Genomic DNA, 144,179 nt, shown 5'->3' on the forward strand with positions numbered 1-144,179 from the left:
ACTAGAAGGATTAGTATGTTGCGTTTACTTGAAAAAAAAAATTAATTTTCACACATTATGTACGTGGGCTGCACCACAAAAGTTGCAGTATGTGCTGCTGCTTATGATGATGAATTCTTATGACCTAAAGGCAGTTTAGGCCAAAGAGTGCCATGGCACAGGGTATTTTTGTTTACATGAGGGAAAGTCAGACCTATTTTTTGAGAGGAAAGCTTGTATCCATTGTATCACCGGCTGGTAGCTGGCAGTACTGGGGACCAAACCCCACACCCCCGCATGCGAGGCAGATTCCACCGCTACGGTGCATGCAGTACTGTGAGCCTGCAGGAAGTAGCAAGCTCAAAACTTTGCAGTTACTTTTTGGATATCAGTACAAGTTAAAGGGCCACAGAAAGCTGTGTTCGAGCTTGGCTTTAAATTGTTTGTACTATGCAGCTTACAGACCAGCGAGCATCCATGCCGCATATGAGACCTCAAAAGCGAGTGGGAAATTTACAATACATTTTAAAAATTCCCGCTTTCGCACCTCACGACGACGTGTGGTGCCGGCCTTTTTTGCGCAAAGCCTGGCACACGACGTCACGTCGTGCAAGTCGCATCAGCAGCCGGGGGTTATTGCTTCACAGCACCAAATTCTTTCAGACGTCACACGCTACTACAACCGTGGCTACTCTGCACTCCGCAGCCAGTGGTGGCAGGGGAAAAGCCGAGTGGGTGGGGCCGATAGAGGAGTGCCATCGTTTTGCCGTGCTAGAGGAGAGGGAAAGGCGCGAAGACACGGAAGTTCAAATTTTGTCTGCATATAACTGAGCTTTCACAAAATGCAGAAAATTATTCTTTCTAGACGATAACTATGAAGCAGCACCTCTTAACGTCCCAGTCATATTGCAACTTTCTTTGGAGCCCCTTTTTGGGGCCCTTTAAACTTCTTTTCCTCTTATCTTCCTTCCAACCTATGCTTGGAGGAGGAGTGATTGCTCATTGTATGCCTTGTGTATGTTTTCCTTGATCTTGTTACAACTTGTGCTCTAGCGCTTCTTCTGTTTTCTCAAGTGTTCTGCCTAGCTTGTTCACCGTGGTTGTGCTATCCTGCAAATCCTTATGCATGTTTATTTCCTAACAAGACATTTATGCTGAGCATATAGCTTATAAAAGAACATCGGTAGTATTTTTTTGCAGTGTAACTTAGTGTTGAGTGAAGTCTAAACTTGATTGAAATCTTTTTTCTTTTTTGACGTTATAGCTGTCCTTTGAACGTTGATACAAGTGAATGTGTAGACATTGGGGTATGAGTAAACCATCTCAGCAATGCAAAAGCTCTGATACCTAGAGGAGCTCTTTCTTGTAATCTCACATAAATCCAGCACATTATACCCAGCCTACACCGGTATTTGAAATGCCGCCTTGCCAAATGACATTTAATCGGCTGCCTGTCTTGTGCTGATTTTTTCCAGCACTTCTTTCAGATGTTCCAGTTGACGGTTTACTGCATAGACAGTGGAGAGTTTCTGATGACATAGAAGTGCAGGCATGTACACTTGTACACAGCATTTTGACGCTATCATTTGGAAAACAAAAATTTATGACCAAATATGTGCTTTTAGTTCAAAAATGTTAACACGCATGCGGTAGTTTTTATTTACTGTGCCCTGTGTAACTGCATGACATGGCGACTCGAGAGACCACCTCCAATTTTTTTTTTGCATTAGTTATTGGTTCTTGTCTCAGTTTCATTGTCCAAAGGCATAATAGCTGCCATCCTCAAATGAAACGAAAAGCTGTCATAGGCGGAACCTCTTTCATTTTTGCTTATAATTGTAATATTGCAGATGCGGTGACTTTTATTATATGTGTGCTTTTATTATATGTGTGCTTTTATTATATGTGTGCTTTTATTAGATGTGTGCTTTTATTATATGAAAACCAGTCAGATTAAGGATTAAGAATTAAGGAATGCACTCAATGACAACTGGATTATTGAATGTGTTTTATTGAAGCTTATTGATGAGCCTGTACTGTATTTTCACTTTATGTTCATACCAACAGTTACTCTGCCAGCATCTCACACTTTTTTGTTGCTGCAACACACCTCGTACTATTTGTGAAGTGCACTTTGTATGCGTTGCCACAAACGTGCCTTCATTTGCTCTGAAAAGCTTTTGTAGTGACCAGACCTACCTGGATTAAAAGCAGTCATTTGATTAAAGGTTAGCGGCAGCTACCCGCTCACTACAGTGTGGTTTACCTCGTAAAGGTTTAGCAGTAAGTGCCACGGAGTGCAGAGCTAGTTCTGTTAGTTTGTTTTGAAGACGACGTAAAGAAGACGAAGGATTTTTAACAGTGCTGCTCTCAGGCGCCCATTCTTTGGTTGGTAGTTGGTAGCAATGTTGCAGCTTTAAAGTGTGAGGGGGAAAGCAAAACGAGGGTAAGGTGAGAGTGACAGAAAGAGTGTTGAATGTGCTGACTGGCAGAAGGTGCACTGAGAGAAGAGGGGGAGGCAGCACCATCTGAGCTGGTGTTCAATAGTAGTGATGCCAGAATCAACCTATGCTCACTGCCTAAGCTGGGTATCGTTTCTGTCAAGACCGAGGTGTGTACACGGCCAGTGCGGAGGCTACTATGCATTGTCACTGCGACGATTTGGAAGTTTGAAGCAGCCAATGCGGACTCTTGGCATATCATTTGATGAGAATAGTGTGCCACTTTGCGAAGCACAAGGCCTCATGTATCATTTTATGGGCGGGGCGAGAAAGTAATGCTACACAGGAATGGGTACTATAGATAAGTGATCTGTGTAAAAATAAGGTTTTTTAAACTATATATGGCATTTGTTTGCCTGATGTCTTGTGTGAGTCTATTTCACCACAGCTGAACTGAATTTCCTATTACTGCGTGTTGTAATTGCAGTGCAAATTTGTTTGCCAGTGACAGTATCTGTATACATTCCATATAGACATTGCGGAGAGAAAAAAAAAAAGATTTAGGTGCATTTTTGTCTTGGCTGTTGTTGGCTTTAAAAAGCTAATGGCTCTTGAACGGTTGTTTGATGTCCTGTCTAATGCTACATCTATGGTGTGGACAGGATATTTTTCCAAATCTTGTTTGCATTGTTTGAAGCATTGTTGCAGCATAAAAACTACTGCTGTATCAGGGTTGCAAAGCAGCTGCATTATTGTGGTTATTTTGGGTCTTCTCCAATTTTTTTGACATCTTCTAGTGCCATATTTGTGTTTTTTACCATTTCCCAGTATTGAAATTTCTCTTCTCGGTGAGAAGAGTATGCAAAACAAATTCAGTAAATGCAGTACAACTGCATTTATATGTTCTTAAATAGTTCAACAAAAACAGTGTTATCTGGGACTATCTGGTCTAAAACTGAAGATTTTGAAAAATGATTTGAGGAAACTACGGAGGTGTTCAATGACACATTTGGCAAACATTCTCAGCATTTGGTGGTGCAACATCTGAAAAGTTTATATTATTGGTTGTAGATTTATCCACAATTGCATTAGCCTTTGTGCAAGGTAAATTTACAACATGTATGGCCCAACAACAGCAATTGCAAACAAAGCTGGGGCTTCTTTGAAATCACCATCGTTTTCTGATGCTCCGCACCCTTGCAGCAGTGCACTGCGGAAAAGCTGCTGTGCTCCCATGCTTGGTCAGAAAAGCATGTTGTATGTTTAGAATTTGGCAATATTATGAATGACAGCAGAAAGTTTTTTATCTAGTAATATATTAAGTAGCAGAAAAAAGTGGGACCATTGAATTGCCCATGGTTTTAAGCATATTAACCAGAAATGTATCAATGAAATTAATATATTTCACAACAGATCAAACTTTGTCTTAATGGCCACCACGTCAAAGGAGTGTTGAATTTGCACTCCTGTATGCAACTTGTATGTAATTGCAAGCATAAGAATATTTGTGTGTAGAGGAAAGTTTTCAGATAGATCCTGAGCCTTGAGGCCAGTCTACACAGCACAGGTATCTGAACTGTACAAGTACTGCAGTGATCCAGTTTCTTTCATGATCCTAATTTACCGCTGGTATGCTATATATGGAAATGTCAGAATTTATTTCTTTGATCCTTGCTGATGCATTTTTTGTTTCCACAGGTCTGTATGATCTTGTCACAATTCTCTGTGTTTGTTGGTAAAGTCTAGAACAGAAAAGTGCATAAACAGTAATGAACGGAACATTTGGGCAGTATAAAACATTACCTTTCTTTCCTTTTGTTTTTCAGATTGTAAGCCTTCGTGACTTAGTCAATGAAATGCAGGTCTCCATTACCAGTCTGGATTACATTTGGCTAAGGAATTGTTACTTGCCTCATTTTTCACTGCAGCACAGTGTGTTCAAGAGTGCGTCTATTTGTTGTCATGTGTATTTGCATGATTGCTTAACATTGTAAAAAATTAAGCCAGTTTTTTGCACTTGAGGTTTTACATGACAATTTGCCAGCTTTCGGATTTTATTGATGGTTACCTCACGTAGCGCTCGTGACTTGTCCTTTCTATTTTTTGCCCTATGGAACCTCGTACAGGAAAAGCTCGGGGCTTTATTAACTCTAACTGTATGACTTAATTCATTTTGAGCTCCGTTGAAGTCTACATATAAAACAGCCCATTATTTCGAATGTGTATTGGTTCGACCACCGTTTATTAGAATCATATGGGTACACTGTCACCAGAGCACTGCATCCATGAGGTCTCACCAGTTCTTTGGAGATGTGGAGAAAGAAACGATGGTGTTGCTGAAGTATGGGAGAGGTGTTACAGTAGCGGCAACTAAGGTGTATGACATCTGTCAGCAGTGATCTCCAAGGCTTCAGTAGCTTGCTTTGTTAACTGCTGTTGTTAAGGGGACATGCGGGTGAAAACGACAATTTTTGTCGAAAAATAGTTATTTTGGTTTTTGCCTGTTTTATTATGTGTAAGCCTTTAATCTTTAAGTTCCAACAATGCCAGCACTGAATATAAATGCTAAATCAGCAAAAACTGCGATGTAGACATGCCAAGTGGTCGAAAAACGGGCGCAGTAAGGCTGTACTTTCATGACTGCAACAAATTTCAAATTGTGGAATTTCTGTCAAGTGTGGGGCTTCGGGAGGTAAAGGAATGCCTTCATGTTTCTGGCTAATTATTTTGCAATTTTATAACTCACAAACAAAGAAATTGAAAATGCACTTTTATGTTTCCAGAAGCTGCTTTGCCACTTTCTTTTCATATTTCTTGGGACACATTTTTCTTCGTTTATCATTTTTATGCAACCTCAATGCTTGTGCATGACATCACAGTCAGCATGACAAATTTTCAACGTGTATTTCAGAACCATTGCCACAGAATGTATTGATTTGTTTGGTATTTCCTTATGTTTGCTCACACTTTAGTAACTTTATGGCAGGATACCTGAAAGAGCATATTGAAAGGTTGATTACAACATGTATGCAATGTTTACTTGAAATGCTTATAACTTTGAATACTGGAGTAACTTGCTATTACAAATGTGCTTTCGTGGGCAGTGTTCAGCTTTATAATTATGGGCACATTAGGCTTCTAGGCATGATCTGTTATCTAATCAGCCTTGAAAACTTTTCCTTGTGTTACTTGCTTACTGTTATTCTTTGTCTTCCAGTGCATGCGGTTTTGCTCCCGGAGTTGTTGGCCCCACCATTTAATTTCTTTGCCTTCTGGTCCATGTGGTTACTAATACATATTGTTACTTCAAGGTAAAGCTGTTAGAGGCAGTGTGGTCTATTTTGCCCCATGTTTTTTTCGTGTCTGTGTATGAACAGTAGTCATCAGATATTTTACAGGGGCTGAGAGTATTGTGATGCAATCAACTGCCTTTGTGCAGTATTAGTCTATGCCAATTATTGCTCATGTGAACTGCATGCTGACTTCAAAACAGATTTTTTTTATGGTCTGGCTTTGGTGCACTGCGTGTGACGTCATTTTTGTCAAATGTTAGAACGTCTGCTTAAAAGGCCTGCATCATTCATTTGTCTAGCTTCAACAATAGTGCTCCCAATAAAATCAGTAAAGCATATCCCTGTTTAGAAAACATGGTATTATACATCGTTCAGGCTCGGTCAGCACTGGGAGTGCATGCAGGCCAAAGAAATCACAAGCAGGCAAGCAATGTTTTGTGTTCCCTGAGTGCAGCTATGCCTCAGCTGTTCACACCAACTGAAAGGCCCACCGGGAACGCCCTTTTTTAGTGCAGACTGTGTACCAAGGCCTTTACTAGTAAATTCTACCTGGTGGACCACCTTCGCGCTCATGCAGGCGAGAGACCATTTAAGTGCGTGCATTGCAGCAAGAGCTTCCTTCACCCAGAGGTCCAGTATGGCGAAACACATTCGCACCCACACAGGCGAGAAGCCATTCCAGTGCCCTCATTGCAGCAAGACGTTCACTAGAAAAGATTTACTTTGCACACAAGATAAATCTAAAGAGGCAGATGAAAACCCATAAGTGAAGACTTCTTCTTTAACCCTTACTTAAGAGTATTTGCTTCTAAACAAAAACTTAAATACTGAATGGAAAGCTCCTGCAAAATGTTACACTCTTCCATTAAACTATTTCCTGTTTTGTAAGCCTCCAGGGATGCAAATGTAGACTGCCTTCATGCATTGTACTGATTGTCAAACTACGCTGCCTTTTCATATTTCTTTGAGCTCATCTTTTTGTAGGTGTCTTCTAGGAAGGACTTTTCTATGCTGCATTTTGCCACGTTTTCAAGAAAGAAGTGCAAAATTTTGTGGCTCACATTTGCAATTGGAATTTTTTCACTTGGGAACAAAGTCGTGTAAGGAAAGGACTGTGGTCATAGAGAGATGTGTTCAGTGAATCGTATAATTTTGCTTCACTTGAATATTTGTGTGGTGCTTGCTGTCAGACTCGGATGACTGTGTACAGGCCATGGCATATTTCGAATGTTCATTTTCATGGTTTTTCTGTATGAGGACCCGAATGGTTTCTATTTGCTTTTTTGTATGACAGTGGGGTGTTACAAATGTGGGTTTTTAAAGTTATTTTCCTTATGAAAGTGCGTAAGGCAGCTTCTGTCCTGATATGGTCCCTTATCTTGATGAAATGTTTTAGACCCTGTGACAGAAATTACTACATCTTTGCAGGACCATTCTTAATGATATTTTTGCTGTTTTTCAACACAAATGTAGTGTGCTTCACAGTTCATTATTCTTTGCTTGTTCACTTCTCCTGGAAATAAATTAAAAATTTTCTGACACATTTTTACCTTATGATCATACAGTGAAATCTCATTTATTCAAACTTGGTTAATTCAAAGTTATGGTTAATTCAAACTGGTGCCCGGGTCCTGGCACAGTCCTGTGTATATTGATGAGGGAAAACTCTTGACTTGAACAAGGTGGCATCTGCTACGGTTAATATGAACTAGGAGCCCCTGGCTGACACCATTCCTCGTCGCTTAAATTCTATTCTTTCATTTCAACTACATCATCAGTGTGGAATCTCCAGCAGATGTGGCACTCACCGATGATCTCGAGCATTTTAAGAAAAGGTTGTGTGTATGCTTTTCTTGCTCATGACATGCCATTTTGAACCATAGCACGCTGCGAATTTTTTATAGATGCAAAATAGTGGAAAGGAAAAAAGCCCAGCACATGAGGGTGGGGAGCCCGCACTTCGGCACATGCCAAAGCAGGATTTCATTGCTGGAGCACTCGCCCATGCTCCAGCACTACAAATCGAACCGAAAAGCCCACATGTAATGAGCAAGAAAAGCATCCACACTACTTTTTCTTAAAATGCTCGTGATCGTCGGTGAGTGCCACATCTGCTGGCAAGTGATTCCTCTCTGATGATGTAGTTGAGATGAAAGAATAGAATTTAAGTGAGTGGTAGTGTGATGACGTGGAACACGCCAACTTTGCGTGGATGGTCAATGCGCAATGAAACATAGGTGGGTGAAATGAGCGAAGTGTTTTTCAAAACAAGATTGAGATTGTAAATCTTAAAAAGAGACAGTTGTGACATTTTTCTGTGCAATGAAAGTAATGGTAGTAAAAATTGTTTTTCATTAGTGTGACACTTGATGTGCATTCATAGTTGTGAAGGATAAAACAAGTGGCATGGTTCTGAACAGCTTCCACAACAGATATAAGTGACTTATCTAGAGGGTCCCTTATCGACGTGGTGTTTTCAAGCTTTGAATGAACTAGTGTTTTATAAAGAAAAAGTTTGACTTAAGTGAGTGCATTATCTTTTTATGTAACCGGGCATACGGTTAGCATTTCCAGTAATGTAGGTGATATGCCGGTTCCAGGATAAGTTTGATGTCAGATGTACACCAAGGTATTTATAAGAGGTACCCGGGCACAAAGAAGCATTGTTGATCCTGTAAGAGGCTGGTGGCTGCCGCGGTGGCTAAGTGGTTATGGCGCTCGGCTGCTGGCCCGAAAGACGCGAGTTCGATCCTGGCTGCGGCGGTCGAATTTCAATGGAGGCAAAATTCTAGAGGCCCGTGTACTGTGCGATGTCAGTGCACATTAAAGAACCCCAGGTGGTCGAAATTTCCGGAGCCCTTCACTATGGCCTCTCTCATAGCCTGAGTCGCTTTGGGACGTTAAACCCTCATAAACCATGTAAGAGGCTGGTGGTGAGACGTCTTGACATGAAAAGTGCATGAATATGCATTTTGATGCTTTTCAAACCATTTTTCCTTTAGTGATGGGTTTTTTAACAAGAGTGTAGAAGACCTGACCAAACTCAACCTGGACAATGCATCCCTGTGAAAGGCACAGCCTGAAATTGGCTTCAACAAAGAAAGCAATGAAAGGCTGGGACCCCACAGCAAAAAAGTGTTCCTAAAGCTAAAAAATTTGCACTGAACTTAGTTTTATGCAAGGAACCTGAAAAAAAATTGACCTCGTTTTTGTTATGGTTTGTAGCCTCATCGAATTGCTATAGTTAACTTTAAATAACTGCTTTAAAATTCACATCTCTTCATTTTTTGTTCCAAAAGTAAGTTTTCTTTCCTGCTTCAGTGCTGGTGCTCCAAAATGATATTTTTTCCTCGTGATCTGCTCAAAATATGAATTGTAGTGCTCCAAAATGGACTTTCCTTTCCAAGTGACTTGCTCTGGACTTGAATTTTCTTGCTCCGAAAATTGCTCCAATTGCTACTTCAGCTGTTGCAGCCCTGCATTTGGAAGTGGCAGATCAAACTTTACCTTAATGGCCACAAGGGTCATGGGAGTGTTGAGTTCACACTTGCTTGTATGCAGCTTGTATGCAGTTGCAAGCATAAAATATTTGCTTGTAAGGGCAGTTTTCAGATAGATCGTGCCTTGATGCTGGTCTACACAGCACATGCATCTGAACTGCACAACAAGCACTGCAATGATCCAGTTTTATGATCCTAATTTATAACATGTCCTAATTCCTATGAAAATGTCAGAATTAATTTCTTTGTTCCTTGATGCATTTATTGTTTCCGCAGGTCGGTATGACCTTGTCACTATTCTCTGCATTAGTGGGTAAAGTCTAAAACAAAAGTGCATAAAGAGTAATTAACAGAACATTTTGCCAGTGATAAAACATTCCCTTTTTCTTTTCTTTTACAGATTGTAAGCCTTTGTGACAAGTGATGAAATGCAGGTCCCCACTACGGGTCTGTGGACTACTTTCGGCTATGCAGTTGTTACTTGCCTCATTTTTCACTGTAGTGCAGTGTGTTCAAGAAAGTGTCTATTTGTTGTCATGTGTATTTGCATGTTTGCTTACCACTGAAAAAAAATTGAGCATTTCATTTGCACTTAAGCTTTTACATTACAATTTGCCAACTTTCCGATTTTATGCATTGCCTCACATAGCATTCGTGACTTGTCCCTTCTGTTTTGCCCTATGGAACCTTATACAAGAAAAGCACGGTAGTTCATTTATTCGAATTGTGTGACAACTTATTTGTGCTCCATTGAAGTCTACATATAAAATGGCCCTTTAATTCGAATGTGTATTGGTTCCACCGCCATTTATTAGCATCATGGGCACACTGTCACCAGAGCATGTCACCCTAGAGGTTGCTCCCGTTCTTTGGAGATGTGGAGAAAGTAACGAAGGTGTTGTGAGGCTGAAGGATGGGAGTGGCGTTATAGCAGTGCCAACTAAGGGATATAACATCTATTAGCAGTGATTCAAGGCTTGAGTGGCTTACTCCATTAAGTGCTGTAAGGGGACACACGGATGAGAAAAATGGCAATTTTTGACAAAGAATACTATTTTTGGTTTTTGTTTTATTTATGATGTGCAGGCTTTTTTCTTTCATTTCCAATAATGCCAGCAGTGAATATAGGCACAAAATTAGTAACAACTGCGATGTAAACATGCCAAGTGGTTGAAAACGAGCACAATTAGTTATACTATCGAGACAGCAATAAATTTCAAATTGTGGCATTTCCTTCAACTGTCGGACTGCAGGAGGTAAGGGAAGCCTTCTTCTTTCTAGCTTATGCTTTAGCAGTTTTAGAGCTCGAAAACAAAAAAAAGAATGAAAATACACTTTTATGTTTCGAGAAGCTGCTTCACCACCGTCTCTTTAAATAACATGGGACGCATATGTTGTTTCATTTTCATGCAACCTCAATGCTTGTGCATGACATCACAGTCAGCACGACAAATTTTCATAATTTACTTGAAGACCTGTCCACACAGTGTACTGATTTGTTTGGTATTTACTTTTGTATGCTCACTCTCCTTTAGTAACTTAGTGGAGAGGATATCTGAACGATCATATTCAAATGTTGTTTACAACAGGTATGGAATGTTTACTTGAATGTAACTTTTTAGTACTGGAATTTCTTGATATTACAAATGTGCTTTTGTGCACAGTGCTTTTGAATTATGGGCAAATTGGGCTTCCAGACATCACCTGTCATCTAATCATTCATCAAAACTTTTCCATGTGTTATTTGCTTACTGTTTTATTCTTTATCTTGCAGTGCTTGCTGTTTTGCTTCCTGACTTGTTGGCCCCTCCTTTCAATTTTATTGCTTTCTGGTCCATGTGATTACTAATACATATTGCTTCAAGATAAATATGTTAGAGGCAGTGTGGACTATTCTGCCCGATACATTTTAGGTGTGTGTGTGTGTGAACAGTATTCATCAAAAATTTTACAGGGGCTCAGAATATTGCATGTAATCAACTATCTTTTTGCAATAATAGGCTGTGACAGTTAGTGCTCATGTGAACTGCATGCTGACTTAAAATCAGAAGCTTTGTTTTTGGTCTGGCTTTGATACACTGACTGTGGGATCATTTTTGTCAAATATTAGGACATCTGCTTAAAAGACCTGCATCATTCATTTGTCTAGCTTCAACAAAATCAGCAAAGTATATCCCTGTTTAGAAAACATGGTTTTATACATTGTGCAGGCTCAATCAGCACTGGGAAAGGATGCAGCCCAAAGAAATCACAAGCAGGCAGGCAGCGATTTGTGTGCACTGGGTGCAGCTTTTCTACAGCGGTTGACTTCATCTTCAAGACCCACTTGAGAACACACACCGAGGAACGCCCTTTTCAGTGCAAACTCTGCACCAAGGCCTTTACTACGGAATTCCTCCTAGTGGATCACCTTCGCACTCATGCAGGCGAGAGACAATTTAAGTGCGTGCATTGCAGCAAGAGCTTCACCCAGAGGTCCGGCATGGTGAAACACATTCGCACCCACACAGGCGAGAAGCCATTCTAGTGCTCTCATTGCAGCAAGACCTTCGCTAGAAAAGATTCACTGTCAGACCACCTTCGCACCCACACAGGCGATAAGCCATTCCAGTGCACTCATTGCAGTAAGAGCTTCACCCAAAAGATCCATATGGTGACACACATTCGCACTCACACAGACAAGAGGCCATACCAGTGCAACCTATGTCCCATGGCTTTTGCGCACAAGGTGAATCTAGAGAGGCATGTGAAAACCCACGAGAAGCGAGCACTTCTATAACATTTACTTTAGGGCACTTTGTAAACAAGAACTTAAATACTGAATGGAAAGCATTCAGGGTTGCACATGTAGTCTGCCTTCATGCATATCACTGATTGACAAGCTTTCCTGTTTGTTCATATTCTATTGGGCTCATTTTTTTGTAGCTGTATTCCAGAAAGGACTTTATTCTTTTCTATGCTGCATTTTGCCATGTTTTCAAGAAGTGTAAAATTTTGGGGCCCTCATTTGCAGACAGTCGGAATTTTTTTGCTTGGGCACTAAGTCGTGTGAGAAAAGTACTGCGGTCACAGACAAATGTATTCTGTGAATTTTGAAATTCTATTTCACTTGAATATTTGTGTAGTGCTTGGTGTTGGACTCGGATAAGTGTACAGGTCATGGCATATTTCGAATGTTCATTTTCATGTTCTTTTATGTATGAGGCACTGAAGGGTTTCTATTTTCTTTTTTGTATGACAATGGGATGTTACAAATGTGGATTTTTAAAGTAATTTTCTTTATAGAAGTGCTTTAAGTGTATAAAGCAGCTTCTGTCCTGAAATGGTGCTTTATCTTGATGAAATGTTTTTCGACACTGACAGAAATGACTACATCTTTGGAGGACCATTCTTAATGTTTTTGCTGCTTTGCAACACAAAAGTTGCGTACTTCACTGTTCATTATTGTTTCCTTCCTGTTCACTTCTGTATGAAATAAAGTACAATTTTCTGACACATGTTTACATTATGATCATAATAGCCTTAGCAAAAATCGCAAGCTGGTATTGGACCTATTTATGGATAAGATGTGTCTAGATCATTGTTGCTTATTTTTTCTTTAATAGCAATGCAGCTTGCCTAAATGTAATATAAACAACTTAATTTTTGCAATCATCTCATTTTCAGAAATTGCATCAAAATCGCTAAAACTTGTTTTCGCATATAATTTGGATATTTTGCTTACACTGTCCTGTACACAAAATTTCTAAAAAGAGCACTTCTCCCTGTCTTATGTGTTTGACACAAATGAGCACTGTAAACTGGAATTTATGCTTAATCAGTGGCATTACTTTCACAATGCCCGCCAGGGTGTATCTAGTTCATGAAGCATCATTTCACGCCTCAGTTTGAAGATACGCTTTAATAAGACATGTAACTCATGGCTTCATCACACTTGCTTATAAGTATAGCTTTGCATTCACTGCACTTCAGTTTTGCAGTTATGCATATTTTTGTGCTCTGCGTGCAAAAGCGTGCTACTGTCCCATGGAAGACGAGAGCTCGGAGTGGCCTGCCACCTTGCTAAATTTAGTGTCCATCAAATGTTCGTAAATTGCCACTTTATCTGGATTCTAAAAGTACTACATGGCTTGCAAAAAATACCTCAGTATTTGTACTGAAGTGCTCTGGCATGTTTGTAGACTGTCGTAAAACCTTAAACAGTACAATCCACATGTGCACATGGCTTCGAGAAAAAAGGGACACAACTACTAATGCTGGTATAGAGCCATGACTATGTACGGACATGGTGTCAAAGGAGGAGGGCCCACTGAACTAGGAATGGAGTTGCTTCCTGCATCCTAGAAATGTAATTGCTTAGTTAGGACTTTACTAGAAATGGTGTTGCCTAATATGTATACAGTAGATTAATGTCTGGTTCAGTAGGCCATTAATTTCCTTATGGTCTGTGGCACTTCAATGGAATTTATGGCTTGGGGGGGGGCATATACTCAAGGAAGCTTTCGTGGTGACCTGGTGATACGCTCTGTGGGTATTACAGTAAACATAACTGCTCATTATTCGGACTTCAGGGCACTAGGAAAGTCGCTTACTTGTTGAGTGAAACTCTTGCTACATTCAGTTACAATTTTGCCATTATCCACCTTGATTTTTCTCATTTGGGCAGCTTTTTGTTATTAACGTTCATGCTAAAAGAATAAAACTTGGCTTTGCTGTAACTTGGCTGTAAGGCTGGCTATGTACTACAGTTGATTCTCAATAATTTAAACCTGAAGGAGACAGAATTTGTTCAGATTATGCAGAGTGAAATAATAAAGGCAATCTTTTTACTGCACTTGATGTGGATGAACAAGCTGACAGTGATGTGGACAAACAAAGTGACTGAACAAAAAATTGTCCAGCTTTGGTTACAACTTTGGCGACTGTTTGAAGCCTCGCAGCTGACTACCAACTCTGGCTCTCTAGGTATGCTACCAAGATCACGTGACCTTGTGGCATCATCACAACCTGCCCACTGAATTGGGAGCAAACTGACTACTGTGGTAGATGGCAGTTAATGATTGGTTGCATAAGGTTGCTTGGGATTGGGAGGAGCAACCTGGTTTGCACGAGCCCCACTGATGGCAGCACCTGCCATTGTAAGGCAGTGATGCATTGCTCACCCGCTGCACCATTGCATCAGGAGTTCTATGAGGGCTCCCAGGGATTTATGAACGTAAAGTCAAGAATTTTCGATTACGCTAAAGGCGGAGCTTAAGCGCCCCCTTTGGTGTATTTTTTATAAATGTTTGATATATTAAAGAAAAATTGGAGCCAAATGGATATTTAAATTCAGACAAGGAGGTGTTACTTTCTGTTGATGGGTGTACTTCCTTCTTATAAATCATTAACAGCAAATAACTTGCATGATCTTTTGTTACCACCAGTGGTATTAGTGACACAATGAGCAATGTCCTGCGCATTCACCTCTTTGGTCCTCGGCTGATTGAAGTTGTAGGCATTTTTGGGGAAAAAAATGACAACCATTACTCATACTCATAGCACATTTTCTTGACATTCTGAAAGCTACATTAAGTGAATTACACATCTTAAGGACTCCTTTTTGCTGCGAAATCGAAAAAGCGACTTTGAAAGCACGGTTTCCAAATCCCCTTTTTTATGCTGTGCTGATTAGATAAATGAACTATTTCCCGTCCTGAGGTAATACATCATCTTCATCTATTATTTTTAGGCAGTGGGAAAGATTGTCAAATTTTTGTATTTTATTTTAAGCATCAGCTCGTTGTGATCAGTGCTCCTCTATTTTTTCAATGCCAGCCAAGTCGCCTGATTTGCAGTGGAAGCCATTGGTACGCCTCATTTCAGTTAGTTGCCGCGCTCCGGCAGTACTCAGATGGTAGGACTGCTTGTGTCATGCTTGTGTATGGTCGCACTCTGCTGTCGTTCTGGTGATAGATCTGTCTTGCTCCTGCACCACGCACCTGTCAAATTCTTGCTTTGTACCCCTTGTGTTGCTCTCGCTTCATCCGCAGCGCGGCGCTTTTTCCAATGACATTCGTTGAATTGGAACCACTTCTAAGAACTTTCTAAGGATGTTGCAGAGCGCAATTTGGTAGTGATAGCGGTGGGACTAAATGATGTATTGAATAGTGAAGCCACAAAAGTTGTGGAAAGATTATTGGAGGGAGTTGACGATTTAAGGGCGATATCACAGTAAGTTCAGATCATGGTGTGTTAGTGCCGGAAGTGCAAGGACGGAATGGAGAAATTGCCAAAAACGTTGTGGCTGTTAATCGGGAGATAAGGAAGTTAAGCCAGGAGAAAGGCTTTGATGTGGCAGACAAACAGACATAAGTGTATAGAGCAGGCTTTGGCGGAGGTTTTACGTGAGATGGCATCCACTTTAATGGAAGTCTAGGAGCTGAGATCGGGTGGTGCCGGGCAGTAGCTTTTTTAGGGGGTCCACTGTGGCTCAGGGCATAGGGGTAAGTAGGAGCAAATTAGAAAGTGTAGCAATGGAGGCTGATGCCAATAAAATGGCCAATAGGAGGTCCAGGAATAAAACTACAAAAAAAGAAATTTAACACCAGGATCAGGTATTCATAAACATACAAGGCGATAGAAAGAGCGAAGTGGTTAGAGATAGAACAGCAGTTGAAGGACCGAGAACTAGGTGTATATGTGCTATGCGAGAGACATCTCTGGGATCTAGAAGACCCACCGTTTATTGATGGCTACGTCTGGGAAGGGAGCAACAGAACAGCAACGAAGAGGATGGGAGGAAGAGTACGTATGCTGATACACCTAGGAACAAATTGGCAAAGGATAAAGTCAACTTGCAAAGAACATCTCTGGGTATCGGGTACAAGTGCCAGTAAAAGGACATGGCTAGGAGTAGTTTATTTAGGGACAGGTGACAAATGCAGGCAAGAGAACACAGATCTAGTTAAGTGTCTCAATGACGATATAAAGCAGTTTGGAGAAGGCGCCGATATTCTGTTGGGGGACATGAATGGCCACGTCGAGGATCTGGATAGATACACAGATTGTAACGGGAAGTTGATGCTAGACTTCTGTGTGCGACACAACCTAGTTATTGTAAATAGAGACACTAAGTGTGAGGGACAATTCACGTGGGAATCCCGTAACAGGCAAACGACCATTGACTACTGCTTAATCTCGCAGATGTATAGCAAGCTCGCAATAATGGCAATAGACGAAGAGGCGAAGTACAGCCTCGGTAGTGATCATAAGCGAATTAGTCTACAGTTTGTAGCCCTGCTCAAAAGAGAAATGAAGGGGAGTCAAAAAGTGTACGTAAAATTAAATGACGAACAAATAGCGCAAATAGCGGCCTGCATAGAGGAAGCAATAGAGACACATCCCATGGAAAAGTGAGATTTTAATAAATGAGAACTACTCATTAGTACAAAAATAAAACAAGTAAAAGGAGTAAACCGCTGGAGAAGAAAGAGGAAGCCACGTGGTTGGTGGAGTAAGGAAATAGGAGAGGCCATCGAACAACGATGGTTGGCATCACGGGAACACAAAGAAGCAAAGCGGGCACAGTTATCTGAAGAGGAAATAGGCCGAAAATGGGTATCTTATCGACAAAAGAAACAGCAAGTGCAGGTCCTCGTCCAGGCTAATATAAAGCAGTCCTCTGATCGCTGCCTGGCTGAAGTTCGCGTTGCAACTAAAGGGGGCCAAGAAAATTCTGGAACCATATAAGCTGGCTGGGCAAAGCGAATCACAGAAAGCAGGAACTGATTCACGATGCCGAGGGAAAATGTTTAGAGGGAGATGACACTGTGAACTACATTTCATCATTTATAGCTGTGTCAATTAAGAAAGACGATAGAGTAATCACCCCAAATGAGGGAGCAACACAGGACATCACAATAGAAAACAGCGTGGAACTTCACTCACATTTAACCAGAGACACAGGAATAGTCATCTATGTACGGATGCGGTAGTCTCATAAACAGGTGCGCCAGTGACCACTCCACTCCTAATTTGTACTGTACTGGGCGTGAAGGCTGTCGGCACAATACTATAGAATGCACCCTAAATGCTTCTGTCCTAGGTATATGTGTTTGCTTGTTGCCTTAGTTGCAAAGTAATGCAGCACTTGATTATTTGCAGTGTGCACTTATACTAGAGCTATATTTTCTTTGCAAACCATATGATGCCATATATACCAATAAACAAGAAGACTGAGTGACGTGTGAAACTGCATGATGCACAGCTGATGGCTCACACCAGAAAGTTGCAACAGCATGCTACCTGTCTTTTTTTGCAAGGAGACCTTGCTGTCATGGTTTCAGGCTTGGACAAAATTTATTTCATGTTTACAGCAGCATCTGTATCACAGAAAAGAGCCTCAGTGAGCCATTCCATTGCACTACTCAGGTGAAAATCAAAGAGACCTGTTCCATGAACCACTTTGAAGTGGTCCCTCTGACCACTTGAGCAAGTGGAACCATTTGCAACTACCAGGCTCAAAAAATCACTGAAAATTTCAATTTGAAGCTGCAGGATATTTCAGTTGGTTCCAACTGGGTTTTGAAATTGGTTTCAAATCATTTTTAATTGCAAAAAAAACGATATTGAGGACTGCAGGGCAATGCTCAACCTTGGTGCCCGTTTCCACAGAACTGCATATGCCGTCTTGGAAATCGACACACATACATACAAGGATACATCATACACAAGAAACATATACGTTACTTGTACATCAGTAAAATTGACTCGTGTACATCCACAGAACGCATTACGGCTCCCGTATATATACTCCAATTCTAACACTTATACTAGGGCCAATGGCGCTTGCCCATTGAGCGCAGTATTTCATATAATTTTGACCGCAGTGACTTAGCAAATGATGAATGCAGTTCAGTAGGTTAAGCTGCTGATAGTTATTTTAAGAATCGTTTGTCTTGTCTTGTTTGCCAAATATGCAAATGTTCATATGGATATGTGGCCCAGCTGTGGCCACTTGCTTTGAAGTGGCACCAGTTGAAAGCAAGTGAGACCACTTGTAAAACCACTTGATATTTTTACCTGGGTAAATAATCTTCGTTCCACATGCTGAATCGGGGACCATATTTTAACTGTTGATTATGCAAAACATATAAACAGTGCTATTTATAGCTTTGGAGTTTTCATTCTACAGAAGTAGCTTTTCTTTGCTTTTGTAGGCATCAGGACCAGTATGACAGGACAAGTGACACATATGGGAGGAGGAACAACCTTGCAAACATCAGTTGCCATCATACAAAAACCAACAGCTTGATGCTCATATCTTTTAAAACAATGTATCCAGTAACCTCATTGTTTGATGTCTATGTGTGAAATTAGATTCATCAAAGTCTTTTGTGTAATGTCAAGAGTATCAACTCACCATGGGGCCTTCGCTGATGGGCATGTGGATAAAGATACGTTATAAATGCGAGCAAGGGCAGCACCGTGCTGTCCCAAAAATATTTAAAAAGATTCTTGTAAGGACCGCAGCCAACCTTTTCATGACCCACACAGGAATAGCCTTCAGAATGCATGTGCACAGGAGCTTCCAGGTGCCGCACACAGATTGCACACTAGGCAATGGGTCATCATCATTGTCAACTTTTGTCCTCCACAAACTTCTCTTTTCTCCGTCAGCATCGTCATCAGCGCCAGTTTTTTGTGGCTGTCACCTGAGCATGTGTTGTGGCTTTTGTGTGCTGTTTTGCTTTTTTCTTGTATGAACTGGTGCCAAGTATTGGAATTAGCGCGATCGGCAAGCATCCTAATAGCAAACAATACTGGCTTTAAATTGAAAGTCGTAGAGTTTGCTCTCGAACACAAGCATGCGACAGGTTTGAAATTCGACATGGAGAAGTGTATGCAGTCATCGTGCAACTGGAAGGATTTGTGTGTTGCTTTTACTTGAAACAAAATTTAATATTCACACATTGCGTACATGGGCCACACCCCAAAAAATTGCAGTATGTGCTGCTGCTGATGAAAAATTGTATTGGTGCAAAGGCAGCTTAGGCCAGTGTGCCATGGTGCAGGGTGTTTTCGATTACACAAGAAAGGGGATTAAATACCCATTCCCCAAACACTTTGCCGCCACATAAACAATGGGCCAGGAAAGAGGAAAGCTTGGATTCATTGAATCACCGGCTGGTAAATTACCAATGCGGCTATCAGAAATCTTGACGATGCTTCCATCTCTGACTTAGTCAACTACTTTAACGAATGTTGGGAGGCAGGTACTCTCCCTGCCTCGTGGAAGCATGGAAAAATTATTTTTATTCCAAAACCCCACAAGCCAATCACCCTAGACAACATCCGCCCCATTTCTCTTACATCCTGTCTAGGCAAGGTCTTCGAGCACATAATTCCTGCTCGGCTAACAACGTACATGGAAGACCACCTTTTCCCACACAGTATGCTCGGCTTTCGTGCGCATCTATCTGCGCAGGACGCCCTACTTCAAATTACGCATGACGTGCTCGATGATACCATCCCCCACCACACTAAAGCTATCCTGGCAGTTGACCTCACCAAGGCATTTGACAAAATGCGACACGATGCCATCTTACGGGAACTGCAGGCTCTACAGGTAGGCCCTAAAACATACAATTACGCTCGCGCGTTTCTCTCGGGATGCACTGCCTCCCTGCACGTAGATCACATTACCACATCCCCTTATACACTCGGAGAGCTCGGAACCCCTTAAGGGGCGGTCCTTTCTCCCCTGTTCTTTAACGTTGCTCTCATCTCCCTAGCTCACTCCAATCCCACACCTAAAGCATACCCTGTACGCTGATATTACCACATGGACCACTCATATGGCTCTGACGGGGAAATTGAGGAAACTCTTCAGTTAGCAGCAGACACCATCTCCTCTCACGCGTCATCCATCGGGCTCCAATGTTCCCCATCTAAGTCCGCGCTCTTCCTAATTAGGCCAAAACCTAGCGCTAACTCGCCCATCCAAATCAATTAAAAAGGATCCCCTATCCCCATCACACCCGCCCTCCGCATCCTTGGCCTCCACTTGCAGTATTCTGGACGAAATGAAAATACCCTTAAAAGGCTTGAAACAATTTCTGCAGAGATGCGGCATCAGAATCTCGCAACTCCGCGGTTGAGGCCTTCCCCCGCAAGGCCTCCACGCAATCCGTGTTGCACCTTCTACGCCGAGTGTGCTCCCTTAACAAGGGTTTAGGCGAAGCGGACAACATGAAAGTAGTGCACGCATTTACGCTTAGCCGCATTCTATACGCAACCCCATGCATATCTCAAATTGAACCGCATGGAAACCGAACGCGTGAACGCAATGATCCGCCTTGCGACTAAGGCTGCCCTAAACCTACCTCGTAGCACTAGCACAGCCAAACTTCTTACACTAGGCATGCATAACACCATTCAGGAACTAGTTGACGCGCACCTTCAGACACAGTACCTTAGACTTGCCACGAGCGCCACTGGCCGCCATATACTCTCCTCCCTTCGCATCAACATACCCGCTAACCAGTCAACCCCTATGGGCTCCGTGCGCTGGTATGGTGGCGCCAGCAGCGACCACATCGCCAGCGCCACCTCGTGGCAATCGCCGCGTTAACCGGACGCTCAGTCACGGCGGGTCTCTCGAAAGAGAGAGCGCGCGCGCCCTCGACACTGGCCGTGGTGGCCCTGCGCCTTCCTCCATGCCCGATGCGTTCGCGCCAGCCCGGCCGCATAGCAGACGCGCACTGGCCGCGATGCCATTCTAAGTCAACGCCTTCTTCTCTGCGGATTTCAACGCATTGAAACCCTTGACGCCACCACTGCTGCATTTCGTTTCAATTGCTTTCAGGTTGGGCTGATCACCGATTCCCAGCAACCATGATTGTGTTGCAGTCCCGACGGCACTGCAATATCTGGCAGCGCAGTTGAGCTTATTGAGATTACTGAAGTACCTTTACAATTTGAGAGAGGGCCCCGCCGCGGTGGCTCAGTGGTTAGGGCGCTCGACTACTGATCCGGAGTTCCCGGGTTCGAACCCGACCGCGGCGGCTGCGTTTTTATGGAGGAAAAACGCTAAGGCGCCCGTGTGCTGTGCGATGTCAGTGCACGTTAAAGATCCCCAGGTGGTCGAAATTATTCCGGAGCCCTCCACTACGGCACCTCTCTCTTCCTTTCTTCTTTGATTCCCTCCTTTACCCTTCCCTTACGGCGCGGTTCAGGTGTCCAACGATATATGAGACAGATACTGCGCCATTTCCTTTCCCCCAAAACCAATTATTATTACAGTTTGAGAAACAAGGCTCTGACCCAAATAATGAAATCAGCTATGTAATTTACATCCACTGTGACATCGACTATGTGAATGGTCGGCTAGAAATGCGAAAAACGCAAACTTACTACACATATATATCAGATGATAGTGCTCTACATCCTGCAGGATCGACACTTCTTTACTTTGTGTATTCCTCTCAGAGAAGCATAGCTCTAAGCATACAAAAAGACGATGTGTTTCTTGCTAAGTATCTTCCACAGGACTTTAATTTCCGGAATTTCATGAAGACACCAATTACATGAATTATTTTGTTCGTATTTCTGTTTTGGAAAATACTTAACTATAGAAAGGCCGCCGCGGTGGCTCAGTGGTTATGGAGCTCAGCTGCTGACCCAAATGACTCGTGTTCGATCCTGGTTGCGGCGGTCGCATTTCGGTGAAGGCAAAATTATAGAGGCCCGCGTACTGCGTGATGTCAGTGCCCGTTAAAGAACTCCAAGTGGTTGCAATTATCTGGAACCTCCTACTATGGCGCCCCTTATAGTCTTCGTTGCATTGGGACTATAAACATAATTAAAATCAAAAGATTAATTCCCGAAATTAAGGGTTTAGTGATGATGTGAAATCCAAAAAATATATAGAGAGAGAAATTTGAACCACTCTCTATTTTTTTTATTCGTCTAGAACAGGATTTGAGATCTCATAAATGCAACAAATAAAGATACAAAATTTTAAACCACTGAAGGAAATAAAATGATGCAAATCAATACACAAAAGCTTAGGTGAAACAATGTGAAAAACGACATAAGCACTCTCAGAAGTACGACGTCGCTCCCACTGCATACACACACGCACGAAAAAAAAAACTAGAAACAAAATTGACCAGCTGAACCACAGATGAGCATAACAAACGAAGACTTAAACTTCAGATGCTAGCTCCAAGAACTTCACCGTAGACCATTTCCTGTAACTGACTGAACTCATTCTTTCGCTCTACATAAAGACATAAAGCAGCTCCTGCCAATGATGTCACGTTCGAAACACCCCAGTCAATGTAAACCCTTTTTCAGTTCACTCTCATGAATTTAATTCCACAGTGCACTCATTTCCAGCATACCCTCTGTGCATGAGCTAGCATGCACGATGTCCAAGAAAAGCGTTTAAATATATTCGGTACCTTGACTGCAGTGTTTTTATAGCTGTTATGACATTGGGTAAACACAGCAGTAGGTAGAGCACCCGTTATTATCCAAGTTTGTTTTCGGCTTCGGACGAAACACCTCACCGCTCGCCTCGCTCACTGCAAACTGAACCAGAGAGCTACGTTGGCTGCGTCCGCCTTTCGCCACCGCTGTTAACCAGGTGGCGCCACACGCGCGCGCCAAACTGCAGCGCACGGAGCCCATAGCCATCCCTCGACACATCCATACACCACTAGTTGTGAAACCCCTTCCTCGAAACGTCCATCCCCAATATCACATCCCTCGCCGTGTAGCTCGCGCGAATGCCCTCCATAAGTATTATGGGCAAGCCCACGATGCCGTTTGGGTATGAAGCGCATGAAGCAGTAGCCTACAATTCAACACTACTTCACCCCCTAACTCGCAGTCTTCCATCGGGCTCTACGCCTAAGGAGGCAGAGGAGACCGCCATCGCCCTAGCACATTCGGACGCCCAATACATCTTCAGAGACACCAAAACGGCTCTGTCCAGCTTTGCCAGGATTCACGCCCCTGCCTGGCAATTGTTGAACACCCCTACCCAAAATTTATCGCGCAGGGTAGAGCTTCAGTGAGTGCCGGCTCTCTCTGGGAACCCTGGAAACGAGGCTGCCGATAAATTGGCCCGAGGCTTGATTTGCCGGGCTCAGGACAGTCTCGACCCAGGATTCTCGAGGAAGCGGGCGCACACCTTTGCGGAGCTCACGCAAATACCCCGTTTGGACCGTCGGACTTACCCTCCTCCCCACCCCTCTCTTACGCACTCCCAACCGATCCTCTTCAGACACCTCCAAACCCGCTCTCCGTCATCCACTGAGCTTTTATCCCAATATTGCGGCACATCCCCTGCATGCTCCCTATGCGGTGACCCCCACGCCACACTCTCCCATATCCTTTTCGGCTGCACTGCCGACCCTCCCCCGCGGGGACAGCACGCCATCTCGAGCTGGGAGGTCCTGCTTATGTCTGCAGACCCGACATCTCAGCTTGCTGCGGTGACTCGGGCTGCCGATGTCGTCCCGGCATGACTTACTTGATGCAGTGCGGGACCGCGCAGTGGCCCAGGGACCCAGCTGGGTCTAAAACTCACTTGCTCAATAGTTTTTCTGTCTGTGTGAGCCTGCAGGAAAAATCATTCAAAACTTTGCAATTACTTTTTGGATCACAATACAAGTTAAACTTTTTCCCCTCATCTTCCGTCCAACCTATGCTTGAAGCTAGGATAAATGAATGCCTATTGTATGTTTTCCTTGATCTCCTTACAGCTTGTGCTCTAGCCCTTGTTTTCTCAAGTGTTCTGCCTGGCTTGTTCACTGTGGTCATACTACCTTGCAAATTATTTGTTGTGCATATATATTTCCTGACATTGCTGAGCACATAATGGTGAAAGCATCTTATCAGTAGGTTTTTTTTGCAGTTCAACGTGATATTGAGTGAAAACTTGATTGAAGTATTTTTTTCAACGTTTTAAATGTCCCCTGAACATTGATGCGTATGAAGGAATGAGCACATGGGGGTATGAGTATTCTCAGTGATGCAAAGGCTCTGCTACCTAGAGGACCTCTTATCTGTCATCATAAAACCATGCAGTATTTTATACACAGGCTGCACTACAAGGTGTTAGGAATGTCGCCTTGCCAAATGCCGTTTGACTCAACTGCCAGTCTTGTGCTGTTTTTGTCTGGCACCTTGTCCACATGTTGTTAGAGTTAAGGGTTCACTGTACAGACAGTGCAGTTTCTGATGCCATAGAAATGCAAGCATGTGCCCCATGTGGTGCAATGTGCCTGCCCTATTTTTGAATGAACCAGCGAAATAAGCACTCGCTAACTCCAAAGCTCTCTGCCTCATGTTGAGATTAACCGTTCGTGGTTATGACTTTAATAGCTCACCCCTCCAGCAGCGCTGCAACGTACTCCGCTGTGCACTTTTTTCCATTAGTTTTCTTATCATGCTGTTTTTTTGCTGTGATTTGTTGCTTTCCATTTTGTCTGACGTGCTGTTTTGATGTGTGCGGTTTTTACCTGTTTTGTTTTGTCGCTGTGCTGTTCTTTTGTGTCCCTATTAGTTACAGCTTGAGCTTGAATGGCATGAAGAATGCAGCGTGGACACTACTTGTTCATTTTTACGAAGGCCGAACCCAAACCAAAGTTGTTGCAATAATCCTTTGTTTTTATAATACTTTAAATAACGTCTGCCCCTCTCAGTTTTGTGTTTTTTTAGCTATGTCCAAGGTTCAAAGCAGCAAAGTAAAAAAAGAAATGTATCTGACTCAAAGGAAGCAATATATACCAGGTACTGCATAGTCTGGAAAACAAAAGGTTGCAAGATATGCATAGTTTCTATACTTTGCAATTGCCATGGAGTGCCTACACACACGCACACTCTTGCTCGCCCCGTGTCAAAATCATGTAAGAACACTAGAACCCCCCACCAATTCCTTTTATTTCATGTGGTACAGGGCAAATACAGATCAATACAAGCACATTCAATACACACACTTAAGATTAAAACCCTAAGACCTTAGCAGTTAACCTATGCAAATTAAAAAAAAGCTTTGAACTTCAAAGGCCGCTGAGCAAAACTTGCCATCGAAGAGGAGTCTTCATTGATGCTTGAACCAATCGCATGATGCAAAAATTGCGCGCGACGCGAAAATCGAACGAGTGAAGACCGGAGGCTAGAAGTGACGTAGCCAGGCACCCTCAGAAAACCAGTACGCAAACGCACCTTGTTCAGGGCAGCTCCAGGATCCAGAAAACCGAAAGCGCATCGCGACTCAGCGCCGATGATTGAACGACACATGACACTCGACAAATGACTGGACATCTTCTGGGAAGCCTCCGTCCGGAAGCAGCAGACAAAAATAACTTTACTGCTGTCTAATTTGTACAGAGTATGGCGATACAGAAAAAATGCAAAACATTGCATCTAACAGTCCCCTAGCAGAGTTACAAAATAAACGGCGGTCTCGAAGTAAAATGAGAACAAAGCGTCTCAGAGTGAAATTACAGCCCAAAGACAGGGCAGCTTAACCAGAGACCAGCGTTTAGTGGGGCCCGATGCAATCGTAGCATGTGCACAGTGCCTGGCGTTGCAGGCAAAGCTGAACCCTGAAGCACCACATAGGATAGGATCACCGTGAGGCAAACGTGAGGCAGAAAAGAAAAAAAGATGGAGGTGGTTGAGTGGTCAAGGACAGGATACGTACCATGAGACGGCGTCGACTGCTGATAACCGGACGGGCCGGCGATAGCAGGAGCGCCAGACGCGTCCATGACTTCCATGGCGGTGGACGTGCCGTCCCCTGATAACGCGGTGGCAGGAGAGGTGGCGACCACAGGTGGTATCGTTCGGTCATCGTATGTTGTTAAACTAGATGGCGACGGCTTGATGTCTACTGCAAATGACAAGTTACGAGGCGGTGTCAGCAACAGGGCCGAGAAACTTGAGCAAAACTTTGTTTACCTTGACTCGTGGCAGAGATGTCTGAAGGCAATGAATGTTGAGCAGGAAGAAGTGCAGAGTTGTCAGTTGTGGGCCCTGTGTGATGATACTGCTGTGACTCATCCCCTAGTGCTTGTGATGAGGCGACGTCCGAGAACTCTGGAACCTGAGAACAAAAAAGGCGCATCGTAAGAACTAAGAACATGTTTGGCAATCGTTACGGGCACAGACTCTTAAACGGGGAGCACAGCAGCAAGAGGCCACTTACGTTCTCGGTCGTCGTAGATTCTTCCATAACGTCGAAATGCTCCACATCGAAGTCCGCATCGTCGCCCTCCACCACGTCGTCGCCAGTCGAGTCTTCAATATGCTGAGAGATGCTGGCCTCAACACTTGAACCGTGACGAGCGCCTGAAGGCACGGCAGTAGAGGACGACGCCGCCACATTGGAAGCCCAACTCGAAGGAGACGCGGCGGGAAGGTTCGTCACGCGATCACTAGACGTAGTGTCGTGCTCAATAATTTCGGGACTATCGGGCCCCTTGATACGCGTCGCCGGCGGAGCGTCTTCAGAGCCGCTCTTGCTTGAGTCGCTAGGTGAGCGCCGCCGATGCCGGCGGCTTCTCTTTCGTTTACTGAGCGGCGGAGATTCGGCACGCGGCGTACCCACGAGTCCAGCGTCCCCAGCACCGTCCACACTGGTCACGAGCCCACCATTCTGGTTTTCGTTGGTATCCTCCGCGAAACCCTTGACCTTCAGAGTCTCGGCAGTCTTGAGGAGCGCCGTGAGATCATCTTGCGACACGTCTACCTCACCGCGGTACATGAACTCGACTATCGCCTTCAAGTCCATGTAGCGCATGTCCTTCAGTATCACAATAGGGTGCTTGCACGGATTCTCGGCAAAAATCGCTTGAAAAAAGGGGCTGCAGGCAGAGAGGATCATCTTGTGCGCCTTCAGCGTTTGACCATCGCACGCCAGCGTAACGTCCACAAGCGCTTCATTAAACCGCAGTTGCTCGAACGCGGCCAGCATGTTCGACTGGTGGTTCGTCCACTTGAGGCAGAAGTGTTGCGATCCCATCTTAATCCCAAGTGGTTGTGCGGCTGCAAAGGAAAAAAAAATGCTACATACACCCGTAGAAAAGATGCTGCGCTCAAATATGCGACGCGGAGCAAGCTGTAAAACTGGCTGAAAGCACAAAATCCTCAAATTCATGTCAAAATTGCAAAAGAAGCCGACCCAAACGCCAGTGTCGGTGTCGAAAATTATAAACCGAATCGTAAAAAAAGTGGGCCTCATACTTTTGTCGCAAGTCCGTGCCTCCTCGGGATAATTCAAAATAGCGAATGCCAGGTTGCCAAGACGCCACACCTGTCTTCTGCCATTAAGCTGGCCTCCCCGCTTCCCTCATGCAAATGTGCGCTCGAAAGGCCATATTGGCTTCCGCAGAAAATATTTCCACCGGGCAAGTTAACGTACAAAATTTAACACAGCCGCAAAACTCGCGCCTAAAGACCTGAATTAATGAAGCCCACCACTCTACATATTGCCCAAAATCTTGTAACTGGCCTATCAAACGCGAACTCCGCAAGCCAGACGCGGCGAAGGGCACGAAACAGATTAAAAATGGAATGCTGCAAATTAACTATTCGAACGCGACTGGCCCAAAGTTATTTGAATATTCGAAAACAACCGCTCAGGAAAGCTGAAAACTCGGCATTTACCCAACGGTACAGTTGCGGCGAGGAGCGTCAGTCAACGGCCGGTACGAACGCAGTTCTCAGGAAAGTGTCGTAGAACTAAATAAAATACCTCAATGATACGAGAACGGTATTCAACTACGCGGAATTTGGTGCAAATATTTCGGAACGGCTGCCTAACTTCAAAAAACCAGGGCGTAAAACTATCAACGGCTTCCCGAGGAACAACGCGCCCGACTGAAAAAAAAAAAATCCCGCAAAAATGCCAAAACCCCATCTAAGTGGACAATAGTTGCCTAAATCAGGAATGATAATTATACTAAGGCAAAATTTGTGAAAATTGGCTATGAACGCGTCCCAACAGGAATCGAACATTTAAGCCTAATATGCTTATACAACGAAGCGCTCGACTGAAAAAAAAAATCCCGCAAAAATGCCACAAAAACCCATCTGAAATGGACAAATAGCTTACTAAAGGAAGAATGATAATTGCACTAAGGAAAAATTTGTTAAAATTATCTATGAACGCGTCCCAAAAGGCATCGAACATTTAAGCCAGACATACCTGTATACAAGACTAGGCGTTCGCGTTGCAGCAAACCCGAAAAATGTGGCCTCACAGCACGGCGTCTTCCGAGTCTACTGATGACGCAACGGCTGTCTGCCGGCGGGAAGCAAGCAAACGCCAGTGGCGCCAGTAAGCGCCTCGGCCAATCAGCGTCCTCGACGTGCTGCCCTCTAATGCCGGGAGCATCAATCAACACTAAAAAAATGGAAGACGCTTAATAATAACCATGGGTATGGTGAACTAGAATACCTATCTAGTGGCGCGAACGGAGGCGCGCGCAGCGTAGCGGCTGAGGTAAAACTCCTCTCCTCGCCGCAAGGGGCGCTAATGCGCCTTTTACTATCCCCGCGCTGCCGCTGCCAGGTTGCTTCTTACATTCGGAACGGCTCTCCGGGCGCTGCCTAAGGCGTCTTTGTGCGCCGCTCCCACGGACGACGAACTTAGGAAGAAGTGGGTGCGCAATCTGCGAAGAGATGACAAACCTTTCACTGAGTCCTCGGCGGTCTGTGAGCGCCACTTTGAGCCCGAGTGCATATTGCGGGACTACATACACATAATAAATGGCTCCGAATTGCGATTTCCCCGTGGGAAGCCGTCACTGGGGCATGGTGCGGTGCGTAACCCTCCTGCCTGACTGTCCGTCTTACCTTTTTGTCCGAAGAGCGAAACAGAGGGCAGAAAGAAGGCCAGCAACAGCAAGCGACAGGACGCACAGAATGAAAGTGTAGATGTCGCGCAGGAAGCGCTTCGTCAACCTGTAACCGATGTTTCGATTTCCGAGCTGAACGCTCTAAATGAAACTGCAGGCCCGACCGAGAGTGGGCCCTTCACAGTTAACATGCTTCGAGGAGCGATTCTTCCCTCAAAGACCTCGTGCCGGATAAATTGCGACAGTGACGCCAGCGTGCTCTTCGCAACAACATCGATACGAAGAGACACCAAACTTGAAATTCTTTACGAGAAATCCGTGCTGTTCCTTTTTGGATGCAGATGCTGGCCAGCAAAGCTCCCGTAGTAGCAGGCAGGAACTTGTTGTTAAACTGCTAGATGCAGGCAACATAGATGCAGCAAATGCAGTGTTCCCGAAATTACCCCCAGACCATCCCACTTGCATTGTGGCATCAAGTGACAGCCGGCTAATATTTTATATAGCTGGTTATGTGGCCAGGAAATGTATCCTGAAGACGGGCTGTGAAAGCTGCCTCAATTTGCTTTTGTTGACCGAAGAGGCGGCTGGGAACTTAAACCTAGCCCCGTCCACTCGCATGAAAGACAACGGTGGTCTTCTGTATCCCGCTGCCGCCCTGTACAAATTTGTAGTTGACCTAGAAAATGCTTTCACAACATGTTTTAGCCTTATAGAACTACATGCAGACAGTATCATTGATATTGTAGATGTGGTTAAGGCAAAAACAGAGCTTCGACTTGGCTGTCCAGACCACTGTGAGAAAGTTGCAGCCGAGCTCACTGCTTTTTACATAACAACCCGCCTTCACTTTTTTATGAAAAGCATCAATAGCAGCAACAACCGGACATGCCAAGCTTCTAAGTCCCTGAAAATGCGTCGATGTACTTAGATTTTCGAAGCACCCTTTTAGGGTAGCTTCAAGCCCAGCCTTGTTTCCACAGTTGAAATTTCTACCGAACCTAATTTAGGCTGGTTACGCCAATAACGTGGCTGCCATCAAACCAATATTTGCTTCAGTTTTTCTTTTACATATCCGCACTTGCCAATAAAAGTATAATGCTCGCCTCCCATGTATTATCAACCTGGCTTATGCCATGCGTACACTGCAAGTTAAATTTTTCGAAAATTGATTTGGAAATATTTTCAGTCACGGGTAAAATTTTCTGAACAAAATGCGTTTCTGAGCCGCTTAACCGTCTCAGGAAAAAACTGATTTCCGTAAGACTAGATCACACGTAGGCGCGCGCACAGATGAATGAGGGGTGTAGTTCTCTATAATTAAGTCGCCTCGGTGGCTCAGTGGTTACTGTGCTCGGATGCTGATTCAAAAGACACCGGTTCGATACCGGCCGCGCCGATCGCATTTTGATGGAGGCGATATGCTAGAGGCCCGTGTACTGTGCGATGTCAGTTCACGTTAAAGAACCCGGGCGGTCGAAATATCCAGAGCCCTCCACTACGGCGTCCCCAATAGCCTGAGTTGCTTTAGGACGTTAAAACCCATGGCACCAACCTATAATCGAAGGTAAACAATATCAGCCTGGCAAAAGATGCACCTAGACAACTAACATCCGCCGGCAAATCCGTGAGCCTCTCTCATTGCCCGGCGCCCATTCTCGGCAGCAGACGGCATACGACGACGCGATTTTTCATCATCGCCGAAATGCTCAAAGGGGGAAAAAAGGTACCTATGATGTTACGTTGAAGCTAGTTGAAGCAAATGGCATGCATTTTTATTAACTACAGGCGTATTAGTACACCACACCAGAACAACGACTCGGAGAAACACACGCAAGCTCCAGCGACGACGCCGCTAGAAAAAGTTGCACTGGCGCCACCTGGTCGTTTCTACGCCAAACGGCACGCCTGCGCCCTTCCGTTCGCGCCACTAGGATAGTATTCAAGTTCACTGTAACAATGGAGGAAGGGGGAAAAAAAAAAAGAGAGGCCGTCACGTGACATTTTTTGAAGCCAGAAACGAGCTCGGCGCCGTATTGTCCGAGCGCGCTTTTGTTTATTTTTATTTGCGCTCTTGTTTAAGTTTTTTCTCGCGCGCGTTTCAAACCACGCGAAGGAGCCAGACTAGAGAGACTCCAGTGCGAGTGGCGCTTGACTTCTGGCCGTTGTTCGTGTACGGGAGGGCAGTGACTGCTACAACCAGGACGAAATAACGCAAGCCTTATTTCAACCCATGACGTCGCATCTGGTTTGAAGAAAAACGTCACGTCCGGCAATTTTTTTTTTGCTGTTTGAGCCGAGCCGAGCAGCTTTCAGTAGCACTATGGCCGGTCATCGTGAGGAGCGTACGATCGTGTTGCACGTGAGTAATTGGTTCTTTCTATCTTTTGGTATGCACATACTGAGCGATTGCCTGTTATCTGACACTCGGCATTCCGTTGTCAACTTCCTTGCGCCCGAATATTTTGTGTTTGCAGACACGGAGCCCGCCAGTGGGCCCAAAGGCCCGGAGGGAGACTCATCTGTTTTATCGTAAGTTCTACTCAAAAGCTCTGTGCAGGTCTACGTAAAAGAGCAAGCGCTGGGCGTGTTTTTATATCATTTGTCAACCCAGCCCAACATAACTCATGGTCATGTAAAACACGCATAATTACCAGCTTTTGCGTGCTCCCAAAAAAATGCAGGAAACTTTTGACAACAGTTCAGTTAAACCACGACCGGCTTTATTACTAATAAAGCCGGTCGTGAGTTGAACTAACCGTTTGTGCGATGAGTTTTGTACGCGGTCCGCTTTTTTGTGGCCCCGCGCCTGGGAAAGTCTGTAGAGTGTTGACTTAGTTGCACTTCACAATGCACCATTTCGGAAATCGCAGCGCCGCGAAAAAACCTAGCGGGCGCGCGACGCATTGTAGGAAAAGTGAGCGAGCGCCGACCGACCGGCCATCTTTCCTGTCTCCTGCGTTTACATAGCTGTGGTGTGTGTGCGCGCGTACTTCGTTTGGTTTGAGATTTCGTATTTTTTGGTGGTGGGCGTTGCAGGTGCACTATATTGTGTTACGTGCCTGTTGGTCACTTACCCAACAAACACAAAATCTCTCAGAAATATCCCATCGTTTGGAATGTCCCCAGGAGGTTCTCATTTTTCCCGAAGACGTCCAAAAAACGTCCCCACAACTAGCCGTGTCCAAAAAGTTGTGCGTCCCAGGGACAGCCCCAAAAGGTTAATGCTAGATTTCTCGGCTCTGGCTCAATAAAATTATTTCTTCTTTTTCATGCAGACTTCAGGCATCTAAGCCCACATATGTGCCAAATTTCAGGCACACACTTACGTTACAGGTGGTGTAATACATCTATCAACTCGAGTGAATGCTTGCTTGCTGGCTAGGCCATTCAGACTTACCTGTTTACATGAAATGTGCTTTAACAAGGTGAAAATTTGGGCTGGTTGGTGCATGATCTTGCGACGAGAGCACTGCAGCGCGAGACAAAGCGAGAGGCGGGACACGACGCTGATTAACAACAGATTTTTAATGCACGTTCGTCGAATATATACATCTCGCTCGTATAAGAAGGAAAAGAAAGATGCATGAAAAACGCATACGATGTACACGTGGTGAAATATTAAGACATCGCACGCAGATAATCAATTTCTTTGTCACGAATCGCTATTGAAGGTATGCAGACGCATATGTCGTTCTTTGGTCAGATGTTGAAGGCTTCTTCAATCTCCCTGGTCCGTTGATCAAAATACGATGGGATGACCATTGTGTTGATAAGCTGCGGAGCGCATTGATTCTCTCTGCAATGTTTTGCTAATTCACTGCTCATGGCGCCCTTTAAGGATATTTGGTGCTCTCGAAGCCATTCACTCAAACATTGCCTTGTTTGACCAATGTAGGTGTGTCCGCATGACAGAGATATTTCGTAAACCCCACTTTTCACACATTTCACGTTTTTTTGGTGCTTTTTCTTGCATTGATTTTTCTTTGCTCGTTGTTGACTTTGGCGCACAGGCTTCCTAATTTGTTGGGTGCTGACATGAGCACTTTTACACCAGTTCTTGCTCTTACCCTTTTGAGACTGTGGGAAATGCCATTAATGCAAGGAATGACCACGTACGGCTTCCTTTACTCTCATGTGGTTGTGACATATTTTCTGCCTCTAGGTGCTTGCAGATTCCCTTGACACTGGATAGCAGTCTCGTCGGGCAACCTGCTGCTTTCAGCCGACGGTTCTGGGTGTCAAAACTGCCTTGAACCTCATGATGACAGGATCGCGTCAATGCGGCTCTCATTGCTGTTTTTTCTACCCCTGCTTGATGACCTTGGAGTGCGCAGATGTGTAGGGGAGGAGTTCCTTCTAGCTTAGTGGTCCGTACCGCCAGCATATGTGAGCGCCTAGAAAGGCTAGCGTCCAGTCAAGAAATCGCATAACGTTGCTTTCTGGGAGTTCACTTGTCATTTCTAGTCTATAGTTCTTCTAGTCCTTCCAGTCCTTAGCAAAAGTAGCAATGAGAGCCGCATTGACGAGATCCTGTCATCATGAAGTTCAAGGCAGTTTTGACACCCAGAACCGTCGGCTGAAAGCAGCAGGTTGCCTGACGAGACTGCATATTCAGTGTCGCAGAAGGGATTCTGCAGGCACTTAGAGGCAAAAATATGTCACAACCACATCAGAAGAAAGGAAGCCATACGTGGTCATTCCTTACGTTGATGGCATTTCCCACAGTCTCAAAAAGGTAGGCGCAAGAGCTGGTGTAAAAGTGCTCATGTCGGCACCCAACAAATTATGAAGCCTGTGCACCAAAGTCAACAGCGAGCAAAGAAAAATCAGTGCAGGAAAAAACACCTGAAAAAAAAACGTGAATTGTGTGGAAAGCGGAGTTTACGAAATACCTCTGTCATGCGGACGCACCTACATTGGTCAAACAGGGCAATGTTTGAGTGAATTGCTTCGAGAGCACAAAATATCCTTAAAGGGCACCATGAGCAGTGAATTAGCAAAACATTGCAGAGAGCATGAATACGGTCCGCAGTTTATCAACACAATAGTCATCCCGTCGTATTTTAATCAACGGATCAGGGAGATTGAAGAAGCCTTCAACATCGGGCAAAAGAGCGACGTACATGCGTCAGCATACTTTCGGTAGCGTTTCGTGACAGCGAAATTAATTATCTGCGTGCATTTTCCTAATCTCTTACCATGTGTACATTTTATGCATTTGCATGCTTCTGTCCTTTCCTTATTGCACAAGTGAGATCTACATATTCGACAGAACGTGGTTTAAAAATCTAGCCGTCAGCGTTGATTCCCACCTCACTTTTCTTCGTTTCGTGCTGCGCTGCTTCCGCCACAACAACATGAAATGTGCTAGAAGTTTACACACAAAAGAAATATTAATTCAAACAGTCTCCTGATCCCACCCATATAACAGGAAATAGCAGTGCAATACAGATGTAATTTCAGTTTATTAGATGTGCTATTTGCATTTAAATGAATACAAGCAGAAGATGCATATGTATGCACCATTTAACACACAATGTACGGATCACTACAACACCAGCAAATAATAATGGCCAAAATTTTCTGTAGCTCTGAGAAATTAAAAAAAAATGGAGCAATAAAAACATAATACAGGCTGAAAGTTGATGCACCTTAAGCAAACATTCTAAAGGGTACAAAAGCATATATGCACATGCAAAAGCAAACGCATGTAAAGAGCAACCTTGGTGCCAAAAGAAAAGATATGGGCGCATGATACAGATACACGGTTTCAGGTTACGGATATCCTGCAGGGTGAAACCTCCCTCTCGCTTTGCCTCTTGCACGAGCCTCGGAGTAATCTTGAACGCGTTATCAAAAAGGAAAAAAAATTAATTGTACGAGGCGAAAATAAACGGGCATAAACTACATACCTTGACGACGTTGCCAACAGAAACCCGCGGCTGAAATAAAAATCTGCAACTATATTTATGAGCTCAATGCAGCCTTCTGTCCTGCGCCTTCTCACGGCACAGCGAACGCTCAAACATACGCGTTACATCCTCGTTACAGCCCCGTTTTATTTTCTTGTGACTAAGTGTGGAGATAAGACTGCTTGGAGCCGGATGGAAAAGGGGGGCGTCTTGAGGTAGCAGCCCTGGCTGGCCGTGTCCATGGTACAGCAGACCACGCGTGCGGCACAATACGGCGTGGGAGGCAAGATCAAGGTGATCAAGGCACGTGTAATCCAATAGGGGTGGGTTGGGAGTCAGCGACACGAACACAACACAAACTACACCGCTGCGACAGGACGGCAATGTAGGTAGAGCAGGTTAATCCATGGGCACTCGCAGCAAGAGTCTGGTGGGCTTCCGAAGATCTCTCCTGCCTATGACCGCAGTGGACGGCCACGTTGCCACTAACAACACTCCACAGTCGTCGGAGGCGCTGAGGGATGCAGAGTTCGCGCTAGGAGTCGCCCATTGCCTTGAAACCCGCTGTCGCGAACGACGCCTGTAAGGGCATTATTATGGTGTAGGGTCGTGAAGCTGTGCAAAAGACTTGCGATGCGCCGCACGCTGCTGCACCAGTTCCAAAAGGAATTATGTAGGCACACCGAGGTGCGCGGGAAAGCTGCCATGAATCCACAGCTACGAAGTTCACGACAGCCCAGTGATATGAGAGCAAGAGCTGCTGCGCGCTGGGGCTTGCGCGCGAACAGCTAGGGGCTGCGCGAATACGTGTGCGCAAGATGGCTTCCGTCCAGCGAGGAAGCCGGGCGAGCGACGGGAGGCCCATTACTGCGCCTCTGCTAGACAGCGGCGCAACGAGGACTGCTGGTAGTTGGAGATGCCTGCAGGGACCGCCGCTCCCGGCGATGCGATGAAAAGGCAGACCGCCGTCGCCTGCCTGCCTGCAGCATGGAGCCGACGGCCCACGAGAGAGATGCGGGGTTAACTGCGCTTCCTTCGGCTGTTCGAACAAAACTGTCTGATCTCTCAAAACGGCGAGTGCAAGCGCAAAACCTTCTCTCTCCGTAGCTTTTGGTGCGAGGGAGAGAGAAAATGGAGCGAAGAGTTAATTTGTATTTTTTGTTGAAAAGCATTGGTCCCAAAAACATTCTCCCAGTTACCTTTCTGGGACCAAAATGCTCTGATTTGTTTTTGTTTCTGCTTAACGCCCTCGAAAAACATTTCTAGGACATTAGTGGGTGCACTTTCCTTTTGCTTCTATTTTTATGTCCTGCCTCTACGGCCTGGAAATGTTCGATAATTGTTGTACTGGGACAGGGACATATCCCATCCTTTCTGGGCACTCCTGGGGAGGTACGTTGTTTGCTGGGTAGTGACCGCAGCCACTACTGCACGCGATGTCGTCGAAGTGCCGAGGCAGCAGTCAGACTTGTTGTGTGCCTGGTTGCGACAACAACACGCTGAGAGACAAAACGTTTGATTTCATGCGTTTCCTGCAAATGAAAAAGAAAAAAATGAGTGGGTGAGAAGAATCAACTGCCAGGGAAGTGCTGGTCGCTTCTCTTTGTGGAAACCTTTTAAGCACCACCGGATATGCGGAGCCCACTTCAACGCAAGTGGACGCTGTGGTTATATGGACCGGCTGCCAACAATTTTCCCCCATAAAGTCATCAATCAACTATCTCCTTCCTTTAATACCGGTGAGTATATATATTCAGACGGTTATTGCATATTATCATAACTTCCAAATCCTTTCCAGTCGCGAAATGCAAGAAGACGAGCTCCAAAACTGCCTCTGCCAGCCCGGTGCTCCTTCTGAACGAGTTGGAGATCGGCTGCATAGTTGACATGCCCCAATGCGATCAAAGTAAGCGACGCTTTAACTGTGCCATCTTTTTCTGATGCTTCGGCTTTGTGTGTATGCATTTTCATGAAAGCGTTTTGCACGCAGAGAGCGGTGCAGTTTCCAAGGAGCCCACCCAGCTGACCTTCGGTGCACCGGCTTCGCCTCGCACGGAAACGGAAGGTTAGTGGTGGTTAAAAATTTTCGCTTTCTGCATTCCACTACGAAAACTTATTTTTCGCTTTTAATGGACCCCTATCGTGCCCACTGATACCGGGGTCCACGGGTGTTGTGGCAACCGGTATATTAATAGCGATCGGCTTCTTCATTCAGTGAAAACTGACAAAACTTTTTCCCGTGAAGCTAGTTTTCCGCGAGCTTTTGCAGCTAGCCATGGGACGTCTGCATGATAGGTTGCATGTTAGGAGTGGCAGAACCTCATGTGTTCTGTGACATGAATGTCATCAGTGATTTCTACCGTGCATATGTTACTACTTCAGCGAGTTTTATGATAAACGCGGTACCTCTTCCACCAGTGCACGCATTGTGAAACTTACCCATTTCATTTCTTTTTCCTCGACATTATTCCCTTCACCCCAGCTTGGAGAAATGTCACAAAAGTCAGGCTGTCCAAATGTAGTGCAAATTTGGCGGACCTGCTTGGTGCATGAAACCTAGTATTTATGTATTTTGGTTCACTACGGATACGGTCATGCAGCATGATTGGCGATTCCTCACCAGTACACTGGTAGCACAAGCTGCAACGTCAAACTGCATGCTCAGGAGGGGAAACAAACAGCTCATGAGGTTTAGAAATATAACTGGATAGTATTGATCTGGGCTTGCTGGTTGGTAAGCTGCTTGCACAGGTGGATCAGTGGAGTGAAAGAGAGTTGGGCTGTATGGCTTCGTCATCCTGGTTCTTTGTTGTCTGTATATCAATATAAGCCGAGAGCAAAGGTTCAGAACACCCATTGTGGGCTGAAGTGACTATTTCAAAACCTGAAACCTGCATTAAAGCAGGGCCTAACTGTTCGCAAATCATTAAAAAGTTCATTTTTTTTTTAGGTGCCGACCACTCATACTTCATGGGGCCTCCAGACGCAGCATCTGCTGCCACACTAAGAAAAGTCGCCCACCTTCTCGAACATTGCGAAAAACTCGAGCATGAAAATAGCTTGCTCCGCAAAGACAAATCTGAGCTCCAGAAAGAGGTCGAGAATCTGAAGTCTCAGTTGCACGATGTGAAAGTTGAGGCACTCAAAGAGAAACTAAAACTAAAAGATTGTGTCTCCAAAGTTCACGATTTTGTTTCAGATGAGAAACGACTCGTGTTTTATACGGGCTTCAACTCCTTCAAAAATTTTGATGCGTTCGTTGAACATGTTGAATGCATGTACCAGGCACTGAAAACGGGTGCTGGCAGGCCACCAGCACTGACAATGAAAGAGCAGCTTATTGCAGTGCTTTGCAGGCTCAGAGTTGGCTTGCTAGAGCAGGATTTGGCATATCGCCTGAAAGTGTCTGTGGCGACCGTGAGTGCTATGTACTCATTTTGGGTTAATTTTTTGTATGAAATTCTAATCCAGGTACCAATGTGGCCGTCACGTAACACAGTGGACCTGTTCATGCCAGACAATTTTAAAGAATTGTACCCATCTACATGCATTGTACTGGACTGCACAGAAATTTTTATCGAGAACCCGTCTGACTACAAAACACAAAGCGACACTTTCAGCTCGTATAAAGGACATAACACCGCAAAAGGGCTCATTGGCATCACTCCAAACGGCTTCGTTTCTTTCGTGTCTAATCTTGCTCCTGGAAGACTTTCTGATCGAGAAATCACAAGACACAGCGGCCTGTACGAGTTGCTCGAGGAAGGGGCAGTGTAATGGCGGATAGAGGATTACACATTGAATATGACCTCCGTCAGCTTGGAGTCAAATTAAACATGCCACCCATGTTGAATAGCCGCACGCAGTTGTCACTGGCAGATCAGTTAGCAACACGGCAGATAGCCAGTTTGCGAATCCATGTTGAGCGTGTCATCAGGGAAGTTAAAAACTTCAGGATACTGCGTGCTGTCTTTCCTAATGTTATGGCAGAGAAGCTGGACAAGATATGGAAAATTTGTTGTTATCTCAATAATTTCATGCATGAGCCCATTCTAAACCGATGAGCGATGGTGCCGTTTTTAATGTTTTGTATGTTGTGCATGGTCTACTGTAACGCAGGGGTGCTCAAACTTTTTCTTTCTCAGTTGAAGAAAGACCAACTTTATTTGGCTAAAATGCAGTCGGCTTCTAACAAGTTTCATTTATGTTTTGGCCAGCATCGGTCACGGAGCCTGTCTTGGAAAGATTTGCTTTAAGGGGGTTTAATGTCCCAAAGTGACTGAGGCTATGACGGACCCCGTAGAGAAGGGCTCAGGAGATTTCGACCACCTGGGGTTCTTTAACATGCACTGACATTGCACAGTACATGGGCCTCTAGAATTTTGCCTCCATCGAAATTCGACCGCTGCGGCTGAGACTTCAAAAGGTGCTGGCCGACATATTTAAAAGGGGTACGCAAACTGCACAGCACCTGAACAAATACTTAAATTCAGTTATGATTGGCTGTATAGTAAGATAGCAGTAAGCGGCTACAGCATTAGTCCCAAAATACTTGGCTAAGGCGGATGAAGACATGCATGAATATAGGTGCTTGGGGAATCTAGGAAGTACTCCAAGAAATTAGAGAGTTCCACAAAACGCAGTTTGAGAATCCCTGCTGCAGTGCAAAGCATTGAACTTGCGTTAAAGTACACTACTCCATGCACAGCATACTAGAGCAGCATTTCTTGCTCTGCTGAAGTCTGAAGTCACTGTACAGGCTACATAGGGCTGCAATGTCTTATTTCTGTGTCAGTGTTGTGCAAATTATTTGAGCATAGAATGTGGCAGTACTATATCCGAGTCATGACTTGAAACCACATCACCAGTCTCATTGCTGAACTACACAGACAAGATGGAAAGTTGATGTTTGTAGCCATTGTCTTTTCTACCACAGATTGTCTTTCCTAACTTTTTGGAATGAAATCTGTAAAGTGAATTTCACTTTGTCATTTTTACATGTGTTAGTGACGTGCTCCTATTTTTCAAAAAATTGTGATATGTATTATGTATTTGTATATGTGTGTGCTGTATATGTAAAAAATTTGTATCTGTATGCGAGTATTTCATGCCAATGAAATTTGAGAGTTTTATTACCAACTCTTATGTAATGTCCTGCATGGAACCCTTGAGAACGAACTTATATGAATCAATGCTATCGCACTCAATATCAGCTGCACTACTCTAGATGCGGCAGGTTTGAGCTTGGTCGTCAAAGCAGTGCGAGCCCAGTGCTGCTCGGAACTTGTGCATTAACCCCTCAGAGCAGAGTTCAAAGTATGCTGAATGTGCACTTTGGGCACTCTCTATGACTAAACATTGATTTACTGTAAAGCATAAGCCTTCGTTGGTTCACTCCACGTATGTTACAAGTCGTATTGAGTGAAAGAGTACCTACACTACGGAGAACACACTTGTTACTTTGCAAAGATTTTGCTTGCAACTTTCAATGTGGTTTCCTTACAGAGACCAATGTGAGGTCACTATCATCATCAAGTATAGTAAATGTTGAAGTATGTAGCTGTCCAGGTTCCTGGGACTGAGTGCATTATGTATATGTTCAATGACAGGGCAGCAAGACATGTGGTGCTTGGCATTTACTTTTTACACACCGATTAGTTGCTAGTTGCACACACATTTAAATAGGTGGTGGCAACACATGCACATGGTCATAATGATATTACACAGAAAAACACTTTCTTGATTTCTTCATAGAGACTAATGCCATACAAGATATTTAAAAACCAAATACTATATGGAAGTATGAACACATGCCAAAGCGTCCAAGCAAGTACATGAGTCCAAGCATCTTTGTCCTGCAGAGCAATGTAACTGAAATAAATAATTGAAATTCACACACAAGCACAGTGCTCTTGGTAGTTCTTGTAACATTCCAGAAGACATGGCAGCATTTTAGAAATCCAAAGTGAGCTGTCAAAAGTGATCCTCTGAAAAGTGCAGTCTGTGCCATTATCAACCACAAAATCACACCAGGAGAGTCCAGTCAAAGCCATTTGCCCCTGGACCTAGTAAAAGTACTTGTGCGTTGGTTTAAGAACTCCATTCTTCAGGTGGGATGCCGTATTCACAGCGTTTTCTAATTCATCACCCCGTTCCTTGGCAGCTGAGAGGCTCTTAACTTCAAGGAGACCAAAATCTCCTCCCTCCTCTACAACACGGTCAGGCGTTGCACCAAGAACAGAGACACCAGGGTTGACACACAACCCACAACAGTAACTCCTAACTGGCACTATTCTCTTCTCTATGTAACGCTGCACGGCTGCATCTTCATTCCTTAAACCATCAGCCATGTATTTGGTCTGCATCTTGCTATACCCGAACAGCCTCTTGAAAAACTTCTCATCAGCTGGCTTCTGCCATGACACCACATCTCCGAAGTGTGAAGCAGTCAGGCGCTTGGATCTCTCGAAGTTCCATGTTGTAGAGCCGCTTTGCATCCTAGTCGCTTGCTCAAGGGCCCATGAGTCTTCTAAAGTAAGCTCACAGGAGCCGAACTTGTACCCAGCTGGCACATGCCCAACCCACAGGAATTGCACCGGTAACCTGATTGGCATCTGGCTAAGAGCCTCCTCGTGAAGTGTTCTTTTCACTGGTGTGGGCAGAAAGTGGTTGTCCTTCAGCGTCTTGCATAGCATGGCGTTTGGAATATTTTTCTGTGTCTGATGCATTCTCTTAATATGGTCTTCTGTCACTCTCAGAGAAACTGTGGTTTCTTGAGTCAGATGCCTGCCAGCTTTCATTGGCATATGTTTCACAAAACGTAGTTGTGAGAACTCGCGTGTGGGCACGTTGGCCTTCTTAGCCCCAGTACCCCATGCTCTGGGTTTGTCTGTACACGACTGCGTGTCTCGCATGTAGGCTGCCCCAGAGCGCTTCAGGTCTAGTACAAACCATAATAATGCAACTAGGTGTTTACAAACACCTGCAGTTCCAGCCCAGCAGTTGCAGGTTCCTTCAACTACAGTTCCATTTGACGAGAGCACAGCAGCGGTGTTATATGATTTTGCCAAAGAGAACGATGCGACCATGGTTGCTTTAAAAAAAGTGGACCTGTCAGCCTTACAAATAAGAACATTTTGAACCTTCTCTGATTTAAACATCCTATATCGACTTACAGTATGTTTCTGAGCACCATGTGCATTCTGATGTGCCAAGATTTCCTGCTCTGAGAACCCATCCGGCACGTCTTTTAACTGCTTTGTCCATGGTCCTTTCGGTAACCTTTCTTGAAGAGGAATTGCATTATGAATGGTTCGTAGTGGTACCTGTACCATGGGTATAAGCAAGTGTCAAAATGTTTTCCTTGGCACTCCACATATAAACAGAGCATGCAAGCATACACAGCTGATCATGGGATCACCAATGCGATCTTGAAATAAAAGAGTATTCATACATTGCGTTTTGTTCAATTGTGGCAAGCATGCTTGAAAAGCAACGCTGAACCCGTTTCGTTTACTACGCGCGGCCGTGAAGAATGTTGCACATGGACGGGCTCGGTAAACGTCTAGCTAACTTAAAACTCTGAGGCCGCCCTAGTGCAAAGTACTGGCGTGTCCATGTTTTTCAGGTTAGTCAAAACATCCGCCCCATTTTTTTTTTTCGACCGCGTTCACATTACTTGTAGCCATTGAGGCACCGTCATATTTTGGCTGCGTCTATCTGCACTCCATGGTAGTAAGACATAAAGACCGCGACCGAGATGGTATGAGCTGTCAAACTCGTTCAATATGGCACAAACAGCAACTGCTATCTGTATCTAGATGCTATGCTCAGCTACACAGAATGTAACTGTGCTAATACAAGAGCTTGGTTCTGCTTCGTACTTGCTGCGCGCTATTCAAACAACACTACAGACAAGAAAATGCGCTGGCACAAGCTAAGCGCCAACTCAACTACTTACTTCTTGCAAGGTGTACGTTATTAACGTATGCTCTGTCCGTTTCTTTCGACCATATAGTTGTTTCAAAGTTGTCCGTAGAATAAATATAGATTAAATAGCACGCTCTAACCAAAAGACTGAATGGGCAGTGCTCGATAACGACGTATTTTACTAAAATACAGCGCATACATTCTCGCAAGAGGGTGTCACACTGTTGCAACAAACATGAATGTACTGTACGCTACGTACTACGCCTGCCGCCGGGACAGCCGCACAAACTTGGAAGGTTCGCGACAGGCGACTAGTAAATAAATGCACCGTTAGCGCGTGCTCACCAGCAAAACACGCCTGCTAGCCATAGGATCGTGCTTGTGCCTTCTGCAGCATAGATATATAAAATGCTGACAACGGTGTTGCTATGCAACGCAAGCTGCGAGCGTGCGACACTGGCACATGTGTGCGCTTCTCATGCACTCACGTGCGAAAATACTCGCTTCACGCTCGTAGCGTCGGCTGCATAACCACAGAAAAGTTCTACGGCAATGTAAAGATCACTTGTGCAGCGCAAATATGCAACAAAAGTATTACTAGCACTCCAAAAAACGTTTTTTTTACCTGCTGTTGCACGGTGTCCATAGCGTACCACTGCTCCGGCGGATCATGCCCGGCAACCTCGCTCACAATTCCCAGCCTGCTTTGTGGCGGTCGCGTAGGGGGCGCGCGCAACTTTCAGAAATGGTCCATTGTGTGCTCCTGTTACAATTTGCTTTCTAAAACAGGCGTAAAAATTGCGGCGAGATAAGCGATTACGCTTTGGTGTCTGCAGAGCGAAACATGTTCTTTTAAATTCATGTTTATTTCAGAAAACAGTACTTGAAAAACTGGCATGCAGTTTTCTGGTATGCACGGGCCTTCCCGATTCCTGCTTCAAGTCTGGCATTCACTTGCTGGTGCAGAGGCTGAACAAATGGGACGGTAAAATGCTGAGGCAGCAAAGGCTTTAAGGTGCCACAAGGTGAGCCCTCTACCTTCGGTGATAATTTTAAAACGAGTACTGTGCCACCTCCACCGAACATCGGTTTTACGTGAGGAAGGTGTTTGGACTTAGGTGGCCAACTAGCATGAAGCACATGAGGCAACTGGAAAAGCAAGTGTTCTTTTAAGGCCTCTAATCTTAAGACCTTTTACAGCTGATGCTATAAGGAGGCCTTAAAGAGATGAACACTGTGGACAATGTGCATGATGTCCTTTGACTGGTTGGAAGCTTGTGAGGTGCATAAAGCTCACAAGGCACTGTTGCAGTGTGTGACAGGTCATTGTGGTGATATTAGAAGACATAGTACAGCACAATGGGACAGAGAAAAGGAGCACACAGGATAAGCGCTCGTCCTGTGTGCTCCTTTTCTTTGTCCCGTTGTGCTGCGCTGTCTTCTAAGATGCTATACCAACAAGCCCAAACTACCACTTTGTTAAGATTGTGGTCATGATAGGTTTCTTTGATTTGGCTGCACTCTGCACTAGTTCTGAGAAGTTCTGCGGTGGTGCCGGCAGCGTCAGTTCCGACAGTTCAAATGCAGCTTGGCACTGGCCGCTTCCAAAATGAATGGTCGAGTGCAGGCCTGATTGTCTGATAGCCTTGCTGTTGTCACAAAAGTGCAGCCAACTGCATGCCTCCGACACCGACCACCAAAATCCTGAAACACTTGGAAGAATTTTCAAGCAGCAAATTGCAAAGAAATCTTACCATGAACCTGCTCTAGGAAATCGTCATTTCACGGAGAAAAAAGTCGGTGCATGTATACACACAGGCAACTTACGAATTAGCACTGAAATGCTGCCCATGCGACTCGACTTGACCGCTTAGGTTTTCATTATGACGCTTCAAACAGTCACTCAACTCCTCCATGTGTAGGTCGAAGAAGCAGAGAAGGTATGGCACGTGTTATTTAATGAAATGATGACAGTTATTTGCTGAAAGGTTATGGTTTATGGGGTTTAGTGTCCTAAAGCGACTCGGGCTATGAGGGACGCCCTAGTGAAGGGCTCCGGAAATTTTGACCACCTGGTGTTCTTTAAGGGAGCTGCTGACCCGAAGGACATGGGTTCAATCCCGGCCACGGGGGTCGAATTTTGATGGAGGCAAAATTCTAGAGGCCCGTGTACTGTGGAATGTCAGTGCACGTTAATGAACCTCAGGTGGTCGAAATTTCCGGAGCCCATCAATACAGTGTTCCTCATAGCCTGAGTCACTTTGAAATGTTAAACCCCGTAAACCAAACAAATCTTTTTTGTAATGAGGTGTAAGGCATTATTATACACGGATTACAAGTGGTATGCTCCTATGGCTGCTAAATAATTTATAACTGAATTTCTTTCTCGTGCTGTTTCAGTTTCAACAGCTGAACGATGACTGTGACCTTAAAGAGAGGTTGTAGCTCATGTGAGGCGGGAAAAACTGCAATATAATTGATGCTTCTACATTTGTTGTCATTCCTCTTCTTGAGGAAGGCTGGTTTCAGCAGTGCAGTAAATTAAAACAATAAAGCAGCAATTATATCGCAGTTTTTTTACGCCTCTAATGACCTAAAACCTCTCTTTGTCGTCACAGCTCTCATTCGGGTGTTTAAACTGAAACAGCATGACAGAAAAATTCGATTATAAATTACTTAGCGGTCGTAGGTGAATACCACATTGTGATTCATGCATTGTAGTGTCTTCTGCTTCATTATAAAGAAGAAAATATGCCACCAAAATTAGGTCTCTATGCTCCCTTAACGTGCACTGACATTGCACAAGACACGGGCCCTTAGAATTTTGCCTGCAAAATTCTAGAGGCCCGTGTACTGTGATATCAGTGCATGGTAAAGAACTCCAGGTGGTCGAAATTTCCAGAGCCCTTCACTATGGTGTCCCCATAGCCTGAGTCGCTTTGGGACATTAAACCCCCACAAGCCATAAACCTTTCAACAAAGAACTGTCATCATAACTATGCCATACCTTCTCCACTTCTTCGGCCTGCACATGGGCACCGCCATATTGCTGCACCACAGTTGCGCTTCCATTTCGGTGAGTGCAAGCCAGCCAAGAACTCGTGCTGCACTTCTTGAACTAGTGCAGAAAGTGCAGCCCAATGGAAGAGACCTTATGATTATGTGGCTACTTGCTTTGCATTGGGTGGGCAACAGTTTTTTGTCCTAGTCATTACATAGAAAGAAGAAAAAAATGAAACGTGGGAACATTCACTATTAAAACAACAGCTTTCACCTGCAGACCCCAAATGAACAAAGCCTGCCTGTATACTGAACAAAGCAACTAGGCTGTCACGAATCTAGCAAATTATTATTTTGAAAGTGGGCCCACTGCTATGAAACTGGCAACGTTTGTGCCCCTAGAGACAAGCAGTAGTGAGAGACGAGAAGTCACAGACGAATGTAGGTAGGATAGGTAGCTGAACAAGGAAGTAGTTCCCATAATTGAAGAATACATGGAAAGACAAGGATGAGGCATGTTTATGTTCTTCCATGTTTGTCGTTTTGTTTTCACAAGTTAGGAGTAGATGTTTGTTGTAGTTTTGCTTTTTAAGGAAAATGGGAAGGGGGTTTTCATCTTGAGACATGCAGCCCAAAAGACAGAGCACAGCAGTGACTCAAACAACATTAGTGTTTGTGTTCTGTTCCTACTGTTCTGTATGCTTGCACCCCTTGTCTCTAAATGGGGCATTGACATGATCTTACGTGGTGCTATGCTGGTAAAGGATGTGTGCTGCATACATATGGGTGTGTGGCATTCAGATTCAAGCACCAACACACGGCTTCTAGTGCAGTAGGAACTATGGGAGCAAAAAAACCTCAAGGATGTGGATGAATAGTTTAGCTCTTCAACACGATAGCAAGGCGGGCAAGTTGGTGATACATATTTAAAAAATTAACAGCACGGAAAACGGGGACTTCAAGGGTAGAAAACACAGGACAAGCGTGGACGAGTTGGTGATACATATTTAAAAAATTAACAGCACGGAAGACCGGGAATTCAAACGTAGAAAACACAGGACAAGCGCTTGTCCTGTGTTTTCTACCCTTGAAGTCCCCGTTTTCCGCACCATATGTTTTTAGCTCTTCAGTTTGCCTTTTCTGAAAAAATTTTGTGGCAGGAGGTTTTAGTACATGTCAGCCCACCCACCCCTCATGTAATACTCCCTTGTGGGCCTTTGAGGTACAAATATATAAAAAAAAGTAGTGCCCTTTCAAACAGTATAATTTGCAACTTTTGTACAAGATTTTCGGTGGCCCCTTCAGGGAGTGTTTGCTCAGCGCTTGTAGTGATTGCTTAATGTCACTTGGTCCCAAGAACCAGACAGTTAACCAATTGCCCTGGTGCCTCTTGATGAGAAAATCTGAGAGGTAAAAATGACAATTTACCATAGCTGTGAACAGTAATGAGCTGGATGTATTGCCGAAGAGAATCGAGGTCATCTACTTGACAGTGGTAAGATTTTTGGGTTGGCTAGAGCATAGGTGGCTTAACATCATCTTCCATATCTTAACAGATGTGGCATTGTTGGCATGTGTAATTAAATTTTTTTCGATGTGTGTGGCTGGTGAGCTGTCAGCTCAGGCATGACTAAGTTGTAAGCTCAACCAGAAGTACCTGTACTGTTTGAGCTCAGGGCAAGAGCTTTGAGCGAGGCCACTGCACTACCTCCTTGTTGTACATTTGGCTTTCGTGGTGCTCCAACTTCCTCCTTCCCCCACCTCTGTTAGGAATGTCGCCATGGGGCCGAGCGAAAGTGGTGGGGTGTAATTAGAGCAGTGGCATGGCCATAAGGTCCATCCAAACAGCACTGCGTAAGGCTTGTTTGCTGGATTGGCCCTGCAGTCAGAACTGAGGTGAGTTATGAGTGGGCCACTGTGGAAAAAGACAGTAGAGCAGCGGAAAACTTGCCATGAATGGTGGAGAGCTATAGTTTAGAGGCAACCTTTGGGGCCTGTATTGCCATTGTGGTCAAAGTTATCTGTGAGACCATCAAGGGCAGCACCTGTTCCGAACGCATCGCATAGCAATAGATCAGAACTTCAATTTTATAGTTGGCTCATGGGCATATGAATGCAGGAGGTGTATGAATCGGTTCAGATTTCACATTAAGACGCATCAAATTCAGCAACCTTAGTACTCACAGGTACAGTAAAACCTCATTAAAGCGTACCTCATGGCACTGCGGAAAAACTATGTGCAAAGCGGCACTATTGTCACTAAGACGACGAAGCTGGCAGTGGTGCAGGAACAGAAAGGTCGCGTTATAGGCGAGTGGCCATTAAAATCATCTCACTGCCATTATTCATCGCCGCTTATTATTCAGCTGGTCGCTACGTAACAATTGGTGTGAGATGGGGGGTATCATTCCCATCCTGGTTCTGGAGCTTCGGAGTCCTCTGCCGGCCGTGTGCACCTGGTTCGTCCTGCCCGGCTGTGCCCCAGCCCGTCGGACCTGATCCGACCTTGCTGCTCACCCCAGCCCCGTCCGCTGCCCTGGCCACAAGACATGTTGACATGACTACGCTGCGGCGACCCGAGATGCCGCCCACACGTGAGGACACCACCCTCCTGCCCATGCCATTTGGTGCGTCCAAGGGCTTCGGCCATCTGCTCCTGGCGACCTGTGACCTGGAAGCTTCGTGGACCAGGATTTATTCACACATATCTTTCATTGTGGCGGTCAGCACTTCCCCCATGCCATTTCTGTTGTACCGTCCTCTGAACCCATCACCGCTGAGCGCATCTCTCCGTTGGTGTCTTCTTGTATTCACTATCGGGATGATCGCTCGGCAGCCCTGGCTAGTGTCATGAAAACGACAAAGCTGGCAGTGGCGTGGGAACAGAACGGTTCTGCTATAGGCGAGCGCCCATTAAAATCATCTCACTGCCATTGTTCATCGGCGCTTATTATTTGGCTGGTCGCCATGTAACAATATGCCCAAACTGAAAGCAGCCTGAGTATATCCGTTGACCTGGTAAAAGATGATACCTGAGGCATTTCAAAAAATGTGCAGGTGCAACCTTTTAATCACATGGCTACTAGCGCAGCCTCGAAGGCATATAAGCCAGGTCCCGGGTCCCACCTGCTCTATTAATAATTCGCAGGTGAAACCTTTTAATCAGATAACTACAAGTGCAGCCTCAAAGGCATGTAAGCCAGGTCCTCGCGTTCCTGCTGCTCTATTAGGCCGCATTTGAGTGAACAAGCAAGTGTCTAGCACGCATGCAGTTTTTTCCAACAGTACAGGTTTAACTGTCTTCAGCTTCCATGTAGGCATTACTTTCATTAGATGGTGTTTTGCCAATGATGGGAGCAACAGTGTCAATACCAAACTGTGCTGAAGAAGTCTTGGACTGCAGTGTCTAATACATCACCAATCATGCAAAAAAATGAGTCTCCACAATGCCTCCTGTAAACAGGAGGTATTTAGGAATACCTGCTCTATTCCGAGGCCTGGATTGCGAGCAGTTGGGGATAAGAGTTAATGAAGAACACCTTAGTAATCTGCAATTCACAGGTGATATCACTAAATCATTCAGGAGATGAACTGCAAAGCAAGATCAGTGAGCAGAATTGTGGGTCTAAAGAAAATAAGGAGTATAGACACCTAACTTTCGGGTGCTTGTTTTTTGTTTGTAATGATGCATGAGGCATTGTTAAATGGATTACCACCTGGTATTTTTAACCACTAAATAATTTATAATCTCATTTCTTTCTCGTTCTGTTTCGGTCTCAGTTTCAACAGCCAGATGAGGACTATGACGCCAACATGTGCCTACAGGTCACGTGAGGCATAAAAAAACTGCAATATAATCGCTGCTTCCACATTAGTTGTCATTCCGGCTCTTGAGGAAGGCTGGCTTCAGCACTGCAGTAAATTATAACGATGAAACAGCGATTATATGGGCGTTTTTCTATGCCTTACGTGACACAAAAGCACTCTTTGACGTCGCCGCCATTGTTTGACTTCTGAAACCAAAACAGCACGACATTAAAAATTATAAATTATTTAGCGGCCGTGGGCAAATACTACATGGTGATTCATGTGTAGTAGTATTTTTCACATCATTGTAGAGAAGAAAACGTGCAACTGCAATTACGTGCCTATACTCCTTTAACATGAAAAAAAACCAAATGGAAAATGCTCTTGGCCATTCCCTCCAATGCAAAGGCTGTGTGGTGTATAATATTGTTACGTGGTAGCCGGCCGAAGAGTGAGGCATGATGAACGATGGCAGAGATATGATTTGCATGGAGGGAATCGCCGAGTGCTCTGTAGCGAGTGCTCTGTACCGCACCACTGCCAGCTTTGTCGTCTCCATCACAATATTCCTTTTCCTCATGAACATTGTCACACATAGGAAACTGGGTGGTGTATCATCGTTTGCGTAAGAACTTAAGGGCACTGACAAGTTCCCTACACAGCCGCTGACCACACACCATACATGGCAAAATTACTTTTGAAAAGTAATTAAATTTCATTACTAATTACTTTCCTAGAAATCTCACAGAAGTAATTAAATTACATTACAAATTACTGCTGTCAAAAAGTAATGACATGACATTACAATTACCTGCCCTAAGTAATGAAAACTACTTCTTAGTTTTGATGCTCAAATGTTGCGCATTGGTCATAGTTTGTGCAAAATTTCTAGTTTTTTGTTTGCATTGCCACTGAGCTTAAAAATGGGCGTTGGAAATTTCGCCCCTCTTTAGTCAATTTGAACAGCCACTTTGCTGATGTAGATGGTATTTCTCATATCACTCTTCAATCAGAAGTACATCATTCAATGTGCAATATCATCTCACCATCCTGATTTTGAAGAAGTTGTCATCCGCGTAAACAGTGGGAGTACATTGACTGCTTATCCACGCATCATCCCTGAAGTGCACAGGTGAACAGAGAAGCTGCCAATTCTGCTGATGTTCAATTGATTTGTTCTGCAGGCAAGTTGGTGGAAATAAATTGCATGTCGCTGGGACGCTGTTGCCTTTGTTGCCCCTGAGTTAGAAATAGGGCCTCAAATGAGACCATAAAAAACCGACAACTCACGACCTACTTTCTTAAACGTGTCAGTTGAGACTTCTTGTCAGTGGGGCGATGTCAAAGTACTTGCTCAAGCACTTGCAGTGCATGTGTGCAAAGGTGCCATATAGCATGCCTTGGTCATGGAGCTCTTCTGGTGGCCATGCAGTGCCTTTGTGTATGAAACCGTATGCAGTGCAGGAAGATGCGTAGCAGTCCTGTGACTGATATGCAGACTTTTCACAAAGGCAGTGCTGGCGCCTGCGCGCACATCACCTCTCGTACGCGTGCGCCGCTTCCCTGGGGTGCTGGCTTTTACTGCTTGCGCGCGTTTAAGGCAAGAGCCTTAAGTGGCACATTAACGCGATACCCGGCTATGTTGTCGGTGTCCAGGAAAAGTGGTTCACAACCCCCAATGACATCATCAGCAAAGAGAAAAATTTTTTCCGAGTGTGCAGAGAATTGAACCAAGGGCCTTCAGACTGTGAGTTGATCGCGCAACCCATGGGCCACAAAACCGCGTTGCTTCGTGGCGAGTAATGATTCATTTAATGTGTTGCCCTGTGACTGTATGCTAATGAGTAGGTGTGTCACTAGAAAGGAAGGAAACAATATAAATTAAAAAATGAATGTTTTTCGCCTTCAAAGCATGGAAGTAGTCTCTAGTGCCCTCCATAATTTATTCTTGCTTTGGGAGTCGCCGCGGTGGCTCATTGGTTATATGGTGCTCGGCTGCTGACCCGAAAGACTCTGGTTTGATCCCGCCGCAGCAGTCTCATTTCGGTGGAGGTGCAATGCTATAGGCTCCTGTACTGTGCGATGTCAGTGCACTTTAAAGAACCCCAGGTGGTCAAAATTCCCGGAGCCCTTCACTATGGCGCCCCTCATAGCGATAGTCGATTGCTTTGGGATGTTAAACCCCCATAAACTGCATCTTTGCTTTGTATATGCTCATCTCCACAAACGCGAGACCAAAGCATGGCAGATACGAGGAGAAGCATGGACTGGGTATGCAGGAAAAGTAATATTGCTAGTAATTAATTTTCCGTGAAATTACTGCTTGAAAGTAGTTCATTACATTACTAAATTACCAGGCCACAAAAGTAATGAATTACATTAGAAATTACTGAGAAATGTAATTTAATTACTGTAATGATATACAGTAATTTAATTGCTGGCTAGTCTGCCACACACTGATTTCAAGGTGATTGCACACTACTTTTCAATGAATGCAAAATCCTGACATGATAGCTTCTGCAAATTGTACGAAACAGGGGCCTTTTGCATTTTTAAGGCAAAGGTTTGTGCCATCTTCCCTTTATTTTTTTGTCTCGCCCCCCCTTTCTTTCTTCATATTTTTTTTGGATGTTATGAATGCAATGTTTTAGCAACAAGCTTGAATTGGCACCTATGACAAATTTTTTTGCTGGTCTGCACGTGACTGTCTCTATGTCCAGGTTTTGCGCCATTTCTTAGTCCCTGGCATTTATTGGCACTTTCACTTCATTAAATCTTTTGTGAATGTGCTGGCACAAATTTTGAAAAGTTCCTTTTCTAGCACTTGCTAGTTATTTCCATATTTTTGTTTTCCATTGGGGGGGAAGTTTCATCGCATGTCCAGTCCGTCAACTATTTCTTACCGTTCTCAGATAGTTTGTCCCGTTACACTTGTGCATTGTGGAAGAGCCGCAGCTACTCTTAAGATGCATTGTGTCCTTGCCTGTGTGCAGGGCAGCAGCGGCGTCTTCTCCACAGTGCTCAAGTGCATGTGGGCAAAGCATCCAAGTATGATCACTCTATAGCTTGGCTGGCATTTTCTCTTGGTCTCTGAATGCATCATATGATCAGAATTTGGGAAAATTATGGACATGTATGCCAGGAAATTGTTTCAAAAAGTTATCCAGGATTTGTATTGCAAATAAAAATAGCACAACACGCATAATTTTTGGTTTTGTGATACTGCAGATTACACGAATCAAGAACATAACAGCAAGGTTCTACTGTATTTCTTTGAAGGGCTGTGATGGTTTTAAAGGGTGTATAGCAACCTAGAATTGTCAAGAGGAATTTCGTTTACCTGGAAAAATCGGGGAATTTTGAGGGATACCATCAAGAAAGTGGTCAAGTCTGGGAAAAGGACGGACTGAAATTAACGCAGAGGTCTGCTGCGAGTTTTAACAATACTGTGAGTGTCCAGCACATGGTTCGTTTTTATTGGCATGACATATTTTTGCTTCTAATGAGTATTAGGCATGGCAGCCTGTCAGTTTTAGCTGTCTTTTTCTTGTCTTCAATTAAGTGAGCATTGTATATACTGGTTGGTTCTCTACAGGTTGCCACACTCCTCATTAAATTTGGTCTGGTGCATATGAATAGACACAGCTACGTTCAAAAGTATTTTCTGTGGAATAAACCGTAGTCATGGTAATGTGCAGAATTCATGCACTTTCATTATACTGATGCAAGGTGCCACGCCACCCCAGTGTGGCATCAAAATCGATCTGTAAATCTTGCTCTCAGGCCTCTTCAATCTTGTAGGCTATTGCAGAAACAAACAAATAAAGGCTAGTTTCTCTGCGGTTCGAGCTGTGATGACACATCGCCACATCGCACACCTTTTGACCAAGTCGGCATTGATCTTCTGGGCCCATTCCCTGTGTCGTCTTCTGGCAATAAGTGGATTATAGTTGCGACTGATTATTTGACGCGCTATGCGGAAACCCAGGCGGTGCTGGGCAGTACATCCTCTGAAATCGCGCGCTTCTTCATAAACCACATTATTTTACGACATGGCGCCCCGTCCTCAGTCATCACCGATAGAGGCACCGCGTTTACAGCGCAGCTCATGCACGAGGTGTTCCAGCTGAGTCACACGAACCACCTCAAGAATACTGCATACCGCCCGCAGTCAAACGGGCTCATGGAGCGCCTAGCAAAACCTTAGCAGACATGCTGGCAATTTTCGTCGACGTACAGCACAAGACTTGGGACGAGATCCTCCTATATGTGACGTTTGCCTACAACACGGCGATTCAGGAAACGACTCGATTTACGCCGTTTCGCCTCGTCTACGGTCATGATGTCCAAAAGATGCTCGACGCCATGCTTCCGTGCCCCCCTGACTACCAGGCGCTCACGCCAGACGCCGAGGAATTTACCCGGCACGCAGAGGAAGCCCGCCAACTGGCCCGTATGCACATCCGCCGGCAGCAGGCAACGGATGCAGAAAGCTACAACCAACGACATCGCCACGTCGAGTACCACCCCGACGACAAAGTGTGGGTATGGACCCCGGTACGTCGTCCCGGCCTGTCGGAGAAGCTCCTGAGCCGCTACTTTGGACCCTACACAGTGCTGCGCCGCATCACGGATGGGACATATGAAGTCCTCCCCAATGGCACTACCCAGTTCGCGCCGTCGACCGCAGCCTGAGGTCGTGCACGTACTGCATATGAAGCCGTACTTTACGCAGTAAAGGGCACCTCGTTCGCTCCAAGTGCGCCCATATATTTGCTTCCTTTTTTTGGATGGGGAGGGGGAATAATGCCGCCAGGTGTCCCCGGGCGGCGCCTTGAGGACAAAGAAGTGAGTCGTGCGTGCTTTTTGCAGCTGGTACACTGCTTGATTCCTTGCGGCCTGTGCCTAGCCTTTTGATTCTGGAACCCATTTGTGACAATATTTAATAAATACCAGCGCGGGCACTCTCCTACTGAACTATGCAGGCGTGCAAACCTTCCCTCCTTAGAACTAAGGGTGAAGTGTGATTATTTCTAATTATGCATAACCAGGTTAAGATTAACTTACCTGAATTTTGTGTAATTTCACCTGACCAACGCTCCGGACACAGACACAGTTTATACATACAGCCATCGGTTACACACAATGATACTTTCAAATACAGCTTTTTTCCAAGGGCGATTAGAGATTGGAATGAACTACCAGATTCACTTGCCATATATCTTCACCTGTAAGTGCTTTTACAGCTGGGTTAGAGGCTCTCATCTTCCCTGACATGATTGCATCTATGTAGATTCTGTTTCTGATGCGTATAATACCAGCGTTTTTTTCCTCACTTGTTCACTGCGTGCCACTTTTTACATATTCTAGCTCTGCTTTGCATTGTCGTTTTCGTTTTGTTGTCGACTTGGAGCGGGACTTGCCTTTTCTTTGTTGTATATTTTTTTCTCCACTCCTCTAGAAGCCCTTCCTGGGCTGACAGTATCAACAAAAAACAAACAAATTACTTCTCTACTAGGATATGTAATTGGGAAAGGTTATTATAGCGACAGGGTTAGGGAGGATGTTCGGAGCAAACACCGCGTGCGTTGTTGCACTAATGACCGTAAATAGACTATTATAGTATAATGACCGTAAATAGACTATTAAATGGCAGTGGCTGATCCCTCGGTCTCGTGCCCACCATGGAGTAGGAGCTGCATGCCTCGCGTGACTTCGTATCTGAGCCGCAAAGATAACGAAGTGGAAACGGGCACATGAGGAGCGCTTGCGCTGCTTGCTCCACGGTGAGGGACAACGTGACAGCCACTGCCTGTGAGCTCCTTATAGGAACGTTTACTGCGAAAGCACTGGTATGGGGTTCAGAGCCTAGCAAAATCGCGTCTTGAGCAGCTCCCCTGTCCTTTCTTGCTATCGTTCCCCTCTCTCCTAGCTATCCTCTCTCTTTTCCTTGCACCTCCGCGGGCTGCCGCTCGGGTGATTAAGATATTAGCAATCGCTGCGGCCGGCAACATTCTTTTCCTTTCGTTTTTTCTTTAAAATCAACCGCTACCACCGCCATTATCTGGCCGAGAGAGAAGCGTTAATGCATAGAATGTTTGGGTGGGCCCTCATTCCAGGAGCCCATTGGCTTTTACCGCTGCTGTTGCCACGGTTCACCAGCGAAAGCTGATCGATGATGATGACATTGTCAGGCCCAAAAGGCACATACCGTGGATAATTGGTTTTCTGGGGGAAAGGAAATGACGCAGTATCTGTCTCATATATCGTTGGACACCTGAACCGCGCTGTAAAGGAAGGGTTAAGGGAGGGAGTGAAAGAAGAAAGGAAGAAGGAGGTGCCGTAGTGGAGGGCTCCGGAATAATTTCGACCACCTGGGGATCTTTAACGTGCACTGACATCGCACAGCACACGGGTGACTTAGCATTTTTCCTGCATAAAAACGCAGCCGCCGCGGTCAGGTTCGAACCCGGGAACTCCGGATCAGTAGTCGAGCGCCCTAACCACTGAGCCACCGCGGCGGGGCAAGAGTGCATTGGCAAACAGCAGTTTCCAGCGGATGTCAATCCAATCTAATCCAGTCACAGAGAGGCAACTAGCATAGAGGTACACTGTAATGGAGGGGAAGCTGGCGGCGCTGCACCTGAACCTCCATGGACGCGCAAAGCATCATGGGGCAATGAGCTACTTGGTGCGGAACAGTAGGTTGTCTCAGGAACACAGAGTGGTGTTACTAAGATTTCGTAATCTATATCCACAGCGAGCTGCGCGCACCGACGACTTCGGTGTAATAGTAGTGTGCAAAAAACCATAGTAGCGAAAACGCAACAGCACATGACACCTATAAAAAGGTTTTGTTTTCCGAAATGTTCTGAAAAAGCCTTTTAAAATGTTTAGGTGATAATATTTGTTTTTCGAAAACATATTTCTTTTTAAAAGTGCGCTTGCTTGTTGAGTACGAAATGTTGGCTTTTGTGGTCTGTAATGCTTGGCCATTACGAGAGCAAGCCATTGCTTATATTGATCAAACTGCATTTACCTGCTTTTCTGCTCGTTTGTTACGATGTATAGACAGGACTTTGAATAATAGGACATTCTTGATTATCGAACAACGTTTGTTTTTCGTTATATTTAGGCAAAAAGTACTGGTTCTGCAATCGGTAGATATCTGCTCCATGATGCTTAGAGCGCTCATGGCGGTGCAGGTGGTCTTGAGGAAGCTCCATGCGGGGCGCCCGCTTTCCCTCTATTTAATAGTAGAAACTGTATGGAGGCACATGGGTTTTTGCTACACGTGCCGTGACACTGTTTTGGTCGGATTTTCCCCGCCGTTTGCAACCTCTCCTGTGCATGGGCATTCAAAATGAGCAAAGATGAGTCCATTTCAAGGGGAAGCTTCGTTCAGAAAACGTAAGTGCCACCAGTGGGTTCGACGGAGATGTGGGGCATTTGACAGGAGCCGCAAACACTGACGTCGTCCATTTGAGTGGGCATATCTGCTAGAAAAAGAAATACGGATGGTGTCGTCGTTTGCACTGCTTTAGTTGAAGCGGCAGAACAGACGCGCATGAATTAGCGGGGCGTATTTTTTACTGATACAATTGTGTTTTAGCCGCCACACATGGTTCTTTCAATGCACGTGTCGCATGTTTTTTTCATGTTGCTCCTCGTAGTTGCCGGTGTTCTGTTTCGCCATTCATTTTACGAGAGATTGTTCCTATGATGGTCTCGTCGATAGAATCATGTTTGCATCTTCGGTTTATCCAGCAGGTGCATCAGTTACAGCTATCGCGTTGGCGCCAATATAACGTGAGAACTTCTTAAAAGTCTGTTTCGGGCCTCGACCGGTGTGAAAACGCGCAGCAGTCTCGAATTTTCAATGTTATATCGCCGTGGCCGAGCCCAAGACCGCCCAAGATACTTTTCGTGGTCCCTCTGGGGCCTGAAAAAAAATCAGTCCTTAAATGTAGTTAGGTTGTATCAGTAGCGAAATTACTGGCTTTTGACCCTTTCTTGGCAATTTTATTCTTTGCAGGGCAGTGCACAAAATTCCGGTGCCTCAGTGCTGAATGATCAAAGTGGACTCCAACAAGGATGTGGTCAGCCTTTGGTGCAGGCCCGGTGTCAAGGACACACATGGTTTTTGCATCCTACGCAATGTTACTATCTCCTGTGATCAGCATGGTGCTTCTCCTGTCAAGTGCCATGCAAACATGAAAAAACATCTGGAGGCAGCAGGAAAGAAGAGAGATTGAAACGGTGTACTTCTAGTGCCCAAGACTGTACAAGCTACAATAGATTTTTTGCAGGGAAGCCGCATGCCTCATTGCAGGATCTAGTGTGTGAAGCTTAGCCATATTTGCAATGTCAGTTCTTTCAACGTGCATTCCTTACTCATGGGGCGACACAGCAACTTGCATTTATTGGAAGATGTCCCCTGACAGCGATGTGGCAAAGAATTTCACTTGTGTAACGGCAAAGCTTTCCTATGTCATCTCAGATGGTCTGGGGTGTCACTTCAGATCGAAAAGTGTGAGGAAGTTGTATTGTGCAAATGTTGTTTTCTTTAACGATTGAGGAAACACCAAAACTGCAGCAACGGGGGTAGCAGTTAGATGTGGTGTTCAGATATTTCTCTGAGAGTGTGCAACAGGTTGTAGTTGAGCACTAGAACTCTTTTAACCTCGGCAATGACGCTGGAGATGATTGTAGACTGCATAGAGGATGCTCTAACGGAGCTACCAAAGCAAGGGCTTCTTTGTATTTCAGTGACGGCCCCAACGTCATGAAGAGTATGAAGTCTAAACTTAAACAAACGATTAACCCAAATCTACTCGATGTTGCAGAATGGTGCCTGCACAAAGTGCACAATGCATTTTCAAAGGGTTTGGATTCATTTTGCTCTGATGTTGAGGAACTTGTGAAGGATGTCTACTATTACTTTAAGCATCCTATGCATGCTAAGAGCCTGAAGGAACTCTTAGAAATACAGGGAATAGCGCCTCATGCTTTTCTCAGACATGTCTGTAACTGCTGGCTGACTTTACAGGACTCTAGCGCATGAAGAACAATGCACGGCACTGAATTTTTTTTTTTTTTAGAGAACAACACTGGTAGACAGTGGCCAGATGCCCAGACCCAACACAACAGACTTGCCTCAGCCTTTAGCAGCAAGACCCTTTACGCAAAGATGTTTGTAAAAGATGCTGCAGAGTTCCTAAGTGGGTTGCAGAACTTTTTAAAAGACAGCAGTCACTCCGACATGTCCTTCATGACGAGAATGTGGTATTGGTGCGCTGAGTTTTGATATGTGTTTTACAGAGTGGTATGTTTTGTAACAAGTGCAGAAGACCTGACCAAACATAACCTGGACAGTGCATCCCTCTGGAAGGCACGGCCAGAAATTGGGTTTGACACAGAGAAAGCAATTGAAGGCTAGAACTCCACAGAGAAAAAAATCTCACCCTTGGAGCTCCGTGATTTTACCTTGATTGTTCGAAGGCAATGCTTTAGAAGCTCCCTTTGACTAACAAAGTGATAACGCATGCAAGGGTTCTTTCCTTACAGTATGAAGATTCTGAGCAAGAGGTGCGGCTTTGCGCTATATTACGGGGTAGCTGCCTCGGGTTTTCGCTGATGATCAGGTGTCTGTCGTTGACGAATGGCACATGCTGAAGTGTGATGATGACAATGGCTCCCTGCACTTGGAAGAAAGCAATGATGACTGCTAGGCGAGTTAATTTCACCTGAAGACTATAGTAGGTGAACAGCAATATCTCCTGTAAAAGCACTTTTTTCTTCACGGCAATGCCAACCTAGAACTAGGCTTCAGCGAAAATAAGTGCCTCCCAGATGGTCGGAGCACTCTGAGCATTGCTAGTATTAATAAAGCGTGCAATGTTAAAAGATTCCATCTGCTCTGTGATGGTGACGCAAGCAACGTGTCTCTCAGCCTAGACCTTCGAAGGAGTGGGAAGCATTCTTGAATGATATACGTAAAAAGGATGAGTGCCGAACAAAACACAGGCAAACAGAAGGCAATGGAAGATGTTGCCTCGAAGCAGCCTACTCTTGAAGCACGAAAAAGAAAAATAGAAGGCCAAGTGGTGAGCAGCAAGACATTGCTCACTAGTGCCGAGGAAATGATCAACTCGGACATCAAGCAAAAAGACGAATTAGGTAGAAAGTGGCCGCGTGCTTTTACCAACAGGAAATGCAAACCTTGAGCAGGCAATTAATGAACTGGAGAAGCTAATATCCAAGAAGGCAAAGCATTAACATGACATCAGTACTAGATATATGCACGCTCCTAGTGAGGTTTTAGTTGTGCAAAAGCGGCTTGGTCTTGTCAAGTATCTTGTCATGGTCAACATGACATCAGTACTAGATATATGCACGCTCCTAGTGAGGTTTTAGTTGTGCAAAAGCGGCTTGGTCTTGTCAAGTATCTTGTCATTGTCAACTGTAGTCTGACGCAGACACTTTTAGTCTGGTCTAGTTGGGTCCTTCAGGTAATACTTGTCTTCAAGTACAAATAAGTTTGCATTACTTATACCAGCCTTGTCTTATATTTTTGTGTTCTCTTGCTTGGTTCTATAATATTCTAAGCTTTGGATTAACCTGTTTTGCAGGTTTGCAATAATTGACCTCAGCCGAGTGGGTTTCTGCAGAATTTGTCACACATTTGCTGTACTTTGCCCACTGAAGCTAAAACATTTGCACTGATCTTGGTTTTATGCACGGAACCTGAAAAAAAATCCTTTCTGTTATGGTTTGTAGCTTCGTCACATTGCTATAGTTAATTTTAAATAACTGGTTTAATGTTTGCATTTCTTCATTTTTTGTTCTAAGAGTAACCTTTCCTGTTACAGTGCTGGTGCTTTCCAAAATGAAGATTTTCTCCTGTCATCTGCTCCAAGTCTGGACTTAGGCGCTCAAAATGGAGTTTTCTTTTCAAGTGCCCTGCTTCAGATTTGAATTTTCCTGCACCAAAAAGTGTTTCGATTCTTACCTCAGCTGTTACACTCCCGCATTTTGGAGCAGCAGATTAACTGTCTTGTCGCCTTAAGAGTCAAAGGAGTGTTGAGTTTACAGTCGCTTGTATTCAACTTGTAGTGGCATGCACAAGATTATTTGCTTGTAAGGGCAGTTTTCAGATAGATCCAGTGCCTTGAGACCAGTCTACACAGCCCTGGTATCTGAACTGAACAACAAGCACTGCAATGATCCAGTTTCTTTCGTTATTCTAATTTATCATGTGTCCTAATTCCTATGAAAATCTCAGAATTAATTCCGTTGTTTTTTGCTGCTGCATTTTTGTTTCCACAGTACTGTGTGACCTTGTCACAATTCTCTTTGTGTTTGTTGGTGAATTCTAAAACAGAAAAGTGCATATCTAGTAATGAACGGAACACTTGGCCAGTGATAAAAAATGACCTTTTCTTTCTTTTTTTTTCAGAAGGTAAGTCTTTTGGACATAGTCGATGAAATGGTGGTCTGCACTACCAGTCTGTAAATTACTTTTGGCCAAGCAATTGTTACTTGCCTTATTTTTTCACTGCAGCGCAGTGTGTTGAAGAGTGTGTCTATTTGTTGTCATGTGTATTTGCATGTCTTCCTAGCATTGTAAAAAGCTAAGCCAATTTCATTTTGCACTTCAGGTTTTACGTGACGATTTTCCAACTTTCTGATTTTATGTATTGCCTCGCATAGTGCTCGTGGCTTGCACTTTATGTTTTTGCCCAATGGAACCTCATACAGGAAAAGCTCGGGACTTTATTAATGTGAACTGTATGACTAAATTCATTTGAGCTTCATTGAAGTCTGCATATATTAAACAACCCATTAATTAGAATTTGTATTGGTTCTGCTGTTTTTTAGAGTGGTATGGGGACAGTGTCAACATAGCACATCTATGGGGTCTCACCCGTTCTTTACAAATGTGGGGGAGAAAAACGGCAATTTTTGTTGAAAAATAGTATTTTTGGTTTTTACTTGTTTTAGTACGTGCAGGCCTTTTTCTTTCAGTTCCAACAATACCAGTGCCAAATATAGACGCAAAATTAGTAGAAACAATGTATACATGCAAAAATGGTGAGAAAATGAGCACAATTAGCTATATTTTCACGACACCAGCAAATTTCAAATTGTGGCGCTTCCATCCACTGTGAAGCTGTGGAGGTTTCTGGCTCATCCTTTTGCAGTCTTATAACTCACAGACAAAAAAAAATTGAAAAGGCACTTTTATGCTTCCAGAAGCTGTATCACCACTGTTTTTTAAGTAACTTGGGATGAATTTTTTGTTTATCATTTTCATGCAACCACAATGCTTGTTTGCGACATTTTCACCGACAGCGCGACAGATTTCCAGCCTGTATTTCAAAACCTGGGCCACACAATGTATCGATTTGTTTGGTATTTTCTTATGTGTGCTCACACTTCTTTAGTAACTTTATAGGGAGGATACCTGAACGAGCATTTTGAAAGGTTAATTACATCATGTATGCAGTGTTTACTTGATATGTCCTGAACTGTGATTACTGGAGTTTTTTGGTACTAGAAATGTGCTTTCGTGCGTAGTGCTCAGCTTTTGAATTAAGGGCAAATTAGGCTTTGAGACATGATCTGTCATCTATTCAGTGATCATACCTTTTCCTTGAGTTATTTGCTTACTGTATCTTCCAGTGCTTGCTGTTTTGCTCCCTATGATTTGTTGGCCCTACCTTGAATTTTGTTTCCTTCTGGTCCATGTGATTACAATACATATTGTCACTTCAAGATAAAGATTTTAGAGGAAGTGGGCCATATTCTGCCGTATCCATTTTTTTTGTTGGTGTGTGTGTGTGTGTGAACTGTAGTCAGAAATTTTGCAGGGGTTGAAAATATTGCGATGCAATCACCTGTCTTTTTGCAATAATAGTCCGTGATAGTTAATGCTCAAGTGAACTACATGTCGACTTCAAAACGATTTGTTTATGGTCTGGCTTTATACACTGACAATGGGATCATTTTTGTCAAATATTAGGACACCTGCTTGCAAGGCCTGCATCAATGATTTGTCTAGCTTCTAAAGTGCTCCAAACCAAATCTGTAAAGTGTATCCTTGTTTATAAAATGTGGTTTTAAACATTGTGCAGGCTCGGTCGGCACTGGGAGTGCATGCAGCCCAAAGAAATCACAAGCAGGCAAGCTGCGGTTCGTGTGCATTAAGTGCGGCTATTCTACAGCGGTTCACTCCAACTTCAAGACCCACCTCAGAACTCATACAGGGGAGCGCCCTTTCCAGTGCAGACTGTGCTCCAAGACCTATACTAGGAAGTTTCTCCTGGTGGATCACCTTCATGTTCATGCAGGCGAGAGACCATTTAAGTGTGCACATTGCAGCAAGAGCTTTACCAAGAAGGCCAGTATGGTGAAGCATATTCGTATCCACACAGGCGAGAAGCCCTTCCAGTGCACTCATTGCACCAAGAGCTTCACCCAGCAGTCCACTATGGTGAATCACGTTCGCACCCACACAGGCGAGAAGCCATTCCAATGCCCTCAATGCAACAAGACGTTCACCCAGAAGACCAGTATGATGACACACATTCGTACTCACACAGGCAAGAGACCATTCAAGTGCACTCACTGCAGCAAGACCTTCACTAGAAAAGATTTTCTGTCGGTCCACCTCCGCATCCACACGGGCGAGAGGCCATACCAGTGCAACCTATGTCAACTGGCTTTTACACACAAGATGAATCTAAATAGGCATGTGAAAACCCACAATAAATGAGCATTTCTGTAACATTTACTTAAGGGTGCTTGCCTGTTAACAAGAACTTAAATACTGAACGGAAAGCTGCACACTTTCATTATACTCTTGCCCCTTTTCTAAGCATCCAGGGTCACACATATAGACTGCCTTCATGCATTGCACTGATTGACAAACTTTGCTGCCTATTCATTTCTATTTTGCTCATTTTTATGCAGCATAGAAAATTCTAACAAGGACTTTTCTATGCTGTATTTTGCCATGTTTTCATGGAGTGTAAAGTTTTTTGCTTGGGAACTCAGTCTTGTGAGAAAATGACTGCGGTCATAGAAAATTTGTTCAGTGAATTGTGAATTTTTATTTCACTTGAATATTCGTGTGGTGCTTGATGTTGGACTCGGATAACTATGTACTGGCCATAGTATAATTCTAAATTTCATATTCATGTTTTTTTCTATGTGAGGCACCGAAAAGATTCTTAGTTGCTTTTTTTATGGTAATGGGGTTTTGCAAGAGTGGGTTTCTAAATTTATGCAAGAGCTTAAGGCAACTTCTGTACTAATATGGTGCTGTATTTTGATAAAATGTTTTTAGACACTGTGACTGAAAGTAATCTTTGCAGGAGCAATCTTAATGACATTTTTGCTGCTTTGCAACGCAATAAGAGCCTGCTTCACTGTTCATTATTTTTTGCTTCTTTTTTCATTTCTTCTTGAAATAAAGTACAATTTTTGTGACATTTCTACATTTTGATCATATTAGTCCTAGCAAAAATGGTATGCTGGTACAGCACCTATTTATGGATAAGATGTGGCTATAGTCAGATACAACTTAAGTCTGCAGTGAAACTCCGCCCACATTCAGGACCACCACACAGAATTCCTCCACGACAAAAATGTAGGCCGTTGTTAAAACTTCTCTTGTCACGTAAACAAAAAGCTAACCATGAGAGAAAAGTTATAAGCTTTAGAATTATAATACCTGGCTTGTTTAATAAAGTAAAATATTAAAAAGCTGATTTTGTTCACTTTTGTGACTGGCTAGTGGAGTAATACAGTACGCCGCAGACCGTGGCCCAGTGTTAGCAACTGCTGTTTTTTTAAGTTGTATCCTACTATAGATCATTGTTGCTTGTTTTATTCTTTCATAGCAATGCAACTTGTCTAAATGTAATAAACATAAAAACATAATTGTTGTGAGCACTTAGTTTCCACAAATCACCTTGAATTTGTGAAAAATAGTTACAGGACATTATTTGGGAAAATGCTTACGCCGTTTTGCGCACGAAATTTTCCAGGAAAGCTCTTTTTTTCTGTCTTGATTATGTACTTGATGCAAATAAGCACTGTAAACTGGAGTTTGTACTTAAACAGTGGCATTACTTTCACAATGCTTGCCAGAGAGTATCCATTCCATGAAGCGTCATTTTAGCCCTCCGTTTGAAGGTACACTTTATAACGCATAGAACTCATGGCTTCATCATGCTTGATCTTAAATATAGCTTTGCATTCACTGCACTTCATCTTTGCAGTAATGCATATTTATGTGTGCTGCATGCATAAGGTGTAACTGTCCCATTGAAGATGGGAGGTCTGAGTGGCCTGCCACCTTGCTAAATTTAGCGCCCACAAATTATTCGCAAATTGCCACTAATTCTGATTTCTCAAAGTATTGAGCTTACAAAAAATATCTCAGTATTCATACTCAAGTACTCTAACATGTTCATAGACTGTCGTAAAACCTTAGAAAGTACAATTCACGTATGCGTATGGTTAAGAGAAAAGAGGGACACAACTACTAACGCTGGCATCAAGCCATGGCTATCTAAGGACATGGCATATGAGGAAGAGGGCCCACTGAACTAGGAATGATGTTGCTTCTTGCATACTGGAAATGTAATTGCTTAGTTAGGAGTTTACTAGAAATGATGTTGCCTAATACGTCTGTAGTAATTTTTAGTTGAGCATTCTATTAATTTTGTAATGGTCTATGGCACTTCAAATGAAATGTTGGCCTGGAGGAAGGCTGCTTATGCTGAGGGAAGCTTTTGTGGTGACCTGGATATGTTGTGTGTGGGTACTACAGTAAAGAAGAAACTCATTATTCCAGACTTCAGGGCATTGGAAAATCGCTTGTTGAATGAAACTCTCGCTACAGGCAGTCATAATTTTACATGTATCCACCTTGATTTTTCCCATTTGGGCAGCTTTTTGCTATAAATGTTCATGCTAAAAGAATAAAACCTGGTTTTAATAATGTAAGGTTTGTTATGTGCTACAGTTGATTCTCAATAACCTAAATATGAAGGAGACTGAATTTGTTCAGATCATGCAAAGTTCGGAATAATAAAGACTATCTTTTTACTACACTTGATGTGGATGAACAAAGTGACAGTGATGTGCACGAACAAACAAGCCGCCGCGATGGCTGAGTGTTTATGTCGCTCGGCAGCTGGCCCAAAAGACGCGGGTTCGATCCCGGCCACAGTGGTCGAATTTCGATAGAGGCGAAATTATAGAGGCTGGCGTACTGTGCAATGTCAGTGCACGTTAAAGAACCCCAGGTGGTTGAAATTTCCGGAGCCCTTTACTACGACGTCTCTCAGCCTGAGTCGCTTTAAGACGTTAAACCGATAGAAACCAAACCAAACTGACTGAACAAAAAATTGTCCTGCTTTTGTTTCTGCTTTGGTGACTGAAGCCTCGAAGCTGACTACCAACTCCGTCTCTCTAGGTGGGCTACGAAGGTCGTGTGACCCTGTGGCATTGTTACAACCTGCCCACTGAATTGTGAGCAAACAGTACCGTGGCAGGTGGCAGTTAATGATAGGTTGCAAGAGGCTGGTTGGGAAGAGCAACATGGGTTGCACAAGCCCCACCGATGGCAGCACGTGACATTGCAGGGCAGTGACACACCGCTTATCCGCTGCACCACTGCATCACGAGTGCTATGAGGACTCCCAGGGATCTATGAATTTAAAGTCAAGAATTTCTAATTTCATTGAAGGCAAAGCTTAAGTGTCCCCTTTGGTGTGTTTTTATATGTATTTTATATATTAAAGAAAAATTAGGGCCAAATGGGTTTTTAAATTTAGTAAAGGAGGTGTTACTTTCTGTTGATGGGTGTACTTCCATCTTTCAAAACTTTGACAACCAATAACTCGCAGCATCTTTTTTTACCACTGATGGCATTAATAATACGATGAGCAAAGCACTATCCAGCGTGATTACTTCTTGGATCCCCAGCTCATTCAAGTTGTAGGCATATTTGGGAAAAAACATGAAAAAAGCTACTCCTACTCGTAGTGCATTTTCTTGCCATTCCCAAAGCTACATTAAGTGATTTACACATTATAAGGATTCTTTTTGCTTTTAAGCCGAAAAGCGACTTTGAAAGCGTGGTTCCAAATTCCTTGTTTTTTGTTGCTTGTGCAGATAGAAAAATTCCCGTCCAGAGGTTATACTGTGACGAAGAAGACGGCGAACTGTGCAGTGGCACGGGCAGGAGCGCTCGTGCTAGGCCAGGGGCCGTCACGTAACATTTGGTGGAGCTTGCGGGGTATCATCGGCATCCTGGTTTGGGGAGCTTCGGCGTCGTGTGTCAGCTGTGGTCGTCGGCTGTGAGTTCTTGGCCTGCGTCGCTGGGCCGTGCCCCAGCCTTTCAAACCTGAACCGACCTCTCCGTTGTTCCCCGCCCCGTCTCCCGCCCAGGCCACTCAACACTACGAACTGAACCCAACGCAAGGACCTGACCTACCGACCCCGCCGACCCGAGACGCCGCTCACATCTGAAGACACCGCTCACCTGCCCAGGCCGTTCGGCTCGTCCTGGGGACTCTACCGTCGGCTCCTGGCGACCTGCGGCCCGGAAGCTTCATGGAACAGGACACATTCGCTCATCTCTTTTATCGTGGTGGCCATAAATTCACCACTTTCTCATTACTGCTCTGGCATCCTGTGAAGTCCATAACCACGTCGCGTGACTTTGTCACCGATCAGGACGATCGCTCGGTGGCCCCGGGTAGTGTGTCGAAGAAGACAACGAACTGTGCAGTGGTGCGGGCAGGAGCACCCGCGCTAGGCCAGCGGCCATTAAAAATCACCTCATTGCCATCGATCACCGCATCTCATTCTTCGGCTGGCCGTCACGTAACGATACTTCATCTTCATTAGTTATAATTTGGCAGTGTGAAAGATAGTGCTGAATTTTTGTATTTCATTGTAAACATCAGCTCTATGATGCTTTAGTAAGAACTGTGCTTCTCTGTTTGTTATTGTTGCTGGTTTTTCTTGCTTAAAGGCATCCCTTCCACTGATGCAGTTTTACGTTATAGTTGTAGTAGGAGCTTTTGATCCGCCATATATCATGCACCTCCCTAATGAGATTTAATGGGCAGGCTCATGTTATTGGTGTAAGGGTTGGTAGTTTTGAAGTAATCTTTAATCCATAGCATTTACCGTGAGGGCAAGGACTGTTTGCTGGCAGCTGCCTTGTAAGATATGTAATGCATTGCATTTTGTGCAGGTATAATTTTACACTGAAATCATGAAGAAAGTAGAGGTAACTTCTTTTTATTGCATCTAGAAAGCAATGCACAGTTTAAAGTATTTTACTACAGCAATATTAGGTTTTTTTGGCAGTTGAAAACCTTATAACCAGCAAATATCAACTTCTCGAAAAGAACCTGTGTGGTAAATTCTGGCATGGGCTTAATTCTTTAGAAAAATTTTGCACTTCCTCAGATAAAAAAAAGCATCATTATGCCAGTTTTTTCAGCGCTGCATATTGCCTCTTTGTCAGCTCTTTCATCCTTCTCCTGCACCTGTTGGTGTTTTTTTCTTCTCTTTTATTATCGTTTATTCTTACCTGCTTTCTCATTAAGCTCAGCACCACATGGTACAATTTCTCAGAAACCCTTGCTTTCACACTCCCTCCAACCCTCCATTCCCTCGTTTGATGGACCCATCTTTTTTTCATCACTTCCGGGCATTTTGTTCAACTTTATGCTTAATTCTTTTCTAGTTTATTCAAGCCAGGCCAAGCAGTCGTACCCTGCCACCTGTCGCAGCTCGCCATGTCTGGACACAGAGCCCTTCAAGCACATGTTCGCTATCTGTCCACTCTCTCCACCCCTCAGATTCCTCTCTACAGAGCTGGCATATTTCTTTTCACTGTTTTGCAGGTCAACTGGTTAATTATTTTTGGAAGCCATCATGCCTGGACAAGATTCGTGCCTCCCATCTTAACACCCTTCCCACTTCACCCCCTCACTGGACCTTCCTTCTTGTGTTGAAGGTCCTATTTACACTCCGCCAATGATGATGCTTTGCCCTGGTGATGACAAGTCCTTCTGTCGAAACGTTGGCAAGCTCACTGAGGCTTGCCCCTCCCTTGTTTGTGTGTATTTTGTATATTTCTCTTTGCTAGTGTGAAGGATCTGCTGTGTGCACTCTTCATATATGTAATAGCTTTTATTGTTGAAAGTCTGCTTATTTACGACCACTTTTACTTGGCAGTTTATTTTGCAGTGTAGGGTTTCAGCAATGTCATGATGTGCAGAGTGCAGCTATGTCTGCTGCCTTGCTGAGTAAAAAAAACCAATGTTTTTTTTAGTATTATGTTAACAAAAGCTACAATTTTTATGTGCATGTAATGAGAACAGTATGAAAATTTACTCTTGGGTGTATTGTGGCGATGTGTACTCTGGGAAACATTTGGTTTCCTATAATGCAGTCGTGTTACTTCTATTGCTTACGTAATACTCCATCTCACTGCTTGTTTGCTTTGTTCACAATGGAGTGGAAATGTGAGGGTGCAGTGATGAGTACCATGGTGTTTGTCATCGGTTCCAAACTATGAAAGTACCACACTGGTGAAAGCCCTTAGCCTTGTGGTTGTAGCTTGCACTGTGTTGCTGTCTGGTTGTGATATGTAATGAAGAAAGTTTAAAGTGAAGGTTCCAACTTTATGAATGCATAGTAAAGAAAAGCATGCCATATTTGCATATTGCTAAATTTACCCCCAGAAAAACCAAAATCCTGGTTTGTTGGGCTTCATGAAGCTTCCTTTGTGGGCATGAGGAGAATTTGCTGCTGTGCTATTCCCATCACTCGATGAGTGTGTGAACTTGTCTCTGGAATATTTTTTGCATGGCAGTACTCATTCTCTTAGATGTGACTTCTCTTGGGCCTGGAATACATTCCCCACAGCATATAAAAAATCTTTTTCATTAGTGGGATTAATCTAATTGTTGGTGAAACTTCCATGGATGCCGAGATGTCAGAAGTTCAGGAGCACATGAGCTCTCACCTGCAATGCCTGGTGAAATGGTGGTGGGGTGAGGAGGCAGCTAGTGTGACTGGAAGTGATATTGAAATTGGCATTAGAAAAGTGTGTTTTGGGATCACCATTGATTGTACCCATCAAAATGACATTCTTCTAGCTTGTTCCCATTTTGTACATGCTATTTTTTTTCATTGCCAGTTGTACCAGTTTGGCCATGTTCAGTGCATACTAGATGCAGCCATTGCCATTAGAAAGGGAACCGAATCTATTACAGTAATAAGTGGTTGCTGTGGCAAATGCTCATAGTGGGCTTGTGGAATTCAACAGCCAAGTGATGCTCTCTGTAACATTGTGTTTTTGATGTGCAGTAGGTGCATTGCTCTTCACTTTTGCAGGTATCTGTAGGTGACATCAAGAAGCCAGAGAAAAAGTTTGCAGGCTAACATGGCTTCAACACAGGTTCTCATTGTGACCCACCTCTAGACCCAGGCAGGCATAGTCACTGGAATGTCGTGTTTTGGTGTCTTTTAGGACATACTACATCAAAATCTGTAGATGGGCACAGTGATGACACTGCAGGCCTTTCTTTGCACCAATGGTATAAGCATGGCTGTGCATTTGGACTATGTGTGACAGTTGGGCATATCACAAGAGTTTTTTGTGACTGTATGCTTGAGTGTATCTTGAGAACAGTGGGCTGGAGATGAGTGATTATGTGCCATAAATCGTAGGACAGCTTTCACTTCCTTAGCTTGGTTTTCAGAATATTTTAGTGCATTAGCACTCATGGTAGCCATTCTTCGCATTTAGCCATTTGTCTGAAGCCGGTTTTTGTGGCAAGCGGCAGCTTAATTAATCATGAGAGGCTGCTCATGAAGAGCAACCTGGATCGCTACTGAACTCAAGCAGCCCAAGTCTTATCCATTACAGCACCTACCATAGATGGTCAGTAGTGTGTGGCTTTATCGCTGCACCACTGATCAGGATTGGGGGAAGGTTCTGGGAGGTCTATGAATTTAGAGAATTACCAATTCTACATATATGGACCTTAATCCCTTATCACAATCTGTAAAATTGCCATCAGTGAACTCTGGATCTGAACACCGGAGCCAAAGGAAAAATAAACTGCTAGCACACGTCATTTGCATTTGGCCTAACACAAATCGACCATCAATTTTTTTATTTCTCTGTTCTGAAAATTTACAGCAAATTGGCTTTCAATGAGCATATATTTGTTGTTTTTTGTCACGAAATTGTTTTATTTGTATTGTTACCATTGCTATTCTCAAAAATGGCTCCTGCAATTTGTTCTGGATACTAGCTTTTAATACGGGCTTTGTTGACATAGGAGCACTGCAGTATTCCTTGTTTGCTTTTATTTACTGTCTGAGATTTGATGCAGATAAGTATATGGGGGTGTGTAAATTATGTTGGGAAGGAATAGGCCAGACTTCTAGAAAACATGTTTCATAAGAACTAACACAAAATCACGATTTTTGTTTATTTGTCAGTTTTGATGTGAGCGATGCTGCTAAAAAGCTAGTACTTAAAGAATCCTGATTTATATTTAGTGGTATAATGTATGAGCATAGCGGGACACATAACGCGTGGATCTGCATGCGGACTGAATGAGATAGTTGCATATATCAAGTGTTTGTGTGTGACCATAACGATGAGTACACCTTGAGGAGAGCAAGGTGTAGCACAGTTGTCATGTTCATTACATTATTGCATATAGTTTTTTTTCTAACTGGGTTTCCATAATATTTGCTTTTTTCTTCTTGGTGCAATTTGAAACAAATTCACTTAGAGGTGCCCTATGTTCTTGGTGCCTTCCATAAATGAATTTTATTTTATTTGTGCTGTTTTTGTTGCCATTTTCATTAATGGCTGGCTACTGATTCATTCTAGGAATGCTGCTTTATAACCGAGCTCTGTTTAGACATGACATTTCTGGGTGTACTGCATTGGCAGTAAGAGAAATATCCCTAAAAACTGCTGGCAGCCTGCTGTGAAGCGTTCATTCCCGCAGAAGTGCTGCACAGCTTGATCCAACAATGCAAATGTGTGGTGCTAAGGCATTTGTAAAGGAGTGAGATGAGCCCACTTCCCACCCACCTTCAGCCTTTGGAAGCCCACAGAGTAGAGGGATGGAAATTGGGTGACAATATTGTAGCTTGTATTAGACTTCAGCTGGTAGTAACAGCACTGAAGTAACCATGCAGGGTAAATTCAGTTGCTACTGCATCTTCCTTGCATCGGGTTTCATGATTGTCTTGTTAGCTTTTTTTTTTACTGTTACAGGTGGGTGGACGAGATCAAGCAGTTTGCGGCAATAGGGTGACAACAGCTGGCACAGGAGAGAGCTAATTGGAGAGATAAGCGAGAGTCCTTTGCCCTGCAATAGGTGTACTAATGCTGCTCCTAATGACAGTGAGCAGTGCAAGCAGCACATGGCAAAGATGCCGGTGTTGTCTAATTGAAGCTTCAGAGAGTGAAGGTTCCATTTTAAAGAGACACCAGCAACTTCCCCACGCACCTTCCTAGCTAGATGCTGCCCAACCACCTAGCGCTACCCTCGATCGACCTCCACACCCCTGCCTGCCTTTAATCTTGAGAAGCGCTGTACCCCGGAAACCCTACTGTACATTCCACAAGGCCTCCACCCACTAGTGCTAACTGTAGTGGATCAAAAAAACGGTGTAACTTGAAATCAAAGACTCCTAGGAAAAGCCAGCGGCTTTTTTGTAGCGCCACCCACCTCTCCACCCTCGAACCTCCAACTCATCTAACCTACACTCTCCTGAAGTGTCACTCACCTCGTCCTCCAGGAAAATTCTGTTGTGTGTATAGCCTCAGCTTTGTTTAAGAGCGTGAATGTAATCATCGTGGGCAAATACTTTTGCAGTAAAGGCTTTCTCGCTCCAAGTTTCATGATCTTCTGGTTTCTGCAGAATTCATTGGTCACATATTAGCAGGACCTTGTCCACAAAAGCTAAAATATCTACACTGAACTTAGTTTTATTCAAGATACCTGAAAAAAAATTTAAGCTCCTTTTTGTTATGGTTTGTAGTTTTATTGCATTCCTGGAGTTCATTTCAAATAACATCTTTAATATTCACATCTCTTCATATTTTGTTCTGAAAGTAATCTTTCGTGATGCAGTGCTGGTGCTCTCCAAAATGATTCTTTTTCCTTGTCATCTTCTCCAAATCTGGACTTCGGTGCTTAAAATGGCATTTTCTTTCCAAGTGACCTCCTCTAGATTTGAATTTTCATGCTCCAAAAAGTGCTCCGATTCTTACCTCAGTTGTTGCACTCCTGCATTTGGGAGTGGCCGATTAACTTTGTCTTAATTGTCACCTTAAGGGTCAAAGGAGTGTTGAGTTTACAGTTGCTTGTATTCAACTTGTAGTTGCATGCATAATATTATTTACTTGTAAGGGCAGTTTTCAGATAGATCCGGTGTGTTGAGGCCGGTCTACACAGGCCTTGTATCTGAACTGAGCAACAAGTACTGCAATGATCAAGTTTCGTTATTCTAGTTTATCACATGTCCGAATTCCTATGACAATCTCAGAATTATTTCCTTTGTTCTTTGCTGTGGCATGTTTTGTTTCCACAGGACTGTATGACCTTTTCACAATTCTCTGTTTGTGGGTGAGGTCTAAAACAGAAAAGTGCATCACTATTCATGAACGGAACACTTGGCCAGTGATAAAAATTGACCTTTTCTTTCTTTTTTTTTCAGATTGTAAGCCTTTTGGACATAGTCGAAATGGTGGTCTGCACTACCAGTCTGTGAATTACTTTCGGCCAAACAATTGCTACTTGCCTCATTTTTCACTGCAGCACAGTGTGTTGAAGAGTGTGTCTATTTGTTGTGTGTATTTGCATGTCTTCCTAGCATTGTCAAAAGCTAAGCCAGTTTCATTTTGCACTTGAGGTTTTACGTGACGATTTGCCAACCTTCTGATTTTATGTATTGCCTCGCATAGCACTCGTGGCTTGCACTTTATGTCTTTTGCCCAATGGAACCTCATACAGGAAAAGCTCGGGACTTTATTAATGTGAACTGTATGACTTAATTCATTTGAGCTTCATTGAAGTCTGCATATATTAAACAACCCATTAATTAGAATGTGGATTGCTTCTGCTACTGTTTTTTAGAGTGGTATGGGGACAGTGTCACCATAGCACATCTATGGGGTCTCACCCGTTCTTTGCAGTTGTGAAGAAAGTAACGACAGTGTTGCGAGGCTGAAGAATGGGAGTGGCTTTGCTGCAGCGACAATTAAGGGGCATGACATGTGTTAGCAGCGATCTTGAAGGCTTCAGCATCTTGCTTCATTTAGTGTAAGGGGGCAGGTGGGGGAGAAAAATGGCAATTTTTGTCGAAAAATAGTAATTTTGGTTTTTGCTTGTTTTATTATGTGCAGGTCTTTATCTTTCAGTTTGAACAATACCAGTGCCGACTATAGATGCAAGATTAGTAGAAACAATGTGTACATGCAAAGTGGTCGAAAAACGAGCACAATTAGCTATAATTTCACGACAGCAGCAAATTTGAAATTGTGGCTTTTCCATCCACTGTGAAGCTGCGGGAGGTAAAATAAGCCTTATAGTTTCTGGCTCATTCTTTTGCAATTTTATAGCTCACAGACAAAAAAAATTGAAAAGGCACTTTTATGCTTCCAGAAGCAGTATCACCACTGTTTCTTAGGTAAATTGGGATGCATTTTTTTCATTTATCATTTTCATGCAACCGCAATGCTTGTTTGCGATATCACCGATAGCGCGACAGATTTCCAGCCTGTATTTCAATACCTGGGCCACACAATGTATCGATTTGTTTGGTATTGCCTTATGTGTGCTCACACTTCTTTAGTAACTTTATGGGGAGGATACCTGAACGAGCAATATAAAAGGTTATTTACATCATGTATGCAGTGTTTACTTGATATGTCCTGGACTGTGAATACTGGAGTTTCTTGTAATTAGAAATGTGTTTTCATGCGCAGTGTTCAGCTTTTAAATTAATCGAAAATTAGTCTTCGTGACATGATCTGGCATCTAATCAGTCATCAAACCTTTTCCTTGAGTTATTTGCTTACTGCATTATTCTTTATCTTCCAGTGCTTGCTGTTTGTTTGTTGGTCCTACCTTTCAATTTTTTGTCCTTCTGGTCCATGTGATTACAATACATATTGTTACTTCAAGATCTTAGACGAAGTGGGCCATATTCTGTCATATTCTTTTTTTTGTCAGTCTGTGTGTGTGTGAACAGTAGTCATCATAAATTTTGCAGGGGTTGAAAATATGCAATGCAATCACCTGTCTTTTTGCAATATTAGCCCGTGACAGTTAATGCTCATGTGAACTACATACCGACTTCAAAACAGATTTTTTTATGGTCTGTCTTTATACACTGACAATAGGATCATTTTTGTCTAATATTAGAACACCTGCTTGAAAGGCCTGCATCAAGGATTTGTCTAGCTTCTAAAGTGCTCCAAACGAAATCTGTAAATTATATCCCTGTTTATAAAACGTGGTTTTAAACATTCTGCAGGCTCGGTCGGCGCTGGGAGTGCATGCAGCCCAAAGAAATCGCAAGCAGGCCAGCGACGGTTCGTGTGCCCTGAATGCGGCTATGCCACAGCTGTGTGCTGGAACTTCAAGGCCCACCTGAGGATACACAGCGGTGAGTTCCCTTTTCAGTCCAGACTTTGCTGCAAGACCCTTTCTAGGGAGTTCATCCTGGTGGACCTCCTTCATGTTCATGCAGGCGAAAAGCCGTACAAGTGCCAGCATTGCAGCAAGAGCTTCACCGACAGGTCCAATATGTTGAAGCATGTTCGTATCCACACGGGCAAAAAGCCATTCCAGTGCACACATTGCAGCAAGACCTTCAGTAGAAAAGATTTTCTGTCGATCCACCTCCGCATCCACACGGGCGAGAGGCCATACCAGTGCAACCTATGTCAACTAGCTTTTACACACAAGATGAGTCTAAATAGGCATGTGAAAACCCACAATAAATGAGCATTTCTGTAACATTTACTTAAGGGTACTTATCTGTTAACAAGAACTTAAATACTGAATGGAAAGCTGCAAACTCCCATTAACCTCTTGCCCCTTTTCTAAGCATTCGGGTCACACAGATAGACTGCCTTCATGCATTGCTCTGATTGACAAACTTTGCTGCCTATTCATTTCCATTGGGCTCAATTTTACGCAGCATAGAAAATTTCAACAAGGACTTTTCTATGCTGTATTTTGCCATGTTTTTAAGAAGTGTAAAGTTTTTTGCTTGGTAACTCAGTCTAAAAAAAATGACTGGTCATAGACAAATGTGTTCTGTGAATTGTGAAATTTTATTTCACTTGAATATTCGTGTGGTGCTTGATGTTGGACTCTGATAACAGTACTGGCCATAGTGTACTTCTAAAGTTCATTTTCATGTTTTTTTCTATATGAGGCACCGAAGGGATCCTTAGTTGCTTTTTGTATGGAAATGGGGTTTTGCAAGCATGGATTTCTAAATTTATGCAAGAGCATAAGGCAGTTTCTGTACTTATATGGTGCTGTATTTTGATGAAATGTTTGTAGACTGTGACTGAAAGTAATCTTTGCAGGACCGATCTTAATGACGTTTTTGCTGCTTTGCAATGCAAAAGTAGCCTGCTTCACTGTTCATTATTTCTTGCTTCTTTTTTCATTTCGTCTTGAAATAAAGTACAATTTTTGTGACATTTCTACATTTTGATCATATTAGCCTTAGCAAAATGGTATGCTGGTACAGCACCTATTTATGGATAAGATGTAGATAGATCATTGTTGCTTGTTTTATTCTTTCATAATAATGCAGCTTGTCTAAATGTAATATAAAAGCTTCAATGTTGTGAGCACTTAATTTTCACAAATCTCATTGAGTTTGTCAAAAATAGTTACAGGACATTATTTGGGCAAAATGCTTACACCATTTCGCGCACGAAATTTTCCAGAAAAGCACTTTTCCTCTGTCTTGAAAATGTATTTGATGCAAATGAGCACTGTAAACTTGTGGACACGACGAAGCATGGTGCATGAATGACGCTTTATTGAAGAAGGCGAGCAGTTATATAGGCAAGCGGTTAGATAACAGAAATGGGGGCTGCTTCTGTCCGGCTAGGCGCGTGTGCATGACTTGCACTACGTCACATCTCCCCTCTCTCTCTTTTTTTTTTTTTAATCGTCGAATCAAGTAGAGTTTCAGAACTCAGGCGCCGGGTATCTTCGTGGTGGTTGGCGCTTCCGTTCACTCCTGCGGAGTTGTGTAGATTCGGATGTCCCTGTAGTGTCTGGGACTCCCACAGCTGGCAGCGGCGCGGGAGTCTTGTGGTCTGGAGACGAGGGAGGAGGAGCCGGATTGAGGTGTTCTCTTGTGCGCTGAAACTGTTGACCCTCTTCTGTTTTGACGATGTAGGCACGAGGAGTCTCAGCCCGCTGTACGACCGTGACAGGGGACCATGATCTTGAGGGCACATTGTACATAGTTGCGGTCGAGCCAGTGCGAAGCTCTGGAAGAGGCCGTGTACCTCTGTTGTAGAAGCAGCGTTGCTTGCTCCTGATGTCTTCTAGCCTTCGTCGCACGGTCTTGGGTGACACTGTTTGTGGCTGTAGGTGGCTAGTTGGTACAGGAAGCAGCGTTCTTGTCTGTCGGCCCATGAGCCTCTGCACAGGGGACTTCAGAGAAGAGTCCCGAGGTGAATTTCGACACTCAAGCAATGCGGCACAAAACTCAGTGCTACCGAAACGGAACCGCCTTAACAGCTTCTTAGCTTCCTGTACTGCTCTTTCTGCCATTCCATTCGAGCGGGGATAGTACGGACTAGACCGGACGTGTTGCAGGCCAATCTTATCGGCGTAATCCTTGAACTGTTGGCTACTGAAGGGTGGTCCGTTGTCTGTGCAAAGTCGCCTTGGGAAGCCATGTGTTGCGAAGATGTCATTGCATGCTGCAATAACCTTGTTGGCTGACGGCGCTTGCACAAGCCTGATTTCAAAAAAGAAAGAGTAGAAGTCAACAACGACTAAGTACTCGGCACCGTTGTGATGACAAATATCAGCTCCTACTGACTCCCAGGGCAGAGTTGGTATCTCGTGACTTACCAGCGGTAGTCGCGCATTTCTTGATTTGTACTTTTGGCATGTTTGACAGCTTTGAGCGACTTCCTCAATATCGCTGTTTATACTTGGCCAGAAGACAACGGTTCGGGCGCGTGCCTTCATTTTTTCTGCTCCTGTGTGCGCGGCATGAAGAGAAGCCAGTACCTCACTGCACAGTCTGGCAGGAATGATAAGGCGATTGCTCCGGAACACAAGGCCGGAATCAGTATGCAGCTCGTCGCGGAAGCTCCAGTAGCTGCGTAGCTCGGTGGGGACGTCAGCCTTGTCAATGGGCCACGCTGTGCTTGCATACTGGCGAAGTTTCACCATGCTTGGGTCACGGTCCGTCTCCCGCAGAACTTGCTCCAGGCGCCTGTCTGAAGCTTGAAGACAAGCGATAGTGTTAACGTGGAAATGCGCGCAATGTTCTACGAGCTGTGCTTTATTAGGAAAACGTGATAACGCGTCAGCGATGAACAGTTGTTTTCCCGGAGTATACTTGACGTTTATATGGTATTTTTGTAGGTTTAGACGCATACGCTGCAGGCGGAGAGGGCACTGGCATAATGGTTTCTTGAAAATCATTTCGAGCGGCTTGTGATCAGATTCCTCAATGACTTCTGGCTGCCCGAAAATGTAGTCCTTGAATTTTTCACAGCCGTGGACGATTGCTAGCATCTCTTTCTCTATCTGCGCGTACCTTTGCTGTGCTTCTGTCAGCGAGCGAGATGAGTAAGCTAAGGGGTGTCCATCCTGCATTATCACAGCGCCAATTCCGTTTTGGCTGGCGTCTACAGATAGGGTGATTGGTTTGCCCTTCTGGTAATATGCCAATATGGGAGCCGTTGCTAGTGCTTCGCGCAGTGCTTCAAAGCTTTTTTGATGTCTGTCTTCCCAAACCCATGCAGCATTCTTTTTTAAAAGTTCTCGGAGCGATGCTGTGAGCGTTGACATATTAGGAATGAAGCGGGAAACGAAGTTCACCATACCCAAGAATGTCTGTAGCTCTTTCCGGTTGCAAGGGGCCTGCACGTGGAAAATATCTTCCAGTCTCCCTGGATCCAGGCTCAACCCGTCGCACGTCAACACGTGGCCTAGGTACTTGACGGATTCCTGCAAGAAGTTACACTTTGTTTTGTTCAATTTCAAGTTGTGCTCCTGACATCTTGTCAGCACATTGACAAGATTTGCGTCATGCTCTTCTTTAGTGCGACCCCAGACTAGAATGTCGTCCATTACGACTGCTGTGCCAGTGAGACCTTCTAGTACTTTGTGCATGGCGCGCTGAAATATTTCGGGAGCCGAAGAAATGCCGAAAGGCATACGTAGGAACCTGTAACGACCATACGGAGTGCTCATTGTGCAAATTCTGGAGCTTTCCTCATCCAGTTTTATCTGCCAAAATCCCGTAGCGGCATCCAAAGTCGAAAAGTATTGTGCTCCACACAGAGACGGTGCAATGTCTTCTAGCGTTGGCATAGGATAATGTTCTCTCAGCAGCGCTTTGTTCAAATCAGATGGATCGAGACATATGCGTACCTTGTCGTTCTTTATGACGGTAACCATGTGGCTGGACCACTCGGTTGGCTCGGTCACCTTGGAAACTACTCCGGCTGCTTCCATGCGGTCCAGTTCCGCTTTTACTCTGTCCTCGAGTGCGAACGGAATCCGGCGTGCTGCTTTGACCACTCCTTGGGAACCTGGCTTGAGCTTCAAGTGGTAGACGACACCCTTGAGCTCGCCTAATCCGGAGAAGACGTCTTCATACGGCTTGACTACGTCGTACAGCTCTTGGTGCTCCAGTGAAGCAATTCGGCGAATCAAGCCTAGCTTCTCGGCAACTGAGCCGCTAAGAGTCACGGGTATGTCGTCTTCCATTACGAAGAATGTCGTTTCAAATGTTCCCTCGGGTCCGGTCACATGAAGGTGACTACGTTTCGTTGCTTTTTTCTGAAAGCCAAAAAATGTGTTCAGCACGACAGCGCAGTTTTCGGGTTGCTTTTGAGTTATCTTCTGCAGCTGGCTGCGTGATATGACCGAGCAATTGGCTCCTGTATCAAGCTTGCAGGCAACGGGCGTTTCTTCTATTTTCACGATTGCAGTCCAGCGGTCGTCTTTCTTGCTGCTTGGCGTTAAAGTTTGCAACCAGAAATTACCTGCCTGTCCGTCTGAATTCGCTTCCAGTGACGCCACTTTTTGCTCTTTCACGCAGAGGTTAGCGCTCTTCGTTTTGCACACAGCTGCAAAATGATTTCTTTTGCCACATTTTAAGCACGTGCGTCCCTTTGCAGGGCATGTTTCACTGTTGTGAACACGAGCACATTTGTTACAGCGACTTTTCATTTGGAGGACCGCATTGACCTCCACTTGACAGTTCTTGCTGGAGTGTATTTCTTCACTTTGCTCTTTGCCGTGTTCCCGAGCTCGACACATTTCAACAGTTTTGGCCAAGGAAGCATTTTCAGAAAGAAGCGTTTCTTGAAGCTTCTTGTCTCTCATTCCCAGAATGATTCTGCTTCTTAGCATGCGTTCTTCCAGCTCACCGAATTCACAGCTTTTTGCTAGTACACGCAGCTCCGTTAACCAATCGTTAAAATGTTCGTCTTCCTTCTGGTCACGCTTTCCAAATCGAAACTCGTGATAAGCTAGGTTTAGTGCTGGTTTGTAGAACGCTTCAAACTTTCGCTTCAGTACAGCAATGTCGCTTTTATCCTCTCCAGCATCAAATACGAAAGTGCTGTATGTTTTGCGTGCGTCTTCTCCAATACTGATGAGAAAAGTGGCTGCCTGTACCTCTTTCGGTTGTTGGTCCAGGTAGGTTGCAGTTGAGAAGAGCTCGAACTCTTGCTTCCATGCTTCCCAGCTATGCCAGACATCTCCCGTTGTATCCAGGGCCTTCGGTGGTGGCAGCAGCGAAGTGACGGGGGCGGCAGGCTGGGCGCGGTGCTGCTCGGCGTCTGTCATGGCTCTGGTCCGATGAAATTACCCGGGCCTCCCGGATTGCCGTGCTTCTGCCGTCGGTTACGTTGCCCGGTTGCGTTGCGCGATCGCTAACCGGCCACTTCTGACACCATGTGGACACGACGAAGCATGGTGCATGAATGACGCTTTATTGAAGAAGGCGAGCGGTTATATAGGCAAGCGGTTAGATAACAGAAATGGGGGCTGCTTCTGTCCGGCTAGGCACGTGTGCATGACTTGCACTACGTCACAAAACTGGAGTTTGTACTTAAACTGGCATTACATTCACAATGCCTGCCAGAGAGTATTCATTCCATAAAGTGTCATTTTACACCTCCGTTTGAAGGTACACTTTAATAACACATGGAAGTCATGGCTTCATCATGGTTGATCCAAAATATAGCTTTGCATTCACTGCACTTCATCTTTGCAGTAATGCATATTTATGTGCACTGCATGCATATGCATGTAACTGTCCCATTGAAGATGGGAGCTCTGAGTCGCCTGCCACCTTGCTAAATTTAGCGTCCACAAATTCGCAAATTGCCACTAATTCTCATTTCTCAAAGTATTGAGCTTACAAAAAATATCTGAGTATTCATACTCAAGTGCTCTGGCATGTTCGTAGACTGTCGTAAAACCTTAGAAAGTACAATTCACGTATGCGCATGGTTAAGAGAAAAGAGGGACACAACTACTAACGCTGGCATCAAGCCATGGCTATCTAAGGACATGGCATATGAGGAAGAGGGCCCACTGAACTAGGAATGATGTTGCTTCTTGCATACTAGAAATGTAATTGCTTAATTAGGAGCTTACTAGAAATGATGTTGCCTAATACGTCTGTAGTAATTTTTAGTTGAGCATTCTATTAATTTCCTAACGGTCTATGGCACTTGAAATGAAATGTTGGCCTGGAGGAAGGCTGCTTATGCTGAGGGAAGCTTTTGTGGTGACCTGGATATGTTGTGTGTGGGTACTACAGTAAAGAAGAAACTCATTAATCCAGACTTCAGGGCATTGGAAAATCGCTTGTTGAATGAAACTCTCGCTACAGGCAGTCATAATTTTACATGTATCCACTTTGATTTTTCCCATTTGGGCAGCTTTTTGCTATAAATGTTCATGCTAAAAGAATAAAACCTGGGTTTAATAATGTAAGGTTTGTTATGTGCTACAGTTGATTCTCAGTAACCTAAATATGAAGGAGACTGAATTTGTTCAGATCATGCAGAGTTCGGAATAATAAAGACTATCTTTTTACTACACTTGATGTGGATGAACAAAGTGACAGTGATGTGCACGAACAAACAAGCCGCCGCAGTGGCTGAGTGGTTATGTCGCTCGGCTGCTGGCCTGAAAGACTCGGGTTCGATCCCGGCCACAGCGGTCGAATTTCGATGGAGGAAATTCTAGAGGCCCGTGGGCTGTGCGATGTCAGTGCACATTAAAGAACCCCAGGTGGTTGAAATTTCCGGAACCCTTCACTACGATGCCCCTCATAGCCTGAGTCGCTTTACGACATTAAACCCATAGAAACCAAACCAAACTGACTGAACAAAAAATTGTCTTGCTTTGGTTTCTGCTGTGGCGGCTGTTTGAAGCCTCGTAGCTGACTACCAACTCCACCTCTCTAGGTAGGCTACCAAGGCCACGTGACCCTGTGGCATCGTTACAACCTGCCCATTGAATTGTGAGCAAACAGTACCGTGGCAGATGGCAGTTAAAGATAGGTTGCAAGGGGCTGGTTGGGAAGAGCAACATGGGTTGCACGGGCCCCACTGATGGCAGCACCTACTTTTGCAGGGCTGTGACGCATCGCTTAACTGCTGCACCACTGCATCATGAGTGCTATGAGGACTCGCAGCGATCTATGAATGTAAAGTCAAAAATATCTAAGTACTTCGAAAGTGGAGCTTAAGCATCCCGTTTGGTGTGTTTTTATATGTATTTTATATATTTAAAAAATTTAACACGAAATGGATTTTTAAATTTAGAAAAGGAGGTGTTACTTTCTGTTGATAGGTGTACTTCCATCTTGCAAAACTTTAACAGCTAATAACTCGCGTCATCTTTTTTTTTTACCACTGATGGCATTAATAATACATTGAGCAAAGCACTATCCAGCATGATTACTTCTGGGATCCCCAGCTGATTCAAGTTGTAGGCATATTTGGGAAAAAAACATGAAAAAAGCTACTCCTACTCGTAGTTTATTTTCTTGCCATTCTCAAAGCTACATTAAGTGATTTACACATTATAAGGATTCTTTTTGCTTTTAAGCCGAAAAGCGACTTTGAAAGTGTGGTTCTAAATCTCCTTGTTTTTTGATGCATTGTGTAGATAGAACAAAATTTCCGTCCAAAGGTTATACTTCATCTTCATTAGTTATAATTAGGCAGTGTGAAGGATTGTGCTGAATTTTTGTATTTCATTGTAAACATCAGCTTTTGATGCTTTAGTAAGAACTGTGCTTCACTGTTTGTTATTGTTGCTGGTTTTTCTTGCTTAAAGGAATCCCTTCCACTGATGCAGTTTTATGTTATAGATGTAGTCGGAGCTTTTGATCAGTCAGATATCATGCATCTCTCTAATGAGGTTTAATGGGCAGGCTCATGTTATTTGAGTAAGGGTTGGTAGGTTTGAAGTAATCGTTAATCCCTAGCATTTACTGTGAGGGCAAGGACTATTTGCTGGCAGCTGCCTTGTATTATATGTAAAGCATTGCATTTTGTGCAGGTTTAATTTTTCACTGAAATCATGATGAAAGTTGAGGCAACTTCTTTTTATTGCATCTAGAAACCAAGGCACAGTTTAAAGTGTTTTACTACAGGAATATTAGGTTTTTTTGGCAGTTTAAAACCTTATAACCAGCAAATATCAACATCTCGAAAAGTACCTGTGTGGTAAATTCTGGCATCGACTTAATACTTTAGAAAAATTTTGCACTTCCTCAGTTCAAAAGAAAGAAGCATCATTATGCCAGTTTTTTCAGTGCTGCATATTGCCTCTTTGTCAGCTCTTTAATCCTTCTCCTGCACCTGCTGGTGTTTTTTTTTCCTCTTTCTTTTATTATCGTTTATTCTTACCTGCTTTCTCATTAAGCTCAGCACCACCTGGTACAATTTCTCAGAAACCCTTGCTTTCACACTCCCTCCAACCCTCCATTCCCTCGTTTGATGCACCCATCTTTTTTTTTCGTCACATCCGGCCATTTCATTCAACTTTATGCTTAATTGTTTTCTAGTTTATTCAAGCCAGGCCAAGCAGTCGTACCCTGCCACCTGTCGCAGCTCGCCATGTCTGGACACAGAGCCCTTCAAGCACATGCTCGCTATCTGTCCACTCTCCCCACCCCTCGGATTCCTCTCTACAGAGCTGGCATATTTCTTTTCACTGTTTTGCAGGTCAACTGGTTAATTATTTTTGGAAGCCATCATGCCTGGACAAGATTCGTGCCTCCCATCTTAACACCCTTCCCACTTCACCCCCTCACTGGACCTTCCTTCTTGTGTTGAAGGTCCTATTTACACTCCGCCAATGATGATGCTTTGCCCAGGTGATGACAAGTCCTTCTGTCGAAACGTTGGCAAGCTCCCTGAGGCTTCCCCCTCCCTTGTTTGTGTGTATTTTGTATATTTCTCTTTGCTAGTTTGAAGGATCTGCTGTGTGCACTCTTCATATCTGTAATAGCTTTTATTGTTGAAAGTCTGCTTATTTACGACCACTTTTACTTGGCAGTTTATTTTGCAGTGTAGGGTTTCAGCAATGTCATGATGTGCAGAGTGCAGCTATGTCTGCTACCTTGCTGAGTAAAAAAAACCAATGTTTTTTTTAGTACTATGTTAACAAAAGCTACAATTTTTATGTGCATGTAATGAGAACAGTATGAAAATTTACTCTTGGGTGTATTGTGGCGATGTGTACTCTGGGAAACATTTGGTTTCTTATAATGCAGTCGTGTTACTTCTATGGCTTAGGTAATACTCCATCTCACTGCTTGTTTGCTTTGTTCACAATGGAGTGGAAATGTGAGGGTGCAGTGATGAGTACCATGGTGTTTGTCATCGGTTCCAAACTATGAAAGTACCACACTGGTGAAAGCCCTTAGCCTTGTGGTTGTAGCTTGCACTGTGTTGCTGTCTGGTTGTGATATGTAATGAAGAAAGTGTAAAGTGAAGGTTTCAACTTTATGAATGCATAGTAAAGAAATGCATGCCATTGTTGCATATTGCTAAATTTACCCCCAGAAAAACCAAAATCCTGGTTTGTTGGGCTTCATGAAGCTTCCTTTGTGGGCGTGAGCAGAATTTGCTGCTGTGCTATTCCCATCACTCGATGAGTGTGTGAACTTGTCTCTGGAATATTTTTTGCATGGCAGTACTCATTCTCTTAGATGTGACTTCTCTTGGGCCTGGATTACATTCCCCACAGCATATAAAAAATATTTTCCATTAGTGGGAATAATCTAATTGTTGGTGAAACTTCCATGGATGCCGAGCTGTCAGAAGCTCAGGAGCACATGAGCTCTCACCTGCAATGCCTGGTGAAATGGTGGTGGGGTGAGGAGGCAGCTAGTGTGACTGGAAGTGATATTGAAATTGGCATTAGAAAAGTGTGTTTTGGGATCACCATTGATTGTACCCATCAAAATGACATTCTTCTAGCTTGTTCCCATTTTGTACATGCTATTTTTTTTCATTGCCAGTTGTACCAGTTCGGCCATGTTCAGTGCATACTAGATGCAGCCATTGCCATTAGAAAGGGAACCGAACCTATTACAGTAATAAGTGGTTGCTGTGGCAAATGCTCATAGTGGGCTTGTGGAATTCAACAGCCAAGTGATGCTCTCTGTAACATTGTGTTTTTGATGTGCAGTAGGTGCATTGCTCTTCACTTTTGCAGGTATCTGTAGGTGACATCAAGAAGCCAGAGAAAAAGTTTGCAGGCTAACATGGCTTCAACACAGGTTCTCATTGTGACCCACCTCTTAGACCCAGGCAGGCATAGTCACTGGAATGTCGTGTTTTGGTGTCTTTTAGGACATACTACATCAAAATCTTTAGATGGGGACAGTGATGACACTGCAGGCCTTTCTTTGCAGCAATGGTATAAGCATGGCTGTGCATTTGGACTATGTGTGACAGTTGGGCATATCACAAGAGTTTTTTGTGACTGTATGCTTGAGTGTATCTTGAGAACAGTGGGCTGGAGATGAGTGATTATGTGCCATAAATTGTAGGACAGCTTTCACTTCCTTAGCTTGGTTTTCAGAATATTATAGTGCATTAGCACTCATGGTGGCCATTCTTCGCATTTAGCCGTTTGTCTGAAGCCGGTTTTTGTGGCAAGCGGCAGCTTAATTAATCATGAGAAGCTGCTCATGAAGAGCAACCTGGATCGCTACTGAACTCAAGCAGCCCAAGTCCTATCCATTACAGCACCTACCATAGATGGTCAGTAGTGTGTGACTTTATCGCCGCACCACTGATCAGGATTGTGGGGAAGATTCTGGGAGGTCTATGAATGTAGAGAATGACCAATTCTACATATATGGACCTTAATCCATTAGCGCAATCCGTAAAACTGCCATCGGTGAACTCTGGATCTGAACACCGGAGCCAAAGGAAAAATAAACTGCTAGCACACGTCATTTGCATTTGGCCTAACACAAATCGACCATCAATTTTTTATTTCTGCCTTAAGGAAATTTTTAGCAAATTGGTTTTGAGTGAGCCTATATTTGGGGTGTTTTCTGTCACGAAATTGTTTTATTTGTACTGTTACCATTGGCATGCTCAAAAATGACTCCTGCAATTTGTTCTGTATACTAGATTTTAAAACAGGCTTTGTTCACATAGGAGCACTGCAGTATTGTTCACTTTTATTTACTCTCAGAAATTTGATGCAGATAAATATGTGAGGGTGTTGTAATTATCTTTGGAAGGAATTGGCCAGATTTCTAGAAAACATGTTTCGTAAGAACTAACACAAAATCACCATTTTTGCTTATTTGTCAGTTTAGATGTGAGCGATGCAGCTAAAAAGGTAGTACTTAAAGAACCATGTTTTATTTTTAGTGGCATGATGTATGAGCATAGCGGGACACATCACGCGTGGATCTGCATGCGGACTGAATGAGATGGTTGCACATATCAAGTGTTTGTGCGTGACCATAATGATGAGTACACCTTGAGGAGAGCAAAGTATAGCACAGTTGTCATGTTCATTAAATTATTGCATATAGTTTTTTTTTTCTAACTGGGTTTCCATAATATTTGCTTTTTTCTCCTTGGTGCAATTTGAAACAAATTCACTTAGAGGTGCCCTATGTTCTTGGTGCCTTCCATAAATGAATTTTATTTTATTTGTGCTGTTTTTGTTGCCATTTTCATTAATGGCTGGCTACTGATTCATTCTAGCAATGCTGCTTTATAACCGAGCTCTGTTTACACATGACATTTCTGGGTGTACTGCATTGGCAGTAAGAGAAATATCCCTAAAAACTGCTGGCAGCGTGCTGTGAAGCGTTCATCCCCGCAGAAGTGCCGCTCAGCTCCATCCAACGATGCATGTTCTGTGGTGCCACAGCGTTTGTAAAAGAGTGGGATGAGCCCACTGCCCACTAACCTTCAGCCTTCGGAAGCCCACAGAGTAGAGAGATGGAAATCGGGCGACAATATTGTTGCTTGTATTAGACTTCAGCTGATAGTAACAGCACTGAAGTAACCATGCAGGGTACATTCAGTTGCTACTGCATCTTCCTTGCATCGGGTTTCATGATTGTCTTGTTAGCTTTTTTTTTACTGTTACAGGTGGGTGGACGAGATCAAGCAGTTTGCGGCGATAGGGTGGCAACAGCTGGCACAGGAGAGAGCTAATTGGAGAGATAAGGGAGAGTCCTTTGCCCTGCAATAGGTGTACTAATGCTGCTCCTAATGACAGTGAACAGTGCAAGCAGCTCATGGCAAAGATGCCGGTGTTGTCTAATTGAAGCTTCAGAGCGTGAAGCTTCCTTTTTAAAGAGACACCAGCAACTTCTCCATGCACCTTCCTAGCTAGATGCTGCCCAACTACTTAGCACTACCCTCGATCAACCTCCACACCCCTGCCCGCCTTTACTTTTGAGAAGCGCTGTACCCCGCAAACCCTACTGTACATTCCACAAGGCCTCCACCCACTAGCGCTAACGGTAGTGGATCAAAAAACAGGGTGTAACTTGTAATCAAGGACTCCTAGGAAAATCCAGCGGCTTTTTTGTAGCGCCACCCACCTCTCCACCCTCGAACCTCCAACTCATCTAACCTACACTCTCCTGAAGCATCACCCACCTCCTCCTCCAGGAAAATTATTTTGGGTGTGTAGCCTCAGCTTTGTGTAAGAGCATGAATGTAATCATCGCGGCAAAATACTTTTGCAGTAGAAGTTTTCTCACTTCAAGTTTCATGATCGTCTGGTTTCTGCAGAATTCATTGGTCACAGATTTGCAGGACCTTGCCCACTAAAGCTAAAACATTCACACTGAACTTTGTTTTATTCAAGGAACCTCCTTTTTGTTATGGTTTGTAGTTTCATCACATTGCTGGGGTTCATTTTAAATAACTGCTTTAATCACATCTCTTCATTTTTGTTCAAATTGTAATCTTTCTTTCCTGTTGCAGTGCTGGTGCTCTCCAAAATGAAGATTTTTTTCCTCCTCATCTGCTCCAAATCTGGACTTCGGTGCTCAAAATGACATTTTCTTCGATGTGACCTGCTCTTGATTTGATTTTCCCTGCTCCGAAAACTGCTCCGATTCTTACCTGAGCTGTTACACTCCTGCATTGGGGAACGGCAGATTAACTTTGTCTTAACTGTCACCTTAAGGGCCAAAGGAGTGTTGAGTTTACTGTTGCTTGTATTCAACTTGTAGTTGCATGCATAAGATTATTTGCTTGGAAAGGCAGTAGTCAGATAGATCCGGTGCCTTGAGGCTGGTCTACACAGCCCTGGTACCTGAACTGAACAACAAGCATTGCAATTATCCAGTTTCATTTTTCTAGTTTATCACATGTCCTAATTCCTATGAAAATCTCAGAATTCCTTTGTTGTTTGCTGCTGCATTTTTTGTTTCCACAGGACTGTATGACCTTGTCACAATTCTCTTTGTGTTTGTGGGTGAAGTCTAAAACAGAAAAATGCATAACTAGTAATGAACGGAACACTTGGCCACTGATAAAAAATGACCTTTTCTTTCTTTTTTTTTTTCAGATTGTAAGCCTTTTGGACATAGTTGAATTGGTGGTCTGTACTACCAGTCTGTAAATTATTTTTGGCCAAGCAATTGTTACTTGCCTCATTTTTCACTGCAGCGCAGTGTGTTCAAGAGTGTGTCTATTTGTTGTGTGTATTTGCATGTCTTCCTAGCATTGTAAAAAGCTGAGCCAGTTTCATTTTGCACTTGAGGTATTACATGACAATTTGCCAACTTTCAGCTTTATGTATTACCTTGCATAGTGCCCGTGGCCTTCACTTTATGTGTTTTGCCCAATGGAACCTCTTACAGGAAAAGCACAGGACTTTATTAATTTGAACTGTATGACAATTATTTTTGTGCTCCATTGAAGTCTACATATAAAACTACCCATTAATTCGAATGTGTATGGGTTCCACTACTGTTTTTTAGAATCGTCAGGGTACACTGTCACCATAGCACCACATCTATGAGGTCTCACCCGTTCTTCAGAGATGTGAAGAAAGTAACGACAGTGTTGCAAGGCTGAAGGACGGGAGTGGCTTTGCAGCAGCGAGAATTAAAAGGCATGACATGTGTCAGCAACGATCTCGAAGGCTTCAGTATCTAGCTTCATTAATTTTTGTAAGGGATCAAGTGGGGGCGAAAAACGGCATTTTTGTCTAAAAATAATATTTTTGGTTTTTGCTTGTTTTATTATGTGCAGGCCTTTTTCTTTCAGTTCCAACAATACCAGTGCCGAATATTGATGCAAAATTAGTAGAAACTGAATGTGAACATGCAATGGTCGAAAAACGAGCACAATTAGCTATACTTTCACGTCTGCAGAAAATTTCAAATTGTGGCGCTTCCTTCCACTGTGAAGGTGCGGGAGGTAAAGGAAGCCTTATAGTTTCTGGCTCATCTTTTTGCAGTTTTATAGCTCGCAGACAAAAAAATTGAAAAGGCACTCTTATGTTTCCAGAAGCTGTATCACCACTGTTTTTTTAAATAACATGGGATGCATTTTTCTTTATCATTTTCATGCAACCACATTGGTGCGTTATGCCGCCATGGTGGCTGAGTGGTTATGACGCTCGGCTGCGTGCCCGAAAGACGCGGGTTCGATCCCGGCCACGGCGGTTGAATTTCAATGCAGGCGAAATTCCAGAGACCCGCGTACTGTGCAATGTCAGTGCACGTTAAAGATTCCCAGCTGGTCGAAGTTTCCGGAGCCCTTCAATACGGCGTCTCTCATAGCCTGAGTCGCTTTGGGTCGTTAAACCCCCATAAACTAAACCAAACATTGGTGCGTGACATTGTCATAGACATCGCGACAGATTTTCAGCCTGTATTTTAAAACCTGGGCCCCACATTGTATCGATTTGTTTGGTTTTTTCTTATGTGTGCTCACACTTCTTTAGTAACTTTATGGGGAGGATACCTGAACAAGCATTTTGAAATGGTTATTACATGTATGCAGTGCTTACTTGATATGTCCTGAAATGTGAATACTGGAGTTTCTTGTTATTAGAAATGTGCTTTCGTGCTTAGTGTTCAGCTTTTGAATTAAGGGCAAATTAGGCTTCGTGACATGATCTGTCATCTGATCAGTCATCAAACCGTTTCCTTGAGTTATTTGTTTACTGTGTTCTTTATCTTCTAGTGCTTGCTGTTTTGCTCCCTATGGTTTTTTTTCCTTCTAATTCATTTGACTACAATACATATTGTTACTTCAAGATAAAGATTTTAGAGGAAGTGGGGCATAATCTGCTGTATTCATTTTTTGTCTGTATGTGTGTGTGTGTTTGTAGAGTAATCATCAGAAGTTTTGCAGGGGTTGAAAATATTGCGACGCAATCACCTATCTTTTTGCAATAATAGCCCGAGACAGTTAATGCTCATGTGAACTACATGCTGACTTCAAAACAGAAGATTTGTTTTTGGTCTGGCTTTGATACACTGACTATGGGATCATTTTTGTCATAAATTAGAACACCTGCTTGAAAGGCCTGCATCAATGATTTGTCTAACTTCTAAAGTGCTCCCAACCAAATTAGTAAAGTGTATCCCTGTTTAGAAAACATGGTTTTAAACATTGTGCAGGCTTGGTCGGCAGTGGGAATGCAAGCAGCCCAAAAAAATCGCAAGCGGACCAGCAACAGTTCGTGTGCCCTGAGTGCGGCTATTTCACAGTGGTTCACTCCAACTTCAAGACCCACCTGAGAACGCACAACGGTGAGCGCCCTTTCCAGTGCAGACTTTGCTCCAAGACCTTTACTAGGAAGTTCCTCCTGATGGATCACCTTCACACTCATGCAGGCGAGAGACAATTCAAGTGCACGCATTGCAGCAAGAGCTTCAACCAGAAGGCCAGTATGCTGAGGCATATTCGTATCCACACAGGCGAGAAGCCATTCCAGTGCACTCATTGCAGTAGGAGCTCCACCGACCAGTCCAGTATGGTGAAACACATTCGCACCCACACAGGCGAGAAGCCATTCCAGTGCCCTCATTGCAGCAAGGCCTTCGCTAGAAAAGATTCACTGTCAGACCACCTTCGCACCCACACAGGCGAGAGGCCGTACCACTGCCACCTATGTCCACTTGCTTTTGCTCACAAGATGAATAGAGATAGGCATGTGAAAACCCACAACAAGTGAGCATTTCTGTAACATTTACTTTAGGGCCCTTTTGTGTACAAGAACTTAAATACTGAACGGAAAGCTGCACGCTTTCATTAAACTCTTGCCCCTTTTGTAAGCATCCAGGGACGCTCATGTAGACTGCCTTCATGCATTGCACTGATTGACAAGTTTTTGTGCCTGTTCATTATGCATTGGGCTCATTTTTTTGCAGACACCTTCCAACAAGGTCTATTCTGTGCTGTATTTTGCCATGTCTTCAAGAAGTGTAAAATTTTGGGCCCACGTTTTGCAGACAATTGGAATTTTTTTTGCTTGGGAATGAAGTCGTGTAAGGAAAGGACTGTGGTCATAGACAGATGTGTTCAGTGAATTGTGAAATTTTATTTCACCTGAATATTCGTGTGGTGCTTGATGTTGGACTCAGATAAGTGTGCACAAGCTATGGTATATATCAAAGGTTCATTTTTGCATTTTTTTATATCAGGCACCAAAAGTATCTTTATTTGCTTTTTTGTATGAAAATGGGGTTTTGTAAATGTGGATTCATAAATTTATTTTTCTTATGTGAGTTCTTAAGGCAGCTTCTGTCCTAACATGGTGCTTTATTTTGATGAAATGTTTTTAGACGCTTTGACAGCGAGTACTATATCCTTGCAGGACCTTTCTTAATGATGTTTTTTTGCTTTGCTACACAAAAGTAGCTTACTTCATCATTCACTATTCTTCGCTTGTTCACTTCCGCTGTAAATAAAGTACAATTCTGGCACATTTTTACATTATGATCATAATAGCCTTAACAAAAATTCTATGCTGGTACTGCGCCTATTTATGGATAAGATGTGCCTAGGTCATTGTGTCTTATTTTATTGTTGCTGGTTTTTCTTCCTTAAAGACATCCTTTCCACTAATGCAGTTTTACGTTATAGTCATAGTAGGAGCTTTTGATCTGCCATATGATATCATGCATCTCTCTAATGAGATTTAATGTGCAGGATCATGATATTAGAGTAAGGGTTGGTAGGTTTGAAGTAATCTTTAATCCCTAGCATTTACCATGAGGGCAAGGACTGCTAGTTGGCAGCTGCTTTGTAATATATGGAAAGTGTTGCATTTTGTGCAGGTATAATTCTTCACTTAAATCATGAAGAAAGTTGAGGTAACTTCTTTTTTATTGCATCTAGAAACCAAGCCGCATTTCAAATTATTTTACTACAGCAATATTAGGTCTTTTTTTCGGCAGTTTAAAACCTTATAACCAGCAAAGATCAACATCTCGAAAAGAACCTGTGTGGTAAATTCTGGCATGGACTTAATTCTTGAGAAAATTTTTGCACTTCCTCGGATCAAAAGAAAGACGCATCATTATACCAGTTTTTTCAGTGCTGCGTATTGCCTCTTTGTCAGCTCTTTCATCCTTCTCCTGTACCTAGTGGTGTTCTCCTTTTTTCCTCTCTTTCTTTTATTATCGTTTATTCTTACCTGCTTTCTCATTAAGCTCTGCAGCACCTGGTACCACTTCTCAGAAACCGTTTGCTTTCGCACTCCCAACCCTCCATTTCCTCTTTCGATGCACCCATCTTTTTTTCTTCACATCCTGGTGTTTCGTTCAACTTTGCGCTTAATTGTTTTCTGATTCTTCAGGCCACGTCACGTAGTCGTACTGTGCAACCTGTTGCAGCTCGCTTTGTGTGGACGCAGAGCCCTTCAAGCACATGTTCGCTATCTGTCCAGTCTCCCTGCCCCTCGGATTCCTCTCTACCGAGCTGGCATATTTCGTTTCACGGTTTGGCAGGTCAACTGTTTAATCCTCTTTGGCAGCCATCATGCCTGGACAAGATTCGTGCCTCCCATCTTAACACCCTTCCCACTTCACCCCCTCACTGGACCTTCCTCCTTGTGTTAAAGGTCCTATTTACACTCCGTCAATGATGATGCTTTGCCCAGGTGATGACAAGTCCTTCTGTCGAAACGTTGGCAAGCTCCCTGAGGCTTCCCCCTCCCTACTTTGCTCTGCATATTTTGCTTTGCTAGTGTGAAGGATCTGCTGTGTGCACTCTTGATATCTGTAATAGCTTTTATTGTTGAAAGTCTGCTGATTTACGACCAATTTTACTCAGCAGTTTATTTTGCAGTGTAGGGTTTCAGCGGTGTCACGATGTGCAGATGCAACTATGTCTGCTACCTTGCTGAGTAAAAAAACCAATATTTTTTTTAGTGCTATGTTAAGGAAAGGTACAATATTTGTGTGCATGTAATGAGAAAAGGATGAAAATTTACTGTTGTGGGTATTGTGCAAGATGTGTACTCTGGGAAACAATTGGTTTCTTGTAATGCAGTCATGTTACTTCTATGGCTTAGGTAATACTCCATCTCACTGCTTGTTTGAATTGTTCACAGTGCAGTGAAAGGCTGAGGGCGTGGTGCCGAGTACCGTGGTGTCTGTCATCGGTTCCAAACTGTGAAAGTATCACACTGGTGAAAGCCCTTAGCCTTGTGGTTGTAGCTTGTGCTGTGTTGCAGTCAGGTTGCGATATGTAAAAAACAGAGTCTATAGTGAAGTTTTCAGCTTATGAATACATAGAAAGGAAATGCACTCCATTTTTGCTTATCGTTAAGTTTACCCCCCAGAAAAACCAAAGCCTAAGTTTGCTGGGCTTCATGAAACTTTCTTTGTGGGCAAGAGCAGAATTTGCTGCTGTGCTATTCTCATGCCCTGATGAGTGTGTGAACTTGCCTCTGTGATATTTTTTACATGGTAGTTCTCTTTCTCTTAAATGTGACTTCGCTTTGAGCCTTGATTACATTCCCCACACTATATAAAAATTCTGTTCCATGTGCGGGATACATCTAATTGCTGGTGAATCTTCCATGGATGCCGAGCTATCAGAAGCTGAGCAGCAGTTTAGCTCTAACCTTCATTGCTTGGCAAAATGGTGTTGGGGTGAGGAGGCATCTAGTATAACTGAAAGTGATATTGAAAATGTCATTAGGAAAGTGCATATTTTTGGATCAGCATTGATTATACCAATCAAAATGACATTCTTGTAGCTTGTTCGCATTTAGTACATGCCATTTTTTTTCAGTCTCAGCTGTACCGATTTGGCCATGTTCAGTGCATACTACATGCAGCCATTGCCATTAGAAAGTGAATCCAACCTATTAGTTAGAGTAATAAGTGGTTGCTGTGGCAAATGCTCATAGTGTGCTTGTGGACTGCAATAACCAAGTGATGCTCACTGTAACATTGTGTTTTTGATGTGCACATAAAGCATTGGTCTTCTGGTAACATCAAGGAACCAGAGAAAAAGTTTGCGGGCAAACACGGCTTCAAACATGTTCTCATTGTGACACACCACTTATACCCCGGTAGTCATAGTCACTATAATGTAATGTTTTGGTGTCTTTTATGACATACTACTCCAAGATCTGTCTATGGGTGCTGTTGTGACACTTCAGGCCTTTGCACCAATGTTATAAGCATGCCTGTGCTTGTGGACTGTGTGACTGTTGGGAATATCACAACTGTTTGTGACTGTATCCTTGAGTGTATCTTGAGAAGATTGGCCTGGAGATCAGTCATTATGTACCATAAATCATGGGTTGGCTTTCCCTTCATTGGCTTGGTTGTTATAATATTTTTGTGCAGTAACATATATTGTGGCCAATCTTCACATTTAGCCGTTGTCTGTTTTTCTGAAGGTGGTTTTGTGGAAGGTGGTAGCTCAATTAATCGTGAGAGGCTGTTCAAGAAGAGCAACTTAGATTGCAACTGAACTCAAGCAACCCCAGTCCTATTCTTTACAGTGCCTACCATAGACAGGCAGTGGCACATTGCTTGACCACTGCACCACTGTGCCAGGACTGGTAGGAAGATTCCCAGGGATCTTTGAATATAGAGAATGACCATTTCTGCATGTACGGACTTTAACCCATTATTGCTATCCGAACAACTGCCATCCGTGAGCACTGGATCATAGCACCGGAACCTAAATGAACACTGAACTGCCAGCACACCTATTTTGCATTTAGCCTAACTACGCAAATCAACCATAATTTTTTTGTTTGTGCCTTGGGCAATTTACAGAAAATTTTTTTGCAGTGAGCTTATGTTTGGGGTGCTTTCCATAAGGCCGTGGCTGTGGCTCAGTGGTTATGGCGCTCGGCTGTGACCCGAAAGACGCGGGTTCGATCCCGGCCATGGCGGTCGAATTTCGTTGGAAGCAAAATTCTAGAGGTCCATGTACTGTGCGATGTGAGTGTACGTTAAAGATTTTAACCTCGGGTGGTCGAAATTTCTGGAGCCCTTCACTACAGCGACCATCATAGCTTGAGTCGCTTTGGGACATTAAGCTCCCATAACCCAAATCACTAGGAAATTGTTTTGTATGTATTGTTACCGTTGCCATTTTCAAATATGGCTCTCCTACAATTTCTTCTGGGGACTCGCTTTTAAAGCAGGTTCTGTTCACATAGGGGTGCTGCAGTCTCTCTTATTGGCTTTTATGTGCACTCAGAAATTTGATACAGATAAATGTGTGGGGGGGTGTAAATGATTTTAGGATGCAATAGGCCAGACTTCGATAAAACTTATTCCTTAAGAACTAACACAAAATCATCATTTTTGTTTTTTTCTCAGTTTAGATGTGAGCAGTACTGCTGAAAACTAGTTCTTCAAGATTCCTTTTTACTATTTTGTAGTGTGGGGTATGTGAGCACAGGAGGACACTTTAGACATGTATCTGAATGTGGACTGAATGTGATAGCTACACATATCACAAGTGTTTGTATGATACCATATGTATGAGTATACCTTGAGAAGAGCAAGCTGTAGCACAGTGGTCATGTGCCATTAAATTATAGCATATGGTCTTCCTTTTCCTTGCTGGGTTTTCATATGTTTCTTCTTTGAAGCAATTTGAAACTAGTTCACTTTGAATTGGTTCCTGCTGCTTTCCATGAATTAATTTTGTTTTATTTGTGCTGTTTTTGTTGCCATTTTTGTAAATGTCTTATTACTAATTTATTCTAAGGACGCTGCTTTCTAACTAAACTCTGTTTACACATGATCTTTTTGGGTTTACTGCGTTGGCAGTAAGAAAAATATTCCTAGGAACAGCTGGCAGTAGTAGTAGTAGTAGTAGTATGTTTATTTGGCCATATTATATACAATATGCCCTCGAGGTGAGGCTAAAGGAGGTCGACCAAGCATACCTCCTGACAAGGCCTACACCCTGATCACACATCATGGAAAACGGGGGCCGAATGGACAAAAGATAAAAAACAATGAGCAAACATGATCACAATAGAAAATAGTTAATGATAGACAATAATAAATATCAATTAACAATAAACGAAACATTTCATAATATGAACATTGCGAATCCTTGGCATGTCAAGCCTTCAGCCTCCAGAAGCACCACCCTGCACACACGAAAAGCCCACAGAGTAGAGGGATGAAAATCGGATATGAATATTATATCTTCTGTCAGACTTCGGTTTAGAGTAAAGGCACCAAAGTAATCATCGAGTGTAAATGCAGGTGCTACTGCAGCTTTCTTGCATCAGGTTTCATGATTGTCTTGTGATTTTTTTTTACTGATATATGTAGGTGGATGAGCTTAATAAGTTTGTGGGGATAAGGTAGCCATAGCTGGCACAGAAGAGGGCTAATTGAAAAGAGATGGGAGAGTCCTTTGCCCTGCAGTGCGAGTAGTCAGGCTGCTGCTGATGATGATGAGCATTTAAAGCAGCACATGGCGGAAATACCGGTGTTGTCTGTATGAAGCCTGAGATGGTGAAGCCTCCAGTGAAGCCTGAACTTTATCTTTTTTGCTTTCATTTGCATCCTGCACTTAGATACAAATAAATGTATGGATTTGAGGGTGTGTAAATCTTTTGAAAGAAGCAGTGCTCTGAAAATACCAAATCTACATTTTGTGTTCGGCTTAAGATTTGAGAGGTGAGGCATGGAATATACTTCTGTGTCAAAGGTATAGTTCAGTCCAATGAAATTATAATCTGCTTCCTTTTTTTGCGAAAATTTCCTCTTTGAAGTACCATAATTGTGTGTTTTTTTTTACTTATGGCCACTTTTCAGATTACTTCTCCTTAATGTGAATTCAGTCAAGACAAAGAAAATATTTTGGAGCTTCTAGATGCTTTACTTAGGCTAGGCAAATAAAGTTTTATTTTATCTTTACAGTGCATGCATTTTTAAATGTGATGAGCCAAGCTATTTAGTGTGCTTCTTGTATATAGTGACGATTAGAAAAGTTTTTAATTCACATGAGAATTTCTAAATTTGATGTAGCCCCTGAAAGCCAGTAAACTTAATAGAAAGGACTAAAACCTTCAACAAACTGGAATGATCCAGTTCTAATGCCCAGTTTGCAGTACAAATGGCAGCTGTTCCTTTTTCGCTTCTGGCTTTACACCGAGAGCAATGTTAGCTTTCTAGCTTTCCACAATGTCATTTGTGTTTGTGCAGAAAGTCAATGAATAAAGTCCATAAAGTTGGTGGAAAGCCTTGGCTACAGGTGGTTCGCTTTTCCTTTTTTTGCAGATGGTAAGTGGAACTTACATTAGGCCTGAGCAATGTAACTTGTTGTGTTTGTGTGTTTATATGATTGTATGCTCAGAAAAGCTTTCGCTATGATGAAAGAAAAGTGTTATATACTTTCGAAAAACAAATAACCTGGAATAAGGGGTAGTGTGTGGACTTCCCCTGTGCATGGTGCAGTGGTCCAGCATTCCTCTTCTTTCTATATTCCAGCTTCTAGATTGTGCCTATGGGATTTCATGTGCCGTGTTTCATTTTTTAGTTTTGTACAAGGACAAGCTCCTACACATGGTTTGTTATCCGATCAGTAATAGTGTCTTATGTAATTTAGTGTTGAAACTTTCGCATTTTATGTATTTGTGAATTTAAACGTTTTGTGCAGCTGCAGCACTGCTCTCCTTATTTCATATTTCAGAGTTTTTGCGGCAAGTGGTGTGTATTCTTACTCTTCGAGTCTAATTGGCAAGATTGTGTATTCCATAAAGCCTGATTCATGGTTGTATCACCTGTAATCAGCTCCTTTGGCAAAAAAAATAAACATTAACCAGCTCTTGTTACCAGCAAAGTTGTTGCAGGTACTTTTTGTTACACTTTCAGCCATTATTCATTATGTGGGGCCACCGGACAGATATAACTGTCTGGAATGTTGGTGTCATAAAATGTCATGGAGCCTATGCAATGACTGCAGATCTGCTTTGCGAACCTCTTGCCTGCAAGGTTCATTGTGGTGCATGTTTTTATTTCTTGATATTCACTCTTATTCACTATATAAGATGAGATTAGATGAGCATATGAAAGGGAGTATTGGGTGTGCTGCTCTGTGTGGCATATGTATTTCTTTGAATACTGATCATAAGTCATGTAGCAGGCTGCAGTGTTTCTAGCTTTTCACTCACAATTTCAGTTTTCTTTCTATGATTTGCTGTTTGGGATCTCTCATGCCGAAGTGATGTGCATGCAAACTTTGAAATTTTCTTGTATTTCAGTACTGTGCTGTGTGAAAACTTTGGCTTGCTGAACTTCAATACTGTGTCTGCAAGCACAGTGATCAGGCATCTTCACTCATTTTAACTGTTCTCGGGAGGCAAGCCCGCCCTCATCTGTGCAATGAGGCAAATTCCTCGCATATTAGGTGACATATGCTTTCTCCTGTTGCGCAGGGCTGGTCAGCAACGACGGGAGGTGCAGCTTGCCAGCTGGGATGGAAATACATGCAGCGAAGCAGCATGTGTGTCTGAGTGCTGTAATCACAGCTGCTTCAAGGACATCCCTTTGAGTGCAGCCATTGTGGCAAGGCTTTCAATGTGAAGTGTGACTGAAAAACCGCCTTCACATTCACACAGGCGAGAGGCTACACCAATGCGCGCAATGCAGCAAGAGCATCGAGATCTGCAGACAGTGCATTGTATTTTCTTAAGCATTGGCACCAGTTGGGTGAAACATCCTGTATGATCTTATTTTTGCCTTATTTGCCTGTGTTGTGCTCCTGCCACAAAACATGGTGAAGGTGCTCCAAATTGAATTTTCACCTGCTAAAGAGCCGGCTCCAAAAATGCTCTTGGTGATTCCCACCACTGCCTCTTTTAACAACAGAGCTAGGTACACTGGCTTCCTGGCAGCTTCCCAATCACAGTGTACAGTCCTTCCTGTTTGCTTGAGTTGCGTGCAGGAGGTGCTGGGTTTGATCCCCTGTACTGCAGTATACCCACTGGTTATATGGTGGGTACAAATGCTTTGGCCTGGTGCTCGGCTTATCTAAAGTTTAAAGCTTGGAAAATGGGTCTCTGACCATGGCGCTGCTTGGCCGTATGCTGCCCTTTCACCATAATATATAATAATCATCTTCATCAGAATTCTGTTTTGCTACTTTGGTTCGTTCAAATCCTTGCATATGCTCCAAATAGATGAAACAGTATTTTCACTTTGCATTCACAGCAACAGTTACTCTGGCAGCATCTCACACTTTTTGTTGCTGCAACACACCTCAGAGTGTTTGTGAACTGCAGTTTGAATGCATTTCCACAAATGTACCTGCATTTGCTATGAAAAGTTTTTCTGGTGACCAGACGAGTCTGGATTAAAAGTAGTCATATGATTAAAGGTTATTGGTAGCTGCATTAAACTAGGTCTTTTAAACCACGTGCTCACTGCAGGGTGCTTTACCACATATAGTTTCAGAAGTAAGTGCCACGGTGTGCAGATTTAGTTGTGTTTGTTCTGAAGACTTGAAGTGGAGAAGGCGAGTGTTTTTTTAGCAGTGCAGCTCTTAGGCACCCATTCTTTGGTTGGGAGTTTGGTAGCGATGTTGCAGCTTTAAAGTGTGAGGGGAAAGCGAAACAAGGGTAAGGTGAGAGTGACAGAAAAAATGTTGAATGTGCTGATTGGCAGAAGGTGCAGTGAGAGAGGTGAGGGGGAGGCAGCACGTGTTTCTGCAGAACACTGGCTGCAGCTGCTAAACACACCATCTGAGCAAATGTTCAATGGTAGTGATGCCAGAATCGAGCTATGAGTGCTGCCTAAGCCAGATATTATTGCTGTGACGGTTGAGATGTGTACGTGGCCAGTGCGGAGGCTATGCATTGTCAATGAGAGAATTTGGAAGTTTGATGCAGCAGATGCGGACTCTTGGCATATAATTTGATGAGAATATTATGCCACTTTGCAAAACACAACTGTTTATTACCATTTTTATGGGCTGGGTTACAGTGATGGTCCATAGGGATGAGTACAGATCGGTCCTCTATCTAAAAAAATGTTCTGTAAACTTTGTCTGGTAGTTGTGCCTGATGTCTTGTGTGCGCCTATTTCTCCAAGTCTGAACTGAATTTCGCATTACTGAGTGTTGTAATCGCACTGCGATCCTGTTTGACAGTGATAATAGGTGCAAATATTTCGTGTAGGCATTGAGAAGAGAAAAGAGATTTAGGCACATTTTTGTTTTGGCTGATATTTGCTTTAAATGGCTAATAGCTTTGAAAGGTCTCTTCAAAGGTTGTTTGACCTTTTGTCTAATGCTACATCCATGGTGTGGACAGTATTCTTTTCCACATCTTGTTTGCATTGTTTGAAGCATTGTTGCAGCGTGAAAACTACTACTCTGTTGGGGGTATAATAAATGCAAAGCAGCTGCATTATTCTAGGTATTTTGGGTCTTCTCCAAATTTCTTGACATCTTCCAGTGACATATTTGTTTTTTTGCCATTGCCCCAATAAAATCATTTTATAAGTCATAAATGTAAGCAAAACAAATTGAGCAAATGCAGTACAACTGTTTTTATATGTTTGCTAATACTTCAACAAAGATATATTATCTGGGACAGTGTGGTCTAAAACTGCAGAATTTTTCAAAATGACTCGAGGAAACTACAGGTTTTGGATTACATATTTGGCAAGCCTTTTCACCATTTGCTGGTGCAAAATGTGAGTTTTTATTACTGCTTGTAGATTTATTCACATTTACATCAGCCTTAGTGCAAACCTTTGCAACATGTCCAGCCCAACGAGAGCAAGTCCAAAAATAGGCGGGGCATTTTTGCCATCACCATCGTTTTATGATGCTCTGCACCCTTGCAGCAATGCACTGATGAAAAGCTGCTGTGCTCCCATGCTTGGTCAGTAAGCATATCGTATGATCAGAATTTGGCAAAATTATGAATAGCATTGCCAAAAAGTTTCTTTTCTAGTAATGAATAAGGCTCTGAAAAAAAAATAGGGTCATTGAATTGCCCGTGATTTTGAGCATATGAACCAGAAATGTATCAATGTAATATATTTCATCTTTTGGGAGCGGCAGATCAATCTCTTAAGTTTCACCTTAAGGGTCAAAGGAGTGTTGAGTTTAAACTCGCTTGTATGCTACTCGTAGTTGTAAGCATAAGAATATTTGTATGTAAAGGCAGTTTTCAGGTAGATCCAGTGCCTTGATGCCGGTCTACTCAGCACAAGTATCTGAACTATACAACAAGCACTGCAATGATCCAGTTTGTTTCGTGATGCTAATTTATCTCTATATCCTAATTCCTATGAAAATGTCTGAATTTGTTCCTTTGTTTCTTGCTGATGCATTTTTACTTTCGATAGGTCTGTATGATCTTGACACAATTCTCTGTGTTTGTGGGTAAAGTCTAAATGAGAAAAGTGCAAAAATTGTAATGAATGAAACATTTGGCCACTGATAAAGCATCATTTTTTTTCAGATTGTAAGCACTTTGTGACTGAGCCGATGAAATGAAGGTCTCCAATGCCAGTCCGTGGAATACTTTCGGCCAAGCAATTGTTACTTGCCTCATTTTTCACTGTTGTGCAGTGTGTTCAAGATTGTGTGTATTTGTTGTCAAGCGTATTTGGGTGTTTGCTTACCACTGTATAAAAATTAAGCCAGTTTTGTTTTGCACTTGAGGTTTTATGTGACTTTTTGCCAACTTTCCAATGTAGTGTGTGGTTACCTCACGTAGCGCTCGTGACTTGTCCCTTCTGTGTTTCGCCCTATGGAACCTTCTACAGGAAAAGCTCAGGACTTTGTTAATTCGAACTGTATGACTGAATTTCATTGAAGTCTACATATAAAACAGCCCATTATTTTGAATGTGTATTGGTTCCACCACTGTTTATTAGAACCATGTGGGCAAATGGTTATCAGAGCAGCACAGCCATGATGTCTCACCCGTATTTTGGAGATGTAATAACGGTGTTGCGAGGCAGGAGGATGGAAGTAGCGGTACAGCAACAACAACTTAGGGGCATGACATCTGTCAGCAGTGACCTTTAAAGCTTCAGTAGCTTGCTCTATGAACTGTTGTTGTTAAGGGGGCATGCGGGTGAGAACGGCAATTTTGGTCGAAAAATAGTTTTTTTTTCTTTTTGCTTGTTTTGTTATGTGCAATCCTTTTTCTTTCAGTTCAAACAATAACAGTGCTGAATATAAATGCTCAATGAGAAAAAACTACGTTGTAGGTATAGCGAGTAGCCGAAAAACGAGCTCAATTAGCCACTTTCATGACGGGAAGAAATTTGATTGCGGCGTTTTATTTCACTGTGGTGCTGCAGCAAGGTAAAGGAAGCGTGTTGTTTCTGCCCCAAGCTTTCACAGTTTTACTGCTCAAAAAAGAAAAAATTGAAAATGAACATTATGTTTCGAGAAGCTGCTTTGCAACTATATTTTCAAGTTACTTGGGACACATTTTTCTTCATTTAACATTTTTATGGAACCTCAATGCTTGTGTATGACATAATTACAGTCAGCGCGACAAATTTTCAATGCGTATTTGAAAACCTGTGCCACACAACGTATTGATTTGAGTGGTATTTCCTTATCTCTGCTCACACTTCAGTAACTATGTGGGGAGGATACCTTAAAGAGCATTGTTTAAAGAGCAATGTTTACTTGATATGTCTTTAATATTGAGCACTGGAGTATCTTGCTGTTAGAAATGTGCTTTCGTGCGCAGTGTTCAGCTATGTAATTATGGGCACATTAGGCTTCTAGGCATGATCTCTCATCTAATCAGTCATCAAACCTTTTCCTTGAGTTATTTGCATACTGTTATGTTCTTTATCTTCCAGTTCTTTATGTTTTGCTCCATATAAATCGTTTGCCCCACCTTTCAATCTGTTTTTCTTCTGGTCCATGTGATTACTAATGCATATTGTTATTTCTAGATAAAGATGTTAGAGGCAGTGTGGACTATTCTGCCTGATACATTTTGTGTGCGTGTGTATGAACAGTAGTCATCAGAAATTTTACAGCAGCTCAGAATATTGCGTTGTAATCGACTATTTTTTTGCAATAATAGGCTGCAACAGTTAGTGCTCATGTGAACTCATGCTGACTTGAAATCAAAACTTTGTTTATGGTCAGGCTTTGATACACTGACTGTGGGATCATTTTTTAATATTAGAGCATCTGTTTAAAAGACCTCTATCATTTATTTGTCAAGCTTCAACAAAAGAGCTCCCAACAAAATTAGTAAAGCATGCCCCTGTTTAGAAAACATGGTATTATACATTGTGCAGGCTTGGTCAACTCTGGGAGTGGATGCAGCCCAAAGAAATCACAAGCAGGCAGGCAACGATTCGTGTGCCCTGAGTGCGGCTATGCCACAGCTGTGCACACGAATTTCAAGGTCCACCTGAGGATACACAGCGGTGAGTGCCCTTTTCAGTCCAGACTTTGCAGCAACACCTTTTCTAGGGAGTTCATCCTGGTGGACCTCCTTCATGTTCATGCAGGCGAAAAGCCGTACAAGTGCGAGCATTGCAGCAAGAGCTTCACCGACAGGTCCAATGTAGTGAAACACATTCGCACCCACACAGGCAAGAGACCATTCAAATGCATTCACTGCAGCAAGAGCTTCACAAGAAAGGATTCACTCTCGATCCACCTTCGCACCCACACGGGTGAGAGACCATATCACTGCCACCTGTGTCCACTGGCATTTGTGCATAAGGGGAATCTAGATAGGCATGTAAAAGCCCACAAGAAGTCAGCACTTCTGTAACATTTAAGTTAGGGCACTTTGTAAACAAGAACTTAAATGCTGAACAAAAAGCTGCACTTTACTATTAAACTCTTGCCCCTTTTGTAAGCATGCCGGGTCACACATGTAGACTGCCTTCTTGCATTGCACTGATTGACAAGCTTTGCTGCCTGTTCAATTCCATTGGGCTCATGTTTTTGTAGATATCTTACAACAAGGACTTTTCTATGCTGCTATTCTGCCAAGTTTTCAAGAAAAGTAAAATTTTGAGGCCCACTTTTGCAGACAATTGGAATTTTTTTGCTTGGGAACAAAGTCGTGTGAGGAAAGTACTACTGCCATAGGCAGATGTGTTCAGTGAATTGTGAATTTTTATTTGACTTGAATATTTGTGTCATTCTTGATGTTGGACTCATATAACTTTGTACCGGCCATAGTATATATTTCAAAAGTTCATTTTCACATTTTTTTTTATATGAGGCACCGAAAGGATTCTTAGTTGCTTTTTTTGTATGGAAATGGGGTTTTGCAAATGTGGATTTCTTAATTTTATTTTCTTTATGCAAGTGCATAAGCCATGTTCTGTACTAACATATTGATGTATTTTGATGAAATGTTTGTAGACTGTGATAGAAAGTACTGCAACTTTGCAGGACCGATCTTATTGATGTTTTTGTTGCTTTGTAATGTAAAAGTAGATTGTTTCACTGTTATTATTCATTGATTCCTGTTCATTTCTGCTTGAAATAAAGACAAATTTTCTCACACATTTTTACATTTTGATCATATTAGCCATAGCAAAAACTTGCATGCTGTTACAGCACCTCTTTATGGATGAGATGTGGCTAGATCATTGTTAGTGTATTCTTTCACAGTAATGCAGCTTGCCTAAATGTAATACATATAAAAAACTTAATTCTTGTGAGCCTTTAATTTTCACAAATCGCATTGCATTTGTGTAAAATAGATACAGGACATTATTAGGCAAAATGCTTACATAGTTTAGCATACATAATTTCCTAGAACAGCACTTTTTTTCTCATTGTCTTGATTATGCATTTGATTCAAATAGCGCTGTAAACTTGAGTTCATACTTAATCAGTGGCATTACTTTCTGAATGCCTACCAGAGAGCATCCATTCCATGAAGCGTCATTTTACCTCTCACTTTGAACGTACACTTCAATAATACATGGAACTCATGTCTTCATCACGCTTTATCTTAAATACAGCTTTGCATTCACTGCACTTGATCTTTGCAGCAATGCGTATTTTTGTGCTCTGCATGCTAAAGCTTGCAACTGCCCATGGAAGACGGGAGCTCAGAGTGGCCTGCTACCTTGCTAAATTTAGTGCCCACAAATTATCCGCAAATTGCCACCTCATCTGGATTCTCAAAGTACTGAGCTTGCAAATTATATCTCAGTATTCATACTCAAGTGCTCTGGCATGTTCGTAGACTGCTGTAAAACCTTAGAAACTACAATTTACGTACGCACACGGTTAATAGAAAAGAGGGACACCAACGCTGGCATCAAGCCATGGCTATGTACGGACATGGTGTCAAAGGAAGAGGGCCCACTGAACTAGGAATGATGTTGCTTCCTGCATACTAGAAATGTAATTGTTTAGTTAGGAGTTTATTAGAAATGAAGTTGCCTAATATGTGTGCACTAATTTTTAGCTCAGCAGGCCATTAATTTTCTAACCGTGTATGGTACTTCAATGGAAATGATGGCTTGGAGGAGGAGCGCATATGCTCAGAGAACCTTTCATGGTGACCTGTTGATTTAGCGTATGAGTACTACAGTAAACAAGAAACTCATTAATTCAGACTTCCAGCCATTGAAAAATCGCTTAGTTGTTGAACGAAGCTCTCGCTACAGGCAGTTACAATGTTATCTTTCACCACCTTGATTTTTCTCATTTGGGCAGCTATTTGCTGTAAATGTTCAAGCTAAAAGAATAAAACTTGGCTTCATTAATGTAAGGTCTGCTATGTGCTACAGTTGATTCTCAATAATTGAAACTTGAAGGAGACTGAATTTGTTCAGATCATGCAGAGTTTGAAATAATAAAGGCATACTTTTTTTACTACACTTGATGTGGATGAACAAGCTGACAGTGGTGTGGACGAACAAACTGATTGAACAAAAAATTGTCCAGCATTGGTTTCTGCTTTGGCGACTGTTTGAAGCCTCGCAGTTGACTACAGATTCCGGCTCTCTAGGTAGGCCACCAAGATCACGTGACCTTGTAGCATGATCACAACTTGCCCACTGAATTGTGAGCAAACTGAGTACCGTGGCAGGTGGCAGTTAAAATAAAGATTAGTTGCAGAAGGTTGGTTGGTAAAAGCAACATGGGTTGCACAAGCCCCACCGATGGCAGCACGTGTCATTGCAGGGCAGTGACACACCGCTTATCCGCTGCACCACTGCATCACGAGTGCTATGAGGACTCCCAGGGATCTATGAATATAAAGTCAAGAATTTCTAATTTCATTGAAGGCAAAGCTTAAGTGTCCCCTTTGGTGCTTTTATATGTATTTTATATATTAACGAAAAATTAAGGCCAAATGGATTTTGAAATTTAGAAAAGGAGATGTTTCTTGCTGTTGATGGATGTACTTCCATCTTAAAAAAATTTAACATTCAATAACTCGCACCATCTTTTGTTAACATTGATGGCATTAGTGACACGATGAGCAAAGCAATGTCTTGCGTGTTCACCTCTGGGGTCCCCAGCTGATTCAAGTTGTAGACATATTTGAAAACAAAAAAAATTGAAAAGGGGTACTCATGCTCAAAGTGCATTTTCTTGCCATTCTGAAAGCTATGTTAAGCGAAATACACATCATAGGGATTCATTTTTGCTCTTACACCAAAAAGCACTTTTGAAAGCATGGTTTCCAAACCTCTCTTTTTTCTGTTGTGTTGTGTAGATAAAATAACTAATTCCTGTCTTGAGGTAATACATCATCTTCATTCATTATTTTTAGGCAGTGTGAAAGATAGTGCCAAATTATTGTATTTCATTGTAAGCATCAGCTCTTTGTGATGCTTTAGTAAGAACTGTGGTTCAGTGTTATTGTTGCTGGTTTTTCTTACTGAAAGGAATACATTGTACTTACACAGCTTCACATCATAATCTCAGGAGGAGCTTTTGAGCTGTCATTTCATATCATTTGATTTCATATCCTTGATGAAATTTAATGTGCAGGTTTATGATATTGAAGTAAGGGTTGCTTGGGTTGAAGTAAAACTCTTTAGTTGCCAGCATTTATGCTGAGGGCAAGGACTGTTAGCTGGCAGCTGCCTTGCAATATATGTAAAGCACTGCAGTTTTTGCAGATATGATTCTTCACTGAAATCACGAAGAAAATTGAGGTAACTTCTTTGACTGCATTTAGAAACGAAGCCACAGTTTTAAGTATTTTACTATAGCAATAATTTGACTTTTGCTAAGAAATTTTAAACCTTATAACCAGCAAAGATCGATGTCTTGAAAAGAATCTCTCTGGTATATTCTGACTTAATGCATTAAATAATTCTTGCACATCTTCAGATCAAGAGAAAAAAAAACATCATTATGCCAGTTTTTCTCAGTGCTGCATATTGCCTTTTTTATCAACTCTTTCATCCATCTAGTCTCCCTAGCTGTCCTCTCCTTTCTTCTTCTCTTTCTTTTATCATTTTTTATTACCTTCTTTTTAGTTAAGCTTTGCAGCACCTGCTACCATTTCTCAGAAACCCCCGGCTTTTGCACACCCTCCCCATCCCACTCTTTTGCTTTTCTCTGCAGCCCCTTTTTTTTCTTCACTTCTAGGTTTTTCATTCAACTTTATGCTTACTTGTTTTCTAGTGCCGCCGAAGTAACCATCGAGTGTAAATCCAGGTGCTACTGCAGCTTGCTTGCATCACGTTTCATGATTGTCTTGCCAGTTTTTTTTTTACTGCTATAGGTGGGTGGATGAGTTTAAAAAGTTTGCAGGGTTAAGGTAGCCATAGCTGCCACAGAAGAGGGCTAATTGAAGAAAGATGGGAGAGTCCTTTGCCCTGCAGTGGGAGTAGTAAGGCTGCTGCTGATGATGATGAGCATGATGATGAGCAGTTCCAGCAGCACATGGTGAAAATGCCGGTCCGGTGTTGTCTGTGAAGCCTCAGAGAGTGGAGCCTCCAGTGAAGTCTGAACTTTCTTTATCTTTTTCGCTTTCATTTGCATTCTGGACTTAGGAACTAATAAATGTGTGGATGTGAGGGTGTGTTCATTTGCATTCTAGACTTAGAAACAAATAAATGTGCAGGTGTGAGGGTGTGTAAACTATCTGAAGGAAGCAATGCCCTGACTAATATCAAATCCACATTTTGCCTTCGGCTTAAGATGTGAGAGGTGAGGCATGGAATATACTTCTCTGTTAAAGGTACATTTCAGTCAAACAAAAGTATAATCTTCTTTTGCCTTTTTTTCCAAAATTCTAACCTCTTTGAAGTTCCATATTCTTGAATATTTTTTTTGCCTATGGACAGCATTAAAAATACCTCTATTCAATGACAAATTCGTTTAGGACAGAGAAAATTTTTTGCACATTCCTGATAGTCCTTTATGCTTGGCAAATAAAGCTTTGTTTTTCTTTACAGTGTATGGATTTTTAAATGTGATGAGCCGAACTATTTAGTGTGCTTCTTGTATACAGTGCGAGTAGACTAAATAATGACGCAAGTGGGAATTTTTAAAGTTGATGTAGCCCCTGGACGCCAGTCAGCCTAATGGAAATGCCTGAATCCTTGAACGAACTGGAATGATTCAGTTCTAATGCCCTATTTGCAATACACATGGCATCTATTGCTTCCTTTTTCGCTTCTGGCTTTAGAGTACTACTTCTTAGAGTACTTTTCAGTCTTTTTCAGCTATGTCATTCAGAGGAGTTCAATTATCATGCTATCTGTGGCAATGCTGGATCTGCTAATCAGAACTCACACTTTTTGTTTGCAGAGAAAGTAATGATGACATGAGTTGCTAAACTACATTCCTTTCCATCACTTTCAAGTGATTGATGGCCTCAGTAGTTTTATTATCTGGTGCAGAACTGTGCTTCTGCCCTTGGAGATGACACGAGACCTGAGTTCATTCAGGTCTCTGCACTCTAGTGGCACAACGAATGTGGCAAATAAAATACAACCAATAAAGCTTTAAAATTAGGCTATCTGAAGTGGGAATGCATCATCTCTCCAGAAAAATAATGGTACATTTATTTCTCCTCCTATGGCAGCTTGCAGGTTCATGGTGCAATACTGAAGCCTGTGGCAGAGGTTCTGTGTAAATAAGATGTTCCTCTATGCTTTGCAGATTACACTTCACTTAGAGGACCAATGCCAGATTGTTTTCTTTGCAAGAAGGTGTCTTCTTCTGGATGAATGATAACTGGCTGAATATATTATTGCATCCGACGGAGCCTCCTCCTAATATTTCTTTAGTCCTCATCGCATGGCGTACACGGTTTCTCCAATTTTCCCTAACCACCATAGTGTTCTCTTCTTGAACAGAGCCTCGACCAAAGTAAAATTAATTTTCTGGTTCTTATTCATGATTCTCTATTCTGCCCACGCATAGCATTAACACCATGTGCCCTGCTATCATCATCAGCAGCAGCATAAGCATCCTCTCTACATCTGCTGCAGGGCAAAGGCCTCTCCCATGTCTCTCCAATTAACCCTGTCCATTGCCGGCTGCAGCCACCGTATCCCTGCCAATTTTAATCTCCCTCTCCCACCTAAATTTCTGCTGGCCCCGGCTATGCTTGCCTTGAAGTTGAAATTTATTTAGTAGTCGAACTTTGTTAACTCTTCAGCAAGGGAAGACATCGATAGGAAAAAGTGCATAGGAGCTTGACAGGCTCTCGAGCCCTGAAAAGTATGGCAGCACTCCAACCATATATATACATAAAGAAAACATTAAAGACACTGCGAAAGGTTCACAGTGGTACATTAGATATGGGAACACAAGGTTTTTTGCCAGAATTGAGCAGAAAAAGTAACTTGATGACTAATGATTGCAGTGTTAAGCTTAAAAAATTGGGGAAAATCGGGGCGTCTAAATAATGCAGGAGTCTGATAGCAACATACTAAATAAATTTAAAAGGCAAAAAATGTTAGTGTTTGAGAAACCTTAGAATCCACTCCGTTACCCTTAAGGACCAACGGTTATCTTGCCTTCACATTACATGCCCTGCCCAAGACCATCCACACCTTATCCAAGCAATTTCTAATTCTCTGTTGTGATTCACTATTCAGCCCATTCACAGAACTCGTACCATTTGCCTTGCTATCATATTCATCTTGTCCAGGAAAATCATGGGTGTCCATCCTTCTGGGGCCTCAGGATAACTTGCAGATATCTTTGGTGACACATGACAGCAATGTATTGTTCTTCATCCATTAACCAGTGTTGTGCAGCAAGTGACACATTGGCTACACCTGTAGTGAAGAGAGATATGTCCTCTGAAAATTTCTCAGTAATGTTCTTTATATTAGTGATCTCGTTGTAGTGAAAAAAGCTGTAAATGCATCACCTCATTGTACGCAAAGTGAAGGCATTTCATGTTAGCATTGATTCTGGCTGCTACGGGCTATATCATAAACTTCCATCTGTTCATTCCACCTTCTTGATGTTCAGCACTGTCCATGTCTTAGTGCTAAGGGTTTCACTGATAGACCAACATGTTTCCTTCATGGTATGCCCGAGCTCTTTATATCACTCAAATGTCAAAGGAAGAGATATCATTCTTCATATTTCTCTTGCTTGGCAAAGTGCACTGGCATAAATGGTGTCCACACTTGGTTAGGGAGAATCGCTATCCCATGTTGCCACTCTGAAATTCCTGAAACCATGAAAGCAAGCCTGGTCTTTGTAACATGTTCTTTCTGTCATGAGCAAGAAAACTTCTTGAGCTGATAATTTCTTATGATTAGCTTCGTTAAGTGACAAAAGCTTTAACAACTGACGACTTTCTTTCATGGAGTGGAAAAATTTCATGTGGCAGTCCTGAATGTATGTGGAGATGATTCTTTGTAGATTTGAGTTTTGTCACGTTATAGCAAGGTTTCGTTTTTGTTTAGAATCTATATTCACTTTGTGTATGCTGTCTTAGATTTGTGCACTTGTGATGGGGAAAATGATAAGAGAGCCTGCTGTAGAATATAAGGCAGTGCATTTTATGAGTTTTGAGGGATATACTGCCAGCAGCTTTGTTGTGCATGTTTACGGCAAGATTGAAGTTACCTGTTGTCAGGTGTGGTTAGAAATGAAATCATAGAAACAAATTTTTAACACAATCTTGCTTTTGCAAGTTTGCTATGCATATTGAGGGAAATGACATCATTTTTGTACCAAAAATAGGAATGTGATAAGATTTACAAAAAAAAAATGTGCTGAGAAGTGCATCGACTGAGTGGCAAGTAAATGCATTAATGACTGTAAATAGACTACTAAATGGCAGTGTCTAATACCGAATCTCTCATTTTGGCTGTTTTTAAAATCTGATGGCTCTGAATGAGCCACTTGCAGCTTCAGCTGAAATGCTATGCACTATCCTACATATTTTACCTTCCAATAATGAAGACTATATATTTAAGTACTGCTTGCAACGTGCTCTAGTATTGCTCAGACAAAAACTACAACGGCTATGATACTCCTTGACACGAACAATTCAGCAAAAAGCACGCTGTTAATCATTTAGCACTCGCTTACTAGGTGGCGACACTGTAGGCGGTCCGGGCGCAGCGATTGGGGCAGTTAGACCGTAGGAGGAGGAGGAGTGGGGACTTTAATGGATGCTGCGTTGATAAGACGACAAGGTACAGTGTGGTGGCGAAGCCTTGCTGCTTCGAGTTCCCCCACATGTGCGCCGAATTTTCCTTGTTGCCGATTCGAAATCTTTTCACGCTTGCGACCACGCCGAAGCGCGGCTGCCGACAGCGGCTGATATCCCACGGTCCCGTGCCCGCCATGGAGTAGGAGCTGCATGCCTCGCGTGACTTCGTATCTGAGCTGCAAAGATAACGAAGCGGAAACGGGCACATGAGGAGAGCTTGCGCTGCGTGCTGCACTGTGAGGGATAACGTGACAGCCACTGCCTGTGAGCTCCTTATAGGAACGTTTACTGCGAAAGCATTGGTATGGGGGTTCAGAGCCTAGCGTCTTGAGCAGCTCCCCTGTCCTTTCTTGCTATCGCTCCCCTCTCTCCAAGCTATCCTCTCTTTTCCTTTCACCTCCGCTGGCTGCAGCTCGGATTAAGATATTAGATAGCATTTGCCGCCGCCCGCAACATCGTTGAGGAAACAGAAATCGATGGACTCATGCTTTATTATTTACGCTCACAAACATGTTATTTTTATGTTATGAGTGTGGTTTCTTTTGAGCAGTGAAGTGGTTCCGTATGTGAAAAGCGGCACGTGCCGTGCATGCCTTTGCCGATGTGCGCCGTGAAAGGCGCGCGGCGTTTAGTAGCTGGCTACCAGTTTCTTGTCCGCTATTCATCGGGTCGATAATTAAACTCAAAATATCACAAGGTGGCACTAGAGTAACCTTGAGGCACGAAAGGAGTAGAGAAAAGTGTCGAATGAGACGACTTCCCCGCTGCATGTGTGCATTTGTAAGTCGAATATGCATTCCCTTCGGCTCGTAGAACCCTTTTGCATGAACCAAGCCGCTTGCAAAACCCTACGCGACTCAAAATTTTTCATCTGCCCGCACCGATGAATAGTCGCCGCCGTCTAAATGAGTGCTTGAATATAATAGCACATCATTTAGAGTTTATTGTGCGTGCGCATTGTAGCCTAGGAATGCGACGATCACGACAGCCCCGCTCTGGGGTTGTTTACATGGCTGTGCACAAACAGTACTGCTCATTTGCTTGGCATAAAACGCAAGGTAGGCTCTCCTTATCTTAAATATTACGTAGTATTGCTTACAAATTGTAGTTTTACTTATTTACGCACTATGATAACACTGCAATAAGCGCCGCTGATGCTATATCGCCTGCTTGGGAAACGCGTCGTGTAGGACCGGCGCTTCCCGCTAATTGTAACTGATTCCTCTTATGTCATCAGTATTTGATTTTAAAGCGCGTTAGCTAAAAATACTTTCAGACATTACTTGAAATAATGAAAACGACCAGATTTGTTGTCCACAGTCGACGCCGACGGCTGCTGCCGGCTGCCTTGAGCACATGCTGTGCAGACCGGGTCTCGTATCGGCACTTCCCCCTTATTGTACTCGCGCCCTGCGATGTAGGCAGTCGTCGCTTTGAGGGCACTTTGGTCAAAACTACGCTCGACCACTATTTCTAGGCGCTAAAACTTACGAATTCGCTCTCCGCAATAGCCGAAATCGCACTCACGAATCCTGCGTACTTGCTAGGCCTCATCACGAAAGGGGCCGGAGGTCCACCGTCGGCCGAAATTCAAGCATCTGGCAGGAGTTCCCCGCTGATTAGTAAGAAGGTGTGAAGATATGAAATGCAGCCGCTCGTTTTGCTTTTTTCGATGAGGGTAAGGTACACAAGCGCAGTTTTTCGGGCCGTCTATTCACCGGGCGTGAAGCTTTCGCTCGTCCGCATAAGCCCAGGCAATGGCGACGAGTGGCACCGTCGTGCGGCGCTTTCTGCCTGTATTACTCAATTGCCTCGCCGATAGGTCCTATGCGCAGGCGCCGAATGAAAACACATCTTCGCTGGTGCACGCACATCGCGTATGTCGTCGTGGCTAGCTAGCATCAGGTACAATAATTTTTAAAATTCTTAAGTTTATAGGATGTCATACCAACTAGTCCCCCTCCACACTCTTCCAGTTCCCACTAAGTTCACTCTTTACGCTACTGCGTTACGGAGTCGTTGGTAGTGCCGGCGTCGTCGTCGGTCTAGCGTGACAGAACAGCGCGTCAGCGATGGCATTTGCATACCGACCAGCCAACCGACCGTCAACCGCCGTCGCATTGGCCTAGTGTAACTGGATCCTACCTATACCGAAGAATAACGGCGTTACTGTTATTAACGCTTTTGCGGCACCAGTCGCTCATATGTGGGGGACGACTGCTACTTCGATCGCACGCGGAAGTACAAGGGAAAAGAGACTTCGCTGCGCACATTGCAGCAATGAGAGCAGACGACGTTGCTCCGTGTATGCCCTGGTGACGTCACGATAGCATTCAGTTTGGCGGTCGCTGCCGGTGGGAGGAGTTCCCCGCTCTCAATTTCGACCGCATTTTTTGGAATATAGAACGCGTCCAGGGCAGCCAAATTTCGGAAACTGAATCATAAGCTCTTGTATTAGTTACTGAAGCACAAAACTGCTATATGAAGAACGACCATGTCATGGCCCCTTTAAGGATCACTCAGGTCGCGTACTAAGTTGATGGCTTCCGAAAACACTGAAAACGCATTTTATTTCGATAAGCTAAAAAAAAAGAAAACTTTTCGAGCGACCGCCGTCTACGGTGTGCATGGAAGCACCTCAACAGCGCGCAGCAGACGACGTGCGGCGGGTATGCCCATCTGCCGTCAGTGATCAGAGGTTGCCAGACCAGCAAGCAGTTCGCAGAAGAAACGGAAAAAATTCGTTTTAAAAATATTTACCGCACAGAATCAACTGAAACTTAGGGGAATTTTAATTTAACAAGTTGAGAATTAAATGCGATAAGCAGTATATGCGTCATAATAGGCTGTCATGGCCTATTTAAAATCAACCGCTACCACCACCATTATCTGCCCTAAAGAGAGAGTGAGAGAAGCGCTTAATGCATAAGGTTCGTTCGATTCGCCTGCACTACGTGAACTGGTTCTCGCGTTGCTGCACTTCGCCATTCGTTACAGCGGTGCAAGATGGCGCCGTCTGCACGATGCCATTCGTTTAAAAGAAGTGCAGACGTTGTGCAGGTCTAGCTCAGGAAAGTTCAGGAAAACTGAGCACTTCCTCAGTGGTCGGTGCCGATATGGTGCAGCTGCAGCCGCCATGGAAGCAGACGACGGCTTGCGCGGTGATGGCTTGCGCTTTGTGCTAAACGGTGGTGATACGTACTCAAATTATTCTACTCGTCGATGAGAGCGGTGCCTCGCACGGGCCCGCCGGGTCTTATGGAACGTGAGCGGCCACCCGAAAAGGCGGCGAGGAGGTGGGGACGGCGGCCCCCGCCAGCACCTTGCATCTCTCGACCATCGTGCCCTCGACAGACCCGTCACTGGCGTCTTTCCTTTGTACTAAAAAAAATATATTAGTGCTCGAAGCCGGTTATGTTAACTAAAAAGTAAACACATGCATGCAGCGCATGATGCCCGTTGTTGCAACAACCGCTTAACATGCAAGTCGGCGCGCGCACACCTCAGTCGTGTTCAGTAAAGGAACACACATGCGTTTCGCTTAGCTGCCGCGAGGTTGCACCGAGGCTTATTCACGGCAACACTTTGCTGCGATGTGCTGTTTGAAAATTCTCGCGGTTTGGGATGTTGGCGGCCGTTGATTTGGGCGCCACGCTGCTAGGTGTCCAACGATATATGAGACATACTGCGCCATTTCCTTTCCCTCCAAAAACCAATTATTTATATTTATTCCACGCTGCTGGCTGCAATTTGGTGGTGACGTCAAGGCTAGCAGACGACCAGGCCTGCATTCGACCATTTGTTTTGGAAGCAGCCAGTGCCAAGCAGCACTTAAACTTCTGGAAATGGCGCTGCACGCTCGCGGCACCGCCGCGGAACTTTACAGAACTGGTGCAGGGAGTGCAGGTGAATCGAACGGGCCTATGGAATGTTTGGGTGTGCCCTCATTCCAGGAGCCCATTGGCTTTTGCCGCCGCTATTGAATGGTTCACCAGCGAAAGCTGGTCAATGATGATGATGATGACGTCCTCAGGCTGGCGCATACCCACGGCGGGGGATTGGCCAGGGTGCATTGCTGATGCAAACGCACTCATGGGCAAAGAGTGGAGTAACTGGATAATTTTGTAACCAAGACTCGAATTTCGATTTAAAATGGAGATAAAGAAATGGAAATGAAAAAGCAGTGAATTCACAGAAGTGCCAACGCTACGCCCCGCTGTACTGCCCGCTCGTCGTCGTATTCTACATGGCACAAATCCAGTATTTCTGATTCGAACAAAATCGTCTATTGCTGATTGCATGTTTGAGAACCGCGAGCGCTCCGTTCTGCGAAACTGCCCGCTCATGGCCGTCTTCTGTGTAGCACAAATCCGTGCTTTCGTACTGATTCGAACGTAGTAAACATTCTGAATTTTTTCTCCTATGAAATGAAGGGCCACTATATACCGTTCTTTCAGGAAGTTCCCAGACATAGGAGTTTTCTTCTAGGCCTCGCTGTACAGCTTGTACAGCATCGCCAGCTTCCCAGATATCTGGAAAGAGAAGGAAAACTGTCCTGAAATGTCTAGCCACTGCTAGTTATATAACTGCTAACACTATTGCTACTACCACCACTGCTGCGCCTGCCGCAACTACTACTGCTACTACTTCTAATACCAGTCCTAAATGCTACTACAACTTCTATACTACTACTACTATTGCTACTACTATTACAATGGTAAGAACACAACAACTGTTACAACCAATCCTGCTTCTGATACTACTGCTACTGCTTTTACGACTACTACTACTGCTACTTGCATTACTACAAACCTTGAAGTCCGAAATACCCGGTCAGAACTACATGCACAGGCCAACAAGAAACCCCGTTGCCTGGGAACACGTGAAGAAGACGGCGCATGGACATGTAAGTGACTGATTTCTGTCATGAAAACTGTGTAAAGTACGAGTATTTGTACTTTGCTCAAAGCTTAACTCGTTCTTCAAATAGGGCCTATGAGCTCACCTTTAATGCCTGCATTCCATGATGGTTTCTTTCCCGGAGTCATATTGCAAGCATCCGTGCAAACAACATGGCGATGTCCTGTCGCATGCTCGACTGTGCTGGTCACCACAGCGTTCCTTTCCAACAGCAACTGAATCTCTGTCAGTCCAGACACATTCTCTTCGAGGCCCCAGGCTACTCGGAGTGCCGTCACTGTGTAGTTCCTTCTGAGCCCCCGTACTATTACCTTTACGGCCTCCGCGCTTATGCCGTCATTTTCACAGATATTCACCTGTTTCAAGGAACAGTTTATTGCCTGAAGGTCGCTCAAAGATGTTGCGATCCTCGGGGTCACCGACTCGGCGTACATGGTGAAACTAGCCACCGAGTTGTTGTTCTTGAGGGCGTGCAGAACCGTGATCAAGTGCTCCTCCTTCCCCGCATCGACGTTCATAAGGTTCTGAATTTCCGTTATGCTCGTTGTCCGCTTTAAGACGAACGCGAATCCATCCGCAAGAGCGTCGAATGATTTTCCGGCCCAGCAAAAGCGAAACGAGCGGATAGTTGTGTTCACGGCAACGGCGTCAAAAAACTTCCGCAAGACGTCTTCGTCCACTGACTCTGTGACGCTCACCGAAACCGTAGAGCAGTGCCTGTCTTGTCGAAGAAGTCTGGTGAGGCGAGGGAACAAGTTCTGACTCCACACAACGTGCATCCTCTTGAACACATCGACGTAGGCCTTTTCCTCATTCAAGAATGACAGCTGCTCATTTTGCAGGCCTACGGATGAAACATCGAGTACCTCCAGTGTACGGTTTACAAGCAGGGCGTCCGCGAAAGCAACCAACGTCCCTAAGGCAAGCCGCCGATCCTCGAGTGTAATCCTCTTGAGTGTCTCGTTCACTCTCAATGTTTCGGCGAGTGCTTTCGCACCGTCATCGCCGACGCCACCAAATGAGATGCGGAGCTCTTAAGCGAACTGTTGTTTCGCAAATATTTTTCAATGCTTGCAGGAAAGGCGTAGCCTACGTTCTGACAACCCAACCGCAAGGAGTGCAGGTTAGGGAACGCTTCCAAGAAGAGGCTTATGCAAAACTCTTGGCCTTCCCAGTCGATCATTACCAGTTCTAGTTCGTGCAGCGACGATGGTGGTCGCATGTCTTGAAAGGCAATCTTGATTGCACGAAGAGAAGCGTGCCGTATGGTTAGCTTCTTCAGCAACCTGCTAGTAGTGAGGATGCGCGCAAGACGTAAGCGTCTCCATCTGAGAGTTTGGTTCTGTACTCGTGCATGGCTGTTCTCGGCATGGTGTGGGCGTTGAGACCACAGGCACGAGCTTGGTCGTTGCTGTGGACTTCCCTCAGCGTTTGCCTCACATTATTGTCTTGGAAGTGACAGTCTTTAACCGTGATGCACGAATAACTCTCGAGACTCAGGATTCTGCCGCTGTGCGACCAGGGCACGACATCGTCAGGTAATCACTATGGTCGACCTGCGCAAAACCACGACGAAAGCTGTACTCTTTTTTTCTGTTTTGCTACGTTAAGAGTCAAAGCACCGTGGAACGCAAATATGGGCTTACCGAGCTGGTAAAATTCGCTGCTAAACATTCTTTGTTCATCACGGACGTAGATTCTTGAGGCGACATCACCGCAACTCTCCAAAGTTACTATTTTGTCCTGCTGTTCAAGTGCATGCCTGTAGTGGACCTGTGGTGACTTTACAGACGTTAGGAATCTGGCCGCAAGTGATAAAAATTTGTCTCTGTGAAAAAAGGGACAATAGCAGTCCAAGCTATGGGTATGCCCAGATATAGCCTATGGAGGCTGCAAGGTTAAGCAAAATGATGGAAAAAAAAGCAGCGAATAATATTGATAGTACGAAAATTCTAATGGAGGACTGGCGGTGCGCACTGTTAGACGTCCTACCAATCCCACGTTACATCTGTTTTTGGTTACACCAACTTCGAACGCATTTCAGTTACTGAAGGAAATGAAGACATGCCAACACGGGGAGCGTCATTTTTGCTGGAAAGAATATGCACTAACATAGCAATGTGCATAAAAAAAGTGCGAAAATATCTCAGAAGGTCGACATGAAGCTTTCACTTGCCAGACAGAAATGCAATTACGTGCTAATCCGTACGCTTTTTACGACTGAAATTGCATTGAAGAGCTCAGTGCGAAAAATACTGTTTTTTATTCTGTAACTTGCTTTTCTGGTGAGCGCGGCATAAATTAATCCACTTAATCAGTTTTACGACATGATCGCCTCGAATTGCCTTACAGCATTAACTCTTTATTGCACAGTGTCGCGAATGCGAGACATTCCGTTTGCACGCTGTGTCCTCATTAATAATGGAGTTTTTGTGCAAAGTGTGATGTCAGAATGTTCTCAGAAGCCCGCTCTCTCCAGTCACATCTTGGGTGTCACTGTGAGAAAACTGTAAAGAAAAAGGGGACGAGAATGTGAGACTTCCAGCCATTTTTGAGCAGCCTTGCCGGAAAAATAAGAATACATTTGTTGGACAAAAACCGCTTTCTGTCCCTGGGCCTTCGGGTTGGTTCGAGGCCTGCCTTAGACCTGGGTTTTCACTCATTTAGGGCTAGCTGCACAAGATGGATCATATGCTATAGTTGTTGCCAATTGGCTATAAACCGATCTCTCAAATTTTAGTGGCGCTAACGACATTCTGATATAAGCGTTTCAATTTTGGTACTTTAGCCAGCATAATGCTTAAATGATTTTTTTCTTTCGATACTGGCGTAATTTGGGCATGAAAGGGTAAAAATGGTTGCAAGTGCTTTTGTATATTCAGACATTGGTTGCTCATTATGAGCTTCCTAAAAAGAATGAACACGAAGACATTGATCGCAGTTGCGTGCGAGTTACGTAAATAAAAAGAATTCTTCCTCATTGTTCGCCTAGTTAATGACTGCGAAAAACGAAAAACAATGGCAGTCAGTGGCGTCGGAAAAGTTGATAAGTTGCCCAGCAGGGTGGATGTCATTACTCATATCTATAATGTTGTTCTAATACAGATACCCACATATCAAATTATTGCACGATTCAATAGAGATGCTCCTTTCTATGACTAAAAATTCTCTGACTTGCCCTAATAGAAATGCAAAGAAAAGAAATTATCTATTGCGTCATTCGACCGAGATGTTTCATCCTATGACTAAAATTTTCTTACTTAGACCGACAATTGCCTATATTGGGTTCATTTCCCCAACGGTGGTTTGGTACTTTTTTGGCGTTATTTAATGCTATTCCTAATTCATTTTTGCTATTAGTCAGTATTAATGAAGGAAGAGTGCCGAAATTCCTCATCGCACTAGCATGTATTTAAGGGAAGACGACCAGTGAGAAACTTTGGCTTCCATCAGCACTAAAGCTACGCCTTTAAAGAAAAACTAGCTTAGAGTCGACTGACAAGCTTTGTAGAATCGGGATGTACTTCTTGATGAAAGAAAAAAAAACCAGATTGTAAATGACTGGCACGAAATAGTGTCACATACATGACTTTTGCAACTCAGGCTTGAGTCACACCTGACTTCAGTATTTACTCCGTGATTGGTCAGTCCTTCGTATACGTCGACCCTGTAACTTCGAGAGGTGCAAAAAAAAAATCATGTTGCATTGTGTGAAAGGTTGTATAACGAAAGGTTTGAGCTGCCAACATGCGATTAAGGTGACCTGCACACCGTATATCGCATATGATGATATCACTGTTGCAGCGGTGTGGAGATGAACGCGTTACCGCTACAGTCATGCATGCGCACCCAACGCGAAGACAAACTTAAGGACAGTATATACACGAAAGCGCGATAGAACGCAGAATGCGGGAAGGCTGTATTTTCTTTGGCTTAGTGCTTGACAGTCAAACTAAACGTCCGGAGCGTCACCGATACCGTACATTAAAGGCAATAATTTATCGAGCACATTTGTAATATCTAGCCGAAAACGTTTCTTCATATCACTGCTAATTTCTAAATTATCTGAAATCTGAAAGTTTCCTTTTCTCTTTAGGACGTATATTTGGTAAAAAAAATTGCTGACAAACGAATAATTTCCCGTGTGAAACATCAATTAGATTCGAGTGATGGAGACAGTGAGAATTACTGTAAAATTTCGAACTTCCTTGTAGCAACCGATAAGTTGGCCACAGGATGAAGTTCGAGTTAGTTTTTCTTGGGATCTTTTTATGTTAGGTCAAAATACTGGCTGCTAGCATCTAGTCCGATGCTAGTGCTAGCATCGCATTACTTGAAGAAACCCAATTAGCTAATTAATCGGACGGAGTAGAAAGTGATTGTGATTACGTGCTCGAAGAAAACACGTTGTTAATGCAAAGCACCGCGAATTAGTGACCGTGCACATTTTCTATGCAGATTAACGGCTATGATGCATTCACAGCAATTGACAGTGGTATGTTTGTGCCCCCATTTTAATTACTGCGTTAGCAGTGTAGCCCTAATTAGGTGAAAACGCCTCGGTTAGTGTGTCTGCCCATACAGTATTTATATGAAAAATGTATCGATGATTGGTTATTGCGTTTTAATGTGCCAAAACAGTCCTGCATTCTGTATGGCAAGCCGTAGTAGAGAGGTCCCGGCCATTATATACCAATTGCATCTCTGTATCGTTCACGGAAAGCCCACTGCCGTCTGAATTTTGCCTCCATTAAGACTCCGACATCGCGGCTGGAATAGGATGGCCCTTGTTCTGAGCAGCCGAACGTGATAACCGAATGCATCCTTCTTCCTGCTGGGTTTATGACATGCTAGAAAACCACTAAAGAACCCAGGGAATTACTCATCGAAAACTGCTCTCGGATCTCTCTCCGATTTCTACGGCAGCATCCTGCTAAAATTATGGATATGAATGTGCGGACATTAAAAATTACAATAGGAATAGTCATCTTCGGATTTTTATTATTGAAGCGCACGCACTTTCAATCAGAGTAGATCTTTGTTTTCACACTCTGGAACACGTAACATTGGTATAGTCCGAACCAGTAAGGTTTGCTTCGAATTAATGAGATCACAGGCTGAAACGTAATATCCGTTCTTATAAGAACAGGCTGACTATTTTGTCAAAATGACCGCGATGTATTTGCAGAAGGCATTATTTTAACAAAAATGAGAAATATGAAATTTTACACCGAGCAAGAAGGGGCAAAAACGAAACATACTTATCACGCTCGTAAAATGTAACATGTACCCAAAATTAGCAGGTAACCTGAAAGTGCCAAACCAATAGAAATTTAAAGCTTTAGAATGCACCCCCGGACATTCAATTTGCGCCGAACTTTGGTGCGCATCTGAATATTCGAAATGCTTGGGAGGCTGGGCTTACGAGTCGAATGTGGATAATAAACGCATGAAACTCGATTCGCATACCAAAATTTCGAATCACAAATCAAGTAGTTACACGTGCTCCGCGTTACAAGTTACATGTGCATGCACAAGACAGCCTGGCATGCCAGAACCGCGGAACAAGAGCGCACACACATTAATTCTTGCACTCCTCATTCTATAGGTTATATATTCGAACGGTAACGCGTCTTACCAGGAGTACCACGATTGAATTGCCAGCTCGGATACAATTTTGTTCAGACACTAATTAATGAACACCTCCATCAAAGCGACGGCTGGCACCTACCAGGAAAGTTCAAAAGGCTAGTTCTACAAATTCCAAGTGTTTAAAAGAACAACCGTTACGAAAGCGTACATCACCTTTTGGCAAAACCGAGCGATGCACGTTCTCGAACGTAGATGGTCTCTCAGCTATGCGGATCGCGCGTGTGTCTCTCGACGGGTAATGGCGCCACTTTCATACCGATCCAAAGAGGAAGCAGGTGTGAACCTTCCGGAGGTGTTGCTGCTGGGCTGGCTGCGTCGACGCAGATACGAACGTATGAGCCTGACTCATTAAGGTGAAATAAACGAGCATTTTTCTTATCCACAGACTGTCATCATCAATTTGACCACATCCACTGCAGGGCAAAGGCATCTCCCATGTCTCTCCAATTAACCCTGTCCTTCGCCAGCTGCACTCACCCTATGCCTGCAAACTTTTTAAACTCATCCGCCCACCTAACCTTCTGCCGCCCCTGTTAGGCTTACTTTCTCTTGGAATCCACTTCGTTACCCTTAAGAACCAGCGGCTGCCTTGCCTACGCATTACTGGCCCTGCCCAAACGCATTTCCTCCTTTTAATTTCGACTAGGATGTCATTAACCCGCGTTTGTTCCCTCACCCACTCTGCCCGCTTCCGGTCTCTTAACGTTACACCTATTATTTTTCTTTCCATGGCTCGCTGCGTTGTCCTTAACTTAAGCCGAACCCTTTTCGGTAGCCTCCACGTTTCTGCCCCGTAGGTGAGTACCGGTAAGATACGGCTGTTGTACACAGAGTGTAGATATAACTAACAACGATGACTGCGTGGTAACAATCTAATTTAGATCAGATAAGGAATTTAGACCATCTACCTGCCCGCTATGCGGATCACTTGTTTCATGACCAACGGTTTCAGTTCCGCGTTGACATGAAGGTCCTGTCGATAAGGAATTGCGCGAAGCATTTGGATGAGCTGATGAAGGGCCGCATAATGCGTCACGGCAGGTTTTGATTTGTGTCTTTTTCTGTTTGCGATGCTTGAATGAGAGGGCCTGGAGACTGAAGAGAGGACCGAAACAGAGTAAATAGATTTCGGCTGAAACGAAGACGTTAGTGCTGGCAGTAATCCTAAGAACCTCTCAGTGCGACCGCCTCTCGGGCCCACTTGGACAGAATGTAGGATGAGGTGATGGGAAAGAGGGTAGTCTGTTCGTGCATCAGCACTGCTTCGTGGGAGAAGAAAAAAAAGATAATTATACTCTAAAATATTTCGCCTTTGTTGCTGTATGATTTTGAAACAACTTGGCTGGACGCTAACACTTGTTGTATGTGAACCTGAGCAACAGTTAGAATGGTGCATCATGCTGATGTCGGTCGGAGCTGCAAGTAACTTTCAGTAGGAGTGCCTTTTGCGCATGCAGCGTCTTGGAGCAGCCGTGTGCATTAGGCAGTCATGGAGTATGGAGGTGGTTGTAGAGATGTAAAATGCTTTGAAAAAAAAAATAAGGAAAAAGACCTTTTGTTGTCAGAAATATGGGAAAGATTGAAAAGGTACTCATATCTATAATATGCAGATAATTTATATGCAAGTATGCCCTAAGCCTGACACACAAAATACTTTCTTTTTTGGATTCTTGTTCACACGTGTACAATACTGCTTGGTGCTTTGGCCTCCCAAAGGCTGCCACTTGCTGGCATTTGTTATCGAGGATGAATAGCTTCATCAGCACTCACCGTGAGGTGAAGAAGGCGCATGCGGAATAATACTCAAAGGTGCGAAATGTGGAGGATCATCTGTTCGGGCTCTACATGATATTGTTTAAAGTGTCCCGTCTGGTTCCAGTTTATGAAGAAGCCAGTCTAGCGAAGTTGTGAAATACAGGAGAAAAAGAAAGCAAGCATATCAATTCCTAATGCATACACGTAACGTGCCATAAACCGCTTCAGTGATGTCTACATTCCAGTGGCGGGGATTGATGACACGGTACGTTGTTCGAAATCGAAGATCTTAAATCTCGGCGAGCACCAAGAACGGCAAAAATATTTAACTAAGGGACTGCATTACTTTTTATGTCGGGCACGTACAACTAGTTCTGTCCATGTCGAGGCATTCTGTTGCGCATGCTTCAGCGAACTGGACCGGTGGTTCTCAGCAAACAAAAATTTGAAACTTCGAACGCTAGATGTTGACTTTTATCTGGCCGCATGCTTTCGCTTCGCGAAATAAAAGCAGCGTAATAATTTTTGTCTGGCGATAGCGCGTCTACAGTTATGGAGCGATGAGTTGTTCACGTATACCAGTTCTTCTTTGGTGCAGAGACAGCGTTTGCTGGAGGCCTTATCGCCTTATCTAATCGATGGAATAAATACTTCCCTGTTCTATGCTATTTAAAATAATACGGGATCAGTGAATCGGTAGTACTAAGCATGAAATGTTTTTACTGCCATCCTCGGCAAACTCTTGCGAAGGTGGCCCAAAAAATTGTGACGAACCTGAGGCCGAGTATGACGCCGAAGCGGAAGCCAAACACGAAGCCGAACTTATTCGAAAACGTCCGAGTTACTCAGGCTTAATCATGCGAACAACACCCGGAAGGAACAAATAAGCTTTCGTTCCTCGCAGGCTCACACCACTCAGCTATCGCAGCAGCCTGTCACACTATGTTTGAACTGGTTGTCTCCCCTGCTGCTGCTTTAAATAATATGACGACACGCGGGAAATCTCAAATATTCTTCAAAAGTTACGTTCTGCATTTTTATTTTTTTTTTATAGCCGTAAATCTTTTTCTCCCCTTTTCAAAAAGAATTCCGATCCTGTCTATAGTGCCATTCCAAAATTAAAGGCTAAATTTTTATTCTCACCGTGCCATATGCAACAAAGAAAAAAGGCGAGCTGCTACACGTGCAAAAGACAAGGACTGCGAAAACGCTAAAAGAAAACCTTCCTACGGGTGTGGAACATTTTAGCGCTATGTGACTTTGCTTTCTGGTGTATATACAAAGGTGAACTTTTAATCTTCCATATTATTTTTCTTAAAATTCGAATTTGTTCTTTTTTTGTGTTATGTCAACATGGATGAAGTTACACTCGGTGAAAATATTCTCTTGACTTTTCGCCCGCTCATTTATTTTACACCAAGGCATGCAGAAAACTAGGATTATTGAAATCGATTGATAATTTTCATACTGTGGCGTATTATCTGAACATATATATGCTGTCGCGAAGCGAAATTTCAGTTTTTTTTCGATAACTGCCTGCCAACTCAATACAGACTGTTTATTCTAGTTAATTGCACGGCCAATTGGTAGAACCGCATAAATTTCGAAGCGCTATGGTGTGCATCAGTATGTTTGCGAGTTATCACTTGGCATGAGAGGCAAATTCAACACTTTTCAATGAAAGACGTTATGATTGAAAAATTTCAAAATATTTTATGGAAGCTTTATACCCACTGATGATATTAGCATTGTATTCCTAACAATTCAAAATAGTAAAAGAAATTTTAATTCAGCAATTAAACATTTTTCCTTCAAGAGCGGTGTCTTAACTCGCTTTCAACATCTTTCGTACGTTATTTCTGCTCGTCGAAATACCAACGCCAAACGTAGTGCTATTCTACTGTAACAGAAGCGGCTGTAAATTGTAAATTGGTTGTTGGTCAAAGGAAATGACGCAGTATCTGTCTCGCATCTCGGCGGACACCTCAACCGCACTGTAAGGGAAGGGATAAAGGAAGGACTGAGAGAAGAAGGGAAGAAAGGTGGCGTAGTGGAGGGCTCCGGAATAATTCCGACCACCTGGGGATCTTTAACGTGCACTGACATCGCACAGCACACGGGCGCCTTAGCGTTTCGCCTTCATCGAAACGCGGCCGCCGCGGTCGTGTTCGAATCCGGGTACTACGAATGAGTAGCCGAGCGTCCTAACCACTGAGCCACAGTGGCGGGTTATAGGAGAGGCTGATTGGGGGGGGGGGGGGGGGGGGGTCTTCGAACCTCGAGCCTGAAAAGCAGCCAGGCAGGCCATGCCCGCTGCTCTGGTTAAATCGATAGGAGTGACCGAAGGCGATGACCTGTCGGGCAGGCAAAGGACCTGGCCAATATCCGAGCGCGACTGTGAGACGCCTTAGAAATACCATGCTTACCTTCAATGCATTTCATGGTTACGCCTACTCTCCACGACGAGATAGACTACAAATCTTGTGAGTTCATTTTTATTTCCTTCTGCGTTCGTATATTTTATACAAAGGAATGCTTGCTGCAAACCACTTCAGCATCGGTCATTCCAGCTCCTATAGGTGGCGCGGCGGCTGTACGACAAGGCGGACGAGGCGGTGATGGCGCCGATGCCATAACGTGCGTTTCTACGGAAGCAAAACGGCTTCTTGACGTTGTTGCATCTTAGGTGTTATTTTTAGTCTTGATAAGCAGCAATAAATGATTGTCTGTTATTAACAAGATCCTACGCTTACGTTTCGCTGCATTAAAAGCTAGAAATAAATTTTTATCGATATGAGCCTGGAATCGCTAGTGTGCAAGTGCCGCAAAAACTCCGTCGGCGTTGAAACTTGAGAACTCAGCATAGTTAAGTGCGGCAAACACTTTGAACGTAATTTTTTGCGCGTTCACTTTCTTGTTCTTTCGGCACTCACCCGAAAGCGGAAAGAAACTACTTTAACAACACAGACAGTCTGACACTTAATTTCGTGCCTACACGAGTGCGGCCCTTACCCGCTTAAATACGGTATGTGTATTGACTGCGCGCTGATCTTATAAGGACACATTGAAAAGAAAATCAGAGAATACCCTTTTATGCCCTGAGGCAATAAAAATCGCTTAAAAACATTACAACAGAGATCAAAATCAACTTTTTAATGTTGGGCTGCATCGAACAAGCCAGAAAGATCGAAATCCTTGAGCCTGCAATTTCGACTCTTGATTGCCTGTTTGTTTAGGTAAACAGAAAATTTTACCAGTAGTCTACATTTTCTCGTGGAGGAATTCTGTTCGGTGCTCCTGAATGTGGGCGGAGCTTTATTGCAGTCTAAATTTTAGCCTACGTTGGTCGCATATATGCTGTAATAGAAGAAGCAATGTAGCTGTTGTTTGAAGCGGCAGCCAAGGGGTTATTCAAGCTTTTTAATACAGTCGAAATTAGCGCTGAAAATGTGTTTTTGACTAACGGGGGAAAACGCTGTGATCGAGTGAGCAGAGAACAGTTTCCAAGAAACGTTTGCGGTTATTCATCCACTTTGCGCATTATGCCCGAGTACTGAAGACACAATTGTGGAGTTCTTGCCATTCATATTGCCATCTAGCAGTCACGTTGTGGCCAGAAAGCCGTGTTTCATCTAGACCAGAATGGACTGAAGATTGATGAAAAATTATTGTTTGCTGCAAATGTCCGCCTTAAAATATAACCAATATACTCCATATCAGCTTAGTGTTTAAGCACTGCACTGCTTTCATGCAGCTGTAATAGGCTACGTTGGTCGCATGATCAAAACACCGAATAGGAATGCATTGGCGACACGGTGTCGTGGCGTCAACAGAGTACGTCGAGGAACAGGCGGGTCATTGGGCTGAAACTCGTTGCCAACCCGGTGCAGAATGCACTTAATCACTGCTTTTTGAACTGTGTATACGTATTTGGCAGAAACGACATGTTTGCTGTTTGGAATGTTCGCTCATCGTAGAATAACAGAATATGCTAATTTTTGACGCGTGCCTTACGCTGCAAACCACTGCGATTGCACGCGCCGCGAGAGTGATCACCGGCTCGCCGCTTCGGAAAGAGGACGCATGGCGCCGCCACCGTCGCTGGAACGACTGAATACGGTTTCATGGTAAAGGCATACGACATGCTAAGCGTGGATTGGTAACTTTGCAGTCTGGGAATATTTAGTTGGGGCAGAAAAAGTTGCAAATAAGGACGAGTTTTCAGTTCTGTTTGACGGACACCCGTGTGATTTATATAGATCGGCGTCCCTCATACCATTACTCGCTTCTTGACGTAATATCTAAGAAAACCTAAAACCTTAAATATAGATGATCAACGATAGTGCCATTCAGGCGCCACAAAAATTCAGGCCCAGCTCTTATACATCGTTACGTGACGGCAAGCCGATGAAGAGAGGACCACATGACAGATGGCGGTAGAATTATTTAATGGCAGTGGGCTTGCGCGAGCGCTCTGTGCTGCGCCACTGCCCACCTTGTTTGCTCGTCCGTTACAATATTAATAGATTATTTTTATTGTATGCCTGTCAAAGGACGGAGGAGGCAAAATGAAATGATGTGAGAAATGGGTTACTTCCGAAAGGTGAAGCTGCCACCTGATGAACCGGAAATTTTGTCAGGCACAACGCTTTCTTTTGGAGGGAACAACAGGCACATAGAAAACTATACGAGGAGACTACACAAGCAAAATCCACCACAAGCAAAATCCCCGCAGAAACACCACGAATAAACAGCGATATCAACAGGAGTGTACGGACCATTAAAACAAAAATAAAAATAAGCAAAAACTTCAGCAACGACAAGCGCCAGAGAAATCCTACAGTGCCTTTGCTTGTCGACATAATGACGTATCTAAATGTTACAGGCCAGAAGACCTGCCGAATGGCGGAGTGACTGGTCTTTGTTACCTTCTGCTCGATAAACGTGAATCGTAAGCGTGAATGGTAACGACCTACAGGAGACTGTTCTCGAAAGCTTTGCTAATTTTTTTTGCGCCTAGATTTATTTCCATCACTCCCCCGATTCCCAATATTGTCCCAGAAGTTCTTATTGAGCGTGAAGCATCGACATCTTTCAACGCCTAATTAAATTCAAGTCTTGCTCGCTTAGTTTGTTTTGGAAGTGTCATTGTTCATGTATGTTCGTGAAGCTTAACAGCAAGTTGTTTAAGTTCTTGTATCGGGTGCGTAAGACCTCTGTAAGGATGTTGTATTCCTGTTTTTAGGCTCTATTTCTGTAGTTATAAAGAGACAGGTTGTTGGACAATGATGTTTTCCGTGCTAAGGGCACCCGGAGCTGTTGAAATAGCAACAACACATCAGATATAATGTACCTCTACCGATTGTAAGTGTAGTTCTTAAAGAGCACATGGGACATCTATCCCAGAAGCTCCCATGCAAAAGCGCCGGCGTCCAGACATAATGCGGAACGTGATGGCCACGTAGTTATCTCTGTTGCTTACGTATTGTTTATTAGAAGTGTGGAGGAAGAAATTCGCTCTCATTAATGAATTTAGCGGAACTAATTCACTGATCTATTTCTGCATCGAGCACGCGAGATCGAAGACTGGCCTCAGGGGCGTTGACATAGCAGCTTTTGCTGCAGATAAACTGTTTTCGCCTGACAGCCTAATAAAGCATTATCAGCATTCGCGGGGAAACAGAGTTCTCTCTGCTGAAAGGAAAGGATAATTAGATGGCAGAACATACACGAAAGCTCTCTGTGATGTGACCGTTGACAGCAGATTTCTATTCAAAATCTCTATTCATGATTATTTTCAAAATTCTAAACCTTCCTCAAGACAAACTCTCTCCGTGATGGCCGCATTATGAATTTTAAGATCTTTCTGAGATGTTTAACGCAATTATCACAATTAATACAAACATATAGCACAGCTCTCACCCGGTCGTCGCTTTCTTGGAACCTTTTTTTATTTGCACCCGCGAATATGCGGGCCTAGCACTAAAGAGATATCCCATAGCAGTCGCCTGCTAAAATATCTATTCAACACTTAAACTCTCGAATAACATGCTCGGATCATCCAGAGTCGACTACGATTCAGGATTTTAAAACGTGCCATTAGCCTCGTATTCACCTGGGCGCCTTACAGGGGCCACCCTTGACGCCTTGATCAGTTTCGCAGTGTGGGAAGACAGCTCCTGTCATCAGCGGTTGTCCGTTAAGAGTCGCCCGTAAATAAGAACGCTTAATTTTCGCATCTTTCTGAGCTCATTAAGAGTTAGCGACAACGAATAAAACATACTAGGCGACAAAACAGAAAACGCAACTGTAGTTAGGACTCCCATCCCCTCAACAATATATATTAACGCGACAACATTAAGGAGCTCGTGTCGCAGAAAAGCCGGTGTCGTCGGCGTCTTTGGCCGTGGGCGAAAAATGGCGCATCTCTTTGGGCACCCGAACCGCGCCGTAAGGGAAGAGATTTTCTTTCCTTACGGCGCGGTACCGGTGTCCAGCGAGAATTGTGAGACAGGAGTCATTTACTTTCCTTAAAACCAATCTTCATTTACATTTCCTTCCCTTACGACCCGGTATGGGTGTCCACCGAGATATGTGACAGTCGTCTTTTCGTTTCCTTAAAACACTTTATTTTTATTTTCCTTGCCTTATGGCGCGGTTCGGGGGTCCGCCAAGATATGTTTCTTTTCGTTAAATTGTCCGGGCAAAGGGTCGCACCAAAGGGCGATGGCGTTCCGTGGATTCCTTGGCAATGCTGCAACACGCTGTTGCGTCCTGCTCTTAAAAGCAGAGCTTAAGCGTCCTCCAAATTTTTTTCTTGCTCTATCCCTTCTTATTTGTTTCTCTTGGAAGCCACCCCCCCCCCCCCCCCACCCCGTCCCACCTAATTTAAAGTTACCCGTCATACTTAAATCGATTTTTGTTTTAGCATTACAAGCGGGCATAATGGGTGAGTAAACAAACGCGTGTTAAGGACATCCTAGTCGAAATCAAGAGGAATAAATGGCTTGGGCAGGGCATGGGATGCGAAGGCAAGATAAAGCGCTGGTCCTCAAGGGTAACGCTGCGGATTCTAAGAGAAGGCAAGCGTAGCAGGGGGCAGCAGAAAGTTAGGTGGCCGGTTGAGATTAAGAAGCTTGCGGGCATATGGTGGCCGCAGCTGGCAAAGGACAGGGTTAACTGGAGAGACATGGGAGAGGCCTTTTTCCTGCAGTGGGCGTACTCAGGCTAATGATTATGATGATCATTCTATAATAGCACGCACAATTTCTGCTGCTGGGCGATCAACAACAAGGAAGAAGAGAGCGTCCTTGCTCCGGCGCCTAGTCTTGAATTTGACTCGGTGGGAGCTGTCTCTCTTTCGTCTCTAGTGCTCCTTGACTCAACCTGCGATGGGTAAGTGGCAATTGATTGGTTCTTGATGCGTTCGTACAAGGATTTAGCCGTCGCCCTTTTGTTCCTTGCGCATTATGAGCGGACAAGAAAAAACTGGAGAGGACGCTTAAGCTCCGTATTTAGGATATGACGTGATAGCCTTGATGGTTTAATGCTCATATATGCGGAATTTGGGATCATCTACTCTACATTCATAGATAGCTGGAAGTCCTGGTACCACACCTGGCGCAGTGCTGCGGCGGTTAAGCGATGCGCCGCTGCCCTGCGATGCCAGGTGCTCCCCGCGGAGGACCTTGTGCGGCCCAGATTGCTCTTCCCGAGCGACCAGTCATTAGTTTAACTGCCACCTGCCACGGTGGGCACTTTGCTTACTATCCGGTGGGCAGGTTGGGATGACGCCGCGAGGTCATCTGACCTAGGTGGACCAGCTGCCTTTTAGGTTGCTCTCTGGGGACACCTGCCATAACCATGGTCGTGATTTATCGCTCGCAACGCCGACAACGTCGATAACGCCTACGCCGACGCCGGATTTTCTGGAGAACGGGGCATTTAACGCTATCGCGTTAATGAAAACACAGGAAATTAAATATAGCAAAATCGGCATCTGGATTACACCGGGCGTTATTGAATGCCCTAGGAAATATCAGTATACAGGCATTGACGGGTGTTGCTTACATCTAAATGTGGGCGCCGCTACTGCTATTGCTACTGATATTGCTACTGCTACTGATGTTGCTGAGGGAAAGAAGGAAAAGGAAAGTGCACGGGCCTGCCTACTGGCTCAAGCCGAGCCACGCTCGCCGCCGCGTCCTGAAAGTAGGAGGTGTAAAGTATAGGAGAGCAAAGAGTGAAAGAAAAGACGCAGCCACACCACATACCTTACATACGTATTTTGAACAACGCCTGGTTCATGCTGAAATAAGGGAGCAAATACTCCTTTGCGTCTACCATAGCGCGCTTATTAGGCTACAAAGGAAAGGCATACAGCTTTCACGGAAAGTGCAAAATTTCTGCGAGAACTGTGCACTTTTTTTTTGCAGCCGTATGGCTGCGCTTGCGCGCATGCTAGTGAGTAATTGCTTATTTGACATCTACGCCACAATGAAGAATTCCCCTGATCGCCACGCCAAGACCCCCGGTTATGAATTATGGTATCATCCACGTCAACTTCGGAGTGTTGAGTAAGAAAAATTCTGGACAATACCAGTGATCAATGCTACCAGAGGGAATAATAAATACATTGCCACATAGATATTGCTCCAGGTGAAGCTAGAGATGTTCTAACTGGGAGCCAGGTCTAAGTGTTGCGAACTTATGGAGGTATCGATCAAATGAAATCCGCTAATATGCCGAAAAAGCTTGCCGCAAGACTTTGGCCTTGGCGGTTTCCCCTAAACTTTTGAATCAGCACCGTTCCCGCTTCGAGTTGATAAATTCGCTCTCGCCCTACCAAATGCTAGCCTTCCTTGGTAACTAAGTACGTAGAGTGACTGGTGCGGCGTGGCGGTGGTGCGGGGTTCCGATCCCGGACCAGGAGAAATCTTTCGTCAACTACGAAGTTTCTGTGTTTTCCTTTGTAGCCTTATGACTGCGCTTGGGTGGATATCAGTGAGTAATTACTTCTATATGACATATCTACATCACCTTGAGGGATTCCCCTGAACATTGGACCAAGACTTTGGACACAGCACCTTGAGGTATCCTTCTGTTGCATAGCTCTAAATGAGTGGTTACTTGTAAAGAGAGACAGGAATGCGCTGTACTTTGTGTGTTGAGAACTAAAATAAGCATTTCAAGTACATTTTGGTGCTTTGGTCAAATAGGAAGCTTAGGAAAACGCCGCAGAAAATCGAAGGCACACATACGTTAGAGCTAGAAAGAACTATTATGCTTGCATTAGTGACGGTTGACACTGAACAGCAAATGGTGTACCCGGGGTCGGAAATGTTTGATGTCTGCATTATTTGTGACTGATAGAAACATTCAATATGGTACCAGCTTCTTGTCTGAAGATTGTAGAAAAACTGTATTTATTTATTCGCTTGACATGGAACGATGCCTGTTGTACTTCAACGGTTGACATAAGGAGGCGGGGGAGGGGGAGGATAGATTAAACGATAAAATCAACATAACTGAGTCTTCCCAGTCTTACGCAAGCGCAGTGAACATTGGCTGATGTGCTGAATGTTTTTATACGACATTCCAGACGACGACGACGACAAAGGTGAAGACACAGCCATTGTGGAAAATGCAGAAAGTAAGTACCATCTCTAGTGCTCTTAATCTGTCGCACTATTCGGATTCAGGGCGAACGTTTTCTCTGGAATACGGGTACCTGACAGTGAAAATGTGTCGCATGCAAGCTATGCCTTCATCATCAAATGATGGGTTCCTGCATATATTCAGGCATAATGAGAGCATTTCCCTCTTTCTGGTATTTGTACTCCACTCTTATCTGCGTCGAGTTCCACGGATAGTATTTAAAATGAAATAATATATTCCGCACAGCGAATGGTGTGTTACACCTCACAGCTTAACAAGCGGCAATGCATAGTGTTCGCAGTGGCGCATTATTAATCGCACTTTCCGCGATTGCCTTCATGTTGTCAGCCTCAGAAAACTCGCTGCGTCGCTTAGTTTTTTTCCCACCGGCTGTCAACTATGTTATTATATCGTTCTTCTTTCACTTGACTAAAATGCATCTGGAGTGACCTTCAAATACAAGGCTTAAAAAAGCTTGCCAAGGGTTTGGTGGCAAATCGGGTGAAGAAAGAGATATGTCCCAGACTTTTCGTTCTTTGTCGGCTTGTGATTTGCTGGGAAGAGCCACTGCAGCTGCCACGCCTGAGTACATAAATAGAGTGACAGAAACCTAATATCTAGTTTGAAATATTGCTGCGTGTGCATATGGCCTCTCTCTTACTTCATGGACGCCTATAGTAGATAAAATTGTGGTACGGTGCACGTGAACGCTGAAGTTCTCGGTTACGAGATGAGAGGACTCCAATATCGCTGACGATACAGTTCCGCAGTGGGCCCCTTGTATAGAAAAGACGTATAAGAGAAATAAAAAGAAGAAAACAGTGTCATTGGAACTTGCGCATTGAGTGAAGAGTGGGCTTTTTGATTACGTAGACAATGCTTCATGTTTTTTTCCGCCTGCATGATCATACTTATGCCTCTATCGTTTCACTGTCGCGATATCTGCACCCAAGCAGGAAACACACTGGGCTGTGGTAACCAGGGAAGTTTGCCTTGCGGTGGCTCACTTGCTTTAAAATTGGCTTGCTTGAAATTGAAAATTGCCGGGGAACAATGAGGCACACTGAGGCAAGCGTACGTGTTGCCGCCGCAAAGACAGAATGGACGCGTGGTCGAGCTTGCCCTTCGTTGTTCTGTGTCCGAGGCATCTTGCGTCGTCGCTCTGACGTTTCTAATGAAAATATCAGTTTCGTCTAAAATAGTGAACACTGATTCTCTCCCTTCCCATCCCCGTCCAAAGAACGGCGGCGCAGTTGAACATTTTCTTCTTTATATCCGACAGTTCCGAGTCAGTCATCGGTCGCTCGGTCGGTCACTCGGTCGGTCGGTAAATAATACCTTTATTTCGGCATGTGCATTACACACAGAACATGACCACGGGGTGAGGCGAAGGGAAGAAGACAGATCATAATTTAGCAAAATAGAAATTAATTAGTATACAATACTGTGAAATGGCTGTGAGGTGAAACTAGACTAGTACAATAGGGGACAAAAGTCCCCAGGATGACAGTTTGGGAACGGACGCCTATGTCGCTGCTATGAGCTGATGGCTCGCGACCACAATTGTAGAGCTGAAATACGGTATGACGTCCTCTGATGTTTGGTAGTAAAATCAGGTAGTCTTTATCAGACATTGGCGTATTTGGGTATACTGGTTTTCTCGTGTGCATTGTTCATTTCGCGTCCATTTAGTTCTCGCTCACTGGTCAATCAGATATACCACCCGTGGCTTTGAAGCGTCTGTGGAAACGCGTTACGTAGAGCTAGTAGGGAAACTACTTCAGTTTATACAGGAGCGTATTGCCTGAGGGGAATTGTTCGCCGACGCCTTCTCGGTATTATTATGGCCGCTACTGTACAAGCACGTCGCATCTAGTGACCTTTAAAAGGTCAATTCTTGTCTTAGTGGAGAAAATGCTGTTGTACAGCCAAGGAAAAGTTTTCGGGTTGCAGATTCGAGGAAAAAACTATTTCTGCAGTGCCGCCGTAGCCAGTCAGCTGATATTTTTTTCTGTGAGTGGAACACTCATGTCTTCGTCATTCATTACTTTTCAATGACTTGGTTTGGCCAGCCGCGTAGCAATAAAGTTTTTTTCTCGCGAGCTCGCACCCCTCAAACATTTTTCCATAATTGCACATTTCTTCTTGCATATCCGTTAGGAAATGATTTCATATCCTTGTTCTTAGTTTTTTTTCGCGTTCGTTATGAGCTTATTTGATTGTCCAAAATTGCACCGTACAGGTAAGACATTTTAGCCTGGTTTCTTGCCGTGCTTGAACAGAACAAAGCTCATAGCAAGGGCAGGAAACAGAAGCAATAAAAAAATACATGCGCACTATTGACGTTGAAAGGCCGGCTGGTTGAGAGGAAAAGTTTTTTATCGCCGGTAAATCGCCCGAATGACCTCGCTTATGACATCGCAGCAGTGACTGGTAAAATAATTCGTTTATATCATTTTCTACGTTCTCCTAGTCCAACATACGTTTTAATGCAGAATGCGTCATCGGTTATAAAAGCTCCCATTGGCTGAAAGCTACTGACAACACCAGACTGGAGCATTCCCAAGGTTTGTAGGGAACTGACGTCATTAGACCGAAAGGGACGTCAATTCTGGTGACGGAATGCAGATGCTAATGCTACCGCATCGTCAACACATAATAGTATTAGCTGTCCCTGTAATTTTTTATCATGCAATCTAATAATTTAGAACACCACTGTAACCATGACTGCCTATTATTTATCGCACGAGCTCTGTTCATTTTCAGGTGGCCGGGAGGGCAGCAGTTGAGCTAGCACAACAGTCTGAAGAATGAAGGTAGTTATTGGATGAAACTTCGAAAGGTTTTGGTCTTCTCCAATAAGCAGTAAATACCACTGTAAGAGAAGGGAACGAGCTATATATCTATTTTTCCATACATATATGAGCAACAGTGTTTCTCCGATATGCGTGCTGTCCACATAACACATTGTATTCATGAGAGCTGTCTTTGTCGTGTTGCGGCATAACGCGTTTTTTGTTGGCGGTGGTAATAAAGACGACTTCTTTACTGAGTCAATGATTAGCCATGCACGTTTTCTTATGCATGACGCAGGGGGCGAAGAAAACGTGTAAGTACGATGCAAGAGCTGTTTTATCATAGGCTGTTAGTTGGGCTTCAGGCGGTTTCGAGATTTTGCTTGAAAGTTTTTCTACGATATCACCTGATTTGCTTTTTCAGCACCGCGCTCACCTCGGCGCTTGTCGGCGTCTGCGGCTGCAGCCTCATCCTCGTCTTCTGCGCGCTTCTGGCCGCTTTCTTATTCTTTCCCAGCGCAGGTGAGGCACGAGCTCGGTTCGTACGTTCTCCTAGCTGTCAGCTTTGTGAATTCCCTTTGTAGACCACATGTCTGTGCCCCGCTGGATGCCGACGAGTAATTGCTCCCTCAAATAAAACCTGCTCCATCTCCTGGCTTCGACCTGGAGGCACTGGAAGACGCGCTTTATTAAATTCTCTCCTTTTGTGCAGCCTGCTAAACGTTGGTCCTAAAAGCTTACTTGTCGTTCTGAGCTCGCCATCATCAGCCCGACTGCTCCCACTGCAGGGCAAATGCCTTACCAATGTTTTTCCAATCAACCCTGTCCTTTACCAGCTGCGCCCACCCTATGCCTGCAAATTTCCTAATCTCATTCGCACACATAACCTTTTGCGGCCCCCTGCTACGGTTGCCTTCTCTTGGAATCCACTCCATTGCCCTTAAGGACCAGCGGTTATCTCGCCTTCGCATTACACTCCCTGCCCTAGCCCGTTTCTACCTCTTGATTTCGACTAGGATGTCATTAACCCGCATTTGTTCTCTCACCCACTCTGCCCACTTCCGGTCTCTTAACGCTACACCTATAATTTTTTCTCTCATATCTCCATTTTGGAGCTAACAGCTAAAAAAAAAATTGGAAAGAGAAAAAGAAAAATTTTTGAACTAACCTTGCGTTTTCTTTGTTTCCACTATACGTCTTTGGCGATGTTAGCATAGTACGATGCACACACCAGTTCACTCAACTCGCCTTACTGTAGCTTACTTTTCGTTAGTTGTCCGGCTTCTTATTCTTCCTCCTCTTGCCATTCTTTCCTTCTTCACACAACAAGCGGTGGACTATGAAGTAGTTATGTCTTTTTTTTCTTCTGGTGAAGTATGACGTAGCCTGGATTTTCCACGCTATTTTCTCCTTCCTCAGGCGGCCCACCACGCCAGGGGCCACAACTTCAAGACAGCGGCGACGGCGACACCGAGACGCCCGTTCCGCCTGGACATGCCGGTGGTCCGGCGTCAAACCGTCAGCCGATGTTCGCTTTGACCACTCGAAGCGGTGAGTCATTTTCGTGAAGTGACTCGGATATTGCAAGATATGAGATCTTAGTCGCGTAGACGAGAGCAAATATTCCGTTTTTATGATTTTGGTTTTCGTACACTCTAAACAATAATATGCCCAATGGGAGTGAAAATGGAGTTATCCCTTTTTACACTCCTTTCTGTTTAGAGTTTATTGCAAGGAGAAATGATACTTCCTAGTGAAAAGCTCATATATAGAGCATTTATTCTTTTAGTGCTTTTCAAGCGCATAACACTTTCAAAATTTATATACGCAAATCCGTACAGCTTTGTACTCTACTCGCAGCCTACTGGCTTTTTACTCTGTTTTTACTTTTTACTCGCAGTTTTTTACTCCAGTGTTCAATAAACTTTAGCTGTAGACAAACTTATAAGTGACTTTATTTCAGACGAGTTTCGCACTCGTAATGCTGCTGTTGTGGTTCTTGTTAAAGCTAGCTAATGAAATAGCGACATAATACATCACAAAGTAGTGAACGTGGCAAGCACGTCGATGAACATAGCCATGCAGACAAGTTTTATAGCACAAAATGTAATTTCGTCTCAGCTTTTGAGGGCCATGGGTATATTAAAAACAAAGCGTTTGCATAATCACTTATTGCTTATTTAACAAACCATTGTGATTTAAATGTTCCAATTTGCAACCATTATAAAGCTTTTTACTCGATTGTTTGCATACCTGTAGAATATTACGAGCTGGTGTTTTTCTTTTCATATATAACTGACCCCTTAAAGCTGCATAGATTTTCGTGGCGCAAAATTAGTGATAGCAAATATTGATAGTGACCAGCGTGCGAAAAGGTTTATATCTTAGTATACTTTGTTTAATGTGACTTCAGAAATGTGGTAATATATTCTTCTACCTATTTGTTTCGGTTTGAACTGGTCTCCATCAGAGCCAGACACGTACAAATTCCCTTGGAGAATTGTGTCCGTTTTGGCATGGGTCGTTTTTTGATATGAACGCAGTCCTACACTTACACTGATGTCTTTTTGGCTGTACCGGCTGTACAGTTTTAGTGCCCATTTTCGATTCACGAGTTCTCGCTATCATGCATGCAGTTTTTCCCTTTTATAAAGACGTTTCAGTGCAAAATCTTGCTTCCGTGTTGCAGGGCATATAGCTGTCCCAACTGGTAAGTGTTAGGCGGTAACGATATCTTGTGTGCTTATCTCGCAAATGTTTGTGATTTGTTAAGTAAGCACAGTTTCGTCCTCATACAATTTTTTTGCCCTTCTACCTATTATTGGTAGGCAACGCCTATGACGTCATGACTGAACATTATTAATCTGCTTAGGTCATCAGCTCCGGAATGGCTGACCTGTGGGCTGTGTAGGAGTGGCTGGCCAATGGCGAAGGGGTGAAAAAATGAATAAAGAATCAAATTACAAAATACGCCTTTCATATATGTGGTATTCTGTAACAACTTTCACCTTTAAAATTGGATACTGCGGTTTAATACTGCTAAATCCCACAGTACACAATTCAGTACTGGATACAGCGAATGGACGTGGCTTGCTAGCTACCAGTCCTGATACCATGGGTACCGGTGCAAATAGTAGAGGTGCCAGAACAAAAAACATTCGTGAAAAGAATCGTTAGGAAATATGGCTTCATATTTCTTATTACTTTCTCTCAATTGTGCCTCAAAAGAATGTTTTCCGCAGATTCGCCGCTCAATTATGAACTCAAGATTTGTGCGGCACAACTCTCTAACCATGTATGTCAATATAGTTTAGAGTTTGGCGGAATCCCGTCTGGCCGGAAGGGTACGTTTTAAAGTAAACAAGACGCCAAACAGTAAAAAAGATATTTTAGCTCCGAAACAACGAAAATCTAAACCAACTCTACGCACGCTGCTTGCTGCGACTATTCAAGCCTATTTAAACGAACCGCCTTTGGTGATGTATTCATTGTGAACAAGGTTTCCGTGCCGGAAGCCTAATCGCCAACAACGATCTTTTAACTGGTCTGCGCCTCTTTTGTTTTGAAATGTATGTACATCCGCCGCCATAAATTTATGAAACGCGACTTTGTAGCAAGAATTTCACATCTTTACGTCTAGGGTACACTGCCAAAATTTTTGTGTGGCGCTGTGTAACTTCGAACATTCAGAATTAGGTTGTATATATTAATTTCAAGCTGCCTGCAAAGAGAGCGATTTAAAAAAAATGCGCTAAATGCGTTCTCTAAATTATTCACAGTGGGCGCACCTGTGATTGCGCTGAGTACTAAATAGAACGGAAAGGCTGCAGTGGGAAGCATACAGCAGTTCATAATAAAAAATGTGCTGCGATAGGCAGAAGTAATCCCTGGCAACTCACAATAGTGGTGTAATTAATTTAATTGATGTCTAGTATTATTCTGTCTAGGACCGTAGTGGGAGGGGCACTGCACTGTGGAAAGTGTTACATGTCTTGTGTTGCCAATCGTACTAAGTGCGATGGTACGTTTACTCGATGAAATGACATTGACGAAGTCAGATATATACTGCAGCAAGAAACACTCCTAAATATCAGCTTGTGGTAAGCACTGCTTGCCGAACGATTCTGGCGTTCTTGAAGAGAAGAGTTTTGATGAAAGGAATCAGCCAGATAATGTCCTATTATGTGCTGTTGAGAAGGAAACGAAGATCTTCTTCATTGAGATCGATGGTGTACTGCGGTAGATTACGACGTCTGTCGCTGCACAATAAGTGACACTTCGAAATTTTCAGTGCTTTCACAAACTTCCAAGTCCGCACAGACAAGTAAGTATTTAATAAGCCTAACTGTACAATTTGGCAAACGTTACGTGATCAGTCCTCGACCGGCTGCTTTAGAAAAAGAACGCGGATAAGAGAGAGACGAATTCAGGTGCCAGTGTTCGCTCTCTTACCTTCCCAATGATGTTTACTTTGCATTAAAACTCGATCCTGTGAGACGTTAGTAAACTTCGGTCATATTGGCGTCCCCTGTTCCCGTGATGTTTGCGTTTGTGACTTACTGTGCGCCTTTGACGAGGTACCTTGACACTCAGAGCAATGTGTGGTCTTGACCGTTTACAGAATACCTTCAACCACCCGCCTTTAGCTCCGCGTGGTTCTGGCGCCATATCAGAAACGCATTTTCTCAATGGTTGCATAACAACATACCGGCCTTCCTTCAATGTGCGACAGCGAACTGGTCCTCTGCATAATAAGGGATATGCAAAATTCCGCAAGTGCGCTTTGCCGCATAGCAATGTTGCCCGAGACAAGATGGCTGACCGTGCGTTTCCTGTTGAAAGAAAGCAAGAAGGACTAGTTTTTTTATTTGAATCTTCCAAAATACGTTTGGTACATCCTATCCACGCCCTAAGCGCCTGTCCTGTAATAATAATAATAATTGGTTTTTGGTGGAAAGGAAATGGCGCAGTATCTGTCTCATATATCGTTGGACACCTGAACCGCGCCGTAAGGGAAGGGATAAAGGAGGGAGCGAAAGAAGAGAGGAACAAATAGGTCCGTAGTGGAGGGCTCCGGAATAATTTCGACCACCTGGGGATCTTTAACGTGCACTGACATCGCACAGCACACGGGCGCCTTAGCGTTTTGCCTCCATGAAAACGCAGCCGCCGCGGTCGGGTTCGAATCCTGTCCTGTAGCCAACGCAGTATTTTTTTATAATGAAGTCGGCCATCTTGCCTTTGGAAAAATAGTTATGTGGGAAAGCGCAATATTCCTTTCCTCTTTCACTCCCTCCTTTATCCCTCCCCTTACGGCGCGGTTCAGGTGTCCAACGATATATGAGACAGATACTGCGCCATTTCCTTTCCCCAAAAAACCAATTATTATTATTATTATTTTGCAGATCCCCTATTGATTTCTCAGCATTAGTTCGCGACCACTTTCAGTCACCGTAACGGCGCGATTACGTACAAGAGTTGTTTAAAAGGTCGAAAAATTACTGGACAGCAACTACCTCAGCAGCAAAGCACGCGCTTTCATGGTCAGGAAGGCTGCCTGAAAGGGAACAAAGGCGGAAAACCTTCATATTTAGTCCAGCTAGTCCTCAGTAAAAACGACGTCACAAGAAAGCTTTACAGATGCGGGACAAGAGACATCTTGGGGGATTCTTCGTATCGAAAAAAAGCTTGGGCAACGTTGCATACGCCTGTGTTCAGCCTTTGTCGTGGACAGAACACAAGAGTTTGCAGTGACCCATGAATGCTTGCTGTCGCAAACACACCTGCTTTATTTTTTATCACGTTGGTCGGTCATCATCAGTGTTAGCGGATGACCCTTCCCTTTTTTGTCTAGACTGGGAATATACGTGTTTCACTCGCACTGTCTCCTTGCTATAGTGCAGTGTGAGAACTTGCAAATAAAACTGAAGTGAATTTTCTTTATGCACCGCTGGCATATGTCAGAAAAGCAGTGCCTGATGTGGTAATAGTCATATACGTTAAGCATCCTTCGCAAGCCAAACAGGGAATTTTAACCTATAATTTCGGTAGAAAATCGACTACCCTATGCGTCACTAACAGTCTTTCCTTACACGGTTTATTTCGCTGTTTTATAGCTGAGGTGACGTTGGCTAAAAAAAAAGATATCGAACCGGCAGTGAATGTGCCGTGCTGAGGGAATGGCGTAAACTCACACAGTTGTTGCGGTTGGCGTTGCAGTGACGACTGAGAGCGCGGAGACCACAACAGAGGAGACATCTAGTGAGTCCAGCTCGAAATATACAGGCGATTGTGCACACATTTGGCACGTTCCTTCTGTTTTTTTTTGTGCTTGGCGTACGTAGATATAGAGTCAAAGTCAGTACAACAGTGACTAAAGTCTGTTGTACGGCTTCTGTACAGGCGATTGTGGACACATTTGGCACGTTCCTTCTGTTGTTGTTTTTTTTTGTGCTTGGCGTACGTAGATATAGAGTCAAAGTTAGTACAAAAGTGACTAACGTCTGTTGTACGGCTTCTGGTGAAGCCTATGCAGAGGGAGGAGGGTACGTTAGAGGGTGAAGCTAGTAATAAAGAGGAAAGGAGGTTATAATCCGACGAAAAAAAAGGGGGGAGGGCAATACAGCGCCTTAAGGGCAAAGGACAATGACCTCGACACAGTTGGAAGAGAGCCGCGAAAGAATGTGTGCGCACTGTTGCTGCCTATTTGGAAATTATAAACCCCGTTTCCTTGCGCCGTGCGCCCTTAGCGGCAAGGCG

The 144,179-nt window shown here is 43.6% G+C and overlaps 3 protein-coding genes and 1 pseudogene across 5 annotated transcripts; 3 read left to right on the top strand and 1 right to left on the bottom strand.

Annotated features, from left to right (window-relative positions):
* Positions 1-25,712: 25,712 nt before the first annotated feature.
* Positions 25,713-28,494, bottom strand: LOC144107973 (uncharacterized). 2 transcript variants are annotated; one of them, XM_077641229.1, is made up of 4 exons: positions 28,421-28,494; positions 26,420-27,258; positions 26,173-26,317; positions 25,713-26,104 (listed from the first exon to the last, which is right to left on the bottom strand). In XM_077641229.1, exons 2-4 carry the CDS (start codon positions 27,233-27,235, stop codon positions 25,713-25,715), a joined length of 1,353 nt encoding a protein of 450 aa, XP_077497355.1. In that variant the 5' UTR covers positions 27,236-27,258; positions 28,421-28,494. The 2 variants fall into 2 exon arrangements, with proteins under 2 accessions (XP_077497355.1, XP_077497356.1); XM_077641230.1 differs by having other exon boundaries at positions 25,713-26,101; positions 28,421-28,480.
* A 28,502-nt stretch (positions 28,495-56,996) lies between these two features.
* LOC144106871 (uncharacterized) lies at positions 56,997-60,085 on the top strand (annotated as a pseudogene). The gene is made up of 2 exons (XR_013309144.1): positions 56,997-57,130; positions 57,756-60,085. The product of XR_013309144.1 is annotated as an uncharacterized LOC144106871 (transcript).
* Positions 60,086-69,740: 9,655 nt separating this feature from the next.
* Positions 69,741-76,062, top strand: LOC144108277 (uncharacterized). Its single transcript, XM_077641546.1, has 7 exons — positions 69,741-69,866; positions 69,960-70,034; positions 70,157-70,191; positions 72,066-72,101; positions 73,992-74,074; positions 75,335-75,466; positions 75,551-76,062. The coding sequence occupies exons 1-7, from the start codon at positions 69,741-69,743 to the stop codon at positions 75,805-75,807; spliced, it is 744 nt and encodes a 247-aa protein (XP_077497672.1). The 3' UTR covers positions 75,808-76,062.
* Positions 76,063-85,363: 9,301 nt separating this feature from the next.
* On the top strand, positions 85,364-105,493 carry LOC144108278 (uncharacterized). The gene is made up of 4 exons (XM_077641547.1): positions 85,364-85,514; positions 91,193-91,324; positions 91,409-91,660; positions 104,522-105,493. The coding sequence occupies exons 1-4, from the start codon at positions 85,364-85,366 to the stop codon at positions 104,788-104,790; spliced, it is 804 nt and encodes a 267-aa protein (XP_077497673.1). The 3' UTR covers positions 104,791-105,493.
* The last annotated feature ends 38,686 nt before the right edge of the window (positions 105,494-144,179 follow it).

This window comes from Amblyomma americanum, chromosome 10, assembly GCF_052857255.1.
Source record: "Amblyomma americanum isolate KBUSLIRL-KWMA chromosome 10, ASM5285725v1, whole genome shotgun sequence".
In the NCBI taxonomy this organism is placed as follows: domain Eukaryota; kingdom Metazoa; phylum Arthropoda; class Arachnida; order Ixodida; family Ixodidae; genus Amblyomma; species Amblyomma americanum.

Coding starts and splice junctions, on each gene's coding strand:
- LOC144107973 (XM_077641229.1), bottom strand. CDS start 27,235: ATGGGATCGCAACACTTCTGCCTCAAGTGGACGAACCACCAGTCGAAC. Junction 26,318..26,419: donor AATCTACGACGACCGAGAAC/GTAAGTGGCCTC, acceptor TTTTGTTCTCAG/GTTCCAGAGTTCTCGGACGT. Junction 26,105..26,172: donor CATCTCTGCCACGAGTCAAG/GTAAACAAAGTT, acceptor TGTCATTTGCAG/TAGACATCAAGCCGTCGCCA.
- LOC144108277 (XM_077641546.1), top strand. CDS start 69,741: ATGGATGCCGAGATGTCAGAAGTTCAGGAGCACATGAGCTCTCACCTG. Junction 72,102..73,991: donor AAGCAGTTTGCGGCAATAGG/GTGACAACAGCT, acceptor CGTTCTTTGCAG/TTGTGAAGAAAGTAACGACA. Junction 75,467..75,550: donor CCACCTGAGGATACACAGCG/GTGAGTTCCCTT, acceptor ATGTTCATGCAG/GCGAAAAGCCGTACAAGTGC.
- LOC144108278 (XM_077641547.1), top strand. CDS start 85,364: ATGGATGCCGAGCTGTCAGAAGCTCAGGAGCACATGAGCTCTCACCTG. Junction 85,515..91,192: donor TTTTGGGATCACCATTGATT/GTACCCATCAAA, acceptor AACATTGTGCAG/GCTTGGTCGGCAGTGGGAAT. Junction 91,661..104,521: donor CCACCTTCGCACCCACACAG/GCGAGAGGCCGT, acceptor ATGTTCATGCAG/GCGAAAAGCCGTACAAGTGC.